Source organism: Abramis brama, assembly GCF_963993115.1.
Source record: "Abramis brama genome assembly, chromosome: 7".
NCBI lineage: Eukaryota > Metazoa > Chordata > Actinopteri > Cypriniformes > Leuciscidae > Abramis > Abramis brama.
In genome coordinates, this window is record NC_139969.1 from 18,371,320 (window position 1) to 18,489,423 (window position 118,104).

At 36.4% G+C, this 118,104-nt stretch overlaps 10 protein-coding genes across 15 annotated transcripts in view; 6 read left to right on the forward strand and 4 right to left on the reverse strand.

Annotated features, from left to right (window-relative positions):
• rnf182 (ring finger protein 182) overlaps positions 1–502 on the reverse strand; it is a 1,740-nt gene extending 1,238 nt beyond the window's left edge. Inside the window, exon 1 of the mRNA XM_084120896.1 lies at positions 1–502. This exon is cut by the window's left edge and continues 1,238 nt beyond it. Within this exon, the coding sequence (XP_083977022.1) occupies positions 1–358 (358 nt within the window). The 5' untranslated portion in view covers positions 359–502.
• A 1,595-nt stretch (positions 503–2,097) lies between these two features.
• Positions 2,098–15,222, forward strand: retreg1 (reticulophagy regulator 1). The gene is made up of 10 exons (XM_084120785.1): positions 2,098–2,425; positions 3,236–3,342; positions 3,438–3,468; positions 6,858–6,899; positions 9,413–9,539; positions 10,124–10,208; positions 10,540–10,662; positions 11,601–11,671; positions 11,814–11,937; positions 12,754–15,222. Exons 1-10 carry the CDS (start codon positions 2,187–2,189, stop codon positions 13,209–13,211), a joined length of 1,407 nt encoding a protein of 468 aa, XP_083976911.1. The 5' UTR covers positions 2,098–2,186; the 3' UTR covers positions 13,212–15,222.
• Positions 15,223–17,763: 2,541 nt separating this feature from the next.
• On the forward strand, positions 17,764–22,132 carry and2 (actinodin2). The gene is made up of 5 exons (XM_084118589.1): positions 17,764–17,859; positions 18,221–18,303; positions 19,027–19,065; positions 20,401–20,543; positions 20,717–22,132. The coding sequence occupies exons 2-5, from the start codon at positions 18,240–18,242 to the stop codon at positions 22,034–22,036; spliced, it is 1,566 nt and encodes a 521-aa protein (XP_083974715.1). The 5' UTR covers positions 17,764–17,859; positions 18,221–18,239; the 3' UTR covers positions 22,037–22,132.
• Positions 22,133–30,026: 7,894 nt separating this feature from the next.
• On the forward strand, positions 30,027–49,090 carry LOC311086930 (RALY RNA binding protein like). The gene is made up of 9 exons (XM_084120142.1): positions 30,027–30,157; positions 38,203–38,473; positions 45,022–45,094; positions 45,210–45,257; positions 46,942–47,111; positions 47,318–47,431; positions 47,729–47,877; positions 47,990–48,027; positions 48,452–49,090. Exons 2-8 carry the CDS (start codon positions 38,218–38,220, stop codon positions 48,020–48,022), a joined length of 843 nt encoding a protein of 280 aa, XP_083976268.1. The 5' UTR covers positions 30,027–30,157; positions 38,203–38,217; the 3' UTR covers positions 48,023–48,027; positions 48,452–49,090.
• Positions 49,091–49,139: 49 nt separating this feature from the next.
• lrrcc1 (leucine rich repeat and coiled-coil centrosomal protein 1) lies at positions 49,140–60,665 on the forward strand. Its single transcript, XM_084120143.1, has 20 exons — positions 49,140–49,250; positions 49,827–49,916; positions 50,018–50,223; positions 50,367–50,432; positions 51,089–51,256; positions 51,772–51,941; positions 52,058–52,207; positions 52,352–52,551; positions 53,143–53,317; positions 53,414–53,562; positions 55,472–55,676; positions 56,516–56,655; positions 56,803–57,004; positions 57,273–57,458; positions 57,668–57,842; positions 57,937–58,100; positions 59,205–59,413; positions 59,599–59,736; positions 59,817–59,952; positions 60,166–60,665. Exons 2-20 carry the CDS (start codon positions 49,873–49,875, stop codon positions 60,274–60,276), a joined length of 2,994 nt encoding a protein of 997 aa, XP_083976269.1. The 5' UTR covers positions 49,140–49,250; positions 49,827–49,872; the 3' UTR covers positions 60,277–60,665.
• Positions 60,666–60,829: 164 nt separating this feature from the next.
• On the forward strand, positions 60,830–68,599 carry e2f5 (E2F transcription factor 5). Its single transcript, XM_084120442.1, has 8 exons — positions 60,830–61,106; positions 63,989–64,098; positions 64,283–64,444; positions 64,966–65,074; positions 65,247–65,535; positions 66,165–66,299; positions 66,422–66,460; positions 67,191–68,599. The coding sequence occupies exons 1-8, from the start codon at positions 60,966–60,968 to the stop codon at positions 67,298–67,300; spliced, it is 1,095 nt and encodes a 364-aa protein (XP_083976568.1). The 5' UTR covers positions 60,830–60,965; the 3' UTR covers positions 67,301–68,599.
• A 999-nt stretch (positions 68,600–69,598) lies between these two features.
• Positions 69,599–107,595, forward strand: myripa (myosin VIIA and Rab interacting protein a). Of its 6 annotated transcripts, none has more exons than XM_084120903.1 (18): positions 69,812–69,930; positions 80,700–80,758; positions 82,280–82,439; positions 91,862–92,083; positions 94,043–94,179; positions 96,065–96,145; positions 96,307–96,404; positions 96,509–96,589; positions 99,111–99,236; positions 99,365–99,536; positions 99,686–100,254; positions 100,993–102,471; positions 102,643–102,702; positions 103,930–104,115; positions 104,207–104,368; positions 105,198–105,275; positions 106,236–106,296; positions 106,516–107,595. In XM_084120903.1, exons 3-18 carry the CDS (start codon positions 82,330–82,332, stop codon positions 106,527–106,529), a joined length of 3,636 nt encoding a protein of 1,211 aa, XP_083977029.1. In that variant the 5' UTR covers positions 69,812–69,930; positions 80,700–80,758; positions 82,280–82,329; the 3' UTR covers positions 106,530–107,595. The 6 variants fall into 6 exon arrangements, with proteins under 6 accessions (XP_083977030.1, XP_083977029.1, XP_083977028.1 ...); XM_084120902.1 differs by lacking the exon at positions 69,812–69,930 and adding an exon at positions 82,079–82,180 and having other exon boundaries at positions 80,382–80,758; XM_084120904.1 differs by lacking the exon at positions 80,700–80,758 and having other exon boundaries at positions 69,599–69,930.
• Positions 69,929–81,269, reverse strand: ackr4a (atypical chemokine receptor 4a). The gene is made up of 3 exons (XM_084120912.1): positions 81,125–81,269; positions 76,085–76,141; positions 69,929–75,274 (listed from the first exon to the last, which is right to left on the reverse strand). Exon 3 carries the CDS (start codon positions 75,257–75,259, stop codon positions 74,162–74,164), a length of 1,098 nt encoding a protein of 365 aa, XP_083977038.1. The 5' UTR covers positions 75,260–75,274; positions 76,085–76,141; positions 81,125–81,269; the 3' UTR covers positions 69,929–74,161.
• On the reverse strand, positions 77,083–80,232 carry LOC311087583 (uncharacterized protein). Its single transcript, XM_084120913.1, has 6 exons — positions 79,056–80,232; positions 78,298–78,360; positions 77,954–78,013; positions 77,670–77,768; positions 77,470–77,563; positions 77,083–77,397 (listed from the first exon to the last, which is right to left on the reverse strand). The coding sequence occupies exons 1-5, from the start codon at positions 79,218–79,220 to the stop codon at positions 77,513–77,515; spliced, it is 438 nt and encodes a 145-aa protein (XP_083977039.1). The 5' UTR covers positions 79,221–80,232; the 3' UTR covers positions 77,083–77,397; positions 77,470–77,512.
• An 806-nt stretch (positions 107,596–108,401) lies between the features above and the next one.
• On the reverse strand, positions 108,402–115,766 carry plxdc2a (plexin domain containing 2a). The gene is made up of 13 exons (XM_084120914.1): positions 115,647–115,766; positions 113,968–114,179; positions 113,749–113,889; positions 113,572–113,641; positions 112,886–113,008; positions 112,665–112,783; positions 112,470–112,569; positions 110,373–110,468; positions 110,072–110,153; positions 109,905–109,965; positions 109,633–109,825; positions 109,343–109,503; positions 108,402–109,064 (listed from the first exon to the last, which is right to left on the reverse strand). The coding sequence occupies exons 1-13, from the start codon at positions 115,732–115,734 to the stop codon at positions 108,837–108,839; spliced, it is 1,674 nt and encodes a 557-aa protein (XP_083977040.1). The 5' UTR covers positions 115,735–115,766; the 3' UTR covers positions 108,402–108,836.
• Between the last annotated feature and the right edge of the window lie 2,338 nt (positions 115,767–118,104).

Genomic DNA, 118,104 nt, shown 5'->3' on the forward strand with positions numbered 1-118,104 from the left:
CCAGGGAGTTGAGGCATCTGGGACTGAGAAGAATCTCACCTTGGGATTCATTCAGGTTCTGATGCTTCCGTGCCTGGACGGACAGCAGCGCTGACACCAGGTTATACTCATCTGGTAGACTATCCACGGCTTCTCTGGGAAGGTCCGTGATGTAGCGGCAGAATGGACAGACCACTGCGTTGGGAGAGGATTCGCCTAAATCGAGGATTTTTGCAAGGCACTTGGCACACAGACAATGGCAGCACTCGAGGACCTTGGGCCGTCGACTTGACAGGCTGTATGCACAGTAGCAGATCTTGCATTCCAGTTCCTCTGTGGTGAAGCAACCCTCCACATCCTCCGGGAGCTGTCCCATCATGTCTCCTACCTCTCAACGTTTTCTCATCGGCTGGTTGTAATCAAAGCTGTGTGGGAACATGGTTGCGAGGCAGCTGCTGGGTCAGTCCTGGTGTCTGGATGGTGTCCTATGCAGAACGGGGCATTGCCTTCACTGTGCCAGAGAGGCTCTGGACGGGTTTGTGCTGAGGAACCTTTCATGCACTGTGTGGAAGGGTGGGGAGGCCACTACCGAAAAGATAACTGTTAACACAGCAGTAGAGAACAAACACTAGAGCAACAAAGCAGGCCCTGTAAAACCAGGGCTGGAATTTTCTAGCCAGGGCTTTTGTTGCCACTGAAATTCAGTCCAATTAGTGGCTCCACACTTTCTGGTACACAGTGCTGATTTTGCTTGCTCAATGCAACACTATTCCAAAAAAGGAAGCTATTTGTCTGAAATGACTATATGTTCAGAATAAACAAAAATATAAACCATTTTAAACTTATTTTAAACTTGTTTCAAATTGTAATTTTGAATACCAGCCAGGTCAGCAGTACAGTTCACTGTGCGACATATGAAATTAGGTCATTGCTGTTCACTGAGCCTGTCTCTCAACGTCAGGTATTTCTGAGAATTGATCATGTGCAATGAGAATTCACTGACATTTGATTGACATTTCCTCTCTCTCTCTCTCTCTCTCTCTCTCTCTACACACACACACACACACACATATATACATATATATATGTAATATAAATAAAAACACATACTTTGCTATATTCTGATTTATTGGACTAGAGCACAAGCCCTTTATGTGACTAGCGAGGTCACAAAGGGACTCAGTGCCCAATAAGTGCCCAGCTAAAAATAATATAACTGCTACTTATTAATGTAGTTTGTGCTTTAATATGGCACTAGTTATTTAAGGCTGTCAGGAATAATACGTGTTTAAACAAAAATAATTTTTACTAAGATTTGATCATTCTGACAAGTCAAGAACATTATTCATCTGTGTTCTACATAGTGCAATAACATATTTTAAAGACCTTTCAGACAAACATTTTCTCTAGTGTTAAAATTATCTCTCACCTTACAGCCAAGATAAAATCGTGTATGAATGTCATCAGTGTTAGCAGCTGTCAATTATGTTAAGTTTTAACCAATGACAGATTAAGTATGTAAAAAATAAATAAAATAAATAAATAAGTTGACAACCTGTGTTTTTACATTGCTTTAACTCATCAAAATAAGTTGAGCAGTTTTCAACTTTTGTTGAAATGACTTAAACATTTTTTAGACATTAATAATAATAATTTTATAGCATTTTATAGGCTATTTTTAGATTATTATTATTTTTATATTTCCACTGTAAGTGGCTAACTCCTTCTATAAGCAATTTACAGTAATGTACACTGCGCCCTAGTGGTTAAAGAGTTTATAGAGCTCATTCATATTTTGTATTTTAGAAGAAATATTTTTCCTTTTTCGACCGGAAAGTTGCACAGGTATAAAGAAGAAATATTTTTCAAAGCTTTAGAATGGTGGCTGGTGATGATAATGATGATGAAGAAGAAGAAGAAGAAGAAGAAGAAGAAGAAGAAGAAGAAGAAGAAGACCATGCATTATTTCCATGTAATATGAATGAAATCAAGAAAAACGTTAATTTGGCTTAATTTCGAGCAATAAGCCGGATGCATAGGCAACCTAGAGCAGGTGTAAGTCACGCAGCTGATTTAACGATGACGTAAGAGTTCCCAACAGAAATCCGGGGCTGCCTCTGAGTGACGTCAGCGACTAAACAACAACAAAATAAATATCAGCCGGCAGTGCGCGTGAGGAGCGGGGAGCGGGCTCGCGTTCGTTTGCTATGGCTAATCAGGGTGGATGCGACAGCCCGGATGCTTCAGAGGTGGAGCCGGTGGGCAAGAGAGCTTCCAGACCACTCAACTCAGGTGGAGGAGGAGAGATGGCGGAGAAAGAGGAAGAGCAACCTTCCGGAGTCCGATACCCTGCGGGCAATTATCCGTGTCGAATATCAAAGCTGATTAACTGGAATAGACCATTATGGACTTCTGCTTTCTTCGTAACTACAAATATAGCGTTTTGGTGAGACACATGACGCAGCGTATTTTCCTTATTCACACAGGCTATTTTTATTATATCACTTGAATGCAGAATGCATGAATGCAAATTTCACATATTCTCATTATGTTGGAGTGAAAAAATGTTGCATTAATTAATATGGGTCAGTCTTTATTGCTTTCCAATGCACTGCATTTAATCGAATTAAATCAGCAGGCCTAACAATGTTTTTGCTTAAGGCATTCTCCCTTGACCAGTTTCTCTGTATCTGTGTTTGCAATGATTTTTACTTCAGTTTCATTGCCATAAGTACAGTGCCAGTATTGTAGGCCTATCTTTTGTGCTATTGTTTCCTTTGCATAACATAAATACATATTTGAAGAAATTTCAATTCAAAATTGTATTTGCATTTCCCTGCATGTACAAAGGCTGTCAATGGATACATTGCTTACATTAGATTTAAAGAAATCTTGTTGTGGAATGTGGATAAATAGTGTATCTGGGTTAATGACTGTATAAGTAGTAATTTGTTGTTCCTTTTGGAATTAGTTTCACCCTCAAAGCACATGATTTTACATAAGAGGTAACTTATAAACATAGGCTAAATAATAACATGAGTGTGTAGGCTACTATAATTGTTTAATGTTCGATTAACATTATAATTGTTTAATGTTAAAGGTATGATGACAGATATTAGATTTAGATAATCTCACAGAATTTATCTTAAAATAAACAATATCACTGTACATAGCCTACGTGATAGATATCTGTTGACTATAACACTGCATGTGTTTATAGATAGGAAACCTGTTTCTGTTTATTTTTTCCATGCAGGTTTGTTTCCCTCAGTCCCTGTCGAGTGTTCAGCCTTATCTCCATGTGTGTAGCTCTCTTAGTGGTGATACAGCTAATGAGAGATGTGGCTCTTTCCAGATCAAGAGGTGTGAGTTTGTTTCGTCCCATAATGCTCTAACGTGTCACTTTACTCATAAGAATGGAAGCAAAATTCGACTGATGTTTATTTTCCTCTTTCTAGGAGCTGCTCTATGGAAGAGTATGACAACCAGGTAAATTTAGAGCATGCACACCTATACTTCAATCATGCAGCTAAAGAACGAGTTTCAAATTCTGACCTAATATACACAATTGTTCAAAGTTTTTGAATGTTTTTGAAAGACGTCTCCTACACTCACCGTGGCTGCATTTATTGGGTCAAAAATACAGTAAAAACAGAAATATTGTGAATTATTATTAGAAGTTCAAATAGCTGTTTTCTATTTTAATATATTTTAAAATAAAATTAGTATTTTTATTCCTGTAAAGGCAAAGCTGAAATTTATGATCAATGTTGAAAACCGTAATATTTATATTCTTCTGGAAGCCCTGATACACATTTTTAGGATGTGTAATATGTACAGGACAGAATGTTCAAAAGAACAGCCTTTATTTTAAATTACTTTTGTAACATTATAAATAACTTTTGATCAATTTAATGTGTCCTGAATATTAATTTAGTATTAATTTATTTTTTGGTAACACTTTACAATAAGGTTTAATTAGTTAACATTCGTTAACTAGATGAGTTAACATGAACTAATAATGAACTGTACTTCTACAGCATTTATTAATCTTTGTTAATTTCAGCATTTACTAATACATTATTAAAATCAAAAGTTGTATTTGTTAACATTAGTTAATGCATTGTGAACTAACATGAACAAACAAAGAACAGCTGTATTTTTATTAACTAATTTTAACAAAGATTAATAAATACTGTAACAAATATTTTGATCATAGTTAGTTCATGTTAGTTAATACATTACAATAAGGTTTCATTTGTTAACATTAGTTAAAGTGTTACCTCTTCTTCTTTTTTTTAACACTAACCCTAAACCTTTGAACCACAGTTTACATATTTTTAAATAAAAACTTAACTTGCATCTGAAATGGCACAAATGTATAAGGTGTTTTAAAAATGTCCCATTCATCAGCTACAGTCCAGCCTGTAACCACTAGAGGGTGTCCTATGACTCTTATTGGCATTATTGTTGACATACAGCAATCCATAAAGCCTGTCATGTGAGCTTAGTGATATCAGCGCTGTTGTGTGATCAAGACTAATTAAGAAATTTAACAAAGTACTCCTGACCCACTCGAAACATAGCAACACTCGACACTGTTGACCTTTTTCATATACCATGAGTTAGTTTGAAGAGTGTCCAAGTCAACAAACATTATATAATCAATATTTTCATCAAATCTTTGCATATGAGAACATTGAAAAGTCAGCCTAAATTTGTTAAAGTATTGGATTAGTGGAAGGCTTGATGAATTTATCCAATACTGCTTATCATTGGCCTTGGGCTTTCCATTATTTTAATCCGGGTTGCGCCATGCTGTACTCTGACCGGACTTGCTCTGTCATTGTTTGCATGCTTATGGTGAAAACAAATGCAATGGCACCATTGTGCTCCAGCGGGTGAGATGCCAGTGCAGTAATCGTCAGTGTGGTGTTTATGTGAGGCGGGCCTCATTAAAACCTCGAGTACTTGACCAACAGCTGCTGGATTGCCTCAGTTTGTTCATTTCTGCCGGCTGCTGTTTATTTGAGTCCTGTTTCAACAGTTGTCTTCGCCCGGATCTTCACACTGACCTCTTTGCCCCCTGTCCCCCCACCCAATAGCTATGGGATCAAAGCACTTTATATTGTGCTCTACTTTATGTATTTCTGTAAGAATTGATAGATCAATATGTCATGACAAAATGTTTTTCAATTACTTTAACTCATCAAAATAGCTTAACCAATTACAAACTCATTACATAATGCAACTAGGCAAGATTTTTTTTAAAGATGATTTTTTTACAGTGATGTATTTTCATAGACGTTAACATGACATTTAATGTGTGATTAGTGTAGTTTCACATTAAGAGCTTTAAGAAAAGTCTTTTTTGTCTTTTTATATTCCAACAGAAGTTTAGTAATATGAATTTAGTTACTTTTTGTTATTGTTACTAGATTCACATATTCACAATAATTTGTACTAATATTTGTCATCTTCAGCTTTGTTTATCTGTATTGTGACGTATGCTCTAGTGTGGGTTGTTTTGTCCAGTGGAGGCATGTCATGTTGTGAAACTTGAGTTTATGTTACAGACTTTTGCGTGCCTGTGCATGGCAAGTTGAGTAGAATGACACAGCCAGTTGTGCATCCAGGAGTGATGGTAATCCTTTCTTGCATTTCCTCACCATTCTTATTGGGAGGAAATGGGAATGTCCTAACCAGCCAATCACATCACAGTATACTAACTAACAAAGGGTGTGGTTAGAGACTCAGCTGCCCATTGGAGGAAGACTGAGTGATGGTTACATTACTGTTATTAGCTGTTGGCTGACCAACTGACCAGTCACGTTGCTTTCATCACAGTCAAATGACCAAACTATAATAAGATAAATATAGAAGTGATATAAATAATAAAAAAGACTGTTACTATCTGTATATAAAGGGGAAACGGGGGAAGGTTTCACACTTTATTCCACTGAATATTTCTCTGTGAATGTTCATTTTCTACTGTCAGTTTCTGTACATAGATCTTGAAGTCTTACAAAAAAAAGTTTTTGAACATATCCACCATTATTTACCATGGAAAATGGTACTGGCACATGCTGTGGGGTAAGCTGGCCTGATGGAACACATCCTATTATAGGCTTTTCAGGAGAAAAAAAAAAAAGGAAAAAAAATTTGGCCAATAAATATCTTAATTAATACATTTTATACCTTTCAAAACACATGTGAATAATAGAAAGAAAAAAACATGACAACTTGCCCCAAATGAAAATTTGTGAAAAAGTTCATTTTATACCATTTAAAACATGTAAATAATGAACAAAAACAATAAAAGTGTGACCACCTGCCCCAAATGAATATTTGTGGGAAAATATAAATAATTAATCAATTGTATAATTTTATACCAGTATATAGTATTTACATAAAATGTAGCTATATTTTCAATGTAATTAATTCATAAATAAGATTATCATAAATCAATGGGAAGAAGATATCATTTTTGTGACGTCAAGAAGTAGCTTTCCAGTAAAAATGATACCCAAGTAAGTACCTGTATGGAGATCATTTTTCAGTGTTATTCAAAATACCCTTTAGAGGGTCTCATTCTGTGAAGAGGGGGTATTAAGGGGGTATTATATGCAGTGTTTGTACGTGTGTGTGTTCATGCCCCAGCGTTGTCTGTATGATGCCTGCTTGTGGAATGCTATGTGACTGGTATTTTTAGACCTGACTGGTTGAAATAGTGAAGCTCAGGCCTTGATCAACATAAACACTAGCTTGTGTGGCTTCATGAGACACTTCATTTGTGACTCTGTCTGAACTCTGGAACTTATCACTGACACACTCACCTTCTGACTTACCTTCTGAAGGCTTTTTATGTTGAAACCTAGAGCTTTTGAGATGACTGCTGAAGACCATGGATCAGCACTGAGGTAAAATTAAAAACTGTATTGAAGAAACTGGTACAAACTAGACAGAGTGGTTGTTAACTTTGAATACTAAGCATTAGTGTTATGTGTGTTATACCTTCAAGTGGCTAGTCTTATATCTCTGATAACTTGAATGTATAGCTTGTCTTTTTTTTTTATTTTTTTTTAAGTGTTATATTAATCAAGTAATACTTGTCTTTGAAGAACTTTGCTTTAATCTTACTTATATTGCACTTAGATTTTTATAATCTATAATTTTTATAAATGTCAGTCATGTATCAGATGCATCAGGGGTCATGCGGTCTCCATGGTGACCCTTGTTTTGGAACATTTGCTAGGGGGAATTTCATGTTGATTGTCACAAGGACTGCAGAGGTATTGCACTGCAATGGAACCTGTCAGTCATGTGTGATGAGGTTTAAGTGGACAAACCCACAGAGAGGCTAATAGCATTGTTAAAATACTGCAATTGGCAATGCCTGTGTTTCTGCTGCCCTTATTTTACAAATTAAGAGGCACTGGATTTTAACTGCCATTCCTCAGCTGTTTGTTTTAGGCTATTTTAGTGCCCTGTCACCGGGCCTGTTTGAGTGTCAGACAAGTAGCTTTCTGTGTTGTTTTAGCGATTAGCATGGGAGTCAGCTAGTCCAGCAGTTAGGTTTTCAGAATCCAGAGTCACCTGTTGTTGGCATTTGCAGAGACATTAGAGGCTTTTCTACACATTTTCTTTGGATTTAAAAGATTTAAGACTCGCTTGAGACAGCAAATGTTCACTTTTTTGGTTTTCACATAATAATAGCCTATTTAGCAACATATTTACCAGTGGCAAACATACCATGCATGCAGTATGATTTCAAATAGTGTTAACTATCAAACACCACATGGCGTCAGTCAACAACCAGATTTCTGGAAAGATGTAACAAAAGATGTTATCTTATGAAATGTCTTCACACTTTTACAAGTGTCATGTGAGTATTAGACCTCATTGGTCTCCAGTCGTCAGCTCTGTTCTGGGTTTGGCAAGCCTGAGCTGCACTTTCTCTGGCACATTGGCTTGTATCTGCCACATGGTCGATGGTGAAATGCTAATGTGAGCTCTGTTGCCTCATAGTCACATGCACCCCATGCGCCCTGTTTAATAGGAAACCTCCGGTGGGGAAACATGTCTCTGCAATGTTGGAGGTGACAGGTTTATGACCTTTTGGAGGAAACACAGCTCGAGCTGATCTGTAGGAGGCAGCCTAATTGCTTGGGTTATAGCATATTTTTGCTAACATTTGGGGTCGATCAGTTTAAAAACTTTCAACACATTTACCTACTCTAGGTGGCGTTGTTTGGTTTGTTTTGGTCATGGGAAATATAGAGCGTCAGCTGTGAGGGGACAAGAGTAAGGGCGCATAACCAGAGATCAAAGGCATTAACAGGCTGCCTGTTAATAGACGCTTATTTAGTGCCAAGAAATTCTCAGATGCCCTGTTCTAAAAGTCATACTAATTCATTGAAAGCCAAATGTTTGACCAAAGAAATATTTGCTAGACATTTTACCAGATGTTATTATTAGCTTTAAAGAATTGAAACTAACTAAATGTAAACTTTCTATATAATTTCAAATGTGATTTAATGTCATCAAAGTGTTTAACTTTGACCCCAGCAGACTGAAAGAATCATTAATGTGTAAATAGTCATTTTTATGTGATTAATGATATGTTTGTTAATGTAATCTGTCAGTTAAGGACCCAAAAATCAGAATCTATGAATGGCAACATAAGGTGAACCCTCAAATCGAAAAGCATTTCAATGTGCAATAATTATCTCGTATATAAATCAATTTATATATCATCATATATAAATATATAAAAAATATATAAAAATCTTTTTTAGGTCGACTACATTTCAGATATCTCATGAACCTATTGTAGCTAAAAGTGAGAAGAATCCTTTTGTACATGTCTGCAATCATCACTCAGACTGTGAACTATTTCACACATGCAGCGTTCACTCCAATAGTGCTAGATTATGTCTTCAAAAGCATACGCACTGAATAGCTAATGTAATCTGTTTATTAAAGACCTGATTTTGTAAAATTGAGACATTGACTGTGATCTAATCAGTGTGGAAAAACTGTAGCTTATTTATGTCACCTTTATATGTTCAGATTGTGCAGCATCACATGTTTTTCATCTGATTGACATGACTAAGCCTTAAGGACTAAGGTCTAAATTAATCTTTATTATTATTTAATCATTTCCATCTTCCAAAACATGGATTTAAACATTCTGTATAGGCATGTCATATTACATAGTTTCAGAGGTTGAGAGGCCACTACAAATATATATATTTGTGTATATGTATGTTGCAGTATATATGTTTAACAGAAATGCAGTGATAATGAAAAGAAATGTAAATTGTTTAAATTATTTAATGAATTAATTAATTAAGTGCTTTTTTCAGAAAGGGTCAGTCTTTACTTTTGGTTGAGCATTAATGATCATCTGTCAATGGTCTTTTAATTGTAGCTGGGAGGTCATTGATTCTGTCCAGGAGGGCAAGTCTGGATCAGAATCTCCATTCACAGACTTCTGGACAAGCCTCAAGCTGTTCATTGAGGAGACTTCCTCTTTTAAGCAGCAGAATCCAGGCAAGGTATGGATGGATTTGAGTAGATGACGCATAACACATTCTTTTTTACACCCACATCAAGATTGTATAAATGTATAAGGAAAACTGTATCTTGGGTATCATGTAACAAGTCTCAGCTTCTTCTACATTTTCCCCATTTTGTCTTAATTTCTTTATTTTAATGGTCTTAGTTACAGTGGTCTTATAGTAATTCATATTATTATTAATAATTCATATTAATCAGTATCAATAAATAATAATATTATGATTTAATATAAAATTTCATTTGATTTAATATTTATATTTGTTAATACATTCAGATTTTTTTTTACAAAAGCTGTCACTGGGACAATACCCTTTAAAAAGGTTCCAATATGTACCATTTAGGTACTAATATGCACTCTTTGGGTACAAAGGGTACCGCCTCAGTGACCTGTTTTTGTTTTTGTACCTGTTTTTCTGTTTTTGTACCTGTCGTTTTTTTTTTTAAATAATACTTTAATTTTTCAAAGTATGTCACATCACAGGTTATATTAACTTTCCATACATATTTCATGTCTATCCATTTGCAGTGAACTGAGACATTGTGAATTTGTGTGTCATTGCAGTTCTGTCTGCTGGTGTGCAGTATGTGTACTTTTCTGGCAATACTTGGACGTTACATTCCAGGGGTTGTTATTTCATACATCTTAGGTAAGTGGTAAGTTAGAGCTGCCTACATACACAAAAAAAGACAACCAATAGTTTTTTGTCATACCTTTTCACTTAAGTTTATGTTCAAGTGATTGTAACCATGCGTCATGGCTAAGTAGAGCGGACAACCTCGAGAACACCCGAGAACCTCCATTTACCTGGAGAACATCCAACAGTCCGTTTGTCATGTGATAGTGGATTCCTAGTAATGTAACCAGGACGACATTCTCACTCAGTCTCTGGTTTCTCTTTCTTCCTAGCAGTCAGCAGGTTCAGAAACACTGGTAAGTGTGACACCTACATTAATAGTTTGTACATCTGTTTACTGCAGTGCTGGGCATTTTTCTCTGGCCTTTGGTGTCGTCACATGAGTTTGGGATGTGGTTGGAACCAGTTCTGCAGAAACTGGACTTTGGAGTGGGCGAGTTTCTTAAGAAAATCAAGGAGAATCATGGTTAGTCTCAAATACATTCACACACAAAATGTCTTTACATTTCTGAATTTTACATTATTTCCAGTATAGCTCGTCACCACCAGCATAATGCTGCCTCACAGGCATCTTAACTAGACTTTATTTTACTAGAAAGGCTATAGCTCTGTTTCAAAACCTATGAGCCATGTAGGCGGCATGGCGGCCTTCATGGAAACTGTTATTGTTAACTAAAATTAAAAGCTATTAAAAATTATTTAATTATTGTTCATTTAAATAAAGCTGAAATAAAATATAAATATTAGTTTCAAATCTTAAAAAACTTGTTAAGTTGATCATAAAATTGGTAATGTTCCCTTGGCAACTAACTGAAATAAAATAAGTTGAAGTTCTAAAATCATTAATCCTAAAATTGAAATAAAAACAAATTAAAGCTACATATAAATATTGAGCAAAAACTCAAATGACAAAATATTAATAAATACTATAATAGTATTTAAATAATACTAATATAAGTATTGGAATACTAATATACTGCATGGAAACTCATAAGTAACCGATTTGGATCGGTTTGGAGCATCTCCCTGCACCACAAATATAGCACTTGTTATAATTGAGTTCAATGGAGTTTGGCATTAGCATGTTGCTAAGCTAACAGAGTGTTACAGTAATAAACATATAAAACATAGCACAATATATTTTTTTTCAACTACGCTGAAGTATTTTATTGATTCTTTTCTGTTTAAATGAAATATTTAAATAGTGCTGTCAAATTGATTTATATACATATCGATATATATATATATAAATATATGTACACACACACACACACACACACACACACAAAAATATGTAGTATATTTACAAACTTTTATATGTGATAAATCGTGATTAATCGATTTGTCAGTACTAATTTAAAGTCATTTCTGAATTGCGTTCTTCAAATTACTTCCCTGCTCCAGAGAAAAGGATACTCCAGTCACAAGCCGAGAGAGAGAGCATTGAAGCAGATCTGTCCGCACTTTTCCCCAAGGTCAGTGCACTGTCACTCACACCCATGCTTATCATGTGCCACTGAAGACTCGGAGGGTTTCATGTTATGGCAATAATATGTTATACATAACTATGTCCATTTCCTGTTTATGTGTGAGCTGATATTGAGAGATCTATTACAGATGGACTCCACTGTGTGCAAAGAGCTGTCTATATCAGACACAGAGGTCTCTGAAGTAACGTGGACAGACAATGGCACTTTCAACCTTTCAGAGGGAAACACACCTCAGACAGAGAACTCTGAGGGTAAGCTCCCTTATCTTTTACAGAAATGTATGAAGTAAGGAATAAATGACGACGGGCCGTCAAATTATTAGAAACATAATGCACACCCAAGGTGGTGATGCGGCGTGAAGCGTAGTGGCCGTTACACCTCGGATGTGCATTATTTTTCAATAATTAAATGGCCCGGAGTCAATTATTCCGCTTATACTACGGTTACTACACCTCAAAACATTGTTCAGATTATGTATTTCAAGACATTTGTCTTAAAAACAGGTCCGGAAGAAGGCTGTGTTGCTACTTTTAACTGGTTTTAATGATTTAGCCAAGTTCATTAAAGGCTGTTAACTTTACCACAGGAGTGCCTTGGAGTATTTCGTCTACATAATTTGATGTTTACCTCCAGTTCATCCAATGACCACCAGTGGTTATGTAAAGACACCCGTGTAGCACTCTCTGCTTCTGTTTTCTGAAAAACGAATACATTATATTTAAAAATATAATAAAATAAAGATATTTTAACTCATTAAATTAGTAATAAATAATTATTAATAAAATGTATGCCAGACCTCTAGTTTAGAAAGTCACTCTTCATGTGTTATAGCTGGTCTTTAAGTATTATCTATTATACTGTTCTAATGAAATTACATGTCTATAACAATTTAATAGAATTTTTAACTATTAACTATCAAATTTAACTCTTATAGAGTTTTCGAGACATTGAATATTGGATATTAGACAAATTATGTTCCAGTGAATACATGCAAATTTCAATTTCAGCATTCAGTTTTTAAAAATGTGATTGTTTTCTCTATTATTTATTTGCTGTATTTCACACAGACTCAGACCCGCGAAGTGACGAGGAAGTCTTCGCCGGTGGACTGCCAGAGTTTCCCTCCCTGGACAATGGCTTGGTGACAAACGGAGAGGACGATGAAGACCTGAGCATTGGAATGCCCACCCCTCTAGCCCGTCCCAGCAGGGTTGGGTCCACACGGTCAGAGGAGGAACCTGTGGTCCAGGCCCTGGAGGTTGTGCAGAGGCTGGCTGGAGACGTAATTACGGCAGCTGTCACCGCGGCCATGCAGGAACGCCTGGAGGCGGCGGTAGCGCCTGCGCTGGTCCAGGCCCTGGAGGAAGAGTCAGACAGTGAGGCAGAGGACTTTGAGTTGTTGGACCAATCAGAGCTGGAACAGCTGGAAGGCGAGCTGGGGCTGGACCGGGCGAGCCGTGCAGATCCGTCTAAACCTAGCCAACCTTCTTCAGGCTTACTGTCCAAACTACTGGGGCGCCACTGATCTTATTCAGAGGGGCGTCGGCTTCCCTCTGTGATGGGATGTGGGTGGGAGGATAAATGTCGGGTTTACAGGGCAAGGTCCAGAGTGATGAAGGTATTCCATTGTTTAACTTTGCTGGCGTGATTCAGTTGTTTTGCTATAAAAACAAAGTCAATCTTTGGAAGGGAGGCTAATTGTGTATTTCACGGGGAATGCGATAGTGGCTGGTTTTGGCGTAGCTCCATCTCAGTTGGTCATTTGAGGAAATTATTTTCACATTGTTTCCTGTCAACTTCCAACCCGCCAATGACCAGAGGGTTAAGGACCAGAGTAATGTCATTAGTTTAGCTGTTAAAAGGCTGGCAGATGCAGGATACTCCATATTTTGCTGCCAAATATTTTTCTCTATTCAACTTAAAAAGCTTCATGGCCAAAAAGAAAGGGCCTCCCACTAACTGACAATCAGGACAGCCCTTAAATGACAGAAACACCTTCAAGTGAAGTACACATGTGGTGAATATGTTTTTTTAATTTGAAATCTTTTGTTTTCTAATTTTCTTTTTTTATTGTATTTTTTATGAAGGATTTTTGAAAAGCCGGTGGTCTTAGTGTAATCCTTTGCATGGATAGTCATGTTTGTTTCGGTTTGCACCTTTTTTAGAGTGAACCAACTAGGCACTAGAGCACATGGGCCTAGTCATCAAAGTTGAACAGATTATGTTTTATATTCATATAAATATTAATCAAATAGTGCTTAAAGATGGTTTACCTAAAAATTAACATTCTGTCATCAGTGGTGTTTAATATTGTTTTGGACTCCGTTGACTTTCATTTTATAGATAAAATCAATTGAAACATTCTTCAAAATATCTTCTTCTGTCTCTTTAATACAAAGAACCTTAATGTTAATTGTCAGTCAAAAGTAACATGGGACATGTATTTAATCTCTAAGAACAATGTAGAGAGAAGACAATTGCACTTTTAGTCAATCATATAAATCAAATTGTCTCTTTGAGGATCATTATTTGCTGAAAAGAACGTTGTCTTTTGTCAATTTACCCATTATTCATAATTGCCTTTTCATCAAAGTAAGTACAGAGACACATATAACCAAGACTGTTTCTGTTCACAGTGTGGTGCTTGGTGTGTATCTAAATTTAGTGTTTCTAACAAACTACTGATGTATTATGAATTTTGTTTTGAGATGTATCAACCGCTTTCTATAATAACGTAGCTGAATATGAATTTCTAGCCACTCACTATGACTGCTATCCAAAAATTACTCTAATCAGGTGTCAGTTTGATCATTTTTTAAAATTTAAATATATAATTTTTTCCTATATATCTCTACTAGATAGCTGCCACGCACATATGATCGCCTTATATGCCTGTGCAAGTTTGTCTGTCAGAGCGGAGGAGAATAGTCAAAATATAGATATAAACAATCTCAAGAATGTAATTAAAACCATGATTCAAAGATAGTGGTTTCTCTCTTTTTTTCTCTATGAGGTGGAGTGAAAAATATCTGAAATGACTTAGAAAAGATTCTAAATTGAGTCAAAAACATATACAATGGGGTGCGAATTTCACATTAATAATCTGGGACTTTTCCCCCTTCATATATTTTTGGAAAACCTATTATATTAATTAAATTACAATAATAAACACTAATGAGCTCAGACTTTTGTAACTCAGTGTATAGGTTGTTGTCACCAAATGCATGATTAACCAGATAATAAATGTATTCTCTCTGGTATTTTCACTGTTTGCAGGTTTACCAGGTAAAGGGGAGGCATGGTCCTCCTCATAAATCTGACACCAGGTGATTTACTCGTACTCCACCTGTAAAGCACGCCATCCATATATCACCCATCACCCTTTCCTCAAGTCAGCAGTACAAAATAAAGTAATGTTTCAATGATTTATGCTTGGTAACTAACATCACTATGTGGGATTTTATAATGAGCTGTACACACTACAAACAGCATAAAATGAAAGCATTTCATGATTAAAGCTGATAAAATGAACAACACCAATGTTTTCAATTGCATTCATGATTTAGAGTAAACTAACACAGTGTCTAACTGAATGCAATGTGAGTGACTGTATAGCTAAACATACTGAAATGATTAAAAAGAACCTCTTCCATAATTTTGCGTCTGGTGGTCCTTTAAAGGTTCAGGCCCAGCAGGAGATATTTTTACTACCACTGCATTTCTTTATGAAGTGAGTAGCTTAATGTGGTGTGATTTGTGTCTTAGGGCCAAAATAATAATCAAACAAGCCACAAAAGTCCCTATACACACATATTAATTTATTCTGAATGTGAGAAAGAGAAACATAACAAAAGACTGACTGCACAGACAGGCCTAGTACTTTCCTTATCACAATATCTATATCAATACAGATATGTTGCACAAACAGATTATTTGAATCGATTTAAATCGATAAATATAGCAGGATCCGATGAAATTTCCACAAGTGGTTTACTATATGAAATTATACATGACACATTTCTGGCATGTAAATGATATGGTGTCATACATATAATTTCTGGCTATTTGTTTCTTTTCCTTTATTTATTTTTTCATGTAAACAAGCCTGAGTTCTTTAAAAAAAAGGTCTTTAGTTTTCATAAAATGCTGTTTACAAATCGTGTTGCTGCTTGGGAAATGCAAGGCAGAAATAGTTATTTTGCATATTATGGCTACATCTCAGTCAGAGAAACAACATGCATTTCCTCACATTGACTACAGACCTGTGTTTGACAACCAGAAACTGCCCACTGTTTTGAACAAGATATCTATTGTTTTAGCATGTGAATTTTTTTTAAATGCATCTAATGCAATGACATTGTGCATTTTTAGGAGTGACTTGTGTAGCTAAATGCTTTTGGGAGCCATTATGTGTGGAGGGAAAGGAGTAGTGCTCTGGCCTTTAAGGCAAATAGGTGAGTTACCTGGGAAGAAGTGAAAACTGGCTTGTCTCAAGTCTTGTAAAACTCAACAGAGACATGCAGGTGAACTGGGGGAAAAATAAATAAAAAAACAACTCCTCAGAGTTTTATCACCTTGCATGCCACACTCGTCCTGTCTGTAGATATTGGTAGATAATGACAGCAAAGGGCAAGTTTTTTTTTTTTTTGGTCTTCTAAGTGATTTTAAAGTTTTCTCTGGCGCCAGCTGTTCTAAAATTCTGAGGGAACGTTGCATTCTTCTACATGTGGTATGTTGAAATTATGAGGCCATATCATGTTTGTGTGCTCAGCTGCTTCCAGGTTGGATTGCAGGTTTATGTGCTATGTAAAACACCTGTTTGCAGCAAGCCTGAAGTGTAATTATATATGTGTAACTGGACGTGCTGATCCGGCTGTCCCTTCATCATGATAAATGGATCTTAGTGGACACCATTCAACATTCAACTGCATACAATATATTATACAGAGTTGTCATTTCTGAGTCAAAAGCAGCCACATACAGTAGCTTCAACTATACATTTTTGTGTTGCATTGAAAGAATCGCCTGATGAAATGATATTTGACAGGCCATCATTCTGATCTATGATGTTCTGGTCATAAAAAGCAGTAATCTCTGATCTTTTATAGCTTTCTTTAACCTTCTGGCATTCAGTTGCCATTGGTTTCTTATGACAGTGGTCAACACTTTCTGCTTTTCCTGTGGAATCTTTAGTGAGTGTGAAGAAACTGCCAGATAACACCTTCAAAAAGCTGCTGACAGGAATCTGCTTGTTGGGGAGAGTTGTTTTTTTTTAACAGCAATGGTCTGGTTTTTAATAGCTTACATTACACAGTTTCTGCTTCACCATGAATATCTAGACTTTAGAAGTCTTCATTCCACTTGAATGAGGAAGATGATGCAGGTGTTTTAACAAAATTGTATATAGGGTTCTATTAAAAAATGCAAAAAAAAAAAGAATTAATGTATGTTCAGAAGAAATTCTTCTACTAAACTCACCCGTACATATTTTTGCATATCTTTTCAAATAGTGTGCTGACTTTGTCAAAGACAAATGGTGACAAAATTACTAATGTGACAAACATGTCTTATAATCGATTCTCATTGTAATGCACTACAAAATAAAACAAAACACATTAAAACAATTAAGTAGAATTTGCATACCGATTTCTGGTCCACAAAATGTATTTTTGTTGTTGTAACATTGTAGTAACAGGTTAGTCATATTAAATTTTTGCCAAGAACAAAACTAATTTAGATGTTACCACATAAAATATAAACTGATCTATGTTAAATTATCTACATGAACTGGTTATATGGCAGAATGGGGAAAAAAATCTAGGTTCAGTTCTGAAGGCTTTTTTCAGTCAGTAAAAAAGGTGTATCTTTGATTATTTCTGCATCCCTCCGGCTCTTTCTTCCAAGCTGGATCTTGCTGTTTTTCTTCCTAATTACAGGACTCTCATTGGTCAATGAGCTGATTTTGCAAGAGCCAATCCCAATAAGGCTAACAGCAAGCTCCTGACATATGACATACCTTTTTGTTTTTAATGATCATGGAGCTCCTTAAAAACGTTGCCATCCACCACAGAGGGTTTGAAGGGGAGTGCAGGGGTTTGTGTGAAGAGCTCAGTCCGCCCCTTCAGAGCCCACCAGCAACTTATGAGTATTTTCAAACATTTCTTCTGGAACAGGTAAATGCTTTTGACAAGTTCCTTTTTCTCAAACAGCTGACTGATAGTGAGAGTTTCCAAAATACTCTTATTAAATTAATGTTAGGTCGAGTTAAGACCACTGAAATTACATTTTACTGGTAAGAGATGTTTTGCTGGAGTATCTCATATGGATTGTCATATCTGTTTTATTATTCAATATGTGTTGCATTAATATAAAGATTTAAAATAATTATATCTGGTCGTATTAAAGAAATCATGCATGGTTTAAAAGTTAAAATAGTTAAAAGTTCAATATCATTTAAGAATAAACTATTGAAAAACCAATGTCAAGCTCTGTTTTGAATATTGGAATGTCTCAAGTGATAATTGTTGTTTTCAGGACTCAATAATCAAGAAAAATGGCCAGACTTACACTATCTGTAATGATCTGTGGAACGGCTCTTGCAACTGTCTTTATGTCAGGTGAGAATCCATTTTGATCAAAATAAAATAGTCTGTTATCCTTTCAATTTCAGCTCACGTCTCACATAATAATGTAAAAACGTAAATCAGTGTAGCATTAGAAAGCATGAACCAAATGAATAAGAAAGCTCTGAAACAAAACACATTAGGTTACTGTAACTGCAGAAACTTCAAAGTATTTTACAAACATAATTTCTAAGAAATCAAATGAGCATTGTGTATTCCTACTCTTTTTGTAAACACTTTTGTGAAGACAAACAGTTTCCATATAGCGGAAAAGGCTGGCCTTGCAATTATCAGCCAACTGTACTTTTTTCCATGAGCTATAAACATCTGAAGAGACCCACTGGAGGTGCAGATATATGCCACAAGTAATGTTGCACGTACAGAACATTTTACATCCTTCATTTTATTTTACAGCAGTGGTAATTATAACAGCGGCCTCTGGGCTGGTTCCCCAATCTCTTTGTAGTTTAACAGGTACACATGCAGGGGGTCCCGGAAGTTTAAGCCCCATTTTAAAGCACTTAGTGCTCTCAGAGAGCCAAGCCAGAGCAGTAATCGCTAGAATAAGACAAATCCTTCGCTGACGGGAAAAGTGCCTGCTGTGCACCTGCAGGAGCATATTAGTCAGATCTCGGTTGGCATTTTCCTTATTTTCAGAGGTGTGACATTTGTTTCATAACAGTTCAATTCTGTTTTTTCTTTTGCATTGTGTGACAGACTTTCTGAATGCTGGTCCTGTAGGGCGCAATAAAGACGGTGAGTTTTTTTTATTTATCAGCTGTGTTGTAAATGGCAGTGATATCAATACTCTAATGTGAGATAAAGCCATTAAACATGAATCATGAAATTTGCACACTTAAATATGCAGTGGTTCATTGTTTCATATATAGCTTCTCTTCATCTTGGCTCTGAATTAGAACATCCTTCTTCTAAATATATCATTTCAAGTTATTCATTTAGAAATGTTACCACGTCATAGTTATGGATTCGTCATGTGATACACTGACAAAGCAAAGAATCCAAGGATTGCAATCAAATCACCACAATGAATTTTCATCTCTTTCACATTAATACTTCTCATCCTGTACACTGCGAGTCAAAAGGTTTTTATGCTCATTATTTATTATCAATATTTTTCATATTTTAAATTAATAGTGAAGTCATCAAAACTATAAAATAACAAAAATGGAATTATGGGAATTACGTCCAGACATATGTCTGTATATACATGTCTTAAATATATGAATCTAAACTATCTTATATGTAAGATATAATATTCTCTAAAGCATAATACTCTTATTTTATAAAATACACTACCGTTCAAAAGTTTGGGGTCAGTATAATTTTTTAAAGAAATTAATATTTTTACCAAGCAAGGACACATTCAATTAATCAAACAATACAGTAAAGACTGAAAATATATATAAAAAATTAAATATTAAAAATAATATAATAATGCAAAACTTTGAAGATTCCTGAAAAAAGAGTGTTTCATCAGCCACAAAAATATTAATCAGAATATAACTATAATAATAAGAAAGGATTCTTTAGCACCAAATCAGCATATTAAAATGATTTCTGAAGGATCATGTGACGCTAAAGACTGAAGTAATGATGCTGAAAAAATTAGATTAAAAATTTCACAAAATATTAACGTTTTTACTGTATTTTTATAGACTTTCAAAAACATTAAAATGTCTTACTAACCCCAAACTTTTGAATGGTAGTGTATGAAGAAATACGTTTGTTGGTGCAATTTAAATTCTGTGTTTAAGCCTTTAGTGTTAACGTGTTTAAGACTTTAGGTAAAAATGTTTTAAAACCATGAGAAAAAGTACATTTAGTCAAGTGTGTAAACTTTTAACTGGTAGTTTAAGTTTATATCGTGCCATTACGTAAAACCAACATTAGTTTTGCCTAAAAATGAAGCACCCATAAAAGTATAATCTATAATTCAAAATAGGTATAGACCTACATACATAAAAAACCCTTTCATTTGCAAAAAACTTCACAACACACACAAAACAATATACATTATATTGAGACGTCTATATGTTGAAACTTGCTTTTGTCGTGCTGGTTCAATTATAGAGGGCGTTTCTGAGGTGAAGACAGACAGCATGTCATCACTGAAGAAGCTGGTCCGCAACAGGAGGAATGTTGCTTATTACAGAAGCCTGCCTGATTTCTGGGGCTGGTATAAATACTTCATGGAGACCAACAACCAGGAGGGAGTGAGTAACAAAAGCAGAGATTATAAGTCATGGTCACAGTCTTTTTTGAGACTTTATGGAATATATTTATTTTAAATAAGTAAACTTTCTTGAGAGAAAAAATGTTTTCAGAAAAATTGCGACAAGTATAAGTCAATAAGCCCAATCTTGTTTCTGTGTGATTACCTCTAAAGGTAGAGGACATGGATCGCATGTACCTAGTTTACCTGCAAAACAAACACAGAGTAGAAGAGGGCCGCTCTTACAACCATTACCTCACGCACCTGAGCGAAATTTACAAAGCCTGTGCCAAATCCGACGACCCAGACTGCATTGCAGAATCCACCAGCAAACCCAAAGCCAAGATTGTCATGCCTGTTCCTGTGAGGCAAGCTTCTGTGGCGGTGTGCAACCCTTACCTCGACCCATACTGCCTCTATGCTGTTAGACCAAAAGCTGCAGAAGAAGAGCCTTCACCCGCTCCAGTGAAGGTCCCTGCTCCGATTCTGTCCCATCTACTCCCTCTGCCTCTGAAAACCCCACCGGCTCACTACTACTACGCTCCGGTCCTGGAGCCTTTCCTGCCGGCTGAGCAAAGAGCAGAGCTGTTGCGTATCTGCAACCCTTCGGACACTGAGTGTCTGCAGTACCACCTGCGTGCTGCTTATGGCTACAGGCCCTCGATCGGCCCTCTGCCCTCGTACGCTCACCTTGGATGTGATCCTACCAAAGATCCTTACTGCCAGCCCAAGCTGGTGGCCAGATCACCCTCAGGTTTGTATCACCTGTACCCCTCCTGTAACCCCGCCACTGACCCCCTTTGCGTCACCAATGTAGTTGCACCTGCAGCCCAAACTGCAGAGAATTCGGAAACCCCAAAAGAGAAGTTTTGCAATCCTTTGTTTGAAGAGGGCTGCAACCCCCTTACAGCTGCCAAGCTAACTGGACTCAGTAAGCCCGCCTTGGAGTATACTCCAAGAGATGAGCCTGCGCCTCTCAATCTGGCCTGCGACCCTCGCTACGATCCATACTGTCTGATGGGTGGAGCCGCTGCTCTCAGGAAACCCCCTCCAGTTCTCCCAGAGTTGCAGACCCGTCACCATCTGGGCGTCCGTGGGAAGACCAAGGAAGGTTATGACTGCTACATGTTCTACGATAAAGACTGCACCCCGGTGGACAACCAGGAGCTGAGGGCCAGTGCTGCCAGTTCTAAACCATTTTGCCACCCGTACGACCCCAACTGTGGGAGGTTTGCAGCTCCTCCGTCCACTCAAGCAGAGGCAGCGAAGACGGTCAAAGATGGCATCATTGAGCCCCATCCGGACTGTGACCCAGAAATCGATTACAACTGCCGCCTGCGCAGGGCAGAATCCACAAGTAAAGAACACAAAGATGAGCCGGCCCAGCAAGAACAAGGTCACGGCAACCCTCTCCCTGAACATGTGGCTCCTGAGTATCCAGTTCCACGATTCGAGGACTTCCTGAGAGAATATATGGGTGGCTACAAGAAATGAGAAGAAAAAACGGAGCGGAACTTACAAATTAAATCATGCTTATACAAATTTAGCACAAGTTTAGGTCTATGCAAAAGAAGAAATTAAAGGGATACTCCACCGTGTTTTCATATTAAACTATGTTTTTCCCTTAACTAAGACGAGTTGATACATACCTCTCTCGTCTCAGTGCGTGCACTCAATCGCTTTGGCGCGCGGTGACACTTTGAAAGCACTTAGCTTAGCCCATTCATTCAATATGGGCCAAGCAGAGAAGCTACCAAACACCTCCACGTTTTCCCTATTTAAATACAGTTACTCGCGTAGTGTAACTCGACCTAGGACGGTAACACAAAACAAAACGTTGCGCTTTTCTAAGCGTGTAAAATGGATAACTATATTGTATGGCGGAATACCATGGCAAGTGCTTGTAAGCACTTCGTCTTGGCGCAGTAATATCTTCACTCGTGAAAAATCCTCTCACCGGCCCCCGCTCCCTCTAGTGAAGATATTACTGCGCCGAAGTCGAAGTGCTTACAAGCACTTGCCATGGTATTCCGCCATACAATATAGTTATCCATTTTACACGCTTAGAAAAGCGCAACGTTTTGTTTTGTGTTACCGTCCTAGGTCGAGTTACACTACGCGAGTAACTGTATTTAAATAGGGAAAACGTGGAAGTGTTTGGTAGCTTCTCTGCTTGGCCCATATTGAATGAATGGGCTAAGCTAAGTGCTTTCAAAGTGTCACCGCGCGCCAAAGCGATTGAGTGCACGCACTGAGACGAAAGAGGTATGTATCAACTCGTCTTAGTTAAGGGAAAAACATAGTTTAATATGAAAACACGGTGGAGTATCCCTTTAAGGGTCACTAAAGAATAATTTTTGCATTGATGTTTTAGAAACTATAGATTAACATTAAAAAAAAAATCCTGAAATGTCATACTGGGAAACAAATCAATAGATTTGAGGGTTTTGTTATTGATAATAGTATGTATTTATGTATTAAATAGTGTAGGATTAGCGTACGTAAATATGACTTCAACTGATACTTAAATCTGTATGTTACATTTTCTTTAGTTTTGTTATCAAATCCCTTTTATATATATTTAATGTAGCTTCAACCACTCTGATGAAAATAATGTCTTTCTCCTCAGCATTTTATGCTTCATTATTTCAATAAAAAATTAATTACTTTAAATAAAACATTGGTGTTTTTCAAATCTTCTTGGAGTATGCATTAAAAACATACTGTAACATCAGGATACGGCTACATATAGCAATATATGCATTAAAAAATTTGCATTTAAAAAAAAATATATACTAAATTCATGTTGCACACTGTGTGATTTATATAAGTCACAACACCTGATATGATATATTGGTACATCTCTTATGACAAAAATGAAAGTATTGAATTGTTAATGTTATTTGAAATATGCACCTGCATAATCAACACATGTAAAGATAATGTGTTACGCAATGTCAGGTTTTAAAAAGGGAGCAAGAAAACCGATGAAAGAGCTCAACTTGGAAAAAAATAAAAGATATCTCCTGAGGGTAAATAAGTAAGTCATTCACAATATAAACTTGCATGCCAAGTTACATAAGTATACATTTTTGCGCTTCAATATACAGTGAGGAAAATAAGTATTTGAACACCCTGCTATTTTGCAAGTTCTCCCACTTGGAAATCATGGAGGGGTCTGAAATTGTCATCGTAGGTGCATGTCCACTGTGAGAGACATAATCTAAAAAAATAAATCCAGAAATCACAATATATGATTTTTGAACTATTTATTTGTATGATACAGCTGCAAATAAGTATTTGAACGCCTGTCTATCAGCTAGAATTTTGACCCTCAAAGACCTGTTAGTCTGCCTTTAAAATGTCCACCTCCACTCCATTTATTATCCTAAATTAGATGCACCTGTTTGAGGTCGTTAGCTGCATAAAGACACCTGTCCACCCCATACAATCAGTAAGAATCCAACTACTAACATGACCAAGACCAAAGAGCTGTCCAAAGACACTAGAGACAAAATTGTACACCTCCACAAGGCTGGAAAGGGCTACGGGGAAATTGCCAAGCAGCTTGGTGAAAAAAGGTCCACTGTTGGAGCAATCATTAGAAAATGGAAGAAGCTAAACATGACTGTCAATCTCCCTCGGACTGGGGCTCCATGCAAGATCTCACCTCGTGGGGTCTCAATGATCCTAAGAAAGGTGAGAAATCAGCCCAGAACTACACGGGAGGAGCTGGTCAATGACCTGAAAAGAGCTGGGACCACCGTTTCCAAGGTTACTGTTGGTAATACACTAAGACGTCATGGTTTGAAATCATGCATGGCACGGAAGGTTCCCCTGCTTAAACCAGCACATGTCAAGGCCCGTCTTAAGTTTGCCAATGACCATTTGGATGATCCAGAGGAGTCATGGGAGAAAGTCATGTGGTCAGATAAGACCAAAATAGAACTTTTTGGTTATAATTCCACTAAACGTGTTTGGAGGAAGAAGAATGATGAGTACCATCCCAAGAACACCATCCCTACTGTGAAGCATGGGGGTGGTAGCATCATGCTTTGGGGGTGTTTTTCTGCACATGGGACAGGGCGACTGCACTGTATTAAGGAGAGGATGACCGGGGCCATGTATTGCGAGATTTTGGGGAACAACCTCCTTCCCTCAGTTAGAGCATTGAAGATGGGTCGAGGCTGGGTCTTCCAACATGACAATGACCCGAAGCACACAGCCAGGATAACCAAGGAGTGTCTCTTTAAGAAGCATATCAAGGTTCTGGCGTGGCCTAGCCAGTCTCCAGACCTAAACCCAATAGAGAATCTTTGGAGGGAGCTCAAACTCCGTGTTTCTCAGCGACAGCCCAGAAACCTGATTGATCTAGAGAAGATCTGTGTGGAGGAGTGGGCCAAAATCCCTCCTGCAGTGTGTGCAAACCTGGTGAAAAACTACAGGAAACGTTTGACCTCTGTAATTGCAAACAAAGGCTACTGTACCAAATATTAACATTGATTTACTCAGGTGTTGAAATACTTATTTGCAGCTGTATCATACAAATAAATAGTTAAAAAATCATACATTGTGATTTCTGGATTTTTTTTTTTTTTTTGATTATGTCTCTCACAGTGGACATGCACCTACGATGACAATTTCAGACCCCTCCATGATTTCTAAGTGGGAGAACTTGCAAAATAGCAGGGTGTTCAAATACTTATTTTCCTCACTGTATAGGCCTGCTGTAGACAGTAAAAAAATGTCTTCGTGGAATTATTGTGGAAATTTAATTAATTGTAAAACCATGAATTAATTGTAAAACCATGAAAACCAAAGATCCCTGAGGCAAATGAAAAGTGAGTGCACTTGATGACTGTTTTAAAAGAGCTTGGCATGCCAGCACAGTAACATTAATGACTACTCACACAGACAGTGAACATGTTGAAATATGCATAAACTGCAAGTGCACTGCAAATATGCCACTCTTAGAAGGTCCCTCAGCAGGCAAATCTACGTTACCTAAAAAGGGAACTGATGAAGCACACAAAACATAAAATATACCCTGCATTATCCAACGCTCTCTCCAAGGCTGATGACAGACTTTATTGACACAATTCATTCTGACAGGCAGCTTGTGTAAAAGTACTAGAAATCAGTGAGGATATATTACCCAGATGCAGACTCAGCAGCATTGCATGTTCATACCACTGGCACGTCTGTTGTGGTTCTTTCCTTACTGTCTAATTGGCCTTAGGTGGGCTTTGAGAGGGGATTGAGCAAAGGCTATGAGGCTTTGAACTGTTGCTTAATGCCTCAGTCAGCATGAGTCCGGTTTGTGCTGACTGCACCTCTCCATGGCCTGCATACCTGCGGGACCAGCTGAATGTCATTAAGTGGATGGAAAAGAGCCCTGAATGGTAATGAGGGTAAATATGTCCTCTGCATAAGCAAACAGAAATTAGCAGTGTACTTCTGTGTGCTGTATTCAGAAGTGCTGCAGAGTTTCTCATTTGAATGTGGTCAGTAAGTGAGTTTGTGTTTGAAACACTGTATTCTTGAAAGTGACAGATCTGGCCTTGAACAGAGATTTTGATTATTTTGATGCCACTTCTGCAAAGTGAAATGTGGCCATTGAAAAATGTATGAATTGCATATGAATGTATTTTGTAAACATTCACACATAGTCTGTATGTTAGTGGTGTTGTAAGAGTATAAAATGTTACTTTTATATTTATGCACACAATTGGAAAAAAGAAAAAAGTGTTTTATATATATATATATATATATATATATATATATATATATATATATATATATATATATATATATATATATATATATATATATATATATATATATATATGAAGAGTTCAGATGCAAAAAAGTGCCATCTGAAATTTTCTTCTAGAATGATCATTTTTATCAAGCTCGTATATTTAAGTTTCACTTAAATAGCAATGAAAATGACCTATTAATTGCCATTTAAGTGAAATTACTGAACTTAAATATACAAGCTTGATAAAAATGACCATTCTAGAAGACATTTTCAGATGGCACTTAGAGGTTTCTTCATATATATATATATATTGTATATATATATACAAAGTTCATATATAGGGCCTATGAGTAAAATAAAGCACTGACATGTATTGCTGTTTGGTGCTATTGCACATATGACAAATAAAGTTTGACTTTGACTAATGTTTAGCCCTAAAGGAGCTGCGTCTGACAACGATTTTCAAACCAGATGTTACATGCACCTTAAAATCACACGAAGGTCATATATCTACCTAAAACTGTCCAATTTAAGTTGGCTCATGTACTGAAGGTGACCTTTTGCCAAAATGAGAGATGCCCTAGTTTTATGAACAGTTTTAACTACGTTAATCTCTCTGGATGACATACTTACAGTACAGGACTCTGTTGACAGTTTCTTTGTATAGAGCTTCAAATGAAAAAGTGTCTGTGCCATGCAGGCAAACCTGCTGGGAAAAAAAAGCATAAATATCAAAGACTTCAGTATACATTTATAAATGTATCTTAAAAACACTAAAATTTATTTATGGCTAAATTGATAAAGTTGCATTTTAGTGTGATCAAGCCTTGTGCTCACGGAGGAGGGAGAAGAAGAGAAGATTGTCAGCACTGTCGTGCATAAGATATACACCACGTCCAACCTCCTCATACAGGCTCTGAAGCATGTGATGACGTTGTGCAAAGGCTTGGCAACCCATGAGGGACATTTTCAACTGTTGGCTCAGATGGAGTTGTCTGGTATGCTTCAGGTTATTCTCAAAGATTTAATTTAAGATATAGGCCTAGTTGTAGTTTTGTTGCTCCTCTAGAATATATAAGTTTGACAGTCTGAATGACTGTAACACGACCTACAAAACTACATCCTGATTTTCTGAATTCCTAAATTTAATTTCTTACTGGGACTAGTGGAACAGTAAATGATCAATTTAAATAAGCTTTAAACTATGCACTTTTATTATGCGTTTAAAAAATGGGGAATGTTATGAAAAGATGCATTCCAATGATATCAGACATATATACTTAGTTTACATATTGTGATGTTTTGAACTATGCATTTTTGACCCTGTGGGCTTTTAAAGCACACTTTTTACACTCATGAAGTGTTTTCACACTGATGAAGTGTAAAGCCCGGGACACACCAAGCCGACATCAAAGAACTAGCTGCGCTTGAACACACCAAAAGGACTAAAGGCCACTGTCAACTAGTGCGTTCTGTGCGTGTAAGTAGGCTAAATATCAGCAGGTAGGCTCTATTTTCGTCATTCAAAAAAAGATAACAAAACTAGGACTGCAGATATACAAAACGTAAAGCAGTGATTGCTTACCATTTTGAATATCAGTCTCTTCATTCCAGTCAGCTTATGTTATTATGAAAATATCTGTGCATTCAAATGCTCAGGTAAGATGAGGTAAAATTTTAACAGCCTTCTGTACCGTCTTGACTTCTTTGCTCGCTTTCATCACTTTCGCTTTTATTCTCGTGCACTGACTTGTTCGCTAAGCTGAACAGCCAATCAGATTTCTCTCTCTCACCGACGGCCCGACTGCGTTTCTACATGCTAAATCGGCCCAAAAGAACCTTGTCGACGTCCGACTAGAGCCAACTGTGGAAAACGACCGACCGTCGGCTTGGTGTGGCCCAGCCTTAACAGTGGTCTACACGGATCAGAGCTGTCATTTTTGTGTCATAAATATTGTTTTTACCCCAGTGTGTACACCACATTTCGAATAATATATTGTGATAGTGTTCTGTGATGGAAATAGGATTTTAAACATTGTTGTCTTGCTAAGGCTAATTTAATCAGTTAGCATGATTAATTAGCATTAACTAACCTAAATATACACAATTAAATAATATTTTATAACATTTACCTTGATTTCACTTCACGCTCTACTGATAGGCCTACTGTAAAAACATTGCTGCCTTAAATTTTCAAGTACAATCAACTTGGATGTTTAAGTAATTTCAACTTAAATTACATTAAACTGACTTTAAAATATTAGTTGAATCTACTATAGTAGCCTACACTAACTTTTGAAAAAACTTTATTGGCAAAATTCTTTGGTCAAATGAGCCTGAGATAGATAGATGATACATGTTTATTTTATTCAACTCTTTGTTTTGATCATTATAGTTTTAAACATGCAATTATTCATATTTGTATGATGGATAACATTAAAGGTGTAGTATGTAACATTGACAGCTAGCGGTTGAAATCGGTACTGCAGTCCAAATTCAAAATACTGGACAGGGTTGTTTTCCCGCCTCCTCCTCCTCAGACTTGACGCTCACGCTCATAAACATTTTTTTAAGCTTTATTCTAATAACTGACATCAGACACAGTTTAGGCAGAATTCTAATGTTCTTGCTTATTCAGCCTGAGGGTGGCGCTCTGATGATGATTGACAGACTTTAGTACACAAGACAAACGCATGTAATGCAATCTTAGAATTGCCTTAAAGGTGCTCTAAGTGATGTTGGGTGACGTCTTGTTGATGTTCGAAGTATTGTCAAACAAAACGGAGGCTAGCTAGACCCTCCCTCCTTCTCATCCGCGCACTAACCCCCCAAACCCCACCCCCAAATCCTTCTTGTCGGTTATTGGCTGGAACACTGTTTGTTATGTTTCGTTGTCCAGGCTGGGCCAGTTTGTTTTTCTTGCCGTTTGTGGAGCCTGGGCTGTCTACAGAGACCGCGTTTTTTTACAGTGTGTTCAGGGGACAGGTAGCTAGCGGATAGTGAGGAGATGTTTGCTGTATGTGACAAAAAAGGTTTGGCCTAAAAAATGCTTGACATCGCTTAGAGCACCTTTAACGTATTTATTGTGTCCAAATGTTGTTTTAGAATATTGCAAGTTAGGAATTCCAGTGAGGAAAACAAAGTCATGTCTATTCTCAGAACAAAAATAAAACAAACACAACAGAACTTCTGTATATAAAAGCTATTCACATGAGCATGTTTAAACTAAAGGGTTTATACTTTCATTAATTTGATACCCTACATAGGAAGAACAGACGTCAACTTACTGACCTGATGCAGACACACAGACCAATACAAAAACGAACATTTCGAGCGCATATTTCAAAGTAGAATAACTGGCTGTTACGCATTGTTTTTCGGAGAAACAAGTATGTGAACTTAGAATGTTTCTTAAATATCTGCAAACATATTATGGTATTTTTGTGCTTTAGGAGTCAAAAACTTACATACAGCACCTTAAAAGTCTGGGTCTGGTACAAGAGTAAAACAAAAACAGTAAAACAAAATCTATAGCCTACATAAAAGGCATTTGAAAAAGTCAATCACTGCAACACGTTGTCATTTTTTACTGAATCATAGCTGTACATCATACATAAAATATATAAAAACTAACCCTGTGGAAAAAAAGAAGGGGGAAAAAAGCCCTAAGTTAAAGAAAAAGGTTCTTCCAGACAGTAAGCCAGCTGTGGATGAATGGATGCAGTGGATATGTGGATGATGAAGCGGGCAGCAGAGCTGTCACATGATCCAGTGAGGCTGCGATCTGAACGATCCAGAAGCGAAACGCTCTGCACTCGCTCTCCATCTCATCTGATGCTCGGACTTTGTGATTGGTAAGAAGCTCCGTTTTACCTGTATTTCTCGATTCTTCTCATCGTTGGTCAAATGTTGAAATGCTTTTACTCGTGTAAACTGTTTCCTGACGTTTTTTAAAAGAGATGCTAGCTAGACTACTTTTAATTCCGTTTGATGTCTTAAAAATATACATTTGACGTCGCGTTAATTTCAAACTAATAATTATTTAGGCTATTCGATTAGCAATGCCTAGGCCTATATAAAAAATGTTTTCAATGCATATATGATTAGCCTAATGATGACTCTTGAGTTCGTTCCGAAGTTTGCAGATCTACCTCTTTCTTGTTTTATTGTTATTGATATATCCTAGACTTTAATTAAAGGTTCCAACTGGAATAAAAATGGGTTTTCAGTCTGATGCTAAATGAGAACCTTTTAAGTTCCGTTAAGAACTGTGTTCTCACTTTAAAAACCAATACACTTATTTAAAGAATCTTTATTGTGAGATGAAAAACTTTTTGAATTTGAATAATAATGGCTGCCTTTGTCATTTTCATATGTAAATGTGCTGCATTTCACAGTTGGACCAGTTTTTTCATTGCATCCATGCAAATTGCTTGCTATGACTGGTCTTGACATTATTAAAATAATATGAAATGGTTTGTCTATGAGGGGATGCTGAAAATAAGACTTAAAAAGACTAAACTTCCAATAAAGTTTGACACACATGAAGAAAATATTTTATCACATGACTTTGTAATAGGAATATTTTATGTTATCAACATAATCTAAGTTGGCTTTCATTTTATCCAGCCAATTGGAATATTTCTTACTTTCGTTTCGTACAAGCGCAGAGCCCAAAGCATGATAATCAGTCTATGTCAACCAGCTCTCAACTAGATACGATACTCACAGTCTTCCTGCAAAACCATTTTCTTTAATCAATATTGTTCTTTTAGAGTCGAGAATGATAGTGCTGAAGAAGTATGTTATTCTGAAAAAGAATTATTTACTATTCAGACTGTGTCAGTCAAGGGACAGGTGGGGGAAGCCAGCCGTGAAATATCCTTTCCCCAAGTAAGGCTTATCTCTCATTGGGAATTCTAGGAGGGATGGGAGTTTCAAGCATATGATACCTGGACAGAATTCCTGAGTCTTCCTCAGAGCCCCACATTCTGCATACACAAATGAATACAGATGAGATAATGAAGATAAAAGTATGTTTATTTATGTAACATATCACCGCAGTTTAAATGGCAGGATAAGTTGTCATATTGTCATATGCTTCTAGATCAAAATAACTCTATCTGAGCAAAGTTTTATATTGTAGACACCTACCTAGACTCTTTCTCTCTAGTTTAATTGAGAATAAAAAAGTGAGTGGGAGGAAGACGATTGCATAAACAACTTTACACCGAATCAACTTTACTGTCTGGTTTTCTGTCTTCACAATGCACAATTTTGATTTAATTCCTCCAGTTTGTTTAGAAGTTCATTGTTGATAGACAATGATAATAAATGGAGTCTGCTTGTACGCAGAATATGCCATCATCCTCAGATTTCATTGATTTTTTATTTGAAAGAACTACTTATTCAAAAGTACTGCAGTAATTGTAACAACAGACTATAACCCATTTATGTCACAGTTGTGTTCTGTCTGAGTCTTGTTTTCATTAGTCACATGTCTTCCTTTGTTCTGTTTTCCCGCCACTCCTTTGTTTCCACGGTAACCCTCATTAGTTCATCTGTCACACCTGTTTCCTCGTTAGTTTTGTCAGCTGTGTCTCGTTTCCCTGATCTGTTTCCCTATGTATTTAAGCCCTGTGTGTTTCCTTGTTCATTGTTTGATCTCTGTTGTATTTAGTGTGTGTGTGAGAACCTTCTGCCTGTCGTCTATGTACCTGTAAGATTTTTATTTTGAGTAAAAGTTCTTCTGATTCTTCTTCTGCCAGCACCACAGCATGACAATTTAAAAGTGATTGTCTCCCATAAATCTTTGCATATAGTAGCCAATTTGTAGAAGTTTCTGGCCTGTTCAAAATATTTTTTAGTTTGTCTTTGGATGTTTTGAGGGAAAAAAACAGAAGTAAACTACAGTGAAAATAAATATTTAAAAAAAATCTGATGACACAAATATGACTTAAGGGAGATGTTTCGGATCTATTTTAGCACCCTAGATGGCGTCATCTTTGCTTTTCATGTAAAAGTGAATTTTCACCTTGAATTGACCTTGTATTGTTTAAGCAGTGCACCTGTCATGTCAGCTGCAGCTCATTGTGTTACCAACTAATTAGTCACTGCTCTAGTGACCCACTTACACATGCTTACTCTATATTTCGGATCACCCAACAGAGGGAGAAAGGAATGAATAAGTTTCCTTAATGCCAGAGGTATAGGTTTATAATAAAAAAACAAAAAAAAACATTATGCGCCTTTTATAGCTTTTGCATAAGAACATTATAAACATCATCATCTCATAAATGTAGATGTGAATACTCAGTGCTGGAGATGTGTGCTGTATAGTGGATTGGTAGGATCTGTTGTGATGTTTTCTTTCATTGTTTTTTTCATGAATTCTGTGTGAAGTGTCTGAGCTTTCATGCAGAAACTGTAATCTGGACTAGCACAGCATCAGCAACAGCTACTGTGGTTATACAGCAATACAGAGATATAAAACACACCAAGTTTAGAATCAGAAGCTGCTTGAGATAATTACACTAATATTATCCAACTTATTACAAGGCTACTCGCCAAATAAATAAATATGTGGACATGAAATATTGATTTGATTTTACCTATATTCCACTATCAAAAAAGTAGTCCATTGCAGTGTACAGTCAACTAGCAACAAGATGAACACTGCAATTATTACAGAAATATGAATAAAAAGTCATTTTCAATGCAACTGACAACGGTTATAAATTAAAAACAAACAATGCTTTTAACTGACAGTTATAAGGAGCCTTATTATGTAATACAAATATTTACAGTGTAGACATTTTTAAGCTATAATATTTCAATCTTAAGGATAATTGCGTCAGCATGAAATTCATTCATTCGTTTTTCAATTCTGAAATTGAGTTGACTGTGACATTCATCACTGAATTTAAACAATTAAAATGTGTATACAATAGTTAGATGTTTCTAATGCTGATAGAGAGCAGAGATGGCTTGATGCCACCTTCATTAAATTTTTTTGGTCATGTAGTTTTAGCACTGACCAACAAATAGGAGAAGTGTGAAGTACTGTACTGTGTGAGGAGTCGAGAGTGTTTGAATGGGGATTGTATAATAGAATAACAGACTGTGCATGGAGCTGGTGAAGTAAAAGGGTTTGAATGGGAATAGAAATGTCATGTCCAGTCACAATGCCAGAGCTCTGCCATGCCTGTCAACCTGAGAGAATGAGGTGAGGTTATTGTTAACACAGGGAAGCAAAAGGTTTTCATGCATCAGTGATTCGGTAGAAATGATGGTGTGTATTGAGAAGAAGATGCTGGTGTTACTGAGGATCAGTCAGAGGGTTGACTCACTGTCTCACAGATGAAATGCATTCTGTGTCGGTCTGCTGATTTCCAGCCTTTTTGTTTCTAGTGTGAATGGTAGATTATATGAAAAGGAATCTGAAGTTGAATATATCATGAATATAAAATATATCATGTTTTAAACATTTGTTTTAACATTTAAAGACCACATTTATTCTCCTTAATGTTTTTTTTTTTAAGACTTGAATTTCGATTGAAGTTGGGGCTAAAATAATGAAGTTTGTTATTTTTTTTAATATCTAGACTTTAGTTTATGTCACAGTCATGAACTTGATTTGCTAGTAGTCAGAAGTAGTCAGTATTAAGGTTGGAACTACGTTGCAATTGCAAGCCTTTGCAAGACATTGACTTTACATTTTCACGCCTCTAAACATGACGCTAAACAAATTAACTGTGATTGGTTGCTTTACATGTCGGTCAGACATCCCTTTGGCCAATGAAAGCTGCTATGGAGTCAGTCAGTCTGCCGTCAGTCTGAAGGTCTGGCAACACGAGACTAGCTGAACCCTTGACAACCCGATTTTGCACTATTGGTTATATTTACATTTAATGCATGTGAGGGAATGCTGTTGGGAATTCTGAAGAAACACTTTGTTATCAGCAAAAGACAGGAGAAGCCTTATATGTGAAACTTTTTTTTTAGTGTGAACTTCACACTTCTCCGCATTCACACTCTGTAGTGATCCTCACAGCTCATCCTAAATAGTGTCTTCTCTGGTGTCAACCCTAGTGCTGCCACATCCAGCCAGATGTATAGTCTCTGTGTACAAGAAAAGAGTGTTTAAAAAATCTGACAGGATCACAGGCTCAGGAGATGTATAAATAGCTCAGCAAAAGATCTAATTTATTCTTGGTCCATTTATAGCAACTGCAGACTATTAGCAATGGTGAGGAAGATTTGAAAATGTACATACAGTTTGATGTGGTGTTTGATGCAGCTGTATTAGTGCTTGTGTGGGTTAAGGTTTCGGGAAGGTTTGTGAATGGATGGAGTTGAGAAGATACAGTATCTGAAAATAACTTTCTTTCTTGATCATACACTTTTATGTCTGTTGCCATGGAGATAGGAAATGGCCAGGTAATGAATGAGTCAGTATCTGTTTAAACCACACTGAAAACTCATTATTTCACCAATACGTGTACTTTGAATCAGCCAGTCTACTTTTATAATTAAAATATAAATGAGTGTTATTTTATATGGTGTTATTGTCGCAAATCTGTTTCTGTTTCATTTTCAAGGACTTTTAATTTGCTTTCATCATTTCCTGTATTTCCTTTCTGTTTTTTCTGTTTCTCATTGTTTCATTGATTTTGTTACGTCCCGCAATAAAGACGGACTTGACGTGAACTTTTCCAGTTGGTTTGAAGGAAACCAGCCCCAGCAGACAGATCACCAAATACACAGTTCTAAGTTCCACAAAAAGTATAATTTATTAAGGTGGAAAAAGTAATTAAGTTAAGGAGCAATGGCTTCAGGGTGCCCCAAAGCCAAAATAATAAACAAAATAGACTTATAAAAAAAAAAAAAAACATGTATAAATTACCTAATCAGGGAATAAACAAAATTACAAAGAAACTTCCCTAACTCCCTATAAATAAACAAATCACAAACAAAGTCAAAATAAATTGCAGGACACCCCTACGCTCCATAAAACATAAGAAAGAACCTAATTAAATCATCACTAACAAACGAACATGATCAACAGAAGGTTTTGGGATCTGTGACGGGAGGAGGAAGGAGCTCTTCATGCCACAAGGCCAACGCCAGAATGAGCTCGACGATTAGCGGCACCCTTTTAAAGCGGCACATCAGTAGATCCGCCAATCAGGTTCCTCAGTTGGCAACTAATCCCTGCACATATATACATAAAAAACAACCCACACAAAACAAATACAGAGGATCGTAACAGATTCATACTCGCACATCTGTTCCTCGTTAGTTCAATGTAGCCTATCTTTAGTTCATATAATACCCTCAGTTTCAGTTACTCATTGCCTGTGCAATAACACACTGTAAAGGTCCTTGCACACCCAGTCCGAAATTCACATCTGAAATTTTCGCACGTTAAAAAATAAAAACGACCTCATGTTTTGTCAATCACGCCTCTGCAACTTTCATCCGTCATAAACAAATTCGTATTGGGTTCGATTTTCTGCGTTTTTCACATCCGTAGCAAACATTTTGAATGGCGTTTTGACAATTCAGAGCCACCGAATCACCAATGCGAAAAAAACTCATACGAAAATTTCGGACTCAGGGTGCAAGGACATTAACGTTGCCTTCTCGCTTGTTTTGGTTTACTCTTGTGTTGGATTATGCTCTTATGTTTTGTTTAATAAGGACTACTCTGCATTTTAGATCTGCTTCACCTCGTCTTGTCTTCATCCTCAGCCCAGCTGTGGCAGAACACCAGACCACAGAAAGGATTTATGAATCTAACAGCAGCGTTTGTCGCCCTCACCCGTGAGGGGCTACATCTATTGGATTATTCAGCCCGCTTCTGCCAGTTAGCCCAGCTTGCTCGTTGTTGGATGACAAGACTTTAAAATCCATCTACTGGGAAGGAGCAAATTACTGTAGCCCCCTGGACCAGATATGAAAGACGGAACATGGAGAAAAGTCGTTTTCCGTTTTCTTGAGAGTTTTTATCCCATATTGATATTGTCGCTCATGACTACAGTAGATCCAGAAACCACCCCCTGGGGATATGGAGCCTGAGCCCACCATAGACCCAGAGCCAGAGTTTATGCCCGCCATGGAACCAGTGCCAGAGCCTATAGCCTCGTCTGTCCCGGAGACCAAGCCTGCTGTCCAGTCTGACCAGGTGTGTAAGCCAGTTTATACATCTGTGCCAGTGGAAGTTTTAGTGGAGCTAGAGGATGAGGCCTTTCCTCCTTTTCTGGTTCCACCCAGGCTCAAGTCTTCTTCGTGTTCTCTTTAATCTCTACCAGTCCCGTCCAGCTCCAAATCTTCTTCATATACTCTTTCATCTCCGCCAGTCCCGCCCAGCTCCAAGTCTTCTTCATCGCCGCTGGTTCCACCCAGCTCCAAGTCTTTGTCGCCGCTGACCCAGCCTTCCATTCCCTCTTCCTTCAAGTAAGCTATCCAGTTCTTCGGCTTTGGCTCTGCTGGTCCCATTCAGCTCCTCGGCTAGTCCTCCATTGACTTTGCTTAACAATGCTGTTACGCCTCGAGCCCGGTCTTCAAGCCTGGTCTTCAGCTCCACCTTTGTGTAATGATCCCCTGGCTCTGCCTTGGGCCTCCGAGCCCATTACTTCACCTCGGCACGTTGATCAGTCGGCCCCACCTTGGCTCTACCCTCCAGCTCCACCGGGAACCATTGTCCTTCTGGCTCCACTGGGCTCCCGCGTCCCTCCGGCTCCACCTTGGTCAGTCGTTGCTCTACCTCCAACTCAAACTTTGGGGCCTTCACCTGTGCCTAGTTTCTCAACCTCTTTGGCTCTGCCTCAGTCCTCACTCCCACCGGCTATGCCTCAGAGCTCCGGCATCCTGGCTCCACCTCGGCTGCTCGTCACTGCGGCTCTATCTTGGCCTCCTGGTACTTCGGTGTTGCCTGCTCTCTCCACCCATCGGACTCCGCCTGGGTCTTCACCTCTCTAGGTGTTGCCTCTGTTGGTAGGGCTCATGACTCCACCCTGGCTCCTCCCTCCATCAGTTCTGCCATGTTTCACTATAGTCCTGGCTGGCTCCTGGGGGTCTCCAGCTCTGCCTGCTCCACCCTGGTGGTCTCTTCCACTGGTCTAGACTATCCGTTCATATACACTCTCATTTAAAAACACTTTAACTTTCTTGCAGGATCACCTCTGGTCTCACTGTGTCTGAAACTGTTTGATCAAGGATGCAGTTCTCTAAACCTCTCTCATCCTTTTAAAGTGCATGCCAAGTGCCTCATTACTGACAAGAATTACTAACTGTTCTTTCTTTTTGGGAGACAAAAACCTCCCTTTATTGTGCACTTTGATATGAAACTTTGCAGTCCTCTTACATTCACAAACAGCTATATTACACACTAAATGAAAGGTTATATCTGAAAAAACATAATTGTCACGGGAACACACAGGAAAACAGGAAGATCCATTAGCAGTATTTATTAAAGGGCAATCCAATTCATAGTCGTCCATGCAAGGGTCAAAATCCAAGTAATCCGAATCGTAGTCATCCATGCCAGGGTCAAAATCCATTTTAGCAGTCCAATAAACAAATAAACAAAAGAAACAAGAAACAAACCAAGAACAGGCGAAAACAAACTTCAGAAGTGTTAGACATTAAACAACGACTCCGTGACAAACACTAAACAGGCAGGGTAAATATACACACAGATACTAACAAGGTGACGGGAAACAGCTGAGTGCAATGATCAATTAGTGACAGAACAGGATGATGGGAAATGTAGTTATGAGTGAAAGACACCGTGGGGGAAGAGGACCTCTAGTGGTTACCCAGGGAACACAAACCACACACTGTGACAATAATAGGGGCACTTTAATGTTTGTTTATGTGTGTGTGTGTGTTTCAGGACATCCTGAGAAGGATGACTGGGAAAACTCAAACCAGCAATATAACAAACAAGACAGATCCTCGCTCTCTGAATTCCAGAGTGTTCATTGGTAACCTCAACACCGCTGTGGTCAAGAAAACTGACATTGAGCAAATTTTTGCCAAGTATGGCAAGATCACCGGCTGCTCTGTGCACAAGGGGTTTGCTTTCGTCCAGTATGCCTGTGAGAGGAACGCTCGCTCAGCTGTGGTTGGTGAGAACACCAGGGTGCTTGCTGGACAGACTTTGGGTAAGTGATACTTATTTCCCTTTTTATTTATGTAAATGATTTGGAATGAAGTTCCATTAAGTCTTTTTTTTTTCTTTTCTAACTGCTACAAGTTATCCCATATATTATTTTTGTTTAATTTCAGGAGTATTTTGATGAAAGATTCAAATGGCTTTGGATGTTTGTTTGTTTAAAATATGCTTTATTTTAGTATATTATAAAATATATTTTATTATAGTCTTTCCATTCAAATTATTTCATATTATTCATATTATTTTATAAAGACAAAGTAATTGTTCACTTTTCCTTCTTCTACTTTCTTTCATTTATTTATTTTTTTTCTTTTGTGATAATAATACCTATCACCAACATATAAAAAAGCACATAAATAAAAACAATAACCAATAAGTACATGTGGAAAGCATGGTTTAGAGGTCGCTGCAGATGGAGAACGAGTGCGAGACGCTTTTTCCTTAACAATCAACTCTTCCGCACTCGTTCTCCGTCCGCAGCAGCCTCTAAACCACATCCTGCTTTCCATAGTACATAATAGATACTTTACGTCTTAAAAACAAAACAAAAAAACCTCCACACACATCAGGGCCCGTATTCATAAAGAATCTTAATGCAAAGAGTAGCTCCTAGTGACAAAATTCTAAGAAAATTCTAAGAAATGTGGGCGTTTACTCTTAAAATTGAAGAAAAAATCCTAGTAAAGAAAAAAGTATTTCAGAAAGCATCTTAACCCTTAAAAGAGGTCTTAAGGTAAACATTGTTAGGAGCACGGACGAGGACTTTTAAGAGGCTTAAGAGTTTCTTTAGCAGAGGAGAAAATGGCAGAAAGACGAAGAAGGAGAAGAAATGTGTTGCAGACAATGGATGACAGTGAGTTAATAAGAAGCTATATATTAGATCGTGCAGGGATCATGTTTGTGACAGATCTTATTAGAGACACGCTAACATCTCCGACACAGCGCAGAAATGCCATAGCGCCAGAAATGAAAGTAATCACTACATTACGATATTTGGGAACTGGGAAAATTCCATGTTTGATACATTAAAACCAACATTCAAACCACCACCACTTAAATAGACATGCCAGTAATCAGTGTAACTGGAAAGAGTGGAACAATTTTTATCATTCTAAGCCAATCAAATACCTTATAGGAAATTAACAGCATGGTAAATAAAAAAAAGGATGTATATACACATATATAATGTGTGTGTGTGTGTGTGTGTGAGAACGGTCAAATAGGAAAAATTACGCATGTAATTTCAAAGTGGAGGCTTAGAATAGAAATATAAATCTTTTTTTTCCTTCTTGGTCAACCAACCAATCACAGTCGTCAAAAGATAGTGTCATGCATAGCAACGGGGTCAACCCCGCCTCCTCACTAGGATAAAAGTTTTTGTCTTTTCCTTACTCAGAGTTGCTCTCAGATCGGTCTCGAATCGCTCTTAAGCTAAGACTCCTACGTAAAAGTTTTTAAGCTAAATTAAGAGTTTTCTGAGAGGATTCTTAGAATCTTTATGAATACGGGCCCAGGCTCTTATAACCACACTTAATATCTAAGCAAATAATTCAAATAATATCATCTAAACATCAAAAGAAAAAAAATACTACTACTACTAATGATGATGATAAATAAGTAAATTAATGAAGTTTAATTATTCAGATTAATTAGGGTTTTGGGCACTTTTCAGAGGGTCAGTTTGGGAGATCAATGTGCCTCATTTTAATGCACATTGCTAATAAGGTTATTTAAAAAAATATTTAAACTATTTTTTATTTTATTTTAACCAGAGCAGCATAGTATCTTTAAAAATAAACATAGTTCTTTACAATGAAATTGAATTGAAACCATTTGAATAGTTTCAAGAATCTATCCTAACTATTTTTGTGGGGTGTAGAAAGTAAGTAAAAAAAAATTGTACATGTGATTTTATTCATGTGATGTTTTATTGCCCCCCTTTGTTGGCAAGAGGAAGTACTGGTAAGAAGAATAAAAAAGTCACTTTACAGAATAAAAATATAGGCCAATGTCAGCCACTAGATGGCAATATATATCTATCAGAATATATATATATATGTGTGTGTGTGTGTGTGTGTGTGTGTGTGTGTGTGTGTGTGTGTGTACCATAGCCATCTATGGAACTGCAGTAGCAAAGACAAATCAGAAACTAAACATACTCTAGAAGAATGCTAAAACCTCATAAATTGAATCATCTATTTGTCTGCATATTTAAAGAACACTACCATTTATAAACCATATAGTGTAAAACTTAAGATTTATATAAGCTTCAAAATGAGTCAGAAATAAGACCTATAGTTTCTTTAACAGTATTAGAAACTCCCATACCTCAATATACCCCATTTAAGCTTGCCTTAAATAAAAGCTTTTATTATATCAATGTCACAATGAGTGTATGTGTGTGTACTCATGTCACTATAATTAGTTTTTCTATATCTGAAACCTTCTGACAGATATGAAGACATCAATTTCAGAACCTGTCTTTAATTCAAAGGATAAAAGCATATTCCTGCATGAATAGCCCCCGGGCTTATAATGTCAATAGCATTTTCAAATGACTGACAGCAGCTGTGTGATGCTGTTCTTTTGATGTACAATATGATCCAAGATCAGATAAACAATCTATAAACTGCATCAATCGTTGATATACATGTATATATTTAGCCATACATTTATACATTTGTAAAAGCTTCTTTTCTTATACAATACATATGGTAGATAAATACAAAATGTGTTTACTTAAATAATGCCTAAAGTATTTTTTATTTTATTTTTTAATATTGATGCAAAACAGCATGATTTTGGCACTATTTAATGGGTCCTGATTATTTTCTAATTTATAATTTTTTAGAATTTTTGAAATATATTTATCAACACCCCCATAATGCATCAGTGGTACGGTCTGGAATGGTGCATGCCTGTGTGCTGAACTCTATTCAGTCAGTCTCTCACAGTGATACTACAGTGAAGTGAGTTCAAGGGAAAGGAATCATTTATTTATCAAAATATAGTATGCACAACCTAATGGACATGTACAGAAGAACAATGCAAAAAGGGAAGCGCCACAATCGGAGATGTGAGTATTTTACAGACAAATAAGATGCATCTTATTTCTGTTTTTAATACTTGATTTGTAACTAAATAATAATTATAAACATTCATAATAATTAGACTTTTTCAGTTTTGTTCATTCACCGAAATGGTGATAATTACATTATGTATTACATTGTATTCAATAATATTATAGTTTTTTCTTGTTTGACATATCAAATCTGTTTAATTATTAATAAATGCATTAAATAAATACAATTAAAATCATTAGTTTGTAATTAATCCCAGGAGAACTCCTGTGAAATTGTCCTTGCACTGCGGGGACAGTTGCTGTGGACATAAAACTAAACATAAATCTGCTAAATGACAAGTAACCAAATAAATGCACTTTCATATATGCTGTATAAACTGATAATGTGCAGTTGTTTCCATAAGGAGCTATTTCTACTTGATCTGAAATGACTTGTAAGAAATACTTTATTTGTTGCAACCTCGTATAGTTATTAAACTTTAAAAAATTACAATATAATAGTATTTTAATAATATTACAAAATAATATTATTTAAAATAAAATTAATATTTTTAAAAACAGTTCATTTCAATGTTGCTACATGAAACATACTTTAAGGTTAAAAAAAATGTTTTGGTCAACTATTCTGAAAGCTCTTAAAGGGGGAAATACATAAAAACTAAATTGCGTCTGTTAAAAAATGTTGTGACCTGTTTGAAATGATAACCTGTCTTTATTCTTTCTAAGGGTTCGATATGTGTTCTCCATACTGAAGTACAGCACATCAACTTAAGTAGCTGAGCATGATTTTGGTCCTTTGGTCCATGATTTTGAGTTTTTCTCCTTTGACTACAGATTTTTGTTCTGCTTTAACTTGTTCACACACAACTCAAGCAAATTTGAATTGCAGGCTTGACCAGGCAAAGTAGTCAAAAATTAGATGTTGTCAGAAAGACACAAAATCCCAAAAGCTGTTAAATTTGCATTCAAGTTGCATCTGTTCATGATGAGCATCCATGTTTTGCATGTGTCTAATCAAAGTCGGCACATCAAAGTTACAAAGCAAAGTTTTGTAGCTGTGCACACACAAGACTCCAGGGATAATGAGCGGCACTGAAAATGGATGTGATGTCCTGAAGTGTACAAACCGTTCCAGACAATTGCGTACATCAGTCACTGAATTACATCACGCCACAAAGGAATGAATAAAGGAAGTGAAAGAAATGTTTGATAAGTAGGTCATGTATGGAAAACACTCATTAGTCAAAGAGATGCAACAAATGCTAGAGGTGTCTGAATAATATTCATATAGGCTAGCTAAAGAGAAAAATTAGTTATGCGTTTATAATGTTTGCAAAAGGCTTTTCTTTGGAAATAAAGTCCTTGAAGTTCTTTCTTGCTTAGTCAGGTATATTCTGATTGACTTTGTTTACTGAGATTTATCAGAACAGATTTTTCATTTAGAGTTTGGCATTTAGGCAAGTTTAGACTCAAGTCTTCAGTTATGCCTTGTCAGATGAATCACTCAAAAAAACTTATTTAAGCTGACAGGCGGACACATTGACATTAAGCCAAGGTCATCACTAAGAGAAACGCCAATCTTCTCTCTACGACGCTAAGCCTGACAGACCTTTGGGAGAGACGCATACTGAGTAGAAGAGGCCCATTGGTAAACTGAGATTAAAGTATTGATATGGCTCCATGTCTGAAATATGGTGGTATTTTAGATGGTCGGCACATATCGAGTGAAATGTCTGGCGTTTTGTGGGATTATTGGTGCAATAGGATGAGTCAGCCTGTTCATATTGTCTCCCAGGAAACCATTATTAAGATCTCACAAAATCATTATCGTGAATTTAAAGGCACTTGAATCACTTGCTTCCACATTAAAGCAGTCAAAGAGGCTCAATGAGGTCGTTCACTCAAACAGTAAAGGATGGCACTAGTGTCAGGGGTTCGATTTCCCAGGGAATGCATGGACAAAAAAAAAAAAATGGCCTAAATGCAAAAAGTGTCTGCCAAATGCATTAATGTAAATCAAAAGAAATGAACAGCAACCACATCAGTGATTAGTCTAGAATGCCAGGTTCATTGTGATCAAACTCTTGGTTTTGAACGTCAATCACAAATGAACTTTTCACCCCATTCAGTTCATGAACTTTCAATGCAGATTACTTCACCACAAAAGTATACGAGAACCTAAAAATACTACAGCAAAATATCATATCATGTTATCAGGCAACCTTCTGATATTTGCGTGAATATTTTATTGTTAAATAACTTGAAATGTCAAACTTTTTTTTAAATCTAACAAAAATAATACAATTAATATTATTTCAAATAAACAAATTAATAAATAAATATTTGTTTTTAACATGTATACAAGTTAGCATGAGTCAGAAATAGGATCTGAAAATTGAAGAAAATTAAAAAAAAAAAATTCTTTCATCAATTATTCAACATCATGTTGTTCCAAAACTGACTTTTTTGTTTCTTTTTCAGAAATCGTAAAAAAAATCCCCCACACTTTTTGTCCCATGAGTGTGAATAAATGATGACAGAATTTGAATTTTTGGATGAAATACCCTTTAAGTTTCTCTAACATTTTAGAAACTGACATCAAACTCACAATGCTATCCTTTGAACCTCAAACACTCAACGTAAGTCAACGTAATGTTTTTTAACATACTTTTTATGTAAAACTTTTGTGTTTACTTCAAACTAACTTGGTGTTAACGTCAAACTTTTCTGTGGAAAACGTCTTCTCTCATCGCAGAAGGTTAGCTGTAATTAACAACTAATTAAAGAGGATGAAACAAACCTGATCTTCTTAGTCAACTGTTTTTTCCTCAGGCTTTTCTGTTGCTATATGTTCTCCAATATGGTTGAGTGTATTTTCCAATATACTGTATTCCTCCTAGTGACACTCTCATTCAAATGTTTTGAAACTTCAATCTCACATATTCTGAGCGTGACCATTTAAAAGTGCTTCCATAATGAATTTGGCTCAGTCAGGCAAAGACTAATCTAAACTCTGACAGTGCACTACTTTTCCTCACAGATTTAGTGCTTTGTTTTGTGCTTCATCAGAGTGAAGGCTTAAATTGCTTGTAAATGTCTTAAAGCCCCGAATTGTGATTTAGTCAGGCACTCAGGCAGCCCGTCCTTCTGGATAACGTGCCGAATGACCTTGAAAGGCACTCAGGAGTGATTGTGCATTGTGTGTGTGTGTGTGTGTGTATGTTGAGTGAGACTGTTGCTCTGATAGCATCTCTCTTTCTGATGAGACAGATGAGAGCCATCAGTTATTTATTCTGTGGCATAATGCCTATGCTCTTTCAGAGGGCGCAGAGGCTTTTCTGTCCATTATATTCACCAGCCATTTTTAGACATTTATTTGAAGGAGACTATATTTTAAAAAGGAAGTGTATGCTGTTTTTTTTTCTTCTTCACAATGTACTTTGCTCTTCCCGCAGACATTAACATGGCTGGAGAGCCTCGTCCTTACAGGCCAAAAGTGGGGTCCAAGCGTCCCTTCTCCTTATACAGGTGAGCCACCTAAAATTAATTATAGTTTTTTTCCCCCCCATTGTAATTAGTAGACATGGAAAGATTAAAATAACATTTTAATCATCTTCTTTTTTTTTTTTTTTTTTTTTTTAAGTGGCTATGAATTTGATTATGATTTCTACAGGAATGATTTCTATACCAGGTATGTACACGCAATTACTTATGAAAATGCATTAATTCAAAGATACCAAAAATGTAGGTTGTATTTCAGTTGTAGATTTGGTAAGGTCTTTATCACAGGAGATTTGTAATATGTTTTTGTTAATTAAATTTTTAGTTAAGATCCACCTTGTCTCGTTTAACCTTTTCTATGCTATGAAAAAGTGAGGTAAGGTGAAAAGAAAAAGAAAAGCAGTAGAAAAAGTAGAGGAAGAGCTTCCCCTAATGTCCATAATTAATGTCATTTTATTGGTTTGACTTCGATCCTTTGCTCAGGCTAATGATGAGCACTCCTCTCCTGTGAGACATTAGCTGAATGTCAGAAAGCTGCTGGGTCGTTAACCGAGCAACGCGAGACACGCCGGTCATCTTTCCTCTGACATTTTCATGTGTTTGCTTTCACTCCTCATTTGACAGAGCTGAGTTTTATACTTCTCCACGGAAAATATATGTGTGCTAACGAACAAAATCCCTTCTGTGCAGTTAGTGAAAAACCTAATTATGCTCATCAAATGTTATCTCAGGGGACGGGGACTAAGAAGTGATCTTGCTCTTTTGCATGTAGACTAATTAAGATATTCTCTCATCTCTGTATTATAACTTAAAGAAATTCCATACATGCCATGATATGTCAGTTTCCATATTGGTACAACAGAATTATTGGATTACAGCTGGTCATTTTAAATGGGGTCCAGAAGACTTAGATCATTAGTGAACATCTATTTTTGTAAATTATTAAAGGTACACTGATATAGTGACTGTAACTTTTTTCCCTAAATATGAACAAAATATAAATAATTAGTCAATGTATCATAAATCCTTCTTCCAAAACGTGTTTTTCTCTTACCCTGATTCACTATGTTTATATTTTAGACCTGACAGGACTGTTTATTAGCTGGAAATTGCGAACACTCGGCTTTGCTTGTCATATCATTGTCATATCTGTAAATAGAGAAAAATTCCTCCGGCTACTATGACGTGTGTATGGAGTGGGAGTGGCATATAGTTGTCACAATGTGCGAGAAAGGTTGTAATAAAACAAGAATCAACATCGGCTTGGCTTTTCGGAGATGGTGAGAAATGAGGGATTTGAAATGTTGTAAAAGTGATGCAGAGATTGCATTTTTATTACTCAACAGGTGATTAAGGTATTTTATTGAACAGATAAATTGCCATATGTATCTCTCTAACAGAGTTCACTGTAAAGCATTATCTATTGTAAAGGGGCAAATTCATCCACCCAGTCACACATAACCGAAGCACAACCAAATGCATTTTTTTAACTGCTATAGATGCATGGCCAAAAGTTACATTTGTACCATTAATAATAATAAAAAAGTGCATAATAAATTATATTTTGTAGAATAGCAATTTTAGTGACACGTTAATTTAGTTTAGTTTAGTTTAACTAAAAAAATCAACAAGGATTCTTCAATGTACCATTTAAATAGCTTGCAGTCGGCACAATCTTTTAAATGTTGTTTCTCTTTAAGTTAATATAATTTTAATATGATGATTTGGTGGTCAAATTATTATCAATGTTGAAACAGTTGTGCTGCTTAATATTTTTGTGGAAACCATAATACATTTTTACAGGATTGAAAGTGATGAAATAATACTAATAATAATAATGAACTAAAATATTCTGTATAATATCTTTTTTTCAGGATTTTTGACATTCGTGGGCGATTAGCACCATCCCCTCGGGCTATGATACCTATCAAGCATTCCCGCTTGGTTGCACTCTCAACACGCAGGACGAAAAACTCTTTCCAGCCAAATATGTCCACCTGCTCTTCTCTAAGAAGGCTGTCCTCAGGTTCCTTATGCTCTATGGGTTTGTATCATTCCAAGTCCATTTTTATCAGTTCATTTCAATTTCCATTATCATGTTTTAGCCCCAAGGACAACATGTCCCAACCTGGACTTTGACATAGCATGCCAACCATAACTATTTTAAAACTAAAAGTAATGCACTGAGCTGATAAAATTATATATTCATCCTCATAATTAAAAAATGTTGGGGTGTGTTTTTTATCTAAGTGAAATCCGATCAGCTCCTGACAATCAAGAAAGAACTGTCTCAGATCAAGATTAAGATTGACTCCTTACTGGGAAGGCTAGAGAAGATTGAACGGAAGCAGTTAGCAGAAGCAGGTAAGAGGATGGAATGAACATTGCTATCAGGGTAGACGCCATGTTGGCAGGAGGTAGATTAAAAACACTTGTCTTCATCACTTTCAATGTCAGTGCAGGAAATCGAAAACAGCAGCACTCTGTTCCTACGCACACACACAAAAATTGGCCTGGCAGAGGGCCATCTACATACCTGTGTTAGTTTTACTTACTTGAAAGTTTGCTACCTTTTAATTCTGTAAATATTCACTGTATCAAATTCATTTTCCGCACTTTAATCTCAGTCACCCCTTTGTCTGCCATTTCTATATGGTGTAGAAACCCACTGGAAGCGCGAGAAGGCCTATCAATCTCTCTATAGTGAGACCGAAGAAAATTCTGGAGAAGATGTGGATCAGGAAGGGGGGTCCTGGGATGTGACAGATGAAGGTGATAATGGATATTTTGACAGGGTAAACAAAGAACTGGTGAGCGGTCATTAAACTCATATGCATGTGAAATGTCATTTGTTTTAATTTGATATATGAATAAGACCAACTTGTATTGGATAAAATTGTGTGTATTTGTGTTAAATCCCAGATAGAAAACCACATATCAGATGTAGACAACTGAACAAGGTTTGTACCACAAATTCATGTCACATTATGTTTGAAATACTTCTCTATTTTATTTGACATCATCAAAAAGTAGACTGCATCTTTGATTGCAACAAATGTCATTGTATTGTGCAGTTTACTGACAGACCTCAGCATTTAGAAGCAATGCCATGTAAACTAAAAGCTATTTAAGCCATTAATTTATGAGTACTAATGTCTCTGAAATTTCTCGTCATTTGACCTTCAGTATCAGGCATTCAGTGTACAATCAACAGTTTCTTGGAAAACACTTAGCATATTGATACTGGAAATTTCTGATACTAAAAAGTAATAATACAAAAGAAACATATTTTTGTGATATATCTATTATTATATAAATATTTCAATCTTTTATTGATGATTTTTGTTGTTGATGTTGTTTTGACTTTTTTTCTTCTTTTTTTAGGACTTGAGACCAGCGCATCATGTTTGGAAGATATCTAGCTAGAATTGTTGACCTTTCCATGTCAAACTCTTTATGTATTAATTAATGTATGTATGTATGAATGAATGTATAAATGTATGTATGTATTTATGTATTTCTTTCTTTCAATCATTCTTTTTTGTAAGAAATTTGAAAGTAATATCTATTAAGTTATTCTGATATCTGCATACATGATATACGTGTAAATAGACAAAACAAAAGGTTGAAAATGGTAACTCTGGTTTTCGGCTATTCAACTAAATATGTAAAATAATTCATGTATTTTGTCTAGCAAAACAAGTGATAAACTTAAGAGTCATTGTCATAAAGGTTTACAAAAAAATGGAAAACGTTATACTGTAGCCTATGTGCATTTTATTTTTCGGCATTAAATGATTATGCATTTATTTAATAATATTTATTGAATGCACATTTATGTATAAGTAAACTGTCATAAAATGATTGATGTCTCACCCATTTGAAAAGCTACCTTTTACATCTCTATCTATTTCTTTTCTATATTTTATTGTGGTTTATCCATCATCTGAAAAGTGTTTATTTTTATGTGTTTAATGTAATATTTATTGTCACACATTTGTGAAATAAAATCAACCAGACATCAATTGTAGCAGCTTTTTGACTTTCACGCCTATAGGAAGTGACTACGTACAAGGCCGGAAGTGGGAATTAAGACTAAGCGGGACTTTTAATTTTTGCAGCGGTAAAATATAATGGAAAGCTTTAAATCCTATCCATGCAGTTAAAGTTTTCCACAAGTCGGGTAGGTGATAGTAATACGTTGCCTTCTATACATATTAATTATAGCATAATGGAGACGAAGTTATTGTAGAATTAACAAAAATAAACCGAGGCTAGCAGAAGAAGAACTGACGTTAAAACTAACTAACGTCACAGCACTTTGCATTTGAAATTAATGCTTTACCTAACAATTTTGTACTTTTATACGACCCTGGCAACTCTACATGCCTTTTAATAGGATAATATGTCTGTTATTAGCATAATCAAGTCTGTAAACGATCAGGCTGGGCTTTGTTTACATTATGTGTTGTGTTGTCAAGTGCTGAACTGTCGGACTTTAAGAGTTTTAAACATAGGAAACGTTAACTTACCGCAGTTCTTCGTCTTAATCCTCGTGATCTGAATCATTGACCCAATGTAACATTTATTTCGATTAAGGGACATTTTGTTGCGCCATTGTAACTTGCATAGATATGAAACAATAACACACAATGCTGTGTGGTTAATGTGCTCCGTCACTGTCATCGAATTTGTTGTGACATATTCGATCATGTGACACCCCAGTTATTGTGGGTTTATTGCATATTATATTTGACAGGTTGATAAAGACAGAAGCTTGTTCTCAGTCAGTCTGTAGCTTCGTTATGGCGGTTGGAGAGCTCTGTCTAATTGATAAGGATATTTCAAGGTGAGTTTAACTCATTCTACTTCAGATTTAGACTATCAATACTGGATTGTATAAGTACAGTAGTGTGTGATGGTGACTTCACTGAAGATATTTATTTGTAGTCTACTAGAGGTCCATCTGAATCCCAGCATTTCATCCTTGAATCTTCACTGCAATCGCCTCACTAAGATTGAGGGCTTGACGACAGCTTGGTACATAAGACATCTAGACCTGTCATCCAATCACATCTGTTGTATTGAAGGATTAGCTTCCCTGTCCTCTCTGCGCACCCTAAACCTGTCCTGCAACTTAATTTCTAAAGTAGAAGGTAAAGCTCACACTTTTTGAGGCAGAAAATATTAAGAATGTTTTTTTGTTTTTTTTAGCATTGTAGTATAATTTTTTTATTGTAAAACAATGTTTTGTAAAACAAAATTGTGTATGATTTATCAATACATGGATTTATTTCAGGACTGAATGGACTAACAAACCTCACAAGACTGAATTTGGCCTACAATCAAATAAATGACCTAACTGGTAGGTTAGATTGCATTTCCATCAAATATGTTAATTCCTGCGTAGTTTGTTTTAGCTCTCTGATCTCTCAAGATAAGAAATGCACACTGCCATTCAGAAGTTTGGTTGGGTTGGTAAGATTTTTTAAATGTTTTTGAAAGAAGTCTCTTATGCTCACCATTATGCTCGTAATTTTTTTTACTATCCAAAATACAATAAAACGGTGAAATACTTTATCATTGCAATTAAAAAAAAAAGTGAATATACTTTACTAATATGATTTTTATATATATTTTACAGTGTAATGTATTCTTGTCATGGCAAAGCTTTATTTTCAACAGCCTTTACTCGGTCTCACATGATCTTTCTAAAATCATTCTAATATGTAGAATTTGTGCTCATTTAAATGTTTTATACTAATAATGTTTAAAACAGTTGTTTTGCTTAATATTTTAGTAAAAAGCATTTTTTCAGGACTTTTTTAGGATTTTTTTCAGAATTTATTTGAAGTAGAAATCTTTTTTAACAATGTTAAAGTCACTTTTGAACAACTTAATGCATCCCTGCTGAATAAAACTACCTTAATAATAAACATTTTTCTGATCCTAAATTTTTGAACAACAGTAGTGTAGATCACAATTAGACAACTGTGTATTCATTCTCTGCTCTGGTTTTAGGTCTTTTGTATCTCCATGGAGCGGAATACAAACTGAAGTACCTGCAGCTCCACAGCAATCGTTTGGAGAGTATGAACCACCTGCTGCAGTGCATGGTGGGACTGCAGAATCTGAAAGATGTTACTCTTAGCAAGGAAGGTGCACAGAATCCAGTCTGCTCGCTGCCAGGTTTGTTGGAAAAAGTCCTCCTGACATGTAATGAAATGTGGTGAAAGGTCTAAAATAGTGAGAAAAAAATAAAATAAATAATTTTACTAACAGCTTGTGCCAGTGCAAACCCTCTTTTGGTGTTAAAAAATTACTGTCAGGGTTTACTACAGACAGGGTTAGGCCTTATTGCATATGCATTTGTAGGAGTTTCCCTTTCACACACAAAATTTACATGAGGAGAGTATTTAAATGAATCATGCAAGTAGATTTACTAAGGATTGCACTTGTCAGTTTACTGGTATTTGTGCCATTGTTTACCACCCCAAAAAAGCAGGCCCTAAACCAGACGCTAATTTGCGTCATTGTGGAAAAGATCCAGCTGCGTCTGTGTTCTTTAATTTGCGTGTCGTAAGATCACGCGCAGAACTTTACACTCCCATCAGTGCTTTTTTGGAATTGCGCTCTCATGTTAATTTGCCCTGTTTAGTGAATCTGGCCCCTAGTATCACTGGTATTTTCTTCATATGTTTTAGGCTACAGGGAAATGGTTCTTCAATCTCTGCATCAAGTCACCACACTAGATGGAGTAGATCGCCTTGGAAATACATCTCCTTTAGCAGAGGACAGTCCCATGGATGTTCCTGGTCTTGAGGACTTTCTTGAGTTTCTAATTTCATCAGACACCAGTGTTAATGGAGAACTGGTAAAATATTTTTACTATACTTTTTGGTTAGCTTTTTAATTAGCTAACACTAACTTATATATTTATCTGAGGTGGTAGTGAGACATGCTTATTTCGAGTGTTTCTTTATTATGAAGGCAAAGTCAGATGCTCCTCTCACTACTCCACGGATTGATGAAGTCCTGACCCAGTTTCGGAAACGAGGCGGAAAACCAGCTGCAGAAAATCAAGAAAATGAGCAACGAATTAAAAAACTAGAGCAGCAGGTTTCCCATCTAATTCAGAAGGTACATTATGTAAAAATGTATTATTAAATTTCAGTTATCATTATTATCAGTATTTTCATAAAATAGATTAACATTCTTTTTTATGAATGATAATTTAACATTTCAAAATGTAGCAAAAAGTACAAATTCTACATTTGTACTTAGATCCCTACAGGGGCTGGCTTTAACACCAACAGTTCTGTACCTTCTGTGGTACATAAAGCTAAAAGAGACACCGATCAGACATCAGAGAGCGAATGTGACAGTGGAAAAGAGAACCAACGGCATTCCAGAATCCTGTCTCATCCCAGAGGCTCTGCAGGGAAAAAACTGTATAAGGACACCAAATCCAAACAATCTGAAAGGTGAAGTAACTTGTACACATATACACTGTATATGTGCCCTTGGTCTCAAACTGAATTTCGAGTGTTTTTTTTGAGAATTTAGACTTCAGTTGCACAAACACTTCTCATTACAGTTTACTGGATTTGATTAATAATGTAATAATGTTTACTTCAGCACAGGCCTTGAATTGTGATTTGAGAGGCTGTTCAAAATATTTACTTGCTGCATTCTTACCCAATACAAAAAGACTGGATGGTGCATCTAACAAAGGCTTTGCAGTAGTCCAGTAATCGGGGCAGTTTATAAATTATCCTAGCTCCTCCCACTTAAAATTGCTTGTACACAAGAATGATTACACTGTCACAAAGTTCATTTAGCTTCATCAAAACTTAAACTACAATTAGCACAGAACTAGAGAGAGCTACTATTGATGAGTTACAGCAATAATATTTGAATACATACAATAATGCATCTTTATGTTAATTTAAATTATTTATATTTATATAGTTATTATTTAATGTAAAAAAAATAAATACATATTTAATATTTTCCATAAGTTCTACTATCTACTATCTCTCACTAGTCCAAAATGGATTTTGTTTCCATTGCAGTGTGACAAATACACAGAAGCAGAAGTCGACGAAGCTGGCTGTTGGTGCCCATAGGAGGACATCAGTCCAGAGCTCTGGGTCTGTTGAAACCATAGAGTCTGTAAAAAAGGGCCCCAAAAACATCAAGGCAAGTCCTAGCAAAAGCTCAACTCAACCTCAAGAGGAAACCTACAGGGTATGCAAACTGCACTGTTCAGGTCCAGCATATGTTTTTTTTATTAAGCTAACTGTAGATGTAAAAAGAGTAAAGCGCTTGTGTTTTTACATGCAGGCAATAGTGGAAGAGCGAGACCAGGAGCGGGAGCGGCGCTGGAAGGCAGAGCAGGCTGCAAAGAGACTTACCGAACAGGTCAAGAACCTGCAGACTCAAGCCAGCGAGGAAAAGGACCTGCAGAGTTTGGCCTTACACACCACAGACAGGTGAGGACAAACAGTTCTCTGTTAAAATGGATAGTTTCTCTTTGTCTCTTTATGTTTATGCCTTTGAATGTGAATGAAATGTGAATGCAAATTGAGCAGCCCAATTAAGAGTTTTACTGCGGACAAAGTTATTTATTTATTTATTTATTAATTTTTTATTTTATGAATGAACACAATTAGCTGCAATACCTATTATCTCACTCATTTAAACATTCTCTCCCATCAAGGACATCTTAACAATCTCCAGCCGTCCAAGTGTTTGTAGAGAATGTTTGGCTTGACGTATTGCACCTAATTGGTGTCAGCTCCAGCTGAAATGTTGGATCTGAAGAGTACACTTGAGTATAATTAAATTTTATTAGAAGTTTCCAGAGACACCACTGCAGACCCTGATGTATGACTCTCTGCCATCCCACCTGCACAACAGTTTCTGTGGCATGATGATGGCCCTGATATTGTGCTCCAATATTATAGCCCACGCACTCCCCCTGGTGATAAATCGTAATTATAATGGAGATTAAAGTCATGGTGACAGGCACATGTCTGCTGCAGATCATCAATCAATCCTAATTACAAGCCCTGTAGCTTTCTGCTGCTAATGATTCTCACCTCACTGTCCAGTATCTGTTTTGTTAACTCTTTATCTGCTGAGTGTGTGTAAATGACAGTGAATATGACAGTGTCATATCTGAAATGTCATCAAACAGAAGTTTTAATGTGTAATTCACTTTTTGCTATAGTGCAGTGTGTCGGAGCTGTGGCCTAGTCGGTAATGGCGACATGTTGCGCCTTGGTGCTAATGCAGATTGTGTGTTTGAATCCGGTTGAAATCGATTTTTGACTAATTTCCCAAACCTGTTGCCCATACTTTTCCAGATCAGTCATCTCTGTAATGTCCTATCAATAAACTTTGTCAATAAATCCATTTAATTAATTTAATAGAATTGTAATTAAAATTTGATACACTTTGATACATCACTTAATACACTTTGATACATCGTTCAGAATTTGTAATGTCAATATTAAAAATTGGTATTAATAATACACTTTATTATATTATAATGAATACTTTTATTTAGCAAGGACGCATTAAAAAATCGAATGCTACTATTTCAAATGCTACGAATATATATTAAGAATAAATATATAAGAAGTACAACTGTTTTTAACATGGATTATAATCATAAATGTTTCTTGAGCAACAAATCAACATATTAGAATGATTTCTGAAGGATCATGTGACACTAAAGACTGGAGTAATGATGCTGAAAATTCAGCTTTGCATCACAGGAATAAATTACATTTTCAAATACATTTTGTTTTGCCTGGCCAAAAAAAAAAAAAAAAAGTCACTGTTTGGATTTAAATAGGCAAATGGTTAAAAGTCTATGATTGGATCATTATTGCAGTGATTATTATGTTTCTAGCATGTTATATGTTTGGGAACAGATCTTTTAACCCTAGCTGATGGAGAGTGTAGCTTTTCATTTCTTAAACAACCATGTAGGAAGACACATTATGGCCATATTCCAGGATGACAATGTCAAGATTCATCAGGCTCAAATTGTGAAAGAATGGTTGGGAGGGAGTATGAAGAATAATTTTCACACAGTCCATACCATACCATACATACAACATACTAGAAACATGATAATCTCTGCAATAATAATTCAATCATAGACTCTTAAGCATTTGCCTATTTAAATCCTTTTTTTTTGGCCGGGCAGTGTAAATTACAAAACATACATCAAATAAATACAGCCTCAGTGAGCATAAGAGACTTCTTTCAAAAACATAAAAAAATCTTACCAGCCCCAAACTTATGAATGGTGGTGTACACGAATGCATGGTAAAAAATAATGATTATTCAAAAATATTGTGAGAAATGATATCTGTCTTTTTCCTTTAGGCTGAAGGAGTTGTTGTTAAAAGAGCGCTCTGATCGGGCAGGATTGCAGACTCGTTTGCAGGAGTTGGAGGAGAGGTACAGGTCAACGTTAGAACAGCTGGAGCAGGTGCACAACAGGGAAGATCAACACAAGAGGGCGCTGCACAGTCTGAAGGACAGCATGACCCAAGCTGAGGCTCTTAGGCAACAACAGCATGCAGAAGAGGTAGAGTAACATTTGCAGCCCATGGCTGTGTCCAAAATCCCCCCCATATACAACCGATGTACACTCAACGGCTAGAGAATACCCATAATGTACTGTGAAGGTCGTGCCGAATGAATTCCCGCATCATCCTTCCATTTTCCAAACCGCTGGTCCAATGTGGGTACAGCGTAATATCATACAGGTATACATTGCTTTTAAATTGATTATTACATTGTTTAATTAAGGGTTTTCCATGACAAGATATCAAGATACATGTTTTCATTAAGTTTCAAATGATTATTAAACAGGGAACACAAACTATGCAAAAGCCCTTCCAGCACACTCAGTGTCCGAATTCTCTCGCTCGTTTTCATTCACTCCTTCAAGTAGACCATATAAGTAGGCTAATGTAGAGAATAGTGAATGAGGGTACAGGGGGCAATTTCGAACACAGCTCATATTTTCCATAGCATGAACTGAGTGCTCCAATATAGTGTATGATCTACAAGGTTCAAGAGTTAACTTGGTTCATGTCTGAACCATGAATCCAGTCTTCATTGACCTAACAAGAACTGTTCCTACTTACTAGAATGACACTGACATACTAGCCATGTAAAGAGCAATTTTTGTGGGATGGTTAAAGAAGCAGCTCCCAAATAAATATATATAGGCATTTGGCTGAATTGCAAACATGTTCCAATTTCCTTTTGACATTTTGAATCCTTTGAATTGAGAGGAATATTTTACACATGACCTTTTGCATGTGTTTGAATGGCTACCATTGGAAAGCTGCTTGAAGTGTCACTTGAGCAGAAAAACAGTCTTCAAAACCTGCTAAATGACCTGCTATATTATTTCAGATGAAGAGGACTCAGGAGTTAGGGAATAAAGCATCCGCCTTAAAAAGGGAAGTTGAAATACTCCGCGCATCAGCACGACAGCACAAAGAGAAGCTGCAGCATTTGCATGAACTTTTGGCCTCCAGAGAGGAGATGCACAGGTACACAAGCACCACATGGAATCGTGTCTATGATCATTTTCTTAGTCGTAGTAAGAGAAACTGTCTGAAAAAAAAATTCGTTTACAAAACAGGAAATTTCAACTGTTTCATCTTGCACCTGTTTGACTGTTTAACTTTGTGGGACAGGAAAGAGCTTGCAACCCGACTGCTTCCTGGTGGGACTGAGTTTAAGGAGGCTGTAGACAAAGAGGTGGCGGCGACAGAGCAGAGATTTGCCCAGAAACAGGCTGATTTGGAACAGAAGATCACTGATTCTAGAAGACAGTATGCTGCTCTAGAGGATGAATTTCGCATTGCTCTCACCATTGAGTCAAAGCGTTTCTCAGAGGTAAATCAAAATCTGAGGTAACATATTTAGTCTGAATAGTGTAAAATATATATATATTTTGTGTGTGTGTAATGGGGACAAAAAATTTGGAACATTTTTGAAAACAGCAGAGCTGTTTTTGAAATGTAAAAATGCAGAAAGTTTTGTAATAGATAGGTTTAGAGTCAGGGGATAGAATATACAGTTTTTTATTATACAGTATAAAAATCATTATGTCTATGGAAAGTCCCCATAAAACATGGAATTCCAACGTGTGTGTGATTTCTAGGTCAAGGAGGGGTTTGATCAGGTGTCTGCTGAACTCTTAGAAGTAAAGTCAAGCCTCAGCCAGTCTCAGCAGAAAGAGAAGCAGTCAGCCTCTCTGGTGCAGGAACTCACAGCTATGGTAAAAGAGCAGAAAACACGAATTACTGAGATACTCAAAGCTAAAAAAGAAACTGCCATTGAATTCAAGGTAAGACCAAATATTTTACTTACAAAAAAATATACAAGTTCTTGATTTTGTTGTTCTTCATAGAAATCGACATCATCATGCATACATCAACGCATACATGTCTAGAAATGTAGCCAGATGTTCTTTTTTTATTATCGAATGGTTGTGATTTTAATCAGTTCTTAGGAAGTGCCTCATAAATTACATTATGCTCTGTTTTTGCATGTTAGACCCGTGTGCAGTCATTGGAATCCAGGTTAGAGGATGATAAACGACTTAACCTACAGGTGGAGCTACTGAAGAAGGACAAATCCAAGCTGATCTCCCAGCTAACTGCTCAAGAGTCTGTCATAGATGGACTACGGGCAGAGAGGAAGATCTGGGGCCAGGAACTTGCACAGCAAGGTACATCCGTAACTTTAAGAAAACTTAAAGAAAAGATGATGCAGATGGAGTCTTTTGTATTTGAACTAAGTTTTTTGTTTGTCCTTTTGCTTAGGTGCATCCTTAGCACAGGACCGTGGTCGACTGGAGGCCAGAATTGAGGTTTTGTTAACCGAACTGGAATCACAGAAGAAGCAGAATGAGAGAGACAATGATGCACTCAGGATTAAAGCTAAGATTGTTGATGACCAGACAGAGACAATTCGTAAACTAAAAGAGGTGAAGTCCTACTCACTCACAAAACTATAATCTAAGATATAAATTAAGGCTGTCAATTGATTATAATTTTTTTGAATAATGAATTATTACAATTGCATGATGTGTTTATTAATTAATCATATTTAGTGCCATTATAGTGCCATTTTTATAAGACAACATTTGAAGTTAAACAGTACAACTTTTCAAAATGCTTCTCAATACATCTTTAATTGATCCTGTGGTAAGACATTCCTTTTATCAAAAAATCTACACTACCGTTTAAAAGTTTTGGGTCTGTAAGTTTTTCTGAATGTTTTTGAAAGCAGTCTCTATTTCAAGATATGTCAGTGCAAGTTGTTTTGAGTTAAAAAAATCTCAATAATGCATTTTAGTCAGGGACTAGGCTTAAAGGGATAGTTCACCCAAAAATTGTCATCAGTTACTCACCCTCATGTTGTTCCAAATCTGTTCGAGTTTCTTTCTTTTGTTGAACACAAATGAAGATCTTTTTTCCATATGAATGGAGCGGTTCAGTCCAAATTTTCTGAAGAGACTCAATCGCATTATATGATGAACAGATTGAATTTAGGCTTTTATTCTCATATAAACATTGATCAGCGAACATAAACAGAAGAAAACTCAACCAAACCTGCTTGACGTGCGAGAACAAACCTCTTGCAGAAGCTCATACATGCTGCGTAACACGAGAATGAACCTAATTTGGTTCTCGCACATCTTCCGTTTACCACAACTGATATGTGAGTTGATAAATGTTTATATGTGAATAAAAGCAAAAATTCAATCTGTCCATTGTATAAAGTGATCGTGTCTCTTCAGAAAATTTTGACTAAACCGCTTAATTAATATGGATTAGTTTTTATGATCTCTTTATGAACTTTTTGAAGTGTCAGTTGCACATCTGTTTAAGGAGGGACAGAAATCGCTCAGATTTCATCAAAAAGATCTTAATTTGTTTTCCAAAGATGAATGGGCTTACGGGTTTGTAATGACAAGAGGGTAATTTAGTAAGTTAGTGCTAATTGAATGAATTAAATACAAAATCTAATGTGTAATATTGCCAGTTTTCATCACCTGACTCATTTTGTTCTGACATATTTCTTCTAGGCATTGCTGGAACGAGATGAGCAGATTCGTAGACTCCGTGACGAGAGTGTGCAGGACCAGCGAAAGCTGAAGCAGCAGCTGGAGGACGAGATGGCCTCTGCAGTGGAGCTCAGAGACACAGTGGAGCAGCTCAGTCTCAGGAAGGAGGAGCTGAAACAACAGCTCCTTGATAAGGAGGTGGAGCTTGATGAGGTTAAAGACACATACAGGTATGAAATAATAGGTTTTATCGTAATCACCAATATGTTATGATTCCAAGCTGTAACCCTGACTTATTGCGCAATACAGTGTGTTGTTGTTTTAAAGGCTGATGTCTGCTGCACTCCATCACACAGATATAATCCTTTAAATTCAACAGCTATCCAAAATACACTAATGTATTAAACTTTTGCAGGGCCTCAAGTAAGAAATGGCAGGAAAAGGCTGAACTGTTGAACAGGCTCGAGAGCCAGGTGAAGCGAATGAAGGACAGTTTTGATTCCAAAGAGAGAACGCTGTTGGAGGAAAGGGACAAAGCATCACAAGCACACAGGTATGAGATGGGCAGCAGGTCCTAATTTGGCCAATGTAGTATAGATTTGATACATTAAAACTGATTTATTGATTTATTAGAGCGGCAGTGGAGAAGCTTCACTCTGTGGACGATGCCTTCCGTAGACAACTGGAGACTCTACAAGCTTCCCATCAGGCGGAACTACTTCATCTTGCGAATGACAAACAGAAACAGATAGAAAAGGCCAATCAGAAGGTACCACTGTAACAAGTTATCATTTCAGTATTGATTTATGTATTGATTCATCGTATTTGCATTCATATGGCTAGTGTTGTCACGTTCAGACAAACTGCTTGACTAAAATGAGCAGACGTAGAATGAGTTGTTTTTAATTATATGTCCTGATGAATGACTGATGCTTGAACAGCACTCTTTATTTAGTCCAAATTTCTTTTTCTGTAACTACAGGTGCTCCAGGTGGAGGAGGAAATGCGCCAGCTGCTTGAGGAAACTGAGAGTAATAAAAGGGTAATGGAGGAGAAAATGAGACGCCTCACACAAGTGCTGAAAGACTTCTGACCTCCTACCATTACAAACCAAAAGACAAATTACTTGAAGATGCCTTATGTCTTATATAAGAAGACTTATGTCATGTATGTCCCTAAGTTTGCCTGCCAACATGAACATATCCTGAAATTATTGTACTTATGAGAGTCCAGCCTTTTTGGCTTTGTTTCACATTGCATAAATACTAAATGGATGTGAACTGACTGTAACTGTGATTTTTTTTATTTTTTTTTTATGATAAAACATTAATAATATTATATTTTATATATTTTCTGGTGTATATATACTTTTTTTGTAAAACGGTTGTACCTTAAACATACAGCATCATAAAATGCACTTTTAATATAACAGCGCCTTTTTATTTACTGTTTAAATTGTAATTAAATTCTAAACTCGTTGTTATTCCGTATTCGGTGTGCTTTCTTTTTTGGAGAATTACATTACATTTTTGAAACATTTTATTGGCACAGACTTCTGGAACGCTCAAGTGGAGACGTTGTCATGGTAACAGTAATCCTACGTCATTTCCTCTCATTTAAAAACCCCCGAGCCATCAGTAGTAGAAGTGTAGCCTGAGGTAAATAAATGCAAGAGATGATTGTTGCTCCCCCTCACCGTCACCAGCTAAACTGAGGTCGACCTCCATATCTCTAAACGGGACAAAGAGGGTGTTTTCGAATTACACCGTTTGTTTGGATGGTATGGCTGAGTCGAACAGCGCGGGTTTTTCTCACACGACACCGAACGGGTCCAGTCGCCATGAGAAGAGTTTGGGTCTCCTCACAGTCAAGTTCGTTTCTCTGCTTCAAGAGGCCAAAGATGGAGTGCTCGATCTCAAAGTGGTGGGTTAAAATACAATTACGAGTGGCGGAATGAATGAACGAAGTGAATGAATGAAAGTCGGCAGGTTGTTCAGTGAGGACGTCTGTCAGGAATTACACAAAGAAACTTTTACCTGAGTGAACCTTCGCCGAGTTTTGAGGCTCTTATATACAGAATTACAAAGTGTTTGGCTCGTAGTTAATTAAAAGTGTTAAAGAGCGAACAGAAATGGCGTGTTATTGTCAGAGGGACTTTTGAACAGAACCCCGTGGGATTCTCGCAGCAGGTGTTTGTTACCTGACGCTTGAGGCAGCAGAGACACAGCACTGTGTGAATTCTATGGAGACTTTTTTTTTTTTTTTTTTTTTTTAGGTTAATCACCTGCTACTTTCCGCTAAAATGGTAGAAAATAGGGCCATAATCTCTTAAAAAAAATCAACAAATGGGAGGTGCTTAATAATTAAAAAAAAATAAAAAAAGAGGATTTTGATAAATAACTATTTATTGTTAAAATCTAGTAGGGTCTAACTAGTTTGGGATCAGATGTTAGTGTGTTGATATTGATAATAGATTTTTTTTTTCTTTAATGTATATTTTTATACATTTGAGTAACAGGGCTGCTTGAATGCAAAATTATGTAAAAACTAGATGTACCGCATGGCGGTACAAAATATGACCGCCGCTCAGGCCTGCACTGACTTTCCACAAAAAGAAATGACGTGGAGCAATTTGGCTGTATTGCGTGTTTATGTATATACCTAAAAAAAGTAGTAGTATGTGCATGTCTGTCTGTGTGTGTGTGTGTGTCTGTGCGTGTATGTATGCGTGCGTACATGTGTGTGCGCGTGTGTGTCTGTGCATGTGGATTTGTATGTGTGTGTGTATGGGTGTGTGTCTGTGCGTGTGGATGTCAGTGTGTGTGCATGCTTGCGTTTGTTTGTATTCCTGCATGTGTGTGTGTGACAGTTAGGGTTGCCAACTTCAGAAAAGGAAAATGCGGGACAATCGTGGTTATTTATAGGAAAATGAGGGACACTCAAAATATTTGTACTGTATCACACAGTGTACGTCATTTCAGTGTCTGCAGTTAAGTTTGTGTTTAAAAGGTTATCAGACATAAACACATTTGTATTGCTTAACCTATTTATGTATTTAATTCTAAAAATAATTTTAATGTCATACATGAAAAAAGTCACATTACAAACAAACCATAGTTCAAAATAACAGCATTTATCTAAAATAGAAAGCTTTTTTAACATTATACACTAGGCTTACAGTTCAAAAGTTTGGGGTTAGTAAGATTATTTTTTGGGAAAAAAAATAAAGAAAGTAATTGCCTACTTTTATTCAGCAAGGATGCATTACATTAATCAAAAGTGACAGTTAAGATAATGTTACAAAAGCTTTCTATGTACTTTCTAAAAGCTTTAAAACATTAATAATAATCAGAAATGTTTTTTGAGCATATTATTCCCTCAGGTAGATTACATGTTTTCTTGCGTGGCTGGATGTTAGACTCATGACCAATAATCACGTTGTTTGCATTCGCCAAAATTGATTAGCCGAAATCAAAACGTGGACAGTGAAAGGAAATTACCGTTAGCGCGAGACGAGTCCGGCTTGAAGCGGAAGCGACCAGACGGCAGAGGATGTTCGCAAATCAAACAATGATTTGTCTCAAAACAGTGATTAAAAAAAGCTGTGATTGGATGATGACAGGTGTCGGTGATCATTCTCAAGTGTCGTGGTCAGCACTGCTGCTGTTGCTGTTGTATCAGTCAGTGGTTTATCAGCTTGTCAAAAAACGGGACACGGGAGGTCACGCAAGGGACAAATAAATTAGGCCCAAAATGCGGGACGTCCCGCCTAATTCGGGACAGTTGGCAACCTTAGTGACAGTATCATCCTAAACCAGCAACCCTTCGCTCAACACCACCATCTACAGGCCGATGAGTGTACAGTCACTAAATGTGCACATAAATGAATTTATTTTATACCCCCCCATGGATGAAATTCTACGAAACTTAGCATACCCCCAGAGGATGTCAGGTTAATCATACACATGAAATATGGTGCAGTTCTGAACATCTCAACTGAAGATAGGGGCGATTAAAGCAGAATAATATTGCATTTTCATTTTTTATGGGAGGGGCGCAAATCACAAATGAGTGATTATGGGCTAGGTTGATGTGGGCCCTTAAGACCAACATACCATAAAAATTTCTTCATCCTCGGTGCCACGGTTCAGGTAGTTATTTAGGAAAAACTGCATTTTTTGGGTTTGGGGGGGCCCAGCGCGGGGGGGGGGGAGTGGCCCCCGGGGACCAAACGAAATTTTTCCGTAAAAGTCTAGTGGGGCTACATGCATATTCAGTAGATGACGAAAAAAAAAAGAAAAAAAAACTTTGACAATCCCTATATGATAATAATGAAAATTAGTTATTTCTGGGGTCACAATTTTAAAGAATTTCTTTATTTTTTTTATTTTTTGTGGTAACAGTGTATTGTTTTTTTTAAATTATTTGGTAATTAATTTAGCCCAGTTTTTTTATTTGTTCGGTTATTTTTAAAATATATGAGCATTTCTGTCTCTGCTTTTAAAAATAAAATGGGACACCAAAGTGTGTAGTGTTCATAATGTACATGTACATTTTGTTACTTTCCATTATATTCCCATCAACCATCATACAAGGACAGTGGGGTCAGTTTGACCAGCTCTAGCACACCTGCCCATATTTATCATGATGGCACTCGTACTCCTCTGATAACAGTTGAGAGCTACTGTGATATCCCAACAACCCGAGCTGTTGTTACAAGCTGTAAATGACCTTTGGTCCCCTAAATAGCCAGTTCCTCTCTTCTGATTGGACAGTCTCTGATAATGACATTGTTATTTTCATAGGCTGCAGACAGTTTGGCAGTCAAGCAGAAGAGGAGAATCTACGACATCACCAATGTTCTGGAAGGTATTGGGCTCATTGAAAAAAAGACCAAAAACACCATTCAGTGGAAGTGAGTACAAAGATTAAGAAAGTTATCCATGTGCTACCTGACACTATATTTATCTAAATTACTTTCCTTATGTGATTATACTCTATATGTATTTTGTAATGTGTGCATTCTTTGCACCATGCATGCTCAGTGTGATATACTTCTGTTGCGTAATTCTCTAATGCAGTTGCTTTATCTCAATTAGGGGGGAGAGTTCAGGCTGCCAGCCTCAGGAAGTTCTCGAGCAGGTGGAAGTTCTCAAGGCTAATATTGCTGATCTGGAGATTCAAGAGAGAGAGCTGGACATGCAGAAAGCGTGTCTGCAACAAAGCATCAAGCACTTGAATGAAGACTCCTCCAGCTGCAGATATCCTTACTGTCAGTGTACGAGCCAGAAATAGTTGCGTTTTTCTTTTTCCGTATTCTTGTCTGATATTCTTCCATTTTTGGGTGGTTCCCCAGGTAATTAACAGTCCCAGAAAACGCCATTGTCGGAGGAGTGCACATAATTACATGTTGAATGCTATCCTTCCTGGTCCTTGTTGGGTATTTGAGTCGCCCTAGTCCAGTCTTTCCAGTCTCTAGTATACTGAGTTTCACAACCCTCACCCCACCAGTTATTCCTCTTTGGATTAAACTTGAAGTGGTTTATGTACAGTTCAACCATCTCAAAACGTGCACTGTCATGGTACGAAGCCCCTAAAGGGGGCATGATTATGGAAAAAATATAGGAGGAATATTTTTTATATTAATTTATTTTAAGTTTGCTTTCAAGACTTTTGTGTTCTCTCAGAAATATTGCCTTCCTCTGAGAAAATCTGTGTCAGAGAATTTTTGGAGATTAAAAAATGCATTAGCCCTTGGTATATGTTCCTTAGCATTGTATACATACAGCTATGTGACACATGAGGACATATGTGATGCGTTTGGTGGGGATACTCTTCTAGCTGTCATGGCACCATCAGGGACACAACTGGAGGTCCCAGTGCCGGAGATGGTATGTTACACCAACCTTGAGATTGTGCATAATTTATCTTTTTTGAAAACCGTTTGAGAAATTTTAATTAAAACATTTTCGTTTTGTACATTTATATGTAAAAGGTGTTCATTTGCTTTTTTGTGTGTGATTTTGTCTGTATATAATCTCCATGGATTTTTTGTTGACTCAGGGCCACAATGGTCAGAAGAAATACCAGGTGAACTTGCGAAGTCACACGGCTCCCATCCAGGTGATGCTGATAAACCGAGAGACGAGCTGCTCCAAGCCTGTTGTTGTCTCCGTCCCGCCTCTAGATGACATTTCTGCCATGCCGACTCCTCCTAGTACTCCAGCAGCGCTGCAGAGATTCCCCATCTCCTCAGCCGATCTCTGTGATGATCTGAAGCGTGGGCCGCTCAAAAGCCCCGCTGCAGAACACCAACTCACTCCGTCCTCCACGTCCCCCGATATGCACATGGGTACTGCTTTCATACTGGCCCCATTCCTTATTGATTGATATTCCTGATTGATATTTATAGCACCAGTCATTGGATTGTAAAAAAAAAATACATATATTTAACAATGAAAAAATTACATGCATCACCTTTAAATATATGTGAGAAGATATATTAATGAACATATATAAATATATATTTCCATTCAAAAGTTTGGTGGTTGTTTATTTGGTGAAAAATCTCTTATGCTTGCTAAGGAATATACATTAAAAACAGTAATTTGTGAAATATTACAATTTTAATTTGTTTTAAAATGTAATTTATTCCTGTGATGGCAAAGCTGAATTACCCCAGTCTTCAGTGTCACATGATCCTTCAGAAATTATTCTAATATGCTGATTTGATGATCCAGAAAATGTATCAATGTTGAACTTTAACTGATATATATTTTCAGGATTCTCTGATAAATAGGAAGTTCAAAAGAACACTTTGGACTGAATAATAAATTAATTTCTAAAAAAACAACTTACCAAAAAAAAAAAAGCTTTTGAATTGTAGTGTATATGATATTTTTTATACTGTATTTTAATGTTTTTAGTTACAATTTCTACCTCTTTTCTAAATTATTTATGTTTTTTTTTTTTTTTATAAAGAATGCCACCCTGAGTCTCCTGCCAGTCAGTGTTTGCTGATGCAGGGCTCTCTAGGTGGACCTGAAGAACAGCAGAGGGACATGGGTGGTCAGGATCTGCAGTCCATGCTGGAAGAAATGAGGGATGAGAGAGGAGGTGACATGGATTCCATTATACCAACAAAAAAAAATGATAGTGTGATATTTTTGTAATTTTAATTGAACCTCAAGGAGATGCATCTCTTAATTTACACTTGCCTTTTTTCCCTTTTCCTCCAGGTGTTTCTAATCTCATTGATGAATTGATGTCTTCAGATGGTAAGTTCTTCAAAAATATTTTCCAGCCATTTATTTGTGTCAGTGTTGGCCTTCTGCACAGCCCTCTTGTGGCCACACAGAACACCTTTGGTTATATTTGTTCTGACTAGAAGCAGTTCACTGCTGACCTCATCAATTAATCATATAGCTAGCAGTGCATATAAATCTTTTTAATCTGTCCTGACTCCTGACAAAACAGCTGAGCGATGGTTCTTCTCAAGGCTTCTTTCTCCTATGCTTGCCAGTTTTTCTCTATCACTTTTGCCTTTGGCTTGTTGTGTTATGGCATCGATCCCTGTTATGCAGTAATGAGATCGCTGTTATGTGCAACCTTTTTCGACGTCTATAATAAGAAATACTTAAGCACTAAATTAGCATATACAAATGATTTCTGAAGGATCATGTGACACTGGAGACTGGTGTAATGATGCTGGAAATTCAGCTTTGCCATCACAGGAATAAATTACTTTTATTAAAATGTATTCAAATAGAAAACAGCTGTTTAAATTTGTAATAATATTTCACTATATTACTGTTTATAATGTATATCAATAAATGCAGCCTTGGTGGGCATACGATAGTTCTTTCAAAAATACTAACCTTAAATTTTTGAACAGTAATGTATGGACTGATACTTCTTGTGAGGTTTTTTTTTTTTTTTGTAAATGCATATTGGATGAACTCAATCTGTGCTCTGTGCTAACTTTTTTGTGTGTGTGTTTACCACTAGTTTTCCCCTTGCTAAGACTTTCACCTAACCCTGGTGTGGATTACAATTTCAACCTTGATGACAACGAGGGAGTCTGTGACCTTTTTGATGTGCAGATTCTTAATTATTAAAGCATGTTTCATGCCACACCGGTCGACACTTGCTTTCATATGACAAAAGCAAAGGTAATGAGTACCCCCCCCCCCCCCCCCCCCCCCACCCCCACCCCACCACCCCACCCCACCCCACCCCACTGCCAACGGCTGCATTCCTGCCTCAGCGCCTGCTCCTTGAACCTTGGCTTGCACTCAGTTTCACATTCATTTACATTTCATCCTTAGCTTAGGTTTGCAATTCTTGTCTGCCTTCAACCATGACTAATATTTAAGAGGAAGTGAGAAGAAAAGAAACTCCTCCCACCTAAACTTTAGACACTTGTGTGTCTATTGTCATTTTGTTTGATACAGTCGTTAGTTTGTTTTCAGTTTTGTGACTTCACTCATTGTTCCTGATGAGTGATGGTGTAATTCATAAAGGTAAATGGAGGGCAGTTTAAATGTAATCTGAGAAATTAAAACCACCAAAACGTGACACGTTGTTGGAACATGTGCCTTAAGATCATCTTTTTGTTCTTTGTTTTTGCCCTTTCTGTGCCACCCTGTTTTATTGTTCATGATACTTTATAAAGGGTTCTAACTTTATCTTCTTAGCACATATTGTAAGCAGGAGCTCTACAATGTGACATGAAAATGTATGATATAATTTAACAGCTCACACAAAGACATTTGAGTGGCTTGATTATTTGTCTAACTATTTAATCACAACACTAATTATTTGTATGTTGGTTAGTTTTGTAGTCTATTGATAGAAACACTGACACTCAACTGTGCATATTTATATTGGAGTTTACTTACACCGGAGTTTTTTTTGTTTGTCTTTGGAACTGACTGTCATGTTGGAATATTACTATGTTGTTCACCTTGTTGTGAAATGCTAATTAGATTTTTTTTATATATATATATATATTGTAATCCTATTGCAAATTGCAATCCTACCTAATTTAAAAGGGGAATTAATATAATTGCAGTGTTCTTGGTTTAGAGGACATAAAGATGTTAAACTGCCTTGGATAATCTTTGTTTATACATTCCACAAGATTGTGCCTTATGCAGTTTTTTTTCTATTATTGTAAGTAACTTTATTTTCTCTGTATAGGTTTTCTAATCAAGAGCAATGTTTTTGTTCTGTTGCACTTTTTTAACCAAAGTTTTATATATGTACAAATATATATATAAAAAAACACTTGCTTTTGCTCAAGTATTGTGATCATTTATGTTTTGTGTGGAATCTCGTCTTGGAGAAGAAATGTATTTGTTTGTAACACTGCAATATAACACACATAAAGCATTCTGTTGGGTTGTCAAAATCTATCCATCAATTCCTATTTTACCTTATTTTCAGTACATCTCTCAATCTTTTCCCCCCGTCTCTTTCTTTTACTAAAATTTTCACATACAGCATTGAAAAGTTTTTTGCTCAGTTAGGGCCTGATGTTTTTTCCTTCTCTCGTGTGCGCCATTTTCTCAAAAAATAAAAGTATGGGCCATAAAAGCCCATATCGAATATCTGAAAAAAAAAGTTTGTCTAAAAGTTCGATAAACTGTTCAATCAACTTGTATTCCGTGCCAGAGTGTCTTTTAAAAAAACAAAACGAATTTCAGTGATTTTTGGGGGAATTTCCTATGGGGAAAGATCCCATGTGTTTAGGTTTGTTTGGATTGTGCAGCTGGAGTTATACAGATGCTATGTCACCCCTGTGACCCATAGGAATTGCTCTTGATTGCTGCTCTGTTTCTCCTCAAATTCTTTAAAGCATTTTTGAACATTTTAAAATTAGACATTTCTGTAGGATTGAAGAACAAACTGCATGGAAACATTTAAAATGGAAAAGGTGAAAATGTGCTAAATGCAATGTTAACATTAAACTGCCAAATGAAAAACACTATGATAAATTTAAAGATTGAAAACGATATTCTTTTGTACAGAGAAGTTACGTCCAAAGCATTAGTTATGAAGTCTTATGAAAAATCATATTCTTTATAAATAATACATTTTGGTGGTTAAGAACATTTCTTTCTTTATGCCTAATCTAAATCCTAATCTTGTTCTGATATTCATCCACAGATCATTTATTTCAGAAAAAAATAAAGGATATCAGTATGGAGTTATTCTTGTGCCAATAAAAATGAACGTAGCTTTTCAAGAAACTAATGAAAATATAAATTGAAACTAAATAAATTATCTCTAAAACTGAAAAAGAATAAATCGCAGGCATTTTTTTACTTCGTTTTTAATACACTGCATGTTTTGCTAACTATTTCTCATATTTCAATTGCTGATCTGAGCTTACAAATGAAAGAGTTTTCGTTTACGCTCCCTGAGTTTTCGTTCGCCGTTCTGACACATTTCTCTCGTGGGGGCGGGGCTAGTAGCAGTGTGTTCTCATTGGTTACTGAGCTTTTGATTGACAGCTTCGTGACCTGGAAGTGAAGACGTCAGTGGTGTGTTTATGTGTGGATGTGAGCGTCTGTAATCGCAGCTTTCTATTTCATTTTAGTGATATTAAGTTTATATCTGTATTTATTTGCTGCTACACTATATTGTTGAGATGATTTCTTATAGAAGGAACAGACGAATGATATTTATCATTAGTCATCGTCGCTATATCAGGAGGATACTGGATAACGTTAGCCTACTCGTGGTAAGTCTGATTTTTTTTCATTAATACTATACTAATACTATTTATAATACTGGCTTTTTTCCGGTGGAGAGGCATTTTAGAGCTCAGTGAGAGCCCATAACATTATACAGCTGTGTTGTCTTGATTTAACTGTTAGCCAAATCATTACATGACTTGTTTATCTACATTCGGTTACAGTCTTCGATTAGATCATATTTCCCCCCAGCCACCCCAAACAACATTGAGCTAGAGTAGGCCTACTGTACAGTATCTGTACTGTATCAGTCAATGACCGATGCCATAGGACCAGAGCGCTGTCAATCACTGTCTGATTCAACTTTGGCAATGTAAAGCCTTTTTATGCTGATGCTGACAGAGGATGGAGTGATAGTACCAGAGATCCACTGTCCCTATCAGACAATAATCTTACTTTGTTCAGACACATCACCTTTGAATGACTGGGATCTTGATTTTCAGACACCTGATTTATTTTAATATAAACTAGCAAATATTTCAATTTCCTCTAGATTAAAACAAACATAGTTCACAAGTACACAAGAGGTTTTACTTTATTCTTATTAATCTATGCTGATCTTGGATTAGCATACCAACATAATACCAGCATATGAATGTTGAGGGGATAGTTCACCCAAAAATACAATTCTCTCTTATTTTACTCACCCTCATGCTGTCCCAGATGCATTTTACTTTCTTTCTACAGATAAACACGAATTAAGATTGTAAGGAAAGTAATCCATCTCTGTGAGTCCTAAAGACGCTTCAAAAACCGCACACAGTGAGCGTGACGGTAATCCATGTGACCTCAGTGGATGAATCAATGCCTTCTGAAGTCAAACAATAGGCTAGATAAGAAAAATACTAATAATATGACTGTTTTAACTATTAAAAATCACTTCTGACCAACTGTCTTACGTACATGAGTTACAATCCACTTGTATTATGGACTCACAGAGATGGATTATTTCCTTAAAAATCTTTGTCTATGTTTATGTCAAGAAGAAAGTCATATACATCTGGGATGGCATGAAGGAGAGTAAATGATGAGAGAATGCTCATGTTTTAGGTGGACTATCCTTGCACTGCTTGTGTCCAGTCACTGCTTTGTTACTTGTACTGCAACAGGAACTGCTCAAAGAATCATTGCAACATTTAAAATGTATATGAATTTTTAAAATGTATTCTGTATTTGTAATTGTGCATTTTGTATAGTAATGTATATCATGAGAATACTGTGCATCACATGTATATTATGCAGTTAATGTTTTGTGGATTCTGGTCTTTCCTGTCACAACATAATTGCATCCAAGACCTTCACTCTGATACTTGTGTATATGCTTTAGTGACAATAAAGAATGTAAATTTATTTGAATTCATATTTTCAATTACATTCATTTAACTGGTTGTATAATTCACAATTGAAATGGTTGATGATTGTTAAAATATATTTACAATTTTAAATGTTAGAAGATGGTGTTAATTAAATTAAATAACTAAATACAATTATCAATTAAAAAATGGCAACAAGAACATTCTTTGTGTGACATTTGTAATGAAATGCCCTTTGAGGTCTGTATCTAACAGCAGGCCACAATTGTAATTTTCATATTGTTTAAATTCCTCTTATTTAAGTGATCATTAATTTTGATGGTGTTAACGTATATCATGCTAACAATGAGTAGTGTGATGGCCATGGTTGCCAACCTTGATTACCTGGTTGAAGTTTGACTTTCTTGACGGCTGAATATATCACACACGTTTGCTAATATTCTCTTTAAATTGTAACAGCTGAACCTAATCAGAGCCTAACATGCAAAAGAATCATCAGGAATAAACAAATATTCTACGAAAAAATCGGACACTACAATATTTTAAGTATACAGTAGCCTACTTTAATTACACCTGAATAGACTGAATAGATCTCTTGTGCTCCTAAAAGCTTCTGCCAACTAAGTAGTAGCAGCAGGTAAATACAGATAAAATTAAAAAACAAACATAACTTAATATCACTAAAATGAAATAGAAAGCTGCGATTACAGACGCTCACATCCACACATAAACACACCACTGACGTCTTCACTTCCAGGTCACGAAGCTGTCAATGAAAAACTCAGTAGCCAATGAGAACACACTGCTACTAGCCCCGCCCCCACGAGAGAAATGTGTCAGAACCGCGAACGAAAACTCAGGGAGCGTAAACGAAAACTTCAGAAGCGTAAATGAAAACTCTGAAAGCGCATTTGTAAGTTCAGATCAGTGATTGAAATATGAGAAATAGTTAGCAAAACATGCAGTGTATTAAAAACGAAGGCAAAAAATTTGCCTGCGATTTATTCTTTTTCAGTTTCAGAGATAATTTATTTAGTTTCAATTTATATTTTCATTAGTTTCTTGAAAAGTTACATTCATTTTTATTGGCACAATAATAATTCCATATATCTGAACTGAAATACTCGATTCTGATTGATTTATTACACGATTCTGTGGAAGACTCGATTCTGATTGGTCAATCGCGCCATCCAGCGTTATACCCACTGATCTATATAGAATGACATATATGTCATTATTATATAGATCAGTGGTTATACCCCGATAACAACCACTAAAAACTAGTAACACAGGCTCATCAGGCAGGGTTTCTATCATTACTGAAGTCGGCGGAAGTTTTGCGTTTGGTGAGCTAAATATTAAAAGTCAGTAGGCTATAGTCAATATTTTGTGTATATAATTAGCCCTATGTCATCCTGTAGCCTATCGCGGACTCGCTCTCTCCGGTTTCATAAAAACGCAGCTGCTGCCATTTTACGACTATTGTTTTGTACACTGTAGCATAGGCCTACTGTAATCGGTTATAATTTAACAAACAGTCACAATTTTAAAACAGTTTAATCTCAAATCAATGTCTCTTATCCTCATAATTATTGTGTAATAAGTGGTATGAGTATGACTGCTACCATATCCTTTAAATCTAGCAACTGCTTTTTCTACAGAAGCTTTGCATTTAACGAGCTAATGAAATATTTCAACTCAGATCAATATTTCATGTCTAATTATTTACTTATGTGGCAAGTAACGTTAGCCGTGTAATAAGCGGGATAATGTACATCCAGCCGGTTGTTATCACAGAATAAACCCCGCCAGGGTGATCAGGACCCTGGCGCAAAGTGGACATTATCCCTTACATAGTGGTCTTATTTAACTTTTTCCCCGCCAGCGATTTTTTTACAAAGTTGCCAGCCACCGCCAGCATTTCTGACAATTTTTCACAAAACTGTCATGACCCCCAGAATATTTTGTTGTTTGAATATCTGAACATGCAATATATCAAAGAAAGAGGTCCTCGATATGCTAAAAAAAGGTTTTATTCTAGCTTCATGCATTCTTTATTATCAACACTTGAATGTGAATAAGTGTAATAAAAAAGCAGGCATTTTGAACAAAAAGCTGAGAAAATCACGTTTTTTTCAGACTGCAGCAAAAGACTACAATGCTTTTATCGCTTGTTTTTGCTCCTTTTTTGCCTGTGTTTTGATCCGGAGATTTTGTACGCATTCAGAAGTTGCGTAATTTAGCGCCCCATAACAGTGAAAACATGGAAAGTCCGAATTGTTTCAATGGCGGGGAAGCGTTGTCTCATAAATCACGGAAAATTCCGTCAATTGCAGGGAAAGAGTTACATTATTCATATTTACGAGTTGAATGCACATGAATGCTACCACATTATAAAATGGGAAACTCTGAACTCAAAGTTTCCGACTTGAGTTGAGGGCGTGTCAGTGAACAATATGGCCGACGCTGGAAGCAATCCACAATGCAGAAGTGATCGATTAATGTGCAAGACCTACGATTCATTTGTCGCTAGGCTATATATAACTAGAAGAATAACAAAGGTCAGTAAACGCCGGTAGAACTATTTGCACAAAAAGCCAGTGTGTTTATGATTGCGATAATTAAAATAATCACCATAAGTCAGCTACTAGTACGGGTGCTACTTTCATGTCTCTCGTTTCACTCTGCCGACTTGTTCTTTTTTTGTTCTTTTTCATACAAACGCAACTAGCAACATGTTTCATCTCACTTTTTACTTCAATGAAAAATTAGCCTACTCTTCTGCTCAAAATACTGCCTTCTTTTACTAAAAACAAAGCCACTTTATTTACATATTTGCCAAGGGGCAGATGGTGCAAAGCCTCAACAGGCTGGTAAACATTCTACACCATCTCCTTCACTATACTCAAATGGAAAAAGTGCTAGTGTCTTGGGACTGTGAATGAGAATTCAAGGAGATATTCACTTCTTGTTGCTCTCTCGCGTGTGCCAACCTTCTCCCCCTGTCTCCAAAGTCTTTGGCACACTTCAATACATGCTGTCTGAAGGAGGAACCAACGAAGGTGTACAGAACAGGATTTAGACAGCAGTGTGTCAATGCCAGGCTCTCTGTGATCTGAGTAGCCCTATCCAGCTCTTTACTAACCCCACAGTGAGTAACAAACGTATACATGATGTCAACGGCCCGGCAAAACTTCACCACATTGTAGGGCAGCTGCGTGACCACAAAGACTCCCACCATCGCCAGCAGCACACGGATGGACCTCCACTTCCTCCACCTCCTCTCCTGAGGGAGCTTCAATAGGGTTCGGCCTACACAGGTGTAGCAGAACAACATCACTAACAAAGGTAGCAAGAAGCCTATCATGACCTCCACCACCTCCAAACTAGCTTTAGCCCTGAGCGCCATGTCTGACGGATACATTGCAATGCAGCTTTTTTTATGAGGAAGCTCCCTGACCGTTGAAAACACCAAATCAGGGACTCCAAGAAAAAATGCAACAGTCCAGACCACCAAACAGAGTTTTCCACAATGCTTCTTTTGAAAAGCGCACGCAAGGCCTCTGTTTCTGACTCCCGGCATCAAAGCCAGGTACTGATCCATGCTGATGTTGGCCAGGAGCATCATGCTACAGGTGAAGTTGATGGTGTACAGGGCAGATACGAGTTTACAGACGGTGACCCCGAGCTTCCAGCCGTGGATGGCATCTGCAGCCCAGAAGGGCAACGTAAGGAGCAGCAAAAGGTCTGCCACAGCCAGGTGAAGTATAAATGTGTCAGTCATCGTTTTCAGTTGTTTGCAGTACGCGTACACCGCCACAACCAGAGCGTTCCCTGCTAAACCTAGCACTAGAGATAACCCGAAAACAGCTGGGAGGAAGATCCTCGCGAAGGAGCGCACGTCACCCTTCTCACAGATGGTCTGATAATCATCGTAGCTGAAGTTGGAGCTGTTGTTTTCGTACTCGGGGTAGTCAAAATAATGATCCTCTGAGATCTCCATTCTTCCTTTAAAGCTCTGAAATTAAAAACAATAATTTGTTTGAATTTTTTTAGTTTTAATGTGCAAACAGACATAGCAATTATCAAGCAGATGTAATGTTGATCTTTCTTCCAGAAAAGCAGAGAAAAAGCATATGGTTACCAGACAGTTTTATTGCTGCAGGCGTGTAACAGCACCTTCATTCCGAACATTCCCACTCGGCTTTTATCAAGTGCCCTTTTTCTATGCATGCTTAAAATGACAGATAAACTGAAACTAGAGATGCATATCAGTTAAGCTTTGGAAATCCTTTCCAGATTTCCTGTGTAATCCAACATGTGCTCAAAACAAGTTAGTTTCTGTTTAGAAAGTGAAACAGTGTGAACTTTCCATAGAAAGTGTGTTTTTAAATATATTTATATAAGAAAAAGTGAAAATCGTAACATCTTTGATTCTTTATATTTTAAAATTCTGGAAACAAATGCTTTCACAAATTTTTGAGATAATACTGTAAACTAGTCAAAGCCTATACCGTAAATTAGTGTTATTTAAATTAGGCTTGAACCCAAACATGTTATTTTCAGTAATTTGGAACATTAAACAACACTGATCTGCTAAATGCTATAATTATGCGAATAAGTGCTATAATTATTTTCAAATAGCAGATTTGCACATTTTAATACAGTCATGGCAGTTTATCTTAATGTTCGCACAATTGCATACTCTCTGTTCAAGACTAATCTCACAAACAGTGTGCAATTTCAGCAGCCAACATCTGGATCATATTAAACTTCTATCTAAAAACAAAACAATTCTCTGAAACTTATAATACAATGTTTCTCTTACCTTGTAGGATTCTAGGTTTTGCCTGAAGGCTTAGTAGATTGTTTCTGTCTGCTCTTCCTGTGAGAACAGAGTGTGTTTACTATGACTCATGCATGCAGAGCTTTACTCCCACCTCACCATACTGTGCGAACGTATCTGTTCTAATGTACAAATAATCTTTTATGATAATCTCCAGCAACTGTCCACAGACATGCCTTTACATTCGTTTTACCAAGAACATCAGAGCGCATATGACATAAATGTAATGCACAGCCACAGCATATTCATTTGAAACCTTGTTTCTTTGAATATGGTCATTTAGGATATTCTTATGCATACACATTATTTTTTGTGTATTTTTGTTAAACAAATTATTATTATTTTTTTTATTTTTATTCTGCTATAGCTTGGTCAGAACTGCTTTTTTTTTTTTTTTTAGAAAAAAGTGCTGTTGACTTTTTTTGTAGTCTTACATCTGTTCATTGTATATACCTATGTAAGAGCAAGTTGTTGCTTTTGCATGGTTGCGTGTGGTTGCTATTTTGGGTTTAGTGTGAAGGCAGTGGTACTGCATACTTGCCTCTTTGTGATTGCATACAAAATGTTTTTTTTTTCAGCACATTTTAGATGCCTAAATTGCAACAAAGTGAAATGCACAGGAAATAGTTTGGTGTTATTATAAAGAATTATGCAGATAAGGAAGAGAGGGTGTTGCTTTTCTGTTAAATTTGGACCGCCAATGTGTTTTGACAAGTTCCTGGCAAGAAACATATTATTTTGCATGCTTCTTCAAGCTAACAACTTGTCTGGCACATTTAACTGGCAGAACCACTCAAATACAAAGGGGAGTGATAGTTATGCAGTTCACATCTCACAGAATCCATTAACACACACATAGCTTCTCGGACTATTTATGCTTGACAATATCAACATGTCATTCTTTTCATTCTTCACTACTCCCTTAAACCCCACAATACGGCCAAACCTCTATGGAAAGTTATACACAATAAAGAGTGACATTTAAACACAAATTCTTTATTTTAATTAAGAGATAAAGATCAACAGACATCATAAACATTGTGAAAAGCCAAACTGGCTCGAGTGCTCATCTTTTGAGTAAATACTGCCGCCTAGTGATACCTTTTAGACTTGCAGAAATTGGAGACTCCATTTCAGATTATTACTCAACTACATATACAGTACTTGGAGAAAAAGAAGAAAGCTATAGAAAGATAAATTATTACTTTCATAAGCATAACCTGAGGCTGAAATGCTTTTTATGAAACATGGTGTTGCTCTATATGCAATCCCTATTTTTTCCTGATTCCGGGAACCTGTAAGGAGAGAACATCTGTTAAGCCTAGTAGCATTTTTTCATATTATGTAAATATGTTACAATGTGTTACCTGGGAAGGAGCCTTGAATGCTTATAATGCTTTAATTTCCTGGTCAGGGTCTTTTTCCTCCGGCACCTTCATCCCTTTTGACACGGGCAGTCTCCTGAGTTAGGCAAATAATAAGTTCAGTGTAAAGCAATTCCGTGTATATCTTTAATATAATGTGTTAAAATGGCACGTTGACAGGGTGATCAGAGGATAGAGAATACCTTGGGAAGATCAGGTAACTTTGCTAAAAGGGTGTTATATGCCGGGCGGGGTTTTTTCTTTTTGTTCTTGCTTTTGCTCTGCCTCTTGGTGCGATAAACCTTTAACCGAGATAACCAAATGGTGAGTTCAGTGTAAAGTCAATATGTTTTTAGAATATAAAATCATGAAACTGGTGAAGCTTGTGTTGATAATGCTTTATAACTCAACCTTTTTCTCCATTTGCCTAGTCTTTATATTATTTCACTATTTATATTTTAGTGTCATGAGAGAGGAGAGTGAATACCTCTGAATATTTATCGTCCTCTAAAAGGGTCCAAGCTCCACGTGGCCCTTTTCCGTCCTCCTTTAGATCATTAAAAAGAATGAAAATATTAATTTTCTGGTGACCCTCTCTGCATTGTGGAGCATGTACAATATGGGGGCAGATATAGCTGCAGGTGAAATCTTTAAATGGTTATTTTGTAATGTACTACTGCCATTTTAGTAGTCATCTAAGAGAGAGCTTGATTATGGCTTGATTATCATCCAAACCCTGTAGGGTTATTTCATTGTGAAACAGCAGCAACTGGAAAAATCATCTCACAAGTTGTGCAATAGTACAAGCTACTTTATTAGATGTGTACTTACACTTGATGTATCAACAACTTCCTTTGCTGAATCTTCCACAGTCTGTCGTCGTACTCTGTTCATCTTTAAACAATCATTGTTAAAAGAGTAATTATGAAAAAAAAAATCAAATATATTTTTTATTTGATACACACACTCAGACAAATGATCCTTCAGTCTAAGCACTAATAGAGCTTCCAAAATATCTGCAGAATGGTTTCAGTGACGCATGATCTTGGTGTCAGAGTTGTGCGAGGACATATGAATCTATTCAAAACCATTCAAAACAGTCAGCATGGTTATTGTCTATCATACCTGTCAACATTGCTCAACTGCTTAATAATGGCAGTATTTTAAGCATAATTGCTAATGAAATTAGGTTACACATAAGCCATTGATGCATTCTATCATTTTGCAAAAAAAAAAAAAATCATGATCTGCCCCTTAAAGGGATAGCTTGCACAAATTTTTTAATTCTGCCATTATTTACTCGCTAAGTTGTTCAAAACCTGAATGAGTTTCTTTCTTCTGCTTAACACAAAAGAAGATATTTTGAAGAATGTTGGTTACCAGTTGATGGGACCCCATTGACTTCCATAGTATTTGTTTTCCATACAATGAAAGTCAATGTGGTCCATTCTTCAAAATATCTTATTTTGTGTTCTGCGGAAGAAAGAAACTCATACAGGTTTTTTTGGGGTGAACTATCCCTTTTAAACTTCCTTATAAGCCCAGTGATTGACCTCAGTAAAGTACTGCCAGCAAAGTTTATCCCTCACCTGAGGCTGATGAAGATCCGGCTCTTCAAAGTTAGGAGGGATAATCATTCTGCTATCTGCATCGTCTTCCCCATGAAGACTGGAGATGAGCAGGCTGAGACACAACAGCCCTAGCTGCACACTACCCTTCATCCTGCTGATTTCTGCAGTCCAAGTGCACTTCATCTCTGCTTTATACTCACACAATCACTACCAGATGTCTAAAAAAGGGGCAGTAACATTTTCCCTGACGAAAATGTTTTGAAATACACTTGCAGGTTTGAACAACAAAACACCCTACTTAGGCATGTAATGATCTGCATTCTGCTGTCTAATACTGGCACGCAAGATGATTTATTATGAGTGATTTGTGTGGCTGAGGGGCTATATATCTCTTAAGGCTGTGTTTTGTCATCCAACTTTCGGTCTTGATATTGATTTATAACTTCATTACAGGAAAATAGATGACGGAATGCAATTTGTTCCTGAAACGAAGGAAAACAATAAAGTAAAAATTGATCTTGAAAAGAAGTAAGTCTCACAATGGGTGGTGAGAAAGAGCAAGGAGGAGGAAAAACTCAGGGTACTTAGCCCTTTCTGTGCCATTGTTTTTAATCCAGCAGACTGGATCTACAGTAGCCTACATGTGACCAAGCTTAAGTCTGAAAATGCTGGAATATTAACTTGCCTTACAGTCTGAATTTGCAGTGACATGGACATGGAGCAACAGCAAAACAGGACCATATACTTCTCTGCTGAAACCAGTCTAAGATGGTTTGTTGGTTTTAGCTGGTTTAAGCTGGTCTCCTCTGACCAAGTGACCAAAACTCATATAAAATTATTACAACAACATCCAACTGAAGAATTAACCAACTGATTAAGACCAGAAAATGAGCTTAGGTAGATTTTAGACTGGTTTAAACTTTGAATAACTGTGAAGATGTTCTTTAATTATTTTGATATGTGTTTGACTCCTAGTATTTGATATGTGGTGGGTCTCTAAAATGGCAATTTTTGTTGTTTGTAAACGTTATATTACCAGGATAGCATCTGTTTGAGATAAAATCTCTTAAAAAAAAAAAAAAAAAAAAAAAGTGGCAGCAAAGAGCACAAGGCAACATATGCAAACAGTCAAACAATTTAAATAATATAAATCATGCACTATAATATAAATGAAAAATCTGTAAATCAAATCACGTATACAAACAAACAAAAAAATAAATACATCAATCAATCGTATCATATCATCATTATTGTTTATGGTAAACTTTTAGGTTATTTGGATTAATTCAAATCAGGCCTATTTTTAATTAATGTTAGGCCCTACTATTTTTTTTTTTCAAAACTAACACACTATTCTCAATATGGTATCAGCGGCTTCAACACGTCCAAAAAGTGGATTAGCAGCACTGTTGCAGCATCGCAGTCTCCTGGTTAACCGGAGGTTGGCAGATTTGAGGTCTCGTGGTCGTAAATGGCATGAGACCACAGTAGGTGCACGCGCTCTGTTTCTGTGCCTTTTCACATCAGACACTCTTGAATTTCTTTTTTCAAACTTGTCAAAAGGTTAACTTCGAACATGTCCGAAAGACACCGAAAGCCGACCGTATTGATTTGAAGCGGTCTGCGGACATTTATAATGATTTGGTCTTCACATGTTGACAGCTTGGCAGTCGCTGGTCGAAGAAAGCTTACGTGAGAGACTGAGGTGAAGAGACGCGACGGTAAGTTTCGCATCTAAACTAGTTCTTCTCAGTATAGCCTAACAATTACATGTAGGCTATCCACTCCAGTAAGTTTTTATTTTATTTTATTTTATTAAAGGCAGATTTTATATAAATGTGCCTGCATGATTAGTCGTATTACAGCAAATAAAGCCTGTAATAACTTTAAGCTGTCTCATGTAGGAATAGACCTGCATCTTGTAGAAAAGTGGTTTGCTATCCAAACTCAGCAGGAACAGCTTTTTGTGATCTTACTGTATACTCTCGTTTCTTTCTGAGAGCTCGACGTCGACTTAAGCAGTCTCAAAGTCTGGTTTAAAGGGACAGTTTACTCAGAAATTAAAATTATTTCATCATACTACTCACCCTCATGTTGTTCAGCACGTTGTATTTTCTTCTTCTGTGGAGCTCAAAAGGAGATGATAAGCAGAATGACAGGTTCAGTCACGATTCACATTCATGGTGACTGAGGCTGATGGTAAATGATGACAAACTGTCCCTTTAATGCATTGACACTTTCTGACGGATGAATTGTAGTTAAACTGTAGCTCATGGGCAAAAGCTTTGTGTTTGCTTTCACTGTTGGCTCAGCAGATTTCGAGGTTGCTGTGAAAGATCTGTTAGTTTTACAGTGCGCCTTCAAAAAGGGTTTGTTTTTGTTTTTTAAATTGTTGTGTTTGGGACACCTGTGTTATTTTAGTATTATTTACACACTATTATCATATTTATTCATATTTTGAATTAGCATTTATTTCTGTATTTTCAGTTTTCATTATTTGAAACTTTTTTATTATTTTTATTTAAATATTTCTATTTAAGTTTCATTTTAGTACTTGAACTTACACATCTTTTATTTAAGTTCAAGGCAACTTTTCTCATTTTTAAGTTCTGGTTTTGCATTCAATATTTATATTTATTTCAGCTTTATTTCAATTAGCAAAAACAATTTTTAATAGTTTTAGTTTCAGTTAACAACAGTAACTACACTGGGAAACACTAGCTTCCTAAAAATAGCTTCCATTTAGATTTTCTTAAACACAGGCATGTGTTACAATTGAAAAGTTATTTTCTTTTTTATGAAATGCCAGAATTATAACAGTGGTCTCAGATATAATGTAAAAACACATCCACAGCAGTGGATAAAAATGGCATTGTTGGGCTCTGGAATCTCAGGGCCCTCACAAAGTGTGTGCCTTATTTCAGCTGAAGGCTGATTTAACAACCTTATGCAAGAGCTTTTACTTTGGACTTTTACAATAGACTGCATTATGTTGATTTCATAATGAAACAATTTTAGAATTAAAATTGTTTTGTCTTCAGATTTACTTCCCAGCTGCAACTAGCTGCCACTATGAAGCATTAACCAATCCATGTCAAAGTATGAAATAAAAAATGTCATACATAAAACAATATCCGACATCTGTAAGTTCAAACACATTATAAAGCCAGCTGCTTTTTTATTATTATTATTTTTTATTATTAATTAAATTACTATTTTTTTGCTTCCATTACTGTCCTCAGCTAACAGTCAGGACAGGGCAGGTATCTTATTAGCTCTGTAGAGGTGAAGGATGGGGAGTAAACTGGATCTCTCTGGTCTGACGGATGTGGAGGCTGAGCATGTGATGCAGGTGGTGCAACGGGACATGCAGCTGCGCAAGACGGAGGAGACGCGGCTCATGTGAGTCTCATGCACCCTTCTGCTCAGAACTACTTTGGTTACATAATAATGTGTGTATAATATGTATATAAAATAATAGTACACTACTTTTCAAAAAAACATTTTTAAGAAATTAACACTTTAATTCAGCAAGGATGCATTAAATCCATCAAAAGTGTCAGTAAAGAGTTTTAGATTGTTACAAATTTTTTTTATAATAATGTGCTTTCAGCATAAATATTTTCAAAATTTATAACAATAAGAAATGCACCAAATCAGCATATTAGAATGATTTCTAAAGGATAATGTTACACTGAAGACTGGAGTTATGGTTGCTGAAAATTCAGCTTTGCCATCACAGGAATAAATTAGAAAACCATTTTAAAATTGTAGTAATATTTCACAGTATTACCGTTTTTACTGTTTTTTTTTTTTGATCCAACAAATGCAGCCTTGCTGAGCATAAGAGACTTCTTTCAGAAAAAGAAAAAAAATCCACTTTTCAAAATTTTTTCAAAATCTATTTTAAACAATCTATTTTAGCATCGTCTCCCTCATTATGTCACCCAAATGGCATTCCAGTCATCGATAGAGAGCATGAGGAAGTTCCCATCATTCTTTGTCATACTTTAAAACAAAATGACAGGAAGGGCCCTCCCTTCCCACTTTATCCGTGACTCACTTCCCTGAGCCCACCATGAATATGGTTTCAGCCTTAAGGGAATCTGATTCTGACCTTTAGATACAGATACAGTATTGCAGTTTTATCAATCAGGAGAGACAGATTCATGTTGTGTCGTATGAGACCAATATTTCTACCTTCACAGGTATTTTCAGACCCTTGCTGCGTCCAAAATCGCATACTGTTATAATAGGTACATTTGGTTTAAAACTTGCTTTGTGACCATTAAAAAGTATGTTCTATATAGTCTGAATGAAGTATGAATGAAATTCAGACATCCACCATGTTGCCACTGTCATGTGACCCACGGGGTTAGTTGCTATTTTCACTGCTATTGCTAGGCATGCCTACTTTCATACTTAAATTTTTTGTAAGTATAAGTTTATATGCATATAATACTAGCTATACGTATAGTTCAGTATAGTGTCCCAAACAATGGACACTATATCCCTATATATATATATCACTATATATATATATATATATATATATATATATATATATATATATATATATATATATATATATATATATATATCTATATATCTATCACTATATATATATATATATATATATATATATATATATATATATATATATATATATATATATATGTATATATATATATATCACTATATATATATATATATATATATATATATATATATATATATGTATATCACTATATACATAACCCATTATCTTTATTTAGTGAGTTTAATGTATTTAGCCTGTAATCTCTGTTTGACCTTCTCTCTTCCCCTCTTTCCTCCATTGTTTTGTCTTTCTTTCAAAAAAGTATGGCACATTGGCACAGAGAAGCACATTCCTCATCACTGTACTTTGGGGTGATAAAAACACTTTGGTTAATGACTTTGTTTGGTACCAGGATTTTATCTGACTTGCAGACAAGCACTCTGGCTAATCTCTCACTCTGTTGTTGGAAATGCTTGTTTGCTGGAAAAGAAAGGAATAATTTGGAAAAAAACAAACAATTCCTCAGTGTAGTTGATTTCATGCTTTTAGGCAGTTTAGATAAGAAAAGCAGAAACACACTGGCAGTGTGTATGGCAGTTATGTAGTCACAAATAAAGACTCCTCAAATTCTGATCACAAGTGCACACAGGAGACACATTTGAGATGCGTGTTATTAATGGCCAGTGTGAAGATCTGTCTTGGCTGTCCACTTGTATTTGGATCGCTTGAGATGGATGTTAATATCAGGTGTACACAGATCCTCTATAATTATAATGTTATAATGTTTAGTACAGTATGCATTAGTTCTTTCAGAGCTCCAGGAAACAGTAATGTATTTATCCAATTAAGAGGATTGGGTTTGGTTAGCCTACAGCAGGTGTCGGCAAATAAGTTTGGCATCGGGCCAAAAAAAAATCTTCGCCACTAGATGGCGGGCCAGAATGTAGTCAAAGGATAATTTAAGAAATGAATTGATGAAAAATGCAACTAGAATTACAGTGTCTTTTGTAACTGGTAGTGAGCTGTTACTCTGTGTTAAAGGTAGGGTATGGGATTTGCAAAACGGCCGGCAGATTTTGAAAATACACAACTCAAATGGTCCTACCTTCTTTCCTCCAACGCTGGCCCTGACTCCACCCATTCGACGCGCAATGGATGGGGGGAGGGGGTACGACCGTTTGATTGACGAACTTACTGTCCAATGATTCTAGGTGGTCTTGGAAATGATTGGCTGGAGTTTTTCGAGTCCTGCCCGTTCCACAGATGATTAAATTGCTTAATTTTCATTTCAGTGCTTCTAACCCAGTGGCTGTAAGTGGGTTAGGAATAGGATTTCAAGTGATTTTGAAAAAATGGACAAAAAAGAGAATCACATACCCCACCTTTAAATCTTGTAGTAGTACAGTCATTAACAAAAAGCCACATTTGTGTGCCGGTGTCCTGGTTTTAACCTGGATAAATTAATAAAGCAGTTGTGACTAGGGATGAGTCACGAATTTAGAAAATTTGATTAGTTGATTTAAATGTAGAATATCGAATAGGCTGTGCGATTATTGTCTAAAAAAAATGTTTTCGGTGCTGATGAGGTGGCGGCGCGTTAATGTATCAGTGTCAGATGCAATAGTGAACGCGCCTATAGAGAGAAATTTGTTTAAAATATATATATTTTAAAGTTATTTACTAAGACCCACAATTCTACAAAAAAACTTAAACCATCTCATTTAATGCAGACAGCATCTTTTTCTTTTCCCAAGCGTGTTCTGCCTGCATGCATCTAGCTTTTCAATATCTTCTCTGACACCTGGTGAGCATCTCTGAATTTCAAACAGGACTGAGTGAGTTATCAGAGAATGGAAGAGCACAAAAACAAGATTATTAGAAAATACCCTCTGTATAGAGGGAGGAAAATTCACAAAGAGAGACTTGCTGAGCAACATGATTTGAAATGTAGTTAAAAAAACCTGGAAACCAATTAAATGCATTGACGAGGCATCATATATCTTTTCTTAACCCTTATGTGCTGTTGGGGATGTTTTCATCCACTATGGGGTATTTTTTAGTCTAAATTTGGCCATAACTTTCTCTGTGTTTCAGCAAATGGAATGATTTTTGGTGACAAATCTTATTTTGACACATATTTTGGGAAAATGCGTTGAAATTTTTCAAAAACTCAAAAGTACACTGTGGGCAAATTTACTACCCTTTCGTTATGTTTGTGGCTGAAAACAGCCACTACTTTAAACTGCTGTAAAAATATATCAGATAAATATTTTTTTCAATTTTTTTTGCATAAATCTATTAATCAACCTCAGTCCTGCTCAAAAATACTAAATGTTTAAAAAAAATTCAGGATTTTAACTCTTTAATTGCCAAATTCGTAAATGATGTCACTGATTTGGGAAAAAACACACACAAAATGACTCATTTTCAATATAAAATGTGATTGTGGACTGGATTTTTTTTTACCTTTTATCACAGTCTTGGACATGTCAAAGATTAGAAACAACATTGGTTTTGATGCATTGTTAGTTTTTGTGCAGCATCAGATTTTAACTTTTTCTCCCTCATTTACTGTTCGTGGCTGTTTTTGCCCCATTGACTTCCATTATAACCACATTTTTTGATTGCAAAGTCATGACACCATATAATTATGCATTTTTGATTGTTGGTGGTTTTCCCTGTTGGGAAGAGGTAAAATTTGTAATTTTTACTGTTGATAACCAGGTGGCACCATTAACCCTTTAGATAGGCCTGTGCAAAAAAAAGCTTAGTTTCTGGCTTTTACATGGAGTTATATGGAGTTTATATGGAGTATAATAGCATAATAAAGTGTGTGTGTGTGTGTGTGTGTGTGTGTGTGTGTGTGTGTGTGTGTGTGTGTGTGTGTGTGTGTGTGTGTGTGTGAACTCACCTTGATGCGTCTGAGAAAATCAAAATATGCACCTCAGCTCTCAGAACTACATGGAGTAAACAAAAACAAAGTAAGTGTATTTATGCATCTGCTGCCTTTTGATGGTGAGAAATGCAGACTAAACAAAAACAAAGCAAGTGGATTTAAACGCGTGCATGCAAGCCTGCTGCTCATTTGATGGTGAGAAGAGCAGCAAGCAACATGAGAAAGGGCTTGACTTGTAGTGAAGTTTTAGAGATGATTATGCAGCCTGACCCCTCCAGCGAGCTGCATGATGTATCGTCTTCCCCCTCTGACACCACAGACTCAGGAGAGTCAGATCCTGATTTGGATGTGGCACCCTCATCATCCTCTCTAGCTTCCACTGAAGGCGAGGAGGATTCGGAGGATCCTGGATCTGGGTAGATTGGGAGAAACGGCGAAGTGTGGTTTTCCACTAACGCGGAGACAACTCCCTTTCTTCAGCCTGCCAGAGGCGTGACTCCAGGGCCGACGCGCTATGCCATCACAAAGCATAGTCATACATGTTTGTATGACTGTACAAACATGTATGTGTTGACGCAAGTCATGCTGACAATGAAGTCAATCATCTCCTCCATAAAAAACAGATTGAACACGGAATCCATGTTCTGGACCTTTGCGATGGCATAGCGCGTCGGCCCTGGAGTCACGCCTCTGGCAGGCTGAAGAAAGGGAGTTGTCTCCGCGTTAGTGGAAAACCACACTTCGCCGTTTCTCCCAATCCACCCAGATCCAGGATCCTCCGAATCCTCCTCGCCTTCAGTGGAAGCTAGAGAGGATGATGAGGGTGCCACATCCAAATCAGGATCTGACTCTCCTGAGTCTGTGGTGTCAGAGGGGGAAGACGATACATCATGCAGCTCGCTGGAGGGGTCAGGCTGCATAATCATCTCTAAAACTTCACTACAAGTCAAGCCCTTTCTCATGTTGCTTGCTGCTCTTCTCACCATCAAATGAGCAGCAGGCTTGCATGCACGCGTTTAAATCCACTTGCTTTGTTTTTGTTTAGTCTGCATTTCTCACCATCAAAAGGCAGCAGATGCATAAATACACTTACTTTGTTTTTGTTTACTCCATGTAGTTCTGAGAGCTGAGGTGCATATTTTGATTTTCTCAGATACATCAAGGTGAGTTCACACACACACACACACACACACACACACACACACACACACACTTTATTATGCTTTTATACTCCATATAAACTCCATAATACTCCATGTAAAAGCCAGAAACTAAGCTTTTTTTTGCACAGGCCTATCTAAAGGGTTAATGGTTCCACCTAGTTATCAACAGTAAAAATTACAAATTTTACCTCTTCCCAACAGGGAAAACCACCAACAATCAAAAATGCATGATTATATGGTGTCATGGCTTTGCAATCAAAAAATGTGGTTATAATGGAAGTCAATGGGGCAAAAACAGCCACGAACAGTAAATGAGGGAGAAAAAGTTAAAATCTCATGCTGCACAAAAACTAACAATGCATCAAAACCAATGTTGTTTCTAATCTTTGACATGTCCAAGACTGTGATAAAAGGTAAAAAAAAATCCAGTCCACAATCACATTTTATATTGAAAATGAGTCATTTTGTGTTTTTTTTTCCCCAAATCAGTGACATCATTTACGAATTTGGCAATTAAAGAGTTAAAATCCTGAATTTTTTTTAAACATTTAGTATTTTTGAGCAGGACTGAGGTTGATTAATAGATTTATGCAAAAAAAATTGAAAAAAATATTTATCTGATACATTTTTACAGCAGTTTAAAGTAGTGGCTGTTTTCAGCCACTAACATAACGAAAGGTAGTAAATTTAAACGATGCACAAGGGTTAAAATATTAAACATAACCCTTGATAAGAACAATTGTTGATTTTTAGTTTGTGTTTAATAGTGATAAAGACTACGATAATGTAATGAGGATGGAAGTGAATGAGCCGAGAATGTGTGTATCATGCGCTGTATTGTCTCTTCATAATTTCTATTTCTATTTATTTTATATCTTTTTTACACACTTTCCAAAAGCCCCTTGGGACCTACTTAAATGGGCTCTGGGGTATGTGAAGTCCTGGTTGGGAACCATAGATCTAAATCAGCTTTTGTAAACCATCTAGAGAGACCCTAGAGTCCTCCATCTATCCATGCACTCATCCGTGACTTTCCAGTTCATTAAATCAAATATTTCAAACAGATGGCAGATTCTGATATTTTTGTGATTACATGTGATGGAACTGCTCACAGAACATACTGTTTCTGCACAGGCATTTTGGCTTGTAGGACACTGGGTCATTTTGATCTAAGACCATTCAAACAATTATGACAAGACATTTTATTTTATTACATGCTAATCCATTTATTATGTAATGCATACTACAACTATATGACTATTTGTTTGGTTTATGTTTTTGGCCTTTCTTTATTGGCATCCAAATCTGATGTGATTCCTGAGAGTTTATTTAAATTGGAGAACTAGTTTTGTCTCAGTTCTGTCTATGCTAAATCTCCATAAAAAAGACTAGCCACAACTGCATTTGACAGATTTGAAGCCCTGTCATATGAGATTAGTACATGTTTTCTTGCATTGCTCTGAAGTGAGCTATTCCCAGCATACCACATCTTGTTTTATCAACCGCTGTGTGTTATTGTGTTACAATACCACTGCTGATCTGTGTTAACAAGATGTTCCAGGAATAGGGCATGCAATTGCTACATTGCTGGAATCTTTGCGCTGCATAACACAGCAGTAGATTTGGCTCATTGAGATTGATCTTTCTTGTGTGTGTACAGAGAAGCTCTAAATCCTCATGCAACATTTTTATGAGATTTAATTTAGACTTAAGTACTGTACAAATAAATATACTCTAAATTTTGTAAATGTTTGTAAAATTTAATTTGAACAGTAATCTCAGCATAGCCTTTGGAAGAAAAAAACCCACATAGAAAACAACAAAAATACATTTTAATGTTGAAAAAAGAAATCCATGTTATGGCAAAACATTTATAAATGTCCTGTCTAAATAACTTCACAATAAAAAACTTAAAACTAAAATCAGTCCATTTAAATGCTACAAGTGAACTTAGTCATCACAACAATATAATGTACAGTATACAAAAATTATATATTGTGTGTATATATATATATATATATATATATATATATATATATATATATACGTATAACCTGTCATTAAAATAGATGCTGCTCTGACAGATGACTTAGTATAACATATTGGAATCAGTTTCCCCCTGTTCATCACACCTGCGCCCAGGCTGGCTATCTGGCATTGGTCACTTAGTAGAAATTCTCTTGGATCTGCACCTACTGGCACAGGACACCTCTGTTGTTCTTTGCCAACGGTTTGCTTTGTAAACAACAGACCATGTTTCGGAGAACTCGGTGGAAATGGCCTGCCGAGTATCCAATTATAAGTTCAGTGGAAAGACCCCTGATGGGGTATCATCATAGTACATGATTGTAGGAACATGAATAAGATCCTGTTCCATCTGTGAGAATTTTTCAGCTATTTATCTTTTGTGCTTTTCTTCTGTTGCTTTAAATTCATCTTGCCACTGATTGAGTCAAGACAAACTGGTGGAAGGCTGTTTGTAATCTCTAGTCTGTATCTGTAGGGTCTGAATGTCACATTTAGAGATTAATATACAAACTACATGCATCTTGGATTAAGTGCAAGAATTGTTTTTTTTACAAGCATATGCATGCACAAAATGTTCTCAAAGGTTTTGGCACAAATATGGCTCCAAACTATTGCTATGTGCACACATAGACTCAAAAATGCATTGTCATAAATGTATGCCAAGCCCACAGTCTCAAGACTAGTATCCCTGTGAAGTATTACACTTGCTTGTGAATCATACAGTCTTTTTTTTTTCTTCTTTTTTTTCCATTTTGTTTTATTTCCTGCCTGTCTGTTTTTAATCTGCTGAGATTTTCCTCAGTTCCCCTCTCTTAGTGTTCACTGGAGCCGATCTGTTCATGCATTGGCATTGTTTGGAGAGACAAGTAAATGCCACACCTCAAGCAGAGGTGTTCAATACAATGCATCCTTTCTAATTTTTCATCCCTCTGCTCCTCCTGTCAGCTCCTCTCTCTGTGAGTCATAGGTTTGCTTTTAGAATAATATGTATCATCATGACACATTATTTAAAATGATTTCAATTTCATTATTTAATTTTAGTTTAATATTACATTTGTAATATTTTTTTAAACCATTCCCTTTTGTTCACATCTGTATTAACTATACAGATGAATAAGGTCAATAAAAATTAACAATATTCATAAAAGTTGACATTGACAATTAATAATCTTATTATTGCAGTATATTTTGTATTACTTTTTTTCTGTATTCACACTTGTGAACCGCAGGAAATCCCATGATGATATTCAGATCAGCCATACAGTCATGATGATATTCAGGCCAGTGTGATATTGCTGTTAGAAAACACTTTGATGAACTTCGTTAATAGTAATACTAAGTAACTTAGAAATTTAGACACAGTTACTTTGTGTAATTTTGCAGTACCTCTCCAACCGAAGTCATAGCAGAATTAACTGTTGCACATCTTTGAGCAGCACTGAATGAATCTGATGAGTGAATGATTCAATGACTCATTCATAAACGCAGTTGCTGAATGAATCAATGTAAGCTCCAGAGTCACTTAAAAATCCACACCAGTAATATACAGACAGACCTCATATGTATGTGATGAATACATATGATGGATACATATGGTACGTATGATGAACATCTGTTTAATTGAGCATCATAAATCTAATGGACCTAATCCAAACAAAGTGTGTATGTGCTGGTTGTTGGCTGCAAATAGTGTTCTACTACATAGTATTGGGTCTCTTGTCTCTTCGCTAAATGTCAGAGCAATTTTGCAGAATTGCTCTCATCTCTGGAGGCTGCAGTACGGCTGGAAATCCTGACAGATTTAAGACGTTGAAGGGCAAATGCAGTGCATCTGTCAACACGCAGATGTCATGTGAACATAATCCACTTATGGGGCACTACAGCCCGCTTTACATAGAGATTAATTGTGAATGGTTTTTAATGTGTCCTGCTTAAACTCAGACAAATATACATCAGCTTATGTATCATTTTCATAGTCGCATGCTTTATATCACGTTTTTCTTTTTTATACTCCTCTCTCTCTCTCTCTCTCTCTCTCTCTCTCTGTCTGTCTCTCTCTGTCTCTGTCTCTCTCTCTCTCTCTCTCTCTCTCTCTCTCTCTCTCTGTCTCTCTCTCTCTGTCTCTCTCTCTCTCTCTCTCTCTCTCTCTCTCTCTCTCTCTCTCTCTCTCTCTCTCTCTCTCTCTCTCTCTGTCCAGTGGAATGAAGAAGGTGCTGGTTGAGGAGGGCAGTCGGTCTGTTCTGCTGTCACGGCAGCACAGGTTTAATAAGCGCTGCTGCATCCGCTGTTGTTCTCCCTTCACCTGCCTGCTCAACCCCAAGCGTTCCTGCCTGGACTGTTGCTACAACGTCTGCAAGAGATGCTGCACCTACAGTAAGAAGGACAAAGGCTGGCTGTGCTCCGCCTGCCAGAAGACCAGGTCAGTATTGTCGTGTCGTGGTTTGAGCTGTTCAGGGGGCTTAAGTGGGAAACACCTGCAGGTTAAAGGCTCATGATGCTTCTGTTAGTGGTTGGTATTAGGGGTTAAAACTAGGGGTGAATGTTATAGTGAAAGGTATTGGTTATTGGTTGATATTAGAGATTGTTTTATTTCTAGTCAGTATTGGATATTTAATTGTGCATGCTCATTTCTACAGTATGTTTACATTTTACATTTATATTACCTTTATCATCATCTAATGCTCACTTCAAGCAAATCTTTAAAAACACTAACAATTTAATAACACAGCTAAATATAATCTTTATATTTTATTTTTATTTATCTTTATCTTTATAATGCTGTGATGCCTAAATTCACGTGTAACATTTACAGTAAGTACACTTCAAGTTTAGTTACAGTAAAATTTTAGTTTATTTTAATTTTATTTTAATATTTAGACAAAATAATATAGCATATCAGCCAGATTGATGTTTATTCCTAGTAAACACTGAAGACTGAAATCTGTTTTCCTTGTACAATATATGGGTTTTGTTTTTTTTACGCATTTAAAATATACTAATTTGCATGATGTAGTAAAGTGCACAGTTATTCTAAATCAATCTAAACTAAATCTATTGTAATTGAAAAGAGCTCAATTATTTTCCTCTGAAACAACAAAAACAACATCCTGAAGAGTTCAGGACTAGTTCTGTGAATGGATAGTTTTAATGTGAAAATGTGCTTGCTTTTCTGCTGTGACTCTCGTATATGTCAAATCATATTGAGCATCTGTTCGGGCATGTTTATACTCATGGTTTAATGAAAGACAGTGCCATAACTGTTTATAACAGGGCACTTCCATTAAGGGGTTCAGTATTTTGATACTACACACATCCACTCTAGATTTATCTCCTCCGTTGTCACGTAGTAAAACTGATGCTTATTCCAGTTTTCATTTCAAATATCAGTGTATTAGAACATTACTGAATGGAAGCAGACAATTTCGATTTTTGCTGTGTGTATAGACAGACAGGTATATACAGTATGCAGTAACCTATGTACTGTATATGTTGCTTATTTTGTCTAGTCAATTACATAAATGCATGAACCAGTAATTTCCATTAACAGAATAAAATGCCTTTTTCTTTTTTTGTGGGGAAAAATATAATTTGTCCCCAAGGGGTATCTGGAGTCTGTACATAATGGTGAAAGGACGCAGAATGCTGTTTTAAGCATGGAAACAACACCGTGTTGTCTTTACTAACCTCTCATATTTCTCTTCATATTTAAAAAAAAAAAAAACAGATGATAACAACATAGTTGTCAATGTAATAATGCCAACATAATTGTTGATTGATACACAATTTTGGCTTGGTCCCTGGACCATAAGAATAAAGATTCTTCCGATTTTTTTAATTTCCTGCTTTTAGTGTACAATTTATTTATTTATTTTTAAATAAATAATATTTTAAACTCTGAAGCAATCTTTTTTTCTTGTCTTTTTAACAACATTTCTTACTGTGTATACCAACTAAACAATAATCTTGTATGTCCCCAGCAGGCAATTCCTCTAAAAATACTCATTTTAATTCAGATTATTGTTGGACTTCTGCTATCAGTGGCATGGCAACATTGAGCTATTTGTCTTTCGGGCAGTCTGTACTTTGTATACTAGTATAATCACTGTCTTAACAGCAAACAAGGTCTTTATCTATATTATTTATATTGAGCATGCTCAAAAGTGCATGTTTACTCTGACCTTTCTGTCTATGTATTATTTGTATGTGCTTGTTGATTATAGGACCTTGTGTCTGTGATTATAGGACAAATGTCATACTCTGCATAATCACAACACACTGTACTTATATTGTCAAAGGTTTTAATCAGTGTAAAGTAAACAAAATCTCAAGAATGCCCTTAAATAAGCATGATAATGTGGCCTTGTTTGTGTATTTTCAGGCTACTGAAGACCCAGTCGCTGGAATGGTTCTACAATAATGTGAGAAGGCGTTTTAAAAGGTTTGGCAGTGCTAAAGTGTTAAAGAACCTCTACAGGAGGCATGCGGCCGCGCATGGAGTGCTAGCAGACCCTACAGGTACTCGCCATCTGGACTTTTGTGTGACCTTCCTTTAAAATAAAGGATGTTTTCACACTATGACATTTTATAATGTATTTTGGTATATATTTGCTATGTTTTGGAGTTAAAAGAGCTGTTTACATGTTGCATATTTGTAAGAGTTTCTTCATTTCAAATACCATCTGCATCCGGAGGATATTTCAGTTTTGGATTGTCCTTCAAGGTCTTTTACACTGTTCATGTTTGCATCTATTAGCACTAATTCATAAGGGTTAAGGATAGAACAGGCAGGGATACTATAATCTGATTTACCTCCTCTGTCTCTGATTTAGCAGATGCAGGATAAAAAAATAAATAAAAAAATCTGTTTACGGAGGAAAGGTCACTGTACAGTTTGATATGACCTGATGGATTCCTGCCCAATTGTATTCCTAACATTTAAATAGTGAATAAAAATTGCATATGCATATTTACATTACTTAGTACTTACTTAATCAGATAAATCATTTAATCACTTTCCTAAATTAAAATATGTAGTGGAGCACAGAAAGAAATTAATCAGAAATGAAACATTAATTTTATTGAAAAATCAATGCTACAGACGTGACTATTATTTTAATAAATATTGTAAAAATATTAGGCCCATCCATCCTTCTGAACCTGCACAATATATAGTTATCTACAATATACAGTTGTCATTTTTAAAGTGGTAGAAAAAATATTCTACTGGAAAATGTACTGTGAAAGTACAGCAACTAATAGCCAGAAATATACTACAGTACACCTTTGTTTGGAAGTATAAAAAAATCTCAAAGGTTATTTTCCTCTTCCACACCAGCTCGAAGGCTCCTTTGCTTGTATTTGTGGGCACAAAGAGTTATGATCTGTGCTCAGCCTCCGTTTCAGTTTTGCTGTGGTCTGTGAACAAAAAATGTCTTCTCCATTAAGAGAAAGGCAGTTAAACGCAAGGCCAATGGCACATTAACAATGGATGACCATGACTGTGGTTGTTTGTCACCTCAGCAGACCCCTGTAACATCTGAGGAAGAATAGCTCTCTGTGGAAGAGAGAAAAAAGCATTGCAGTGACAGTGAAAAATAAAGAGCTTCGGCCACAAAACTCTCTGCACTATGTGGTCAGGCCTTGAAAATTTGATGCAGAGAAAAGCTAGAAAGATAATCTGTTTGAGTTTAATGTCGGACAAGTGCTAAGAATGGAGCAATAAGCTTATAGCATTATAGGATAGGTTTTTAAGCTGCAACATCAGTCTTCAGCTTTATCTCATAGAAAAAGCTAGATTTATAACATTACTTTGATTTGCTCTCCGCAGTAGAGAGTAGGCGTAAACATTGGCTCATTGTAAAGGAGTAGCAGGTGACTTCAGAGGCAGTTTGACCTTCACCGGATCAAGGGAAACACTTTAAAGGGCTATATGTGGAGCTGAGGCCATATTGATATGTCAGTAGTTACCCATCAAATGATTTGTCATCCAACTGCTCTCTGAGACTGAGACAGTGATTAAATCATGTGTCGCAGCTGGAAGTGCTGTTGGATCTCTCAGGAAGCGCTTGTCAACAACAAGAACAACAACAACAACAACAGAAATGTGTGATGCAAATAGTTATACCATTTATTAAAAAATATTTTTTTTCACATTGAGCCAATCTCTATATTCCACTTTTGTCCTAGCTTATCAATATTGAGAATATTATATTACTTATGGGAAAAAAAAGTATATTAGGAAAAACTAGAAACTGACAGATTTTATTTTGTGGATGTTCCTCATGGAATGCAACAATATTTTCTAAATTTATACATCCTCTCCAACTGAAAATTGATCAATTCTAAAGAGTTATTAAAGTTTTTTGATGAAATGAGCTGTAATTTTGTTTTGCACCAACAGAGGGGAGCACTTTTGAGGAGAGCATCTGCAATGAAAGTGGCTTGTATGAGAGTGACTCCACATTCTACAAACAAAGTGAAGGTTTGTGATCAAATATATCCTATTTAGATATGAATGGTTTGTTATATCAATAGTTTTGTTTTTATTAGTTTCATTCAGTGAATATTTGAAAACACTTCACTGCAGCTATATGGCAGCAATTTTCTATCTATAAAGGCTTTAATTACTATATCTCTCTCCAGAGCACAGCATGGAGGAGACTATTAGCGTGTCAATGCGTGTGGCAGAAGAGGCCTTAGATGAAGCCATTGCTAAGGCTGAGAGCCAGACTAACAGTCAAGTAAGACTTTCCCTATATAAGATCATTTATTCATTCTTTCATTCATTCATTCTTGATAAATTGGCAAGTTTGACATGGCAACTGTTTGACATTTTATTTTGTAGGAGAAGCAGAACGAAGCTCATTATCTGCGAGAGAACAGAACAGAGCTGATAGAGGAATTGGCCAAAACAATAGTACAGAAAGTGAGTAACACATGCCAGCAATGACCTTTAATGAGGGTAGAGTTTCACATTGTCCACAATTCAGTGTGCAGTGATTAATTAATGAAATAAATACTTCAGCAAGGACGTATCAAATTGATCAAAAGCGACAGTAAAGACATTTATAATGAATGCATTTCAAATAAATGCAGTTCTGTCCTGACAACTCTCGAAGTGTTTGTCATGGTAATGGGTATGACAGTTTTGATATATTTGGTCTTGGCGGTCTTGAATAGATCTGATATGCTGCTGTTATTGCTGCTGCTGCTGCTGCAGAGAAAGTACTGGACTTGCTATTGCCAATAGTTCAAGTTCAAGTTCACTTTATTTATGTAACACATTTACAACAGCCACTAGGCTGACCAAAGTGCTTTACAGAACAAATAATACCTGCATTACAACACATAAAACACAAATAAAAGCAGCAAAGCTAAGAGCAACCTTAAAACCAGAGTAGCAAAACAGTATCAGACTCAAATTTAAAATAGTAAAACAGAAGTGGCAAAGCAGTATCAGACTCAAATATAGAATGGTAAGACAAGAGTGGCAAAACAGTATTAGGCTCAAATATAAGATATTCAAACAGAAGGGCAAAGCAGTATCAGACTCAAATATAGAATGGAAACACAGGAGTGGCAAAACAGCATCAGATCAATAGCGACATCAATATGCTAAAGAAAACAGGTAGGTTTTTTAACAGAGACTTGAAGACAGACAGGGTAGGGGCTGTTCTAAGAGGCAGGGTGTTCCAGAGTCTTGGCCCTGCCACCGCAAATCCACGCTCCCCTCTACGCTTGAGTCAAACGCGAGGGACTACCAACAGAGCATGGTCGTAGGATCTTCTGGACGGAGTGTGAGGATGAACAAGTTCAGAGAGATGGGCAGGAGCTAAGTTATGTAGAGATTTAAAAACAAAGAGTAGAATTTTAAAAACTATTCTCTGTTAAACTGGCAGCCAGTGTAGAGATTTGAGAATCGGAGAGATGTGGTCATATTTGCAACACTTATGAATAAGTCTGGCCACAGTATTTTGGACTAACTGAAGACGAGCAATTTGAGCAATATAAGGAATTGCAGTAATCTAGCCGAGACGTTATAAATGCATTAACAGCCATTTCCAGAGTTTTCGGAGTGAGAAAGCCTTTGATTTTAGACAGTAGACGAAGTTGGTAGAAACTGGAACTGATTACGGATGAAATGTGTTTGTCAAATTTTAAAGGCTGGTCAACAAGAACACCTAAGTTCCACACCCCTGGGGATTTAAAAGCCGATAGACTCTCTAAATCAGGGCTTATACACTGAGCATTTTCATTTGGGCCGAAAACAATGACCTCAGTCTTGTCTGCATTTAGAAAGAGGAAATTTTGGGCTAGCCATGCTTTAACCTCCTCTAAGCATCGCAGAAGAGAATTCAGCGCTGCAGGGTTGTTTCTCTTGATTGGAATATAAATTTGGGAGTCGTCCGCGTAAAAATTAAATGATTCCTTAGAATAGCGCCAAGAGCATGTAGAGAGGGAGCCAAAATAGAGCCCTGTGGAAGACCACAGGTCAGAGGTGCCGTGGAGCTGGAGAAATTACCCATCTTTACTAAAAACTTTCTGTCAGACAGGTATGACTGAAACCATGCCAGAACAGAAGCTTTTAAACCCACCCAAGACTCTAGTCTAGATAAAAGACTGCCGAAAGATCTAAGAGAACTAGAACCACAGTATCTCCGGAATCAGTGGAGAGATAAATATCATTTGACACTCGTTTGATAGACCTAAAACCAGATTGAAAAACCTCATAGATACAATTATTTGACAAAAAGTGTTGGAATTGATCCAGCACAATTTTCTCCAATAGCTTAGAAATGAAAGGTAAGACATTGATAGGCCGAACTTTTTTTATAACAGAAGGATCTAGTTAAGGCTTCTTGAGCAGAGGAGTGACCGTAGCCACTTTAAGATTGGCAGGGACAGAGCCCGTTTTGAGACACTTGTTGATAAGAGATATCATACCTTGCCCAACCGAATCAATGATTAATTTTTAAAATCTCGGGTGAATGATATCATTAGGACAAAATGAAGATTTGAGCTTGACAGTCACGTCCTTCAGTGTCTGGAGGTTGATAGGATCAAAAACCTCCCAAAAAGCAGAAGCAGGTGGGGGGACAGTTAAATTAGGGCAGACACTAAGTCTTAAGGTAGTGATTTTGTTAATAAAAAATCTTTGGAAGTCTTCACATAGAGCATCTGAGGCAACAGACAATGTGTTAACAGATGGATTTACAACAGACTGAATGACTGAAAACAGAACCTTTGGGTTAGAGCGATTGGATTAAATTAAGTTTTCGCAGACTTAACAGCATTCTGGTATGCTGTTAGAGAGTCTTTGAACATTTGTAATGAGACAAGTTGCCTGTCCCGTTTCCATTTGCGTTAATTTTAAATGATCATATTATTATTTATCAGTGATGACAATGTTTGCATAAACTGATTATATTGGAATATTTAAACAACAGATTGTCCACCAGAGGATGGATCCGTCTGAGATTCAGTCTGGATGTAATCTGGACCTGTTGCCCAGCCAGAACAATGATGAGACCTCTCCTGATCAAATCCAGAGTGCCTTCGATGCTTATTTCTGGGTACACTGGCCTTTTTTTTTTTCAAAGCCTCAATCACTTGCAATTTTGGCCACTTTTGAGATGCACTATTGAATGCACTGACTCTGTAATGCTTTTGTATTGCTCTTTTGCTTCTCCTTTCCCCCCAGAGGTCTTACTCAGCTTTCTGTCTCTTGACTGATGAGAAAACAGACCAGCATGCTGACACTGGGTCAAGGCCTTCAGCTTCGAAAAGTCATGCTCTGGAAATGAAGAAAGAAGAAACGATGCCTGTTCAGGCCATGCCTAGCTGGAGGAGTGTTGACCGACTGGACAATTCCAGTTAGATCCTTGACTTAATCCATATGATTCTTAATCAGTTAATTAATGCTTCATGCTTACAACAGAGAGATTTAAAAAAAATATATATTTGTTTAAACTGTTGATTACCTCCATTTATATACGTCTAAATGCTGTGTATATGTCTTCAGTGTTACAGAGTCCTGATGGGAACTGGATTGCTTATCAGAGCAACTTGCTCTCTCGACCAAGCCTTTTAACTAAGCGCAAAAGTCTTGTCTACAGCGTCTTAGAAAGGGAGTCTGGCGTGGGGTCAGCTTATGACGAAATGGGCTCCGAAACAGAGCCCGAAGCTAATGGGGGCTATGGCGCTGCACTAGTAGAGTTTCGTCGTAAAATGTCTGCCAATAAGCAGTTGAGTTACACGGAATCCTACTTGCCTTTGGATGCACAAGCACAAAATATCACTGCACACACCTCGAATGCTGACACTGAGAACTCCTCAGGACCGGATGGACCAATGCCCAAGTCCCACAAAAATATGCTGCCCTTCCTGAAGAGAAAAGTGTCAGTAGAACATAGGCGACTCTCATCCGCCCACCTCTCCAACATCATGGATGTTAATTCCAACCCAGGAGGGACTGAAAGCAGTGAGGATGGTCTAGAGGACAGCAGGGTCAAGAGATCACGACGAAGGAGGAAAAATAAGAGAGAGGAGGTAGAGTGGAAAGGACAGTCAGCATTGTCTTTGGCTGTACCGGTGAGAATGACTGTTTGTTGTACAACATGTACTGGCTTTGATTTAGAGCAGGGGTTTTAAACCTTTTAATATCAAGTACATATAATATAAAAATATAAAGACTGCTATATATTTCCATACATAAAGACCTCTTTATACTTTGTTGTTTCCAAAATTAAATGATTGGTACCAAACCAAAACAGATGTCAAAACATAATATCTCACTACTACTATAATATACGATTTATGAACCTATAAAATAAATAATAAATTACATTTCTTACTATAAAAAAACTGTCAGTAGAATAAAATAATCAAAAATTTGCAATTCATTTAATGATTTCTGGCCATTCTATAGAATGCAGAATTAATTAATTTTGTGTATTTTATAAAGACATTATATATACACACTACTGTTTAAACATTTGAGGTCGGTACGATTTTTTTAAAAACGTTTTTGAAAGAAGTCTCTTATGCTTAACAAAAATAAAAGTATTGTGAAACATTATTACAATTTAAAATAACTGTTTTCTAATTTAATATATTCTTTGATGAAATATAATTTTTTTGCAACAATGTAAAAGTATTTACTGTGACTTTTCAGCAATTTAATTCATCCTTGCTGAATACAATTATAAATCTATATTAAAAATATTAATATTTTAAGGTAATGTGGAAGCTTTAACATCCCATTAACAACATTTCTTTTAATTCTGGTTAATTTATTTATATTTCATGACTGTGATTCTTTATTGGCAGGATTCCAATAGCCAACTCTCAGATTCTCTGGTGAAGAGTCATCATGTAAAACAAGACTTGCATGGAAAAAGACCATGTGATCATGCTCTGGAAGATGACACTTCAGACACTGCTACCCCTGACATGTTGAGCTCTGGAGCTGTGACCCCTGATCCATATGGACCTGATCTCAATTCTCCTAGCAATTCGAATCATAGAGCCCTTGGTGTGGTTGGATCTTTAGATCAGCAGTTGACTTCCAAACTAAAAGAGCTGACCAGTCAAGTCAAAGAAACACAACTTTCCTCCACTGAGGATGAATTGGAGAAGTTGGAGTATCAAATGTGGGATGAAGATGATGAAACAAAAGCAAAAGCAAAAGTGGGAGATGAAGTCATGGGAGATGCTTTATTGAAGATTGAGGCTGTTGCAAAAGAAAGATCAGATGAAATTGAAGCCACAAATCAAGTAAGGAGAACTGAGATGTTGAAAAAAGATGATCTGACTTCCAAACTCAGAGAGTTGACCAGTCAGGTCAGTGAGACACTACTTTCCTCCTCTGATGATGAACTGGACAGGTTTGAGCATCAAACTGTAAATGAAGGCATAAATCAATCAATGATAACTGAGATGCTGGTGGTAGATGATGGAACAGATGGAGACAAAATGATACAAAGTTACAAAAAAAAACAAAATCATGTAGAGAAGATGATTGAAAAAGCAGAAGAAGAGAGATCAGAGAAAAAGCAAAAGGACACTGTGGCGGAGCAGGACATTAGTAAGCAAAAGGACATGAAGGAGACGCAAATGTCAAAAGAAATGAGCTCTGGGAGGAAAAAACAGACACCCGCAGAGACAGATGCACAAAATGAGATCGCTAGTGAGAGAAATGAAGAGACAAAGAACAAGGGAGAAGTTCAGACTGAAGAGAGAAAAGCAGAAATAAAAGATGGTGGAAATGTCGTTGAAGGTCAGCAGAGCAGAGCTGAGAATACAGAGATGATCGATCATATTGAGAAGCGGGGACAGGCCTTATCCTCTGAACTGGCTTTGAATAGATTTATATGTGAAGATGGAAACATGGAATTTGATAAGATCATCGATTCTGTAGTGAAGGCTTTGGATGACATGGAAGATAACATAGAAGCTTACACTAGTGAGGTGGTATTTTTAGACAGGGAGGGAAGTGAGGGAGAGAAACTAGAGATGATGGAAGAGAAGGTATGCTTTGTTGGTGGACAATCGAAGAAGGTACAGAAAAAAGAAATGAAGGAAGAGGGCAAAATCAAAGAATTTGTGGCACTAAAGAACCACAGTGAATATACTGAGACAGAAGACAAACAATGCATCACATCATCAGAAGAGAGCGTTCAAGGGAACAATGGCAACAGTCAAGGTGACGTGGTTAAAATGAAGGAGAAGAGGGACAAGGACCCCAGAATTCAGCACAGCGCCCCATCTGGTCAGGAGGAATATCTGTCACCAGAGGAGATCTACAAGGTAACAACTATACCATAACCGTATTACAGTAAACTATAACTATACTACAGTAAACGCTTCAGGCTGCAGTAACCTGCTTGTATCTAACATTCTTTATTTCATCTGCTAATTAATCTCTGAAGCTCTTCTCATTTCATTCTATGTCTTCTGCCTCTTTTTGATCTTTATTAGGATGCACACTTGCTGGACAAAGAGAAAAACCTAAATTTGATCTCCAGTATACTACAGCAGGTGATGATTGTATGCTAATATGGATGGGATGCTCTCATTTACACACTCATAATTTACTAAGCTATTGTATGTGTTCCTTCCTCTCTTAGTTTTCATCTGCTGTCTGACTCTTGGCTCACTGTGTATTACATTTAACATATTTTACTTTCTGTTAGGGCTGCACAAATCAATGAATTGATAATGGCTAATCAATAAATAATTGCAATTATGATTACAGCTGCCACTGAAAAAAATGTGAATTCAAGTTGGGTGAAAGGCTTATATTTATATTGTGGTGTGTTTGCAGTGTTGCGCATTGTAACAAATCACAGATATGTTGGTTGACTGAATGAACGCAATCAGAGGTGTTTAAATCTGCTTTGAACTTAGAATTTCAAACGTCATACTTAGAGTTTCTCTCATTATAACTCATTATATTTATGTAAATACTGTAAGTATTGAAGCTCATTTCTGCCAGATAAGAAAAAAATATGCTTTGGTAAATCATAATAATGACATACACAAAGCATAAAATGTTAAAACTATAACATGCTAAGTCATAATTATGAGATAAAAAGCTGAAATCATAACATACTAAATCATGACATACAAAGTCATATTATGAGATGATCATAATTAGGAGTTTGTCATAATTATGTTATATTAGGTCTTTTAATCTAATAATTGTGAGAATTTTTAATTCTCCTTTTTTTTTTTTATCAAAGCATCTTTTTTCCTAAATGTTGGTAATTGATCCACTGTGCAGTGTTCATAGGTTAGTTGGTTATAATGTTTTTTTCGATAGTGCAAAACATAGTGAGCTCATGCCAAACTAAAGTCACAGCTTTTAGCTCGCTATTCTGTATATTTATTATTTAAATAACAGATGCTTTCATGCTGCTAGGTAGAACAATATTTAGCAATACTTGATTTACTGCATGTAACAACAATAAAATACAAACAATTCAATGTCTCAGTTTTAGATGTGTAGCCCACATAAAGAATATGGCATGCAGTTGGCCCATACAAAAAACATATTTTATTGTTAATTTTATTAATCAATATTAATAACTGTGATTACAATATAAAGTGAAATAATTGACAGTTATGATTTTGTGAAAATTGCACAGGCCTATATTGTTCTGCTGCAGGTGTGACTTTATGCCCCATTCATTTCCATTCATATGCATCTGAACGTTAGTGTGTAAAGTTTACAGTACCTTCCTCTTATGTATTTATCTTGAACAGAAGTACTCGGCTGTATCACTGCGCAGCATCACCTCCGAGGTGCTGAAAGTACTGAACGCCACTGAGGATCTGATTCACGGATCAGTGGGAGACGAACAAAGCCAAACAGACCGCAGTGATGTCTCAAGCATTCCCCCTGCCGAGGCCAGAAGACTGGACGAGCAGCTCAGCAGACTGGAGGAGAACGTATGCATTCCTTCTGAGATGAACATTTGTCACGCCACTGGGAATTATGAGCTGCTTCTCAGTTTGTTCTGATTGATTCCACCGTGCGCAGGTATATGTGGCGGCAGGGACAGTGTACGGGCTTGAGGCTGAACTGGGAGATCTGGAAGAGTGTGCGCGCAGCATCGGTGGATCCAGCACCGAAAGAGAGCTGGCTCATCTGGAGGACCAGGTGGCCTCTGCAGCAGCCCAGGTGCAGCAGTCTGAGCTCCAGGTGTGTTCGGCCTGGACGCTGTGCTCTCTCTAGTTTTCTCTCGAAAATTAGTTTTCGTTAATTGAAACAAAGCTGAAATAAAATACAAATACACACACATATACTGTATATTTATATATACAGTATATGAAGAGTTCAGATGCAAAAGCCTCTAAGTGCCATCTGAAATTTTCTTCTAGAATGATCATTTTTATCAAGCTTGTATATTTAAGTTCAGTAATTTCACTTAAATTACAATTAATAGGTAATCTTCATTGCCATTTAAGTAAAATTACTGAACTTAAATATACAAGCTTGATAAAAATGATCATTCTAGAAGAAAATTTCAGATGGCACTTAGAGGCTTTTGCATCTGAACTCTTCATATATATATATATATATATATGAGATAAAAAATAACTTAAATGAAAATTAGAACGTTTGCCTTGGTAACTAACTGAAATAAAATAAGTTGAAGCACTACAATTACTAACTAAAACTGTAATAAAAATAAAGCTAAATATAAAATAAAAAACTAATAAAAAGGACAAAAGCACATAGCAACTAAAATTAAAATGAAAACTGAAAATATAAAAACGAATTATTATTAAAATATTAATAAACATGAATAAGAATATAAAAATAATGCCAAAAACAGCTTTCCAGAGGTTTTTTAACTCTATAAATACTGTATAGAATTAAGCAAACATACGAACCATGGTGTCCCAAAACTGGCAATAGCATTTTACATAGCAGTCTTCTGCAAAGCCTTACTGTACACATTCTTACTGTTACTGTACACATTCTGTCATTTTATATCTGCCTGCCTTAATCTGCTTTTTCCCCCCAGGTTTCAGACATTTCCTCAAGAATTGCTGCTCTGAAAAATGCAGGTCTTAATGTAACTCCACAGACACAATTTACCAAGGTATTGTCTTCATAGTTAAGTAATATATTTAGATAAAAAATCCTACATGCTCATTATGACTAATGATGGCTATAAATGTTGTAAGGGCCGCCCAATCGGTCCAACATCAGTTTCCGATAAGCGGGTGAAGGTTTACTGCATTACTGTCTTTTCAGCGTGGCAAAGTAATTTAATTATCTCTTTGTTTCATTTGACTCCAAAAATTAAAGAGGTTTAATTGATGTTTGTCAATCATTACATTTAGGTGAATGTTTGATTATTCTATTTAACTCTTTATTGAAATAACACCCGTTCATCCGGAATCCTATAACACTTTGAGTCTCGCTGGTTGGGTACACAATCTCACAACCGCAAGCTTGTCAGTCTCGGCCATTAGACAGAGGCGACTGACTAATATCCTAGACGGCCGTACTCCACTTTGCTCATTCTAGAATATATTATTCATTCCCCATAGATCTGAACACACTTAATTAAGGTAAGACTATATCTAACCAGAGGTCACGACCATTACCATAAAACCAAGCTGACCAACTTAACTACTTTTAATGGTAACTTTGTAATATCATGCCGTGGTTTCCCACGTACACTTAGTTAGAATAATACTATAAAATAATCAAAGGTTGAGGCTCACCCTATTTAGATTGGAAAACCTATTATTAGCCTCTACAGTCTAAGTATACATGACTAATGCCATTGTGTTAGTCGGATCTCTAAAACTTCAGTCGGTGTGCTCCTCTTCTCCACCTAAGATGGATTTTAATCCGTTACTACTAAACTGAGTGTAGAATTATGGTGTTATGGACTTAACGTAATCTGCTAGAGTTAATAATTTCAGAGTAAGTCAGAATAAATGCAAATGTAACCATTTATTATTAGTCAGGTAAATGTATCATGCCAATTACATAATCACAGTATCTGAGGTTCTGTTTGTCTTACACGGTCATAATACTTTTGTTTCAGACACAAACCATCAGCTCATCTCGGAAACTGAGGAGGCGACTGCCAGCGCCTCCAACACAAGGTAAGAGCTAATCATAACCAATACTGATCATTGAAATATTTTAAAGATTTTGCCTGTGTAATTAATGGAGAAATGTGTAATTCTTTTTTTTTACATTCTGCAGAAATTTCATCTTTAAATGTACTTCATCTATTTCCATTTCATTATATTCTAAGGATTCAAAGCAGACATCTGATGTTGGCAATGATTTGAATCTCCCATTTTATCTGTACATTTCAGATAAAGAAGCATAAAGAGGATAGAAGGAGACATCAGCAAGCATCATCGCAAAGTTAGATAACTAAAAACCTAAAAAGCCACTGATCACATGTGCCTTGAAGCTCATGGGTCATAGAAAAGATTTTATGAACTCAAGCTGTGGTGGGATAGATTCAAATGACTGATGTATCGATCATGCAGTGATGCAATATTACACAAACACATAACTCTTAGATCAGGTTGCTTTATTACTTCTCTCTCCTCCATACTAGTATCTGAATTATTTCGAAATAGTTACTAAAATGTAATAACTAAGTAAATGTAAGATGTAAAATTTGTTTTGGCATTTTGACCATTACTGTGAATCAAACTCATCATTCAATTAAACTTTTAATAATAATAATAAAAAAATCCTGTTACAGAAAGTATGCTAAAATCTAAGAAATTGTTTTACATTGACTTCCATTTTATCAAAATATCTTATTTTATGTTCCACAGATGAAAGAAATAACTATTCCTTTCATTTCTCACTGTCAATATATAGATATATACAATAGCTGCGTCTGAAATTGCATACTCTCTTGAGTAGGTACTTATTTAGAATAAGTAATTATGTAATAACCTCTAACAAAGTACATTCTATGTAGTATGAATGTTTGTTGTATGAATGTAATCTGGATGTACCACATTCACCATGTTGTCATTATCATGTGACCTACCCCTCATGGGATAGTAAAGTGTCCACCGTATGCACACTTCAGAAGAAGTATGTCATCTGGGTACTCTTTGCCTGAGTACTGTTTTTCACCTACTATATAGCAAGGGAGTATGCGATTTTGGATGCAGCCAGTGTTTTGCACATCTGACCAAATATTTCCTGCATTCATTTTTTTTAACATGATTTCTCTGTCAGATTTATAGATTATTCTAGCCATGTGTCAGCTATATGAATCAGTCATGTAGAACATGAAAACTTTATATTTGCTCATACTGTAAATTTATGGTGTTAGATTTGATAATAGAGATTTACGAGCTATTGTAAAAACGTTGATTTATTGTATAAGTGTAAATTAATAAATGGAATTTTTTAGTTTGATTATATTTCAATTGTAGTAAATATTATTTTTGTTAACAGATTTTTGTCTGTGACATTCCGATTACATATCCTGAACAATTTTATGGTGTTCATATGTGACCCTGGACTTATGTCTTATGTGTAATTTTTTTTAAATTGAGATAATACATCATCTGAAAGCTGAATACATAATCGTTCCATTGATGTATGGTTTGTTAGGATATGACAATATTTGGCTGAGATACAACTATTTGAAAATCTGGAATCTGAGGGTGCAGAAAAATCTAAATATTGAGAAAATCGCCTTTAAAGTTGTCCATTTCTATTGGAGATAGTGCTGCATCCATTCACAAAAATAAATGTTTTATATATTTAAGGTGGGAAATTTACAAAATATCTTCATGGAACATGATCTTTACTTAATATCCTAATGATTTTTGGCATAAAAGAAAAATCTATAATTTTGACCCATACAATGTTTTGTTGGCTATTGCCACAAATATACCCGTGCAACATAAGACTGGTTTTGTGATCCAGGGTCACGTATATTGAAATTGTTGTTGAGATCTAATATTTCAGTTGTTCAGAGTAAAATATACCAGTCAAAATACATATTTCAAAGCATACAGATATTATGAGGAGGACTGAGGGATGTTGATGATCCAATACCTTTGATGTGCACGATTACTAAGAGTGCTATGTGTGTTTGATCATTATTGTATCTCTGTTTCTCTCAAACACTGCAAACATATTTTAATCAAGAAAATTTCAAAGATCTAACAAAGTAAGGATTCTTCTTCACAACTAGATTATCGAGAGTTATCCACATGAATTTAGATTTATTGGATCAGTTACACAAGAGTACAAAGGTATTATGTTGCAAAAATACATACTGTATATCCTTCAGGCTTCTATGAGGTGTTTGCAATACACAGGCTTTAATGACCCATCTGGCTTGGGCGCCAGCAAGGGCAAATCCCAGGAACATTATGGGGCCCTGGTAAAGAAGTGGCCCTTTAGAGAGAAATGAAAAGCTCAAATGTGAAGGTTTTTCCTGAGCACTGCAACTCCACTGGCGTCACTGGGTTGGAAAAACGTTTATGTGTCGACATTGTTTATATTGCACTTTGGTGTGATGGTACAATAGATCTCTCACATTTGTAGCACTCCCTGCTATGAGGTCAAACAAATAGCACATTTATCCCAGCAGCCAGTGCAACTTCCTCTCAAAAACAGAGGAACTAATTCATAAACCACTGAATTCACGTTAGCGGCGTTCCACGATGAGAAAACGTTCTCTTTGGTCAGCTACAATAAATCCTTCCCTCTGGTCCGTCAGAAACAAGCTCTCTCTCCTGTCCGACACAAGAAAACTGTCTCTAGGGTTCATCATGATGAATCCTTCTTTGTCTTGTCCCATTGCCTCTACCTCGGCATATGACGGATGTCCTGAACCACGTCGAAATGTCATGGCAGGCCAGTGTGTTGGTCGTCTCTAGATATCAAGAACAAAATTACAACATTTTCAAAGCACCTACATATAATTCAATTTGAAGGCTTGGTTCATACGCTACCATTCAAAGGCTTGGGGTTGGTAAGATTTATTACATTTTTTTGAAAGAAATCTCATGCTAAGGCTACATTTATTCTACAAAAATATGGTAAAAACAGTAATACTTTCAGGATTTCTTCAAATTGTTGTTTGATTAGTTAGGTCAAAAGAACATTATAAATTTCCATTAGCTGAATATGCTTTAGTTACTTAAAGCTCACCTCTATGAAGAAGAGACTGGCGCTGGAGGTGGGATGGTAGTACATGTATATAGTGGCCAACACAGCGCCCACCATGAGGACCATGGTTACGAGGATGCCAATGAGCAGACCAGTCTGCTTCTTCTCCTCTCTCTGTTTCTCTGTAATTTCCATCTGAGAGTCTGAGAGAGAAGAGGATATTTACGCCTGCTTGTAAAGAACAACCACAACTACATTTGTACATTTTCCGAAAGAAATGTGAATGGCACTTGCCAAAATGATCTGCAGTACATGACAAAACTGATACATACCATCATTGAGGAAGCTGGTAGGAAGGTTTCTTATGAATAAGGGTGTGCTGGTGATTTTGGTGGTGTGCGAAGAGGCTGACGTGGTCGATGTTGTAGTTGTTGTAGTTATAGATACAGCTGTTACTCCTGTCTGCACAGCTGGAGTGCTGCTTTTAATGAAGGGACGTTTTCTGTCACAGCTCTGGTTTTTTATCTTAAAATACATCCACAACAAGTCAGTAAAAATGAGAGATGGAGGACTGTAAAAGAGGAACGAAAGAGGATCTATTCACCTCACTTAAGCACCCACTGTCAACCCAGTCTTGACGATACTGGTCAAAACCACTGGAACATCTGCAGAACAAGCATTATTTGCAGCTGTTGAGTAAATGTAGAGTTGAAGCACACCGCACTTAATCTGGCTATTCACATCAAAAATACAAGTGAACCAAGTGTATACCTCTGTAGGCGACTACACCAGCTACAGTTGAAACCGATCTGAGCCGTAACACACATCTCACAGCTTGAGAACTGAAGGCAGGCTGACAGCAGGAGGAGCAACAGAGCAACATTTTAACAAAGACGTGGGTACTACTTTCTGTTTTCTCACAATATGTGATTAACTGTACTGAAGTCAAACATAGAATTGGTCTTCGTTCTAGGGAAAAATATTAACTAAAATTTCTAAGCACCGCTATTTTCTGTGGATGTGATGTATTTGGTCTAAGCTGAATCTAGTTGTGTCAGCAGTTCAGACTCACTCGGTAGAGGAAGCATCTCAACAGCAGTGACGGCCATGATCTTGGATTTTAAGAGCTCTACCCGATGATATTCATATATTGTTCTCCTTCTAACATCTGTCATGAAACAAAAGACAATGGAAGGCCAGTATCGTTATTGTTAACTAAAACTATTAAAAATCTTTTCCTGTAGCTCAAACAGTAGAGCGTTTGCGCTTGCAACGCCAAGGTCATGGGTTCGATTCCCAGGGAAAGCAAGAACCGATAAGAATGTAAAATGTGTACCCTGAAAGTCGCTTTGGATAAAAGCGTCTGCCAAATGTGTAAATGTCAATGTAAATGTAAGCTAACATAAAATAAATATTTCATGAATAACTTGGTAACACTACAATAAGGTCCCATTAGTTAGTGCATTAACTGACAGTGAGCAATGCATTTGTTACAGTATTTATTAATTAATCTTTATGTTAGTTCATTTCTGTCCTGACAATTCTCGGGGTGTTTGTCATGGTAATGGATTTGACAATTTTGATATATTTGGTCTTGACAGTTTTGAATAGATCTGCTATGCTGCTGTTATTGCTGCTGCTGCTGCAGAGCAAGTACGGGACTTGCTATTGCCAATACATACACGACACTCAGCTGTGAGCATGTAAGACATGCTGCTGCTGTACAATATAGCGTACATTAATTACCCAGAGTAGATCAATACAGGTGGAGCTGGGGAAGGTGTAGGGTTTCTGTAAGCGCGCTACACTGCTAAGGCAAATGCTAACCAAGTATTTTAAGGTTGAGCATGCGAGCTCATTGGCTACTGATACAGCAGGAACCAATCAGCTGTGCCCTATAGAGAATAATGTGATTGCAAGTGGATTGAGCTATAGCAGAGAATGTCTAATAAGGGGAGAACTTCCACTCTCAGTACACTTCCGGCTTCTGAACTGGTTGCAGTTCCACTCTGGTTCCATATGAGGGCGCTCACAGGACGAGTGCAGAATGAATGGAGGTCTATGGCACTATACCCCTCAAAATCCACTTTTCTCAGGATATAATTTTTTGTCTAGTAATTTGAATGTTGTATTCTTTCTGATGCAAAGAAATTACACATTGCTGGGTGTTAGATTTTTTAGAGTCACTTATTTGCTTTAAAAAGTCTTTTAAAATGTCAATGACGTCATACACATCGTACGACCAGAGATACTGCTTTACGGCAATCCTTCAGTCACCTTGGTGCTTTCACGCTCTGCACTTTCTTTTCTCTCCAGGCATCGACAACACAGCTGACACAGGTAAATACACGTGCTAGAAGAGTTTTTGTTTTGTTGTTTTAAAAGACCACGCCGAAAATACACACACACGATGCCATCAAGCGGTATCTCTGGTCGTAATCAGTCCTTCACTGACCAATCAGCGTTCATTAGCAGAATGCTAACGTGTTATGGGCAACAACAACTCAACCTGTAAGAAATCGAAAGGACATAAGTACTCGTTCATTCAACTTTCGACCTATAACCCATGTTGAACTTGCAAAACCTACAATCAAATCTGAGATTTCTCAACGGCAATCGGGTGAAAGAGACTAATTTAGCCGTCTAGCCCCATAGACTCCCATTCATTTTGCACTCATGGGCGTGCCCCCAGTGGAACTCTGGTGGAACTACAACCAAAATTTGGTACAATAGGACTTAATAGGGAGTGACCAGGCTCTGGTTATAGACCTACTAGCCTGCGCCATCTAGAGTTTCATGACAGAACTTTGTATTTAAAAAATACAACTCTTCATTGTTAGTTCATGTTATTGCTCAGGTCCATTAAGATAAAGTACTACAATTGCTAAAAATAAAAATGAAATTCAAATAAAATAAAATAAAATAAATCAAAGCTAAAACGAAATATTGAAAACAAATAAAAATGATAAAAGCACCTAAAATAAAAAATAAAATTCAAATAAAAACTGAAAATATAAAAACTAAAAGCTAATTCAAAATATTAATAAATACTGTGATTGTATATAAATAAATACTAAAATAAAACTAGTGAATTTAGAATTAACAGGTAAATTAAAAAAAAAATCTGCAAAGAGAAGGATAATTTTCCCATTCAAGAAGAGTTTCTTACTGGGAAGCTGTTCGATCTTATGAAGAACCACAAATGCATCAGAAAGCCCGACTTTCACTGGATGATTCACTGAGCTGATCTTATTAATGTCAATGGGAACCTAAAAGCAGATGAAAGCCGACAATCAAATATTGCATCATCAACACCATTACAGTGATGGCAGCTGCATGTAAGAAGTATCTCAAAAACATCAACCTCTTTATATGCAAATGTGATTCTTCCATCGTTGTATAAAGCTGCCTGGAAGGTGAAACTGCCGAGATGTGATGCATCCTGGAGATACACATGGTCCCACTGCACAACAAGAGCTGTGGCTAACAGATAGGAAGTAGATTAATAATACAGCCATTTACATATATCACATTCAACAATGCAAATCAGAACACTTTAAAAAAATATTGTCTGTTCCATTTTACCATTATCACAGTACATGACTGTTGAATTCTGTGAGATGCTGAGGTCAAAATTAGCCATGAGAGGAGCGATGTACTGAGTAGCAGTCAGCATTTTGTGGATAACATCTCCAGTGTAGATGAAACCTGAATAAAACATTTATAAATATATAATAACATTCAAAGGTTTTGGGGTCAATAAGATTTTTTTTTTTTTTCAAGAAAGCAATACTTTCATTCAGCAAGGATTGATGTGACAGTAAATACATTTATTATGTTACAAAAGATTCATATTTCAAATAAACTTTCCATTCAACTAAGAATGATGTATCAAGATTTCCTCCAAAATATTAAGCAGCACAACTGTTTTCAACATTAAAAATAATATGAAATGTTTCTTGAGCACCAAATCAGCATATTAGAATGATTTCTGAAGACACTAAACACTGGTTCAGCTTTGCCATCACAGGAATAAATTACATTTTAAAATATATTAAAACATTATAGAGCAATATTGTTTTACTGTTGCAATATTGTTTTATTTTTAATTAAATAAATGTAGCCTTGGTGAGCATAAAAAAAAGTTCTTTGAAAAATTATCTATGTAAAAAAAATTGATGCACATAAAATATATTTAAAAAGTTAATTTAAAATATACTTGTGAATAATATTAAAATAAAAAAGAAATCACTCATTTGTTTTGCACTTACCCCCTGTCGCTACATGTATTTGCCTTAATGAATGCCCGTAGAAAGGGAAATTGAAGGTCAAATTCACTCTCTATAAAAACAAAAACAAAAAAACAACTCAACTAAATTTCATTATGTGCACAAAAATGTGTAACAGTTACAAAAATTACCTTTAAGAAAACTTTGTAGCTGACGTACCAAAGTTTGTCGATGTGTGTTGGAGAGAATTTCATGAACTCTTCCCATGTTCATTTGCTCAATATTTACCCACAAATCCTTGCCTGCACTGTCTGTGGGCCCATAGAACTTGGATGTGTAGTAGACATGATCCATATCTCTCTGATGAGCAAATACACACGTTATCTCAGATGAATGAATATATGAGAAGATATATTAGAGACATTCCTGGATGTTCACCTTAATGGATAAGTTGCCATGACTGTCATTTGTCAGAACTTCAGGAAAGCGCTCTGAATCTAATCTGCCGTGCTCTTCATAGCGCTCCAGACTGATCTCACCCACAGGTTTGGATGAGAGCATCCATCTCTTCCATCTTTTATTGTAAAGCTTGAGGTTTCCACCAGCACTCTCTTGCTTGGAGAGCCTCTCAGAGGTGAAGTTAGAGACACCTGATGAATTAAGATTATTCACATTTTACAAGCTGCATTGTCTGTGTTGCTACGCAAAGAGATTCATTAATAAACTAAATGCATGCTAATTGTTCTCTGAATCAAAATGAACATAAATGTTTGTGTTTCACATAAAACAGGAGATAACATACTTTCAGCTGTTTTGATAAGAATGAAGAATGTAACATTGACAAGGATTTTTTAGCAGCTGTGGGACTGCAAATGACCTGTAATGCAAATAAACACAGTTCCTCACATCCTGCAGAGACAGGAGTGTGTCCAAAGTACTTCTTTCACAGAAGAGGGTGAAACATGCTCCGAATTCCTCAGTGCTGGACGGGTGGAGTGTGAGGGCAGGGCAGTGTTTTGACTGGGGTAAGTAACACACAGTTCGTTCCAGTGTCCTTCTCATTTGAATTCTGCCAACATTATTTCTATACCTCAAGCACAAAAGTGCGTTCCTTTTTTTTCTGTTTGGCATTGTGACTCTTCTGGTCTATCACATGCTGACAGATCGCAGAGTACAGTGAGCAGGCATGTGCCAAAAATGGTCTGCATGGCAGTAGCTATACTTGATGATTAAAGATATGATGATAAAAAGATAAATTATTATACAGTTACACTGCTTAATGACTAAGCCGAGCAATATTACTCTTTTACCCCTGTTTTTAGGCTTAACCCAGACTAAAATGCATGTTTTGAGCTGTTTTATCTGAAAGCAACTTGCACTGACATATCTTATAATATGTCAGTGCCATTATTTTGCCTCTAGATGCACACCAGTAATGTTTTATAGGGCACATTTATAAATGTTACTTAAATGTCCCAATTGAACTAAGGCTTAATCCTGGCTTAATCTAAACCCTGTCTGTGAAACCAGGCCTTAATCTTTCTGTTTTACTTCTACTTGAGAATGATGGCTGCCAATGCTTCTAAGATGATTTATGGGCCAATTCATTTTTTTTTTTTCTGGATCTCAAAAATATATTGAAAATCCAATACAGTCAATGATTAGGATATGCTTGTTCTATGATAAAACAAAAATGTTTTTATGGTGCTAAACAGAGTATCTAGGTGGTCTGTATGGAGAAGATACTTTTTATCTTCTAGGCTAAATCGTAGTTTTATTTATAGAATGAGGAATACAATACTCTAACGTTTCGATTAAATTTCAATTCATGTATTTTTAAAGCACATTTAAAGACACGTTGATCCAAAGTGCTGTACAAATTGAGCCGTAACATGAAATAAAATAAAGCCCAACCCATTAATGAAATCAGAGGGCTAATCAGTATTAAAAGCCAGAAAATAATATTTTTAAGTGCAGATTTAACACGTGAAAATTAATCTTTCTAGTTTGCCAGCGAGTAAAAAAAAAGAAAAGAAAAAAGAAAGAAAAAAAAGCAGTAGTAAAGCATAGTAATTACTTGACTGAACGAAAACATGCAAAATAAATGAATGACTTACCATTGGATGGCAATTCCTGAATGGTAAATTTAACCTGAATAAAGGCGAATATTCCTAAAACAATATGTGGTCTTGCCGGTAGTGCCATAACCAATTACATTTAAATTGTCTTTGCACATTAATATCGAGGGAGAAGAAGCCAAGTACGATGTTGAACTGCACGCGAGCGACGCGCATAATCCGGTGGCACGTTCAGCTCCCAACACACCCACGCGAGACTGTCCAGTGACGCGCGTATGAGAAGCTCATTAAATGGGCCATTCTACAGAAGTGGTTCAATTTCAAACATCTTTAAAAATTGTGGAAAAAGACACATTTTTAATGTATGAAAATAATTTGCAGCAAATTGTATTATCCAAGTACGCAATTTTAATTGGGCAGTTAATTCTCATATAGTATTTTCAGAAGGTTTTGAAATATTTTGCCTTTCCCCAAATTTGTCATTACCGAAAAACTATAATATAATTTAATAACAAGGGTTAAATTGACCTATTAATATTTTGTTTACATCTACCTTGTAAAAAAAAAAAAAAAAAAAAAAATGGTGCTATTTTGTTTAAAAAAAAAATTCACAGGTAAATCAATAACAATTACAATTTTAACAATATTACAAGTGTAATTTATGAGATTTGTTGTATTTTCAATCCAATCTTTGTGAAAGGCATAAAGTTAATCATACTGATTTCAAAGTTAAGGATTAGTTTGAATATTGAACCAAACACCATCATAACATCATAGTTGATAATTCAATATACTTTATTTTTGACAAAACATCATCCAGTTTCAGTCGTGAATGCACATTTTCGGTAGTGAGTAGTGACAGTAATGTTTTGGTAGCGACCACATCACATTACTTTAACTTGCATACTAAAATATACTAATGATTTGCATAACTAAACAAAACATTTGTTTATTTCCACCAAATAAAGGATTATGTGTTCCCTTTTGTCACTACCGTACCAAAACAATGATGTCTGTTTTGACTGTTTCGATAGTGACAATTTTAGATACTTTTGAGCCTAGCTCATGCTAAACAGCACGTTAGCTAGCACAGTTCTGAACAGTTTTACACACATAAAAAAAAAACTACATTTTATGGAAAAACACCCCAAAAAAGTCTGCTTAATTGCAGAAAAAAGGTGTTTGGTAATGAGGTTCATTAATGTTACACACAGATTTTCAGACTTTTGAACACATTTACCTCAAGATTATGGGACCTATCTACTCACTATGTAGCTGTGAGAGAGAGAGGGACACAGGAATATTTCCTGATCAAAAATGTAAGGGTGTTGTTAAAATCACTCTCAGGCAGTGGACTAAATCACTATTTCGGTAGTGACATGAAAACACGAGATACATTTTACAAAGAAAATATAAAATAAATATTTTGAACTTAACCTTTAAAAAAAAAAAAAAAAAAAAAAAATCAAAAATATATATTTTTTAAAAACAACAATGGAAAAATTGAAAAAACTATTTCAATATTTTCATGAGTTAAAATTTAGGGGTTAGGGTTCGGGACAGCCCCCGCCCAATGCAAATTACCCAAGAAATTATGATTTTATATATATTAAGCTTACTGATATTTTAAATATTATTGTGGGTTTCCATAGATATAAAATTATCTTGGTAAACATGTAAGATTTGAATACTTAAATGATTTTTAATGTGTTTTTTGGTTGTGGGAAAGCAGTTTGCACCAATTCTGCATGTCCCATATAGTCAAAGCTGGTCAATAACCGCAGAGATATTGTTAGAAAAACTAAAACCTTGACTTCCTAATTATGTGTACTTGTTTTATATAATTATTTTATTTTGGTCTGGTTAATTTCATGGCATCTGTTAGTATAGTTAATTGAATCTGTAATATATGTTTCTGACACAGCTGAAACCTATAATAAAATGTTGATCAAAAAAACAAACAAAGAATGGCCCATATAGGCTACTTTAAGCTATTTAAATAAATCTGTAATATTAGCCACCACTGTCAATGAAACAGTATTATGAAATCCTTATTATAGTATACTCCTAAATGTAGTTGAACTTGAAGGGAACACTGCCACACCAGTTTTTTTTTTGTGTGTGTGTGTGTGTGTGAGTTGCACAAAGTGAATGTGGTACCACGAAGCACAGAACACTTTTGTAAATATAGTATTCAACCACATTGAGCATATCACTCTGGAGTCAACAGTGTCTCCTGAATGTGAACAGCAGACTTTGTGTCAGCATAAACAGAGCCATAATAAGCAGTGGATAAGCAACGTTTTTAAACAGAGACATCACCGGCATAAAAATCAGCTCCCACCTTTTACTTTCATTTATCTGGGCACTTAAAACTGATGTATTGCATCCTTCCTTGTGGGCCTATTTGTAAGTGTATGGATGAATGTGGTTATGTGAGAGTGTGTGCTTGTTCGAAAGGCAGACAGTAGCCTAAGAGAGAGTATTGGCTTACTGT

Excerpts from the sequence above, each read along its gene's own strand:
- retreg1 (XM_084120785.1), top strand. The coding sequence starts at position 2,187 with ATGGCTAATCAGGGTGGATGCGACAGCCCGGATGCTTCAGAGGTGGAG. Across the intron at positions 10,209-10,539 it reads TGTTATTTCATACATCTTAG|TGCTGGGCATTTTTCTCTGG; the intron begins GTAAGTGGTAAG and ends TGTTTACTGCAG. Across the intron at positions 10,663-11,600 it reads GAAAATCAAGGAGAATCATG|AGAAAAGGATACTCCAGTCA; the intron begins GTTAGTCTCAAA and ends TCCCTGCTCCAG.
- and2 (XM_084118589.1), top strand. The coding sequence starts at position 18,240 with ATGGCCAGACTTACACTATCTGTAATGATCTGTGGAACGGCTCTTGCA. Across the intron at positions 19,066-20,400 it reads TGTAGGGCGCAATAAAGACG|AGGGCGTTTCTGAGGTGAAG; the intron begins GTGAGTTTTTTT and ends GTTCAATTATAG. Across the intron at positions 20,544-20,716 it reads AGACCAACAACCAGGAGGGA|GTAGAGGACATGGATCGCAT; the intron begins GTGAGTAACAAA and ends TTACCTCTAAAG.
- LOC311086930 (XM_084120142.1), top strand. The coding sequence starts at position 38,218 with ATGACTGGGAAAACTCAAACCAGCAATATAACAAACAAGACAGATCCT. Across the intron at positions 38,474-45,021 it reads GCTTGCTGGACAGACTTTGG|ACATTAACATGGCTGGAGAG; the intron begins GTAAGTGATACT and ends CTCTTCCCGCAG. Across the intron at positions 47,878-47,989 it reads ACAGGGTAAACAAAGAACTG|ATAGAAAACCACATATCAGA; the intron begins GTGAGCGGTCAT and ends GTTAAATCCCAG.
- lrrcc1 (XM_084120143.1), top strand. The coding sequence starts at position 49,873 with ATGGCGGTTGGAGAGCTCTGTCTAATTGATAAGGATATTTCAAG. Across the intron at positions 52,208-52,351 it reads TTTCCCATCTAATTCAGAAG|ATCCCTACAGGGGCTGGCTT; the intron begins GTACATTATGTA and ends ATTTGTACTTAG. Across the intron at positions 58,101-59,204 it reads CAATTCGTAAACTAAAAGAG|GCATTGCTGGAACGAGATGA; the intron begins GTGAAGTCCTAC and ends TATTTCTTCTAG.
- e2f5 (XM_084120442.1), top strand. The coding sequence starts at position 60,966 with ATGGCTGAGTCGAACAGCGCGGGTTTTTCTCACACGACACCGAACGGG. Across the intron at positions 61,107-63,988 it reads GAGTGCTCGATCTCAAAGTG|GCTGCAGACAGTTTGGCAGT; the intron begins GTGGGTTAAAAT and ends TTATTTTCATAG. Across the intron at positions 66,461-67,190 it reads TGAATTGATGTCTTCAGATG|TTTTCCCCTTGCTAAGACTT; the intron begins GTAAGTTCTTCA and ends GTTTACCACTAG.
- ackr4a (XM_084120912.1), bottom strand. The coding sequence starts at position 75,259 with ATGGAGATCTCAGAGGATCATTATTTTGACTACCCCGAGTACGAAAAC.
- LOC311087583 (XM_084120913.1), bottom strand. The coding sequence starts at position 79,220 with ATGAAGTGCACTTGGACTGCAGAAATCAGCAGGATGAAGGGTAGTGTG. Across the intron at positions 78,361-79,055 it reads CGGATCTTCATCAGCCTCAG|ATGAACAGAGTACGACGACA; the intron begins GTGAGGGATAAA and ends GATTGTTTAAAG. Across the intron at positions 77,769-77,953 it reads AGGACGATAAATATTCAGAG|GTTTATCGCACCAAGAGGCA; the intron begins GTATTCACTCTC and ends TCTCGGTTAAAG.
- myripa (XM_084120904.1), top strand. The coding sequence starts at position 82,330 with ATGGGGAGTAAACTGGATCTCTCTGGTCTGACGGATGTGGAGGCTGAG. Across the intron at positions 100,255-100,992 it reads CATTGTCTTTGGCTGTACCG|GATTCCAATAGCCAACTCTC; the intron begins GTGAGAATGACT and ends CTTTATTGGCAG. Across the intron at positions 105,276-106,235 it reads CACAGACACAATTTACCAAG|ACACAAACCATCAGCTCATC; the intron begins GTATTGTCTTCA and ends CTTTTGTTTCAG.
- plxdc2a (XM_084120914.1), bottom strand. The coding sequence starts at position 115,734 with ATGGCACTACCGGCAAGACCACATATTGTTTTAGGAATATTCGCCTTT. Across the intron at positions 112,570-112,664 it reads TCACATTTGCATATAAAGAG|GTTCCCATTGACATTAATAA; the intron begins GTTGATGTTTTT and ends ATCTGCTTTTAG. Across the intron at positions 109,966-110,071 it reads TGGTGTAGTCGCCTACAGAG|ATGTTCCAGTGGTTTTGACC; the intron begins GTATACACTTGG and ends CTTGTTCTGCAG.